Source organism: Loxodonta africana, chromosome 17, assembly GCF_030014295.1.
Source record: "Loxodonta africana isolate mLoxAfr1 chromosome 17, mLoxAfr1.hap2, whole genome shotgun sequence".
In the NCBI taxonomy this organism is placed as follows: Eukaryota; Metazoa; Chordata; class Mammalia; order Proboscidea; family Elephantidae; genus Loxodonta; species Loxodonta africana.
This window is the reverse complement of record NC_087358.1, coordinates 55,746,899-55,891,077: the sequence shown is the minus strand read 5'-3', so window position 1 is coordinate 55,891,077 and position 144,179 is coordinate 55,746,899.

The window sequence follows — 144,179 nt, the reverse complement described above, 5'->3', positions numbered from 1 at the left end:
GAATCAGCTCAGACTACTCGGCAGAAACAATGCAGGCAAGAAGGCAACGGGATGAGTTATATAAAACATCGAAGGAAAAAAAGTTGCCAGCCAAGAATTATATATCCAACAAAACTGTCTCTCAAATATGAAGGTGAAATTAGGACGTTTTCAGATAAACAGAAGTTCAGGGAATTCGGAAAAACGAAACTAAAACTACAAGAAATACTAAATGGAGTTCTTTGGTTAGAAAATCAAGAGTATCAAGTGTCAACCCAAGACTAGAACACTGGGCAGAGGAATCCAGAGTCAACCCAGACAGGGAAATCAAAAAAATAATCAAGATAAAAAAAAAAAAAAGCTCTGAACAGGGTAACAGCAATGTTATTATGTAAAAGAAGACAACATTAAAACAATAAAGAGGGACTAAGAAATGTAGTCATAGATCTTCCATAAGGAGAAGAAGATAGGCTATACAAAGAAATAAAAGTTAGGTTTAAATTTAGGTAAATAGGGGTAAATAATAAGGTAACCAGAAAGGAGACAAACTATCCTATACATCAAAATAAAATACAAAAAAAAAAAAAAAAGACTCAGCAGCAACAAAATCAACAACAACAAATATTAGGAAAGGACATATATAATCGACGCAGCACATAAAATTAAGTGGGAAAAAGAAGTTGTCAACAACACACAAAAAAAGACATCAAAATGATAGCAATAAATTCATAATTATCCATAATTACACTGAACATAAATGGACTAAACCCACCAATAAAAAGACAGAGAGTGGCAGAACGGATTAAAAAATGCAACCCATCTATCTGCTGCTTACAAGAGACACACCTTAGAGACACAAACAAACTAAAACTCAAAGGATGGAAAAAAATATATCAAGCAAACAACAATCAAAAAAGAGCAGAAGTGGCAATATTAATTTCTGACAAAATAGACTTCGAAGTTAAATCCACCACAAAGGATAAAGAATGACACTATGTAATGATGAAAGGGACAATATACCAAGAAGATATAACCATATTAAATATTTATGTACCCAATGACAAGGCCGCAAGATACATAAAAGAAACTCTATCAGCATTGAAAAGTGAAATAGACAGCTCCATGATAATAGTAGAAGATTTCAACACACCTCTTTCAGTGAAGGACAGGACACCCAGACAGAAGATCGATAAAGACACAGAAGATCTAAATGCCACAATAAACCAACTTGACCTCAGAGACATATACAGAACACTCCACCCAACAGCAACCAAGTATACTTTCTTTTCTAGTGCACATGGAACATTCTCTAGAATAGACCACATATTAGGTCATAAAGCAACCCCTAGCAGAATCTAAAACAATGAAATATGACAAAGCATCTTCTCTGACCTTAAAGCCATAAAAGTGGAAATCAATAACAGAAAAAGCAGGGAAAAGAAATCAAACACTTGGAAACTGAAAAATACCCTGCTCAAAAAAGACTGGACTATAGAAGACATTAAGGATGGAATAAAGAAATTCATAGAATCCAGTGACAATGAAAACACTTCCTATCAAAACCTTTGGAACACAGTGGAAGCAGTGCTCAGAGGTCAATTTATATCAATAAATGCACACATCCAAAAAGAAAAAAGGGCCAAAATCCAAGAATTATCCCTACAACTTGAACAGATAGAAAGAGGGCAACAAAAGAAACCCTCAGTCATCAGAAGAAAACAAATAATAAAAATTAGAGCAGAACTAAATTAAATAGAAACAGAAAAACAATTGAAAGAAGTAACAAGACCAAAAGTTGGTTCTTTGAAAAAAATCAAAAAAATTGGTAAGCCGTTGGCCAAACCGACAAAAGAAAAACAAGAGAGGGAGCAAATAACCTGAATAAGAAATGAGATGGGCAATATTACAGTAGACCCAAGTGAAATTAAAAGAATCAGATTACTATGAAAAATTGCACTCTTACAAATTTGAAAACCTAGAGGAAATGGATGAATACCTAGAAACACACTACCTACCCTAACTAACACAGACAGAAATAGAACAACTAAATAGGCCCATAACAAAAGAAGACATTAAAATTTTAATCAAAAAGCTCCCAACAACAAAAAAAAAAGAGCCCTGGCCCAGACACCTTCACTGAAGAGTGCTATCAAACTTTCAGAGAAGGGTTAACACCACTACTACTAAAAGGTATTTCAGAGCATAGAAAAGGACAGTATACTTCCAAACTCATTGTATGAACCCAGCATATCTCTGATACCAAAACCAGGTAAAGACACCACAAAAAAAAATTACAAACCTATATCCCTCATGAACTTAGAAGCAAAATTCCTCAACAAAATTCTAGCCAATAGAATTCAACAACATATCCAAAAAATAATTCACCACGACCAAGTGAGATTCACACCAGGTATGCAGGGATGGTTCAACATTAGAAAAACAGTTAATGCAATCCATCATATAAATAAAACCAAAGAAAAGAATCACATGATCTTATCAATTGATGCAGAAAAGGCATTTGACAAAGTTCAAAACCCATTCATGATAAAAACTCTCAGCAAAATAGGAACTGAAGGAAAATTCCTCAACATAATAAAGGGCATTTATACAAAGCCAACAGCCAACACCATTCCAAATGGAGAGAACCTGAAAGCATTCCCCTTGAGACCAGGAACCAGACAAGGATGCCCTTTATTACCACTCTTATTCAACATTGTGCTAGAGGTCCTAGCCAGAGCAATTAGTCTAGATAAAGAAATAAAGGGCATCCAGACTGGCAAGGAAAAAGTATCTCTATTTGCAGAGGACATGATCTTATACACAGAAAACCCTAAGGAATCTTCAAAAAAAAAAAAAAACTGAAACTAATAAAAGAGATCAGCAGAGTATCAGGATACAAGATAAACACACAAAAATCAGTCAGATTCCTCTACACCAACAAAGAGAACATCTAGGAGGAAATCACCAAACCAATACCATTTACAGTAGCCCCCAAGAAGATAAAATTCTTAGGAATAAATTTTACCAGAGATGGAAAAGACTTCTACAAAGAAAACTACAAATCACTTCAGTAAGAACCTGAAAAAGACCTACATAAGTGGAAGAACATACCTTGCTTATGGATAAGAAGACTTAACATTGTAAAAATGTCTATTCTACCAAAAGCAATCCATAGATTTAATGCAATTCTAATCCAAATTTGAACGACATTCTTTAATGAGATGGAGAAACAAATCACCAACTTCATATGAAAGGGAAAGAGGCCCTGGATAAGTAAAGCATTACTGAAAAAGAAGAACGAAGTGGGAGGCCTTACTCTACCTGATTTTAGAACCTATTACACTGCCACAGTAGTCAAAACAGCCTGGTACTGGTACAGCAACAGATACATAGATCAATGGAACAGAATTGAGAATCCAGACATAAATCCATCCACATATGAGCAGTTGATATTTGACAAAGGCCCCAAAACAGATAAGTGGGGAAAAGACAGTCTTTTTAGTAAATGGTGCTGCCATAACTGGATATCCATCTGCAAAAAAATGAAACAAGACCTATACCTCACTCCATGCACAAAAACAAGCTCAAAAGGGATCAAAGACCTAAATATAAAACCTAAAACAATAAAGATCATGGAAGAAAAAATAGGGACATTTAAAAAAAAAAAAAAAAGAAGCCCTAATACATGGCATAAACAATATACAAAACATTACTAACAATGTAGAAGAAAAACTAGATAACTGGGACTCCTAAAAATCAAACACCTATGCTCATCCAAAGACTTCACCAAAAGAGTAAAAAGACTACCTACAGACTGGGAAAAAGTTTTTAGCTATGACATTTCCGATCAGTGCCTGATCTCTAAAATCTACATGATACTGCAAAAACTCAACTTCCAAAAAGACGAATAAGCCAATTAAAAAATGGGCAAAAGATATGAACAGACACTTCAGTAAAGAAGACATTGAGGTACCTAAGAGATACATAAGGAAAAGCTCAGGATCGTTAGCCATTAGAGAAATGCAAATCAAAACTACGATGAGATTTCATCTCACTCCAACAAGGCTGGCATTAATCCAAAAAACACAAAACAATAAATGTTGGAGAGGCAGTGGAGAGATTGGAACACTTAGACACTGCTGGTGGGGGTGTAAAATGGTACAACCACTTTGGAAATCGATTTGGCACTTCCTTAAAAAGCTACAAATAGAACTACCATACAATCCAACAATCCCACTCCTTGGAATATACCCTAGAGAAATAAGAGCCTTTACACGAACAGATATATGCACACCTATGTTCACTGCAGCACTGTCTGCCATAGCCAAAAGATGGAAGCAACCAAGATGCCCATCAATGGATGAATGGATAAATAAATTATGGTATATTCACACAGTGGAATACTACGTATCCATAAAGAACAGTGATGAAATCTGTGAAACATTTCATAACATGGAGGAACCTGGAAGGCATTATGTTGAGTGATATTAGTCAGCTGCAATCACAAATACTGTATAAGACTGCTATTATAAGAACTTGAGAAGTAGTTTAAACAGAGAAGAAAATATTCTTTGATGGTTATGATGGGGGGAGGGAGGGAGTGTGGGAGAGGAGTATTCACTAATTAGATAGTAGGTTAGAACTACTTTAGGTGACGGGAAAGACAACACACAATACAGGCAAGGTCAGCACAACTGGACTAAACCAAAAGCAAAGAAGTTTCCTGGATAAACTGAATGCTTCGAAGGCCAGCATAGCAGGGGCGGGGGTGTAGAGACCATGGTTTCAGGGGACATCTAAGTCAATTGGCATAATAAAATCTATAAACAAAACATTCTGCATCCCACTTTGGAGAGTGGCGTCTGGGGTCTTAAACAGTAGCAAGCAGCCATCTAAGATGTATCAATTGGTCTCAACCCACCTGGATCAAAGGAGAATGAAGAACACCAAGGACACATGGTAATTATGAGCCCAAGAAACACAAAGGGCCACATAAACCAGAGACTGCATCATCCTGAGACCAGAAGAACTCAATGGTCCCCAGCTAGAAATGATGACTGCCCTGACAGGGAACACAACAGAGGACCCCTGAGGCAGCATGACAGCAGTGGGATTCAGTCTCCAAATTCTTATAAGAAGACCAGACTTAATGGTCTGACTGAGACTAGGAGGACCCCGGTGGTCATGGCCTCCAGACCTTCTCTTTGCCCAGGACAGGAACCATTCCCAAAGCCAACTCTTCAGACATGGATTGGACTGGACAATGGGTTGGAGAGGGATGCTGGTGAGGAATGAGCTTCTTGGATCAGGTGGATACTTGAGATATGTTGGCATCTCCTGCCTGGAGGGGAGATGAGAGGGTGGAGGGGGTTAGAAGCTGGCAAAAAGGACACGAAAAGAGAGAGTGGAGGGAGGGAGCGGGCTGTCTCATTAAAAAAAAAGTAAGGGGAGAGCAATTGAGAGCATGTAGCAAGGTGTATATAAGTTTTTGTGTGAGAGACTGACTTGATTTGTAAACTTTCGCTTAAAGCACAATAAAACTTAAAAAAAATTTTTTTAAAGCATTTTAATATAAGCATTAATGTATGTCTCCATTCATGCATTAAAAAATAATTTCAAGATAGCAATCAGTGTAATCTAACTTTGTAAAAGAATATATATATATATATTTATATAATTTCTTTTGCCCAGGGCATACATATGACGCCTTTGGTAGAGCTGTCATATGATGAGCACGAGGATAAAAGCTTAGGCTGAAAATGGCAGAATGAAAAGAAGAAGAAACTTCTATCTCTTTTGTTATCATGGAACAGTTGTATTAGCCCTGAACTGCTTACTCAGGATTTCATTCTTTTTTTTTTTTTTGGAAAAACTAAATATTCGATTAATCAACTCCAGGGGTAGTTGAGAGAGCCCTGGTGGTCCAGTGGTTAAGCACTTGGCTGTTAATGGAAAGGCCGGCAATTAGAACCCATCAGCCACCCCAAGGGAGAAAAATGCTTATCGGTCCATTTCCTTAAAGATTTACAGCCTTGGAAACCCTATGGGCAGGCCTAGTCTGTCTTCTAGGGTCGCTATGAGTCTGAATCAACTCCACAGCAATGGGTTTTGGTCTTGGTTTTTAGTGCAGGTTTTATAATATGTATCCTAACTTATGCGGTCATGACAATTCAATTGTAATGTTTGGTTGAAGCACTGACTCTGCTTATGTCTAAGAACCTCTTCCAATCACTAGTACCTTGGACAATAAAAAAAAAAAATTTTTTTTTTTTTTGGGACAATAATTAGCAGTAAAAGTGAACTGAGCACCTCTTCGTTGAGTAGTTTGCTGGGATGAGCAGAAGGAATAGAAATGGAGTTATGAATAAAATGTTAGCGATGGATACTTTATCAAGACTTCTGAAAGCAAGAGTTTTTTTTTTTTCCTTGTAGGACCTCAAAGGTCATCTTGATAAAGTGAAGTTGCAACAGCTTTACATTTATTTCTTCTAAAATTCTTTTGGAACTTAAAGGAAAAGTCATGCCTCAAAGCCTAAGAGTTTTGGAAATATATATGCCCTCTTGTTCTCACGAAGAATCACTTTCCTAATGTGGAGAAGTTCCATTCATGCTACAAACTCCCACTAAATGCACAGTAACTGTGCTGAAGTTGAATATAATGAAAATCCAGAATTGTTATTTTCATAAAAGGAGGTTGCGGCTTATGAGAAGCAGAAAGAGAAGAAAAAAAAATCATATTATCCACTGCATCAACCTCCTCCAACACTAAAACATACAAACACTTATCCTTATTGTAAAGAGTAATTATGATTTTCAGCATTGTAAGGAGAGGTGAGAATAAACACTTACGTTTCATAGGTAAAACAATTTAAAATGTACTCACTTCAATCCCTAATATAAGGGCTAAAAATTTTCCTGAATCTACATATAATTATATGACTGATGACATATACTGGTCAAATAAATAAATCCCAGCATTCTCATGAGAAATAATCACTATAATAAAATGTAAATAGAACCATTTTAGATGTTTTCAAAGGAGAAATATACGATTGTATACAGCCAACACCTGTTGTTGCTGGCTTTGGATGCCATGAAGTCAATTCTGACTCACAGTAACCAAATGCAGCGGAGTAGAACTGCCCCACTGGGTTTTCTGGGCTGTAATCTTTGCATGAGCAGATCGCCAGTCTTCCTTCTGTGGAGCCACTGGGCAGGTGTGAAATGCCAACTTTTCGATTAGTAGCCAGGTGCTTAACCACTGTGCCAACATTTAAGGAACTTAATTATATTCGCAGATAATGTCTTTAATGTATAAACAAAGGAAAACCGGCTGTTAGCCTTGCCTCTATTAATTTATGATAAAATAATCAAATCGAATTTAAGGAATATAATAAATAGGTAGTATGTAACCAACATTATCCTGGATCAGTGGTTGGTAAACTACTGCCTCTGAGCCAAATCTACTCACTGGTTGTTTGTAAATAAGGTTTTATTGAACTACAGCCACATGCTTTCATGAGACAAAGTCACAGTTAATTCAATGCAACAGATATCAAATGGCCTCGTTAGTCTAAAATATTTGCTATCTGTCCCTCTACAGGCAGGTTTGTAGGCTCCTGTGCCAGGTCTTTAGTAGTTGATGAGAATATCTGATTTAAGAGTAGGGAGGGAAGGGCACATGGTTTTGAAGTCAAATATTATTAAGTATGTTTTGGAGTAAAGAGAGGATAAGTCAAATAATTACATGTCAATATCATTACTTTAAAAAATGTGTAAAAATAAGTATACTTATTGTGACTTAAAAATGTCATTACTTCAGAAATCTGCAGAATATTTGATACAAAAACAAAACAAACTTATTGCCCTCAAGTTGATTTTGACCTGTAGTGACCCTGAAGGACAGACTAGAACTGCCCCATAGGGTTTCCAAGGAGCAGCTGGTGGATTCAAACTCCTGACGGTTTGGTTAGCAGCTGAGCTCTTTACTATGCCACTAGGGCAATAGTTGGTAAAAAATAGGCTAAAAATGATTTTTTTTTTTTGTACTTTCCTATCTTATTTCACCAAGTAAATACTTGTGAATTCATTTTACTTCTCAACTGGAAAAACAGATTATATCTCAAATATATTACACATATAGCATAATCAGTATTATTACTACCTTGGAGTTTTTGTACCTTTCAATATGAAATATGTAGAATTCTTACGACTTTGCAAACCATAGATGAGAAATACACCTACTCCTCACATACTATCTGAATTATCCAAAATTTTGCATTTATGGCAATAGTAAAAACTACTATTCAACTATTTTGTGCATTAACGACCCCATTGATCCACATACCCTTGCTTGGGGCAGCTCGCCCAGGGCTCCAGAGGAAGGAGGGACACTCCTGGGGTATTTAAGCCCAGTCTGGAACCCACCAGGCTTCCAAAGCTGGTTCCTGCCGATTCGCACGCCCCCTTCCTCCTCCAGGCTCTCCCCTGATGCCCCTACACTCCACTCCATCCAGGGCTCACTTCCCAGGCAGGCACTGACCAGCAGGCGGGTGCCGGGAGGTGAGCATGGGCGACAGCCTATGCTTGCCTGTGCAGAGCAACCCCTGGCCGAGGCCACTGCACACCGCCCAGCCCATTGCGCCCCACTTTGCGCGCTTAGGGGAGCCCGGAGCCCAAGCTGGGAGGTCGGGCAGCTGATGACGCCTGGCCAGCAGCCTGCAGCATGGATCCGGATTTCAGAGAACAGAGTGAGGGCAAGGACTTAGCCTGCAAGTACAGAAGGGCCAAGGCCGCCTGCCCAGCTGGGAGGGCTGAGTTGGGAAGGACGACAGGCCAGGCAGGAAATCGTGAGTATTTCGAATAATGCTGTTTTTCATATAAAGACTTGGTCTTTGGAATGTAACTATGTTGATAAGCACAGAGTGGGGCATCTACAGTCAACAATCAACTTCTTGCAGTTAGTACAACACGCTCATATCCTTGCCTTTCTGAAATGCCTATATATAAAGTGTATAAGCATTTTCACATGCAAAATTACAAGAATTAAACCCCTATCGCTTGGTACTTTCCTAGAGGCAAACTGTATTTAAGCAGACAAATATAAATCTTTTTTGTCTTGTCATTGAAAACCTCTGGGGAATGACTGGCTTTAGGGGTAACTTCATTCAAACAGCATTCCCAAAACTAAATTTCCTTCTCTACAGGCCTTGCCGCCACTTCTTGTGTGAGCTCAATCTTTAGACAGTTCTCGCCTCTTCCAGTGGCAGATAGGCCACAGCAACTCTGGCCTCACAGTCTAATTTCAAATTTATAGGAATAAAGTCCTGGAAATTCCTCCTTGAGTATCCTGTCCCTCATTGTGACATGTGTCCTTGCTTCCCATTTCACTTGGCCAGCCTAATATCATACACCCGTGGTTTGTTTTTGTGCTTGTTTGTTTTTTACTTGCCCCATCTCAATTCAAGAGGCCAGCTGTGGTATTGAGAGTAGTTCCAAGCAGGAAAATTGAGAGGGGGGTTCTAAGAATTCACATGGACATATGGTGAGTGGCTAAAACCACAGGAAATCACTACACTCCTCTCCTTTTGGTAACCCAATAGCCACACACATCTTTTTCCCCCCCCTGGTATGTACACCATCAAAAATCACCACACCTGAATAATGCGTTTGTATGGCATGTAATCAAAACTCTTCTTACTCTCTATCAAAGGAACTAATCCAAAGTCTCGACCAGTTTGGGCACGAACCACATGCCAACTATTGTGACTGGTGGGCATTATTGCCTAGATGTGTTTTTACTTTTATTTTTATATTATTACTCATGGTCTGGGAATGCAGTATTTCCATTGCATCCAAGAACCAGAGGAAGAGCTTCAACCGAAGCACATTGACTGAAAATACAGTGAGTATTCTTCAGAAGACATTTCAGGGTTCTTTCTCCTGAAGCTGGGTTTTAGACATGCCAGATATGTTCCTATAAATGGCACACACGCACACACATGCACACGCACACACATACCCGTGCACACACACAGTGGTCTTTAAAAGAAAGCAATTTCCATGTTTGTGCATAAAAAATATTTAGCCATTATTTCTAACCCTAAAGAAGTTTGTGAGATTTTCAAAGAAATTTCAAAGGCAGGAAAACATATACACCTTTTCATAGTGTTTTGAAAGTATTCCGATCACTAGTGCTCTGGACTGTACCATGTTTCTATTCCTTTGAGATATAATTCTATAGAATGATTGAATCCAAGAGGAAATCAAATGTCAGAGTCAGGTCACTAATGGTTAGAAACACTGATAGAAATGCCAATTAGAGCTAAGCATTTAATTATCTTTTTTGGTCCTGTCATTCCCAGCATTACCACATTTCTCAAATGACTTGCTTTTTTTTTTAAATAACTAAAAATAGCTTTCCGTACAAGCTGAATTTGGCCCCAAATCTCAGCTTTCAGACTCTGGACTAGATATACTGTAATGTTTCATTTTACAGAAGAGAGACTCACCTTTATAAATAAAGTGATACCCTGTGCTCTGCTGTAACCTCATTGAAAATGTACTAATCTAAAAGAAGCTCACTGGCTTGAAAACCAGTTTACACTGATTTCTCCTTATTGAAACTAACTACAGAAACCACTATGAACTGCCCACACTGTGGCCATTGAAAATATCACCTAGGAATAACAAAGTAAAAATAAACAAAAGTAATAATAAAATAATAAAACAACCCAAAGCCCTCTTTGCATATCTACGGTATTTACATTTCAGCATATTGTATTGTTGCCTAACCTAGTGGTCCCCCCCCATCTCCAGCATTATCACTTTTTTTTTTTAATAATCAATGTGTATTCCTTTTTCTGTTACTGTACTGGTCAACGTGGACTACCTATTTATTTAGCACAGAGCGCTTTCCTCAAACAGCTTTTGTGGCGAATGTGTGTTATTAGGCTTTAAGGTCGTAAGAAACAGAAATGTTGCTAGGTGAAAACCTCAGGTTTTGCTTGGTGTGACTTGTTAAAGCCATAAACAAGAGGCCGAGATAGTAGATCAGAAAGAAGCCTTTATTTCATTGTACAAGTAAAGGAGCATTGGGGCTGCTGCCTCCAAGACTGCTCGCAGGCAGTTTGGGGAGGTGGGCTTTTAAAGAGAGCAAACAAGGAAATGCAAATTAACCATGAATATTGAAGACTGACCTTCAGGAAGGTGCTCAGAGCTTGGGGATGACTATGCATTTTCTTTAGACAATGGTTTGATCCCCCAGGATGGAGGAAGCAATGAATTTTTCTAGTGCTAGGACTGCTGGTTCAGCAGTTCGAATCCACCAGGCGCTCCTTGGAAACTCTATGCGGCAGTTCTACTCTATTCTATAGGGTTGGAATCGACTCCATGGCAGTGGGTTTGGTTTGGTTTAGGATGTTAAGTCTCCACCCAGAGGTGGTTTGAGGCCATCTATGGCCTGTTCCATGGTTATCTTGTCAAGGACAATTTCAGAAGAAAGGGCAGCTTATTCTGCCGGTGTAGGAGGATAAATCGGAGCAGGTGTCTCTTAGAAGTGTTGTGCTCTGAGGCTGCCTGCCTCAGAAAGACAATCAGGTTTCCTCAGGCGATAAGGTATTATTGTAAAGCTGTCCAGGAAAGCAAGAAAGCACAGAAATCGACTCAGTTGCAAAATCAGGATAGAGTAAAATCACTTTTGTTCAAGCTACAGTAAAAATCCTACATATCCCAACAATAATTCTAATTGTCTGCTAGTCTTGATTCAGGTTCTCTTTTCTCTGCGCCCCCCCCCCTTTTTTTTTCTGTTTATTTTTCCTGTTACTTCAGACTTAGAGTTTCTCTTGTTGCAGGTTCTACGGTGTGTATCTTGGTTTATGTCCTTCCTATTGTTTTTGTTGCTGTTTGTGTGCCTCACACTGAAACTCCCCAAGTTTCAAAAGTGGATTATATATTTTTGTTAGAGTGTCCTTATTGATTCAAGGATTGGGACCCAACCACTTCATAAACCTCTACTCCAGCCAACAGTTGTTTACCTTTGAATGAGATGAATTTCTTCTTTCCACTGATGGGAAAAAGTGATTAGCAAAACGAAATTATGATGATGTATGTATAAGAAACCTCTCACAGCAATTTCACTTACAAAGGACAATGTAGTTGGTCACCACTCTGATATCTATAAAGAAGGGAGCCTCTCTTAAAATTTTGAAAATACTGTTTATTTTTATGGATGTTGTGAGATGGGTAATCTAAGGCACTATTGGTGAAGATCCAGGTGCCTCTGCAGAAGCATTGGCGTACTCTGACCACCTATTTGTTACTACACTGTTGGTTTATATGCCATTTGAAATACCAAGTGCTTCTTGTTGGGGAATTATTTAATAGGTTAATGTTCACATTTATTCGAATGTGTATCAACTCTCAGATAAATAATGGCTTAAACCAAATAAAGGCCAATTCTGAATCAACTATATAAAAGAAAAAAAAATTAAAGATTGAAATATGGAAAATTGTTTATTGTGGAATATAGGTCTAAAAATCCATATGGCTAACCCAATGCACAAAAAGATCCTTTACTCTCTTATAATCAATTTTATTGAATTTATAATCTTTGCCATTTTTAAAAGTCTAATAATTTTATGGGTATGAAAATAGGTAATTTGACTATGTTACAAGGAATCTATGTTGTACTAGCCAGTTCTATAGAAATATATATTGATATTCTATTAAATCAAACTAAGCTTATTTTTTAAATGAAAAGCAGTTATGTACAATAAAATGATAAAAACTGAAAAGTTAACTATCTTATATAATCTGTTTTTTTTTTGTTGTTCATATGGGAGTCTGGGCGATGGAGAGATTTTAGCTGTGGTGATCAGTCAAGACTGCGTGGAAGAGATGACATTTGTAGTGTAAGCTTTGGAATTAAGGAAACATTTAGTAAAGGTTAGTCCTCCATCACAAAATACAATGAAAGACTTTCCCTCCCTGTTCCTAGTCTCTCTCTCCTTCCCTTTGTTGCCAAACTGTTCAGAGAGCGATCAAGATGTCCTCCTTCATTTCCTTACTATTTATATTTACTAGTCCTTAATCTGCATTTTTTAAAGGGAATATAAAACAATGTCAGCAGTTCTATTTCAATTAAATCAAAACCAAACCCACTTCCATTGAGTTGATTCTGACTCATGGTGTCCCCATGTGTTACAGAGTGGAAATGTTCCATAGGTTTCGTTGGCTGTTATCTTTATGGAAACAACACCAGGCCTGTATTTTGCAGCACCACCAGGTGGGTTTTGAACTGCCAACTTTTAGGTTAGTACTCCAGAGCAAACCATTTGCACCGCCCAGAGACCTAATTTAGCAACAGGAATCCTTTCATTTAAAGATGCCTTTTCAACTGTGACATATCAAAAAGGAAACACCAGAATGTAATTTTTGTGAGTTAAACATTGTTGTTGTTGTTGTTGTTAGGTGCCATCCAGTTGGTTCCAACTCATAAACAGCCCACATACAACACAAGGGAACACTGCACATTCCTGCACCATCCTATCAATCCTTGCTATGTCTGAGCACATTGATGCAAACACTGTGTCAATCCATCTCGTTGAAGATTTTCCTTTTTTTCACTGACCCTCTGCCCGACCAAGCATGATGTCCTTCTCCAGGGCCTGGTACCTACTGATCACGTGTCCAAAGTATGTGAGAGAAAGTCTCACATTCTTGCTTCCAAGGAGCATTCTGGCTGTACTTCTTTGAGGACAGATTTATTCACTCTTGTGGCATTATATGGTATGTTCAGTATTCTTCATCAATGGCATAATTCAAAGGCATCAGTTCTTCTTCAGTCTTCCTTATTCATTGTTCAACTTTCACATGGCATATGAGAAAATTGAAAATACCATGTGTTGCATCTGTCTACCTTAGCCCTCAAAGTGACATCTTTGCTTTTCAACACTTGAAAGATATATTTTGCAGCGGATTTACCCAAAGCAAAACATCTTTTGATTTCTTGACTGCTGCTTCCATGGACATTGACTGTGGATCCAAGTAAAATGAGATACTTGACAATTTCAATATTTTCTCCATTTATCATGATGTTGCTTATTGGTCCAGTTGTGAGGATTTTTTATTTCTCTATGTTGAGGTGTTATCTATACTGAAGGCTGTATGTAGTCCTTAATCTTCATCGTTAAATTCTTCAAGTCCACTTCACTTTCAGCAAGCGTGGTGTGTCATCTGCATATCTCATGTTGTTAATGAGTCTTCCTCCAGCCCTGATGCCACATACTTTTTCATATAGTACAGCTTCTCAGATTATTTGTTCAGCATACAGACTGAATAAGTATGGTGAAAGGATAAAACCCTAAAGCCCTGATTTTAAATCATGCAGCATCCCCTTGTTTTGCTCAAATGACTGCCTCTTGGTCTATGTAATTGGGTGCTCTAGAATTTCCATTCTTTGTAATGTTATCCATAATTTCTTATGATCCACACAGTCGAATAATTTTGCATAGTCAATAAAACACAGGTAAACATCTTTCTGGCATTCTCTACTTTTAGCCAAGATCCATCTGACATCAGCAATGATATCCCTCCTTCCACGTCCTCTTCTGAATCATGCTTGACTTTCTGGCAATTCCCTGTTGATATACTGCTGCAACCACTTTTGAATTATCTTCAGCAAACTTTTACTTGTGTGTGGTATTAATGATATTGTTAGATGATTTCCACATTCCGTGGGATCACTTTCTTTGGAATGGGCACAAATGTGGATCTCTTCCAGTTGATTGGCTAGGTAGCTCTCTTCCAAATTTCTTGGCATAGACGAGTGAGCACCTCCAGGTCTGCACCCATTTGCTGAAAATTCTCAGTTGGTATTCTGGAAATTCTCGGAGCCTTGTTTTTTGCCAATGTCTCCAGTGCAGCTTGGACTTCTTCCTTTAATACCATCGGCTCTTGATCCTTTGATATCTCCTGAAACGGCTGAACGTCGAACAATTCTTTTTAGTACAGTGACTCTGTGTGTTTCCATCTTTTTGATGTCTGCTGTGTTGTCCAATATTTTGCCCATAGAATCGTTCAGTATTGTTGCTTGAGGCTTGAATTTTTTCTTCACTTCTTTCAGCTTTAAAAATGATGAGTGTGTTCCTCCCCTTTGGTTTTCTAACTCCAGATCTTTCCACATATCATTATAATACTTTACTTTTCTTCTCTAGCTGTCCTTTGAAATTTTCTATTCTCTTTTACTTCATCCTTTCTTCCATTCACTTTAGCTACTGGCCTTTTGCTTTCTTCATGTATGATGTCCTTGATGTCATTTCCCAGCTTGACTGGTCTTAGATCATTAGTGTTCAATGTGCTAAATCTATTCTTGAGATTGTCTCCAAATTTAAGTGGGATATTTTCAAGTATTTTGGCTCTCTGGAAGTTGTTTTAATTTTCTTCAGCTCCAATTTGAACTTATATCTGAGCAATTAATGGTTTGTTCCACAGGTGGCCTCTGGTCTTGCTCTGACTGATGAAATTGAGTTTTTTCATGGTTTCTTTCTACGGATGTAGCCGATTTGATTCCTGTGTTTTCAATCTGGTATGGTTCACATGTATAATAACTATGTATGCTGTTGAAGAAAGGTATCTGTAGTGAAGAAGTCATTGGTCTTGCAAAATTCTATCATGCAATCTCTAGCATTATTTCTATGAACAATCCATATTTTTCAACTACATATTCTTTTTCTTTGTTTCCAAATTTTGCATTCCAATCCCTAGTAATTATCAATGCATGTGGAGTGCATGTTTGGTCAATTTCAAACTGCAGAAGTTGGTAAAAGTCTTCAATTTCTTCATCTTTGGCATTAGACATTGATGTGTAAATTTGAATAATAGTCATATTAACTGGTCTTCCTTATAGGCATATGAATATTATTCTATCACTGACAGCATTGCACTTCAGGAGAGATTTAAAACTTATCCATATTATTTGGGAAATATTTCCATATTTCAGTGCTAACTGGATATTTTCAAGGAAAAGAAAAAAAACTGGGGAAGTGCATTTCTTTTGAAGAAGACTAATGGTATAAGCATACACAATCTAGCTGGAAACTCAAATATCCAGTTGTGTTATAGATGACTATTCTAATGATACAGAAACCTGTATAGATTTTTTTAATACTTCTTTGATAAATGAAGATAATGATTGTTTAAACTACTTTAGAGCATCTTTGTACCTACCTTTCACAACAAATTATGTTAGTTAATTTTCTAACAATTTTAAAATAGCCTGCACTTAATTTTCATTTATTTATTTTTATACGCAACTAGTATTTAGCTAATTCATGCACTTAATTAATTTATGAGAAATTGTTAAGCACTTTAAAGAAAATAAAATCATGTATATTTATAGTCCCATTATTTTATTAAAAATTCCAAACAAAAAAATATATGTTTTTGATAAATAAATTTAAAAGTTTAGTTTATGGATTTTATTAAATACATACTTTTTCTTTCCACTCTGTGCACACTATTCTTAAAGCTTGCAACATTCATCATATATACCTGATAATGAGCAGTGCAAGTGAATGAATGAACAGATGAATAGATGGACTTACAATCAAAAAAAATTACACTTACAATTATGTTTTAATTATGCCTTTGAGCCACTTAAGATCAGTGTCTAATTTTTTGTTCATGGCCCAAGAGACTAGCACATACTTATCAAATTGTAAACGTTTAATATGGTTTTCAGGTGTGATCATTATACCCAAAAGAATTAGTCGACAATCAACCATTTCAAGAGATAGCATATGATCAGGAATCAATAGTACAGAAGGAAGAGGTCCAAGATGCACTGAAGGCATTGACAAAAAACAAGGCTCCAGGTATTGACGTAGTATCAATTGAGATGTTTCAACAAACGGATGCAGCGCTGGAGGTGCTCACTTATCTATGCCAAGAAATACGTAAGACAGCTTCCTGGCCAACTGACTGGAAAAGATTCATATTTATGCCTATTCCCAAGAAAGGTGATCCAACCAAATGTGGAAATTATAGAACAATATCATTAATACCACACGAAAGCAAAATTTTGCTGAAGATCATTCAAAAATGGCTGCAGCAGTATATCAACAGGGAACTGCCAGAAATTCAGGCTGGTTCCAGAAGAGGACATGGAACCAGGAATATCATTGCTGATGTCAGATGGATCCTGGCTGAAAGCAGAGAATACCAGAAGGTTGTATACCTGTGTTTTATTGACTCTGCAAATTTATTCAACTGTGTGGATCGTGACAAATTATGGACAACATTGCAAAAAATGGGAATTCCAGAACACTTAACTGTGCTCATGAGGAACCTTTACATAGATCAAGAGGCAGTTGATTGGCAGAACAAGAGGATACTGATTGGTTTAAAGTCAGGAAAGATGTGTGTCAGGGTTGTGTCCTTTCACCATACCTGTTCAATCTGTATGCTGAACAAATAATCCGAGAAGCTGGACTCTATGAAGAAGAGTGGGGCATCAGGATTGGAGGAAGACTAATTAACAACCTGTGTTATGCAGATGACACAATCTTGATTGCTGAAAGTGAAAAGTACTTGAAGCACTTACTAATGAAGATCAAAGACCCCAACCTTCAGTATGGATTGCACCTCAACATAAAGAAAACAAAAATCTTCCCAACAGGACTGATAAACAACATCATGATAAATGGAGAAAAGATTGAAGTTGTCAAGGATTTCATTTTACTTGGATCCACAATAAACAGCCATGGAACAGCAGTCAAGAAATCAAAAGATGCATTGCACTGTGTAAATCTGCTGCAAAGGACCTCTGTAAAGTGTTGAAAAGTAAAGATGTCACCTTGAAGACTAAGGCGCACCTGACCCAAGCCATGGTATTTTCAACCACATCCCACTAAAAACACACTGCCGCCGAATCACATCGTGTGTGTATATATATATATATATATATATATATATATATATATGAATGCTGGACAATGAATAAGGAAGACAGAATAACAGAATAAGAATTGATGCCTTTGAATTGTGGTGTTGGCAAAGAATATTGAATATACCATGGACTGCCAAAAAAACTAACAAATCTGTCTTTGAAGAAGTACAACCAGAATGCTCCTTAGAAGCAAGAATGGTGAGACTGCATCTTACATACTTTGGACATGTTGTCAGGAGAATCAGTCCCTGGAGAGCAACATCGTGCATGGCAAAGTACAGGGTCAGCAGAAAAGAGGAAGGCCCTCAGTGAGGTGGATTGACGCAGTGGCTGTAGCAATGAGCTTAAGCATAACAACAATCATAAGGATGGTGCAGGACCAGGCAGTGTTTCATTCTGTTGTGCATAGGGTCGCTATGAGTCAGAACTGACTTAAGGGCATCTAACAACAATACAACAACAAGTGTGATCCAGTCGGTTCCTACTCATAGTGATTCCATGTACAACAGGATGGAACACTGTCCGGTCCGGTGCCATCCTTACAGTCATTGCTATGTTTGACCCCGTTGTTGCAGCCTCTGTGTCAATTCATCTCACTGAGGGCCTTCTTCTTCTTTGCTGACCCTCTACTTTACCAAGCATGATGTCCTTCTCCAGGGACGGTCCCACCTGATAACATATCTAAAGTATGTGAAACAAAGTTTCACCATCTTCACTTTTAAGGAGCATTCTGGCTGTACTTCTTTCAAGACAAGTTTATTTGTTCTTTCGGCAATCCATAGTATATTCCATATTCTTTGCCAACACCATAATTCAAAGAAACATTTAATATATATTTAAAATGATGAAGGAAATGTAACAACACTAAATCTCTATGCTACTAATTTTTTTTTTCTTTCAAATAAAATTAGAATTTGAGATAAAGTAGGTTAGGGAAGAAAATTTAATCATATCAAGGTGTTTATTGAATTCATTTACCATCTCGCTCACATTAGATTTTGGAAATTTAATTAGGTTTAGTAGAATGGGATTAAGCCGGAAATGTTGGTTTTAGTTTACTAAAAGGTTACTATCTTTCACATTGTAAATGAGAATAACTGTCCTTCAACTTAATTGAACACTGTTACTTCCCCTTTATCAAATCAAAATGATTCTTCAGAATGATGTATTATTTTTGTATGGTAGGGTGGATAATACTCTGCCCTGTTTGCAGTCAGTAGATAATGGTTCAGCTAGCAAAAGTCCACTTACCCAATTCTTTAAAAGAGACAGTGGGAATTTTCTTGCTACCAGATGATTAAAGAAAAATTCTTGGTTCCAGGTATGTTGTCAAGCTTAAGAAATGAGTTAAAACTGTTAGTATTTCAAGTTCATTGACAAAAAACAAATTTCATAAAAAACTATAGTTTTTACTATAAAACTACTATTTTCTGCTCTGTTCAAATATGTTTGAGGACGATTTCAAATATCAACTGTTCTTCGAAAAAACTGTAATAAAACTTAATATAAGTACATTTTCTCAAAAGTAAAATAATTAATCTTTTCTATTTTTTTTAAATTTTGAAATATATATGTATGTGTAATACATATGTATATAAATATATATGTTTATATACATACATGTATATTATATATGTGTGTGTAAACAATAAAATTAACTCCCATACACTTTCACCTATATTCACCACTTGTTAGTGTTAATATTTTGGCTCACTTAGTACATACACACACCTTACATTATCATTATTATCATTTGATCAAGTTGAGGGTAAGCTGCAGACATAATTTTGTACCTGTATATACTGCAATAGATATCTCCTAGGATCCTTAAAGAACTTCAGCACTGACACAATACTATTATTTAATGTGCAATCCATATTCCAATGTTGCCAATTGTTATAATAATATAATTTATAGAAGTATTTTTCATCTTTATACACAAGGTGCACTATCATTTTTTTATTTAATTAAAAAATTCTACCTCAAGGAGTGGCTCGAATTTTCTGAAATCTAAAAACCAAAAAAACCAACCCCACTGCCATCAAGTCAATTCCAACTCATAGCGACCCTATAGGACAGAGTAGAACTGTCTGGTAGAGTTTCCAAGGAGCGCCTGGTGGATTCGAACTGCCGACCTCTTGGTTAGCAGCAGTAGCACTTAACCACTATGCCACCAGGTTTCCTTCCGAACTCTAGAATCTTCCAAACATTGAAATACACCCGTATGTATGTATACTATTTAATGGTGCCCTGCGTTACACTAAACTCTGTGTGGTTCAAGTGTCTTAGGATCTCAGTGTACCTGAGCACACAGGTGTCTTGTTTTCTGTGCTAATATCCTGGCAGTTCAGGTCTAAATAAGAACCAAAAAAGAGGACTTTGAATCTTATGTGAGTAAAGAATTTTTGCTAAACTTTTTTTTGACAATTGCTTCCCTAGTAAAGGATGGCAGAGCTCATTTCAGTGCCCACGTGTTTGTATCACCAAGTAGTTTCATTGCTCATCATTTCCATATTCATTAGTAATTGAGAATTAGCAGTGATATGTTGTTGTTGTTGGCTGCCATCATGATGACCCCATGCACAGCTGAATGAAATGCTTACCCGTCTATTGTGATCCACATGGTAGAACACTAGGCCTTTCTTCCTAGCTTGGCTTAGTCCAGAAGCACCGATGAAAACCTGTTCAGCATCATGGCCACACACAAGACTCCACTGAAAGAAGAGCAATGACTGTGTATGAAGTGCACTGGCAAGGAATAGAACCCGGGTCTCCGGCATGGAAGGTGAGAAGTCTACCACTGAGCCACCAGTGCCCCCGTTAGGTGGATCATGTAGAACAACGCATACACTGCCTGGGATACATCTTCATAGGAGAGAAGAATGGAGGCATTGTGCAGTGTTTTATATCAAAACCATTCAGCAACATTCAACAGTGTATTTTATAATAGTCAAGGTAATTTTTTTCATTTTTTTCCATCCATTTTAACTTTCCTTTCGCCCTCTTTCCTGATAGTTAACTTGAAGTTCCAATTTGCTTGTAAAAATATAACTGCTCTTCCATACAGTGGTCACTTTGACTTGAAACTATTTATGGTGAATTAGCCACTGTATACTAGATGTTCTACCCGTGTATGACGTCTACTTCACATTATGTGAGCTATTTGGTAACATTAGAAAATTTGTTATTTGGAAGTAGTCTTCATTTAAAATGTGGAATGTTTGATGGAAAACCAGATTCATTTAGATTAATAACGTGTATTTCTATTACTCAATTGTATTTGCATTTGTGGACTTGAAAGAAGAAAAAAAAGCTTTCTTGTTATTCTGTCCCAGGAATTTTTTTTTCTCCTCTAATTCTAAAGGACACAAGTAGAAAAATAGAATTGATATTTTAGCAGGTGCTAGCTACATCTAATATGATTTCCTGTCAACACAGAAACTATGAGTTGTATATTTTAAAGATTGCAGTCAAATTGTTTTCTTCAGTAAATAGAGGCTGAATTCCTGATGTGTCAAAACGATGCTCTCTGGGAAACAATGAAATTTTTCATCAAAAACAACATACAGATTGCCAGCCATTAGACACATCCCTGCAGCTTAGTTCAAATTCCAGTAAGCAGCGTTGAAATACAGGTTATAAGCCCATGCTCTACAAATATGGAAATGCGGTATGGCTGTTGTAGGAAGAAAGGCTTGAATGAGGAGGGATCTTTAACCTGAAGGGTAGTCAGAGTCATCCTGCTTCATTACAGGTGACATAATCAAAGTATATTAAAATAATGCAACATATAAAATAATATTTTAGTAACATTATAGCTCAGTCTCTCAGATTCCTTAGTATTAAATAATATTTGAAGATGATAACTGCTATGAGATTTAAATAGCTCACACTGATCTAAAGGATATAAAAATGATAGAAGACCTGGTAGTCTCTTCCAAATTTGAGTAACTATTTTCTTAGGAAAAATAAATGCAATCAGAGCTTTTTAAAAATAGTCTCAAGAAGGTCAGTGGTTTGAACATATTCTGACAGCCTTCTTTGACCTTCTTAGGCATATTATGTTTACTATGAATGCCCTTTAAACGTCTGCTTAAGTGGATGAATTCACCTTTATTCCTCTAAGAAATGCTATTGATTTTTCCAAAAACAAAACAACAACAAAAAAGAAAGGAATTAAGCACTCACTATCATTTACACTTACAGTGCATGGTTTTATACATCTTTATCCTTTCTGAATAAAAATTCACCTAAAGAAAATCTGAAATTGTTCTCAAGTATGCTCCTCTCAGAATGGGTAACAAAATCTAATTACATCCCTGTTTAGAAAGCTTCAGGATTGCACATTACATTTAGCCTAGATTTTCAAGTTCCTTTCCCAGCTAAATGATATCACTTATTTCCAGTTACTCTTTAAACATTTATAGAAATGGGGCTATTATAGAAGCTGTGAGGTATTGAATACAAAACAAGATATGTGTGATGGCATTTTTAGCAAAACAATACAAACCTGGATATGTGGGTTTATATGAGATTCATTTGGTCTCCTGTTATTGTTTCTCTGGGAAAACTTTAACTTGATTTATTAGAACTTATTAATGATTTTCCTCAAGCATCTTTAAATTCCTGTCAATCTCAACTTTATCTACACTGTCTATGACCCTATTTTTTAGATTAAGCAATGTAGTAACCAGAGGTTTTGCAAATTCCTTTTCCCAAGAGGCTATTTTATTAGGGCAAGAAGACCAGAGAGGCAAAGATTCTAAAGTCCTGTAGTTATGTATAGGTGGAGCCAGGGTTAATGTACATATTTCTGACTTTGAGTTCTATGTCCTACCACCATGGGGAGGTGACATTGGTAATTCTCTGTTTTGCAGCCTTCTCCCTTCAGTAGTTAACTAAAGTTTTGAAATTTACTTCACTTCTTTCTGCTCTCCAAAATGGGTCTTTTAATTGCCTTTGGCTAGACTTGCGCTTACATTTTCCATTACATTTGTATTTTCAGCTATGACTTTTAATTTTTTTATCTATTATTATGTTTGCTTACTTGAAGCTGAGCTATCTCTATGAGTAGGAAATGACTCAATGGCAAAAGGTTATAGTGAAAATGAAGGAGCCCTGATGGCACAGCGAAGTGCAGCTGTCTGCTTCTGTAAAGGTTACAGCCTAGGAAACCCTTTGGGGCGGTTGTACTCTGTCCTATAGGGTCACTATGAGTTGAAATTGACTTGACGGCAATGTCTTTGTTATTTTTGTTTTTCTTTAATAGTTGAAATGTAAAGGCTCAGTGAGGGCGAGGAAAACCCTCAGTGCAAAGGATGGGCACGATTGCTGCAACAATAGACTCAAGCATACCAAGGATCATGAAGATGACACAGGACATGCAACGTTTTGTTGTGCATAAGGTTATTATGAGTTGGAGTAGACTGAACGGCAGCTACTGTCTGTCTGTCTGTCTGTCTATCTATCTATCTATCATCTATCATCTATCTATCCATCATCTATGGTTAAAACAGTATGCTGGTAGAAAGAATTGAATTCACTTCTCTAATTTGCATGAGATGGATGTCTAGCTCCTGTCTCAAATATTGTTTTACCCAAAAATTATTGTTTCACCAAATGGCATATAAATACTGATGTTTATATGGAAGAATTCTGGACACTTCCTTAAATATTGTTTGTCATAAGGTCACATCTTTGGTTTTCACTGGCTAATGCTTTTCAGAAGTAGACTGCCAGGTCCTTCTTCCTAGTCTGTCTTAGTCTGGAAGCTCAGCTGAAACCTGTCCTCTATGGGTGACCCTGCTGGTATCTGAATACCGGTGGCATAGTTTCCAGCATCCCAGCAACAATTGTGAAGTTGTCAAAGATTTCATTTTACTTGGATCCACAATCAACAGCCATGGAAGCAGCAGTCAAGAAATCAAAAGATGCATTGCATTGGGCAAATCTGCTGCAAAGGACCTCTTCAAAGTGTTGAAGAGCAAAGATGTCACCCTGAAGACTAAGGTGCGCCTGACCCAAGCCAAGGTATTTTCAGTTACATCATATGCATGTGAAAGCTTGACAATGAATAAGGAAGACCGAGGAAGTGTTGACACCTTTGAATTGTGGTGTTGGCGAAGAATATTGAATATACCATGGACTGCCAAAAGAACGAACAAATCTGGCTTAGAAGAAGTACAACCAGAATGCTCCTTAGAAGCAAGGATGATGAGACTGCGTCTTACATACTTTGGACATGTTGTCAGGAGGGATGAGTCCCTGGAGAAGGACATCACACTTGGCAGAGTACAGGGTCAGCGGAAAAGAGGAAGTCCCTCAATGAGGTGGATTGACACAATGGCTGCAACAATGAGCTCAAGCATAACAAGGATTGTAAGGATGGCACAGGACCAGGCAGTGTTTCGTTTGTTGTGCATAGGGTCGCTATGAGTCTGAGCCGACTGGACGGCACCTAACAACAACAACAACAAAGGTCACATCTTTATCTTGGACCTCACTATTTTTTTTGGAAATGAACAATCTCAATACAGTAAATAAAATATCTGAGAACTTAATATGTTCAAAACAACCTGCAATGCTTGACAGTAAATTGTAATAGGATAAATTGTTCCTCCCCGAAACTCCCAAAGGACTTTATACCTCTTTTGTAATACTCGTCCTAGTCCATCTGGTCTTAGAGTGTCTGTCTTCAAAACTAAATGAGGAATGCACAAATTATTCCTTAATCATCTCTTTTATTGAATGTACCAGACACAGTTTTATTCTATCGATATTCAAATAATGTTTGTTTAGTTGTTGCTGATTGATTAGAGAGCATGATTTTTTGCTGTTTAAAAATTCTTAGGCTTAGGTAGAAACAACGAAGCCCCATAGGGTAGAGCCAGGATTGAGGCACATCATTTTTATTTCCTATTGGTTCAGGGATGAATCTGTGTGTCACTTCTGATAAACCAAAAGATTTCATTACCTTGGCCACAGAGATTTGTTGAGGAAGACTAGGAGAATCAATTAAGTTTAAGGAGACCAATTAAATGTTTTCTGAGTATGCTAGGAATGTGATTCTGATTATTTTTTTCATGTGAAAATAGTACTAGGAACTGGAGACATTGTGTTATTACTGTAATTTTCTTAGGGCTGAGACCAGCACAAGTGAAGAAAAAGCTGAGAGATGGACATAAGTGAGAGATGAATAAATGTTCTAATGATATCGAGTCCTGAAATCCAACTAGACTTGAAAAAAGCCGTATCCATGAACTTACTTACATGATCCGATGCATTATTATTGTCTTGTGTTTGAGACTTGTTGAGACTAGGCAAGTGAAGCAGCCTCAAGTTTATGATATTTAGCTTGTACACTCACTCATTTCAATCCATCTTCTGAGTTTCTTGTTCCCAAGTTAAATGTTAAGTTCAATGGCCAAAGTTTCTGCAGATGCAATATAGTACCTGGAAAAATTTTTTGCATATTACCATAGCTTTTCAATTTAATTGAATTGTATTAGATGAATTGAAGACATGTCATTTATTGCTGAAGAATTTGGAAACAGAAGTAAGACTAGTTCACATATACACACAAACATATATGCACAGACACACACATACACTCACATGAATACACACAAAACAGATATGTAAAGTCCCAGCTGAATATTTGCATCCCTTCATTCAGCATGCGCCATGAGTGATACAATACTCCTTAACCCAAATATAACCTTCTATATGATTTCTATAGAATTAGTCCATAGATGAAAATCTGGCCAGTTCCATCATGGAAGGCCTAAGAAGATACAGCCATAGGAAACTCTGAAGCAATTATGATTCATTAATTTCATTTAAAAATATTGGTTGAAATGCTTTTCCTCAACTTTGGCTAGTGGTTGGTGCATAAATTTGAATAATTGTTGTATTGCCTAGTCTTTGTAGCAGGCCTATGGATATTATCCTACCCAAATGACTTTTTACTTCAGGATAGATCTTGAAATGTTCTTTGACAATGAATGCAACACCATTCTTCTTCAATGCATCTTTACCAGTATAGTAGACCATATGATTGTCTGATTCAAATTGGGCAATACCAGTCCATTTTAGCTCACTAATGCCTAGGATATCAATCTTTATGGGTTCCATTTCATTTTTTAATACTTCCAATTTTCCTAGATTCATACTTCTTACATTCCACTTTCCAATTATTGATGGATGTTTACAGCTGTTTCTTTCATTTGGAGTCCTGCCACCTTAGCAAATGAAAGTCCTGAAAGTTTTACGCCATCTGTCATTAAGGTGGGCTCTACTTTGAGGAGACAGCTCTTCCCCAGTCATATTTTCAATGCCTCCCAATCTGAGGGGCTCATCTTCCCACACTACATCAGACAATGTTTCACTTCTATTCGTAAGGTTTTCACTGGCCAGTTTTTTCAGAAGTGGACTGCCATGTTCTTCCTAGTCTGTCTTAGTCTGGAAGCTCCAATAAAACCTGGCCATCAAGGGTGGCCCTACTGGTATTTGAAATACTGGTGGCAAAGCTTCAAGTATCAGAGTAACACACAAGCCATTACAGTAGGACAAACTGACAGACGCATTGGCAAAGAATATTGAATATACCATGGAGTGCCAGAAGAATGAACAAATCTGTCTTGCAAGAAATACAGCCAGAGTGCACCTTGGAAGCAAGCATAGTGATACTTCCTGTCATGTATTTTGGGCATGTTATCAGAAAGGACTAGTCCCTGGAGAAGGACATCATGCTTGATAAGGTAGAGTGTCAGTGAGAAAGAGGAAGACCCTTTATGAGATAGATTGACACACTGACTGCAAGAATGGGCTCAAACACAACAACAATTCTCAGGATGGCACCGGACCAGGCAGTGTTTCATTCTGTTGTGCGTAGGGTCACTATGAATCAGAACCAACTTGAGGGCACCTAACAATAACAACAAGAACAATCAAAACGCTGATTTGTGGCATATAAATAGCATAATATCTGTTCATGTGACAGGCAAAAAATAATCAAACAAACAAAATAGACTTTCGATAGTAGGATGGAAGGGAGGGACATACACACACGCACACACAAGACATAAATGTTACTAATCTATAGAATCATGATTTCTAGGAAAGTATGAAAGGAACAAAGAGATTGTATTCCAATCAACCAATGGATGATGTATCTGAGTAATAGCTGCCTTTGGTATGCTTTGTATAGGAAGAATAAAATATTACGAAGACACATATAAATGTTTTATCTATGTACATACAAACTCTTATTACCAATTTTCTTTTAATTTTTTTTCCTTCAAAGTCAATTATTTAATTGATATTCATGGTGGACATTGTATGTCATAGTGTATTTGAAAAGGACTCAGCAGCAGGACATTGATTAAAGAACAAAAACAAACAAAAACCCGGTGCCCTTGAGTCGATTCCAACTCATAGTAACCGTACAGAATTGAGAAGAACTGCCCCATAGGGTTTCCAAAGAGTGGCTGGTGGATTCCAACTGCCAACCTTTTGGTTAGCAGCCTGAGCTCTTAACCACTGTGCCACCATGGCCCTTGATTCAAAGACCCAACCCAAAACCAAACCCGTTGCCGTCGAGTTGATTCCAACTCATAGTGACCCTGTAGGACGGGGTAGAACTGCCCTATAGAGTTTCCGAGGAGCACCTGGTGGATTTAAACTGCTGATCTTTTGGTTAGCAACCCTAGCACTTAACCACTATGCCACCAGGGCTTCTGATTAAATGACGGTACCCTAGAAATTGGAAATTACTAGCATTTAAGTGTACATTTGGAACTGATTTCTGGTTTTCCAGGTAAGACATTTAACCTTAAGGTGACAAATTATGAGTCAACTGATCCATCACTTAAATAATCCTCTATCCTTCTTCTAGTGTATAAAATTGAGATTTTTTTTTAACTTAAGCACAACAAACAGCTTAATTAATGACCCCAGGAAACAAGTCAAGTTAAATAAAACAAAATAAAATCAGAAGCAGGATAACAGCTTGGTTGTTGCCCTAGGCAACCGGCAGCTGACAGATGATGTGATGTCTGATGACATACATTTTCTGATCCCTTCTCCTCTTGAACAGTATGTTAAAAAAAAAAATCATGGACTATCATCAAGGGTTATATCCAATATACAAAGAATTCAAGAGGTTTAATAAAATGTAGATTTTAATTAGGAACAGATGATCCCTAACCCACAACGCAGGTAATGAAACGATTGCTACACTATGCTCCAAGTACTATTCTTGCCAAAGGATCTCTTCAGGAACCTCCATATTTTTCCAAGAAGCTTTCAGTTGTAAAACTGATTCTCTACCAACTTTGATATTTCTGGATTTAGCAGTAGAATGTAAGTCCCATCTGTTTAATTGTGTTCTGCCTGCTGATATGGAAGAATCAATGAAAGTACAGACGATAGTTAATGTTCTCTTGCACCTGGAGGTTTAAATCCACTGCAGTCACTATTAGGAGTTGCAGAGTAGAGTTTAAGAGCGTGGGGTCACAGTTCTTCCACTGCATGATCTTAATCAAGTTGCTTAGCATCTCTGTATGTCAGCTCTCTAATCTATAAAAATACTCACCTAACAGGTAATGTGAGGTAGTGGTTAGGGGCACAGGCACTGGAAATAAAGTTAGATTTTACATCCTCTGCCCTGCCACTTATAAACTGCATAATCTGGGATATTGTATTGTCTTCTTTAGGCCCAATTTTTTTTGATGGGTGATTCTGAGGATTATATGAGTCACTAGTAAAACCACATGTTTATTCCAGATAAGATTACACCAGAAAATTTGGTTGCCCTGATGGTGCAATGGTTAAGCACTTGGCTACTAACCAAAAGGTCAGCAGTTAGAACTCACCAGTTGCTCCTGGGGAGAAAGACTTGGCGATCTGCTCCCTTAAAGATCACAGTCTAGGAAATCCTATGCGGAAGTTGTACTCTGTCTCGTAGGGTTGCTATCAGTTGGAATTGACTCTAAGACACACAACAATGATCATGTTGCTCCTTTGTATTTATTGAGTGCTCTAGGAGCCAGGGAGTATCCTAAGTGTTTTACAAACATTGACTCATGTAATCCTCATAATTACCCCACTGTTTCTCAGATATACTCATAGTTTGTTCCTGGAAGGTATTCCCCCCTTTGTTCAAATAGCACCTTATTGTATAGTTTTTCCTGATTAATCTTAAATAGCCATCCCTACCCATTTTTTCTATACCCACTTTATTTCTTCTGTCTAGGACGTATACTTCCTGTATTAGATAATATACTTTTATCTGCTTAATCTCTATGTTCCCACAACAGAATTAAAGCTCTATGAGGAGAGATGTTTTCTTTCTTTTGCTTTTTTTTTTATAACCAGTGTCTGGAATAGTGGTTTTAAAACTAGATTCACAATACATATTTTTGAATGTATACATTAATAAGCCTCTGCTGCTTACACTTTGCTAGCTAACGATGTTTAACTTTAACCAAACTGTAATCTTGGAGAACAGGAAAGACCAAAGAAAAACCTCCAAAAATTTGTGTTCTAGGAAAAGGCTTACTGCAAAGAACCATCTCTCCTTATACGACTTAGATAGAACTCATGGATGCCTCTGTGTTCACTATGGCAAGGACAGACACAGACCCTTTGAATTCCCATTCTTTGCCTCATAAATGATTAGTTCAACCCTTTTCCCCCACTGATCAACTGGAATAAAATGCCCATTAACCTGCCTTGATCAAAATTTATTCAAACTTTTTTCTTCCTCTAAGCCCCTAAACTTTGACCCACTTTCAGTCTGAGCCAGTGTACAGCCCTTCCTTAATGGACCCTCTCAAGAATAGATTTACCACAGGGTAAAGAATTCTATATCTACTGTCTAATTACACCACCTCCACCCATTTATCCCACTTTTCCACACCTGGTCTTTCTAGCCTTGTTTACTCCTCCCTCTAGAAGAAAATCCCTTTCTGTCTGCCCTTTGAGAGATTTGCAGATCTCATGGTAACATCAGTCTCCCCCTTGCCATGTGCCCACTTCCCCATTGTAATAACTATTTCTAATAAAGTTTTCCCTTATCTATGATTGGATATTTTACTTTGACATAGCATATCACCGCCTCTTGACCTCTCTACTAAGGTACTATTGTATCTTTCTGCTTCTACTCTGCCTTGCTTGAATCCATCGTCCACATAGCAGCTAGAGTGATTTTCTAAAAGAACATATATCATATGATTCCCCTGCTCAAAATCTCCCAACTACATCCTTTGAATCCAAAATCCTTAGGCTGCTGTGCAAATTCTACTCACTTGCCTTCCTCTTCCTCTCTGATCTCATCTCCTGCCATTCTCTCCTTCTTTCCCTTGCTCCTGCCACGTAGATTTCTTAATCTTTGTGAAACTGCTTAAAAGCATCACTACATTCCATTTTTTTATTTTTTCTATTTCAATGGGTATTAGAATGGGAAGATGAGTTAACATCAATAATCAATTTATCGTTATATTCAGATGTTAGTGCAATGTTAAATATGTTATCTGAGTTGAGCAGAAAAAAGCTGCTTTACACAAGTCTTTTTGCAAGCAAGCATGTATAAAATCTGAATTCATATGAAAAATAGTTGTATGCTTATTGACTCTTGTATTGTGCTAATCATTTTTTCACATTATTTTATTTAGTCATCACAACTACAAGTCCAGTACTGTTGTCTTTACCTTTTTATAAATGGAAAAACCAAGGCTCAAGGAACTTAAGTAAGATAGGCACGGGCATACAGCAAGTGATAGGTAATTGAAGGTATCAATACTTGCTTTTCTGACTTCAATTATGTTTTTCCCAATACATCGTAGAATCTAATAAACAAGACAATTCAGAGCAATGTAATAATTGTTTCAAGTTTAATGATAATTTAGTAATAATTAATAAGTATTAAAGATGTTATGCTCGACTGAGCATTTGAATAGGTAGTACAGTTTTACAGCTATTGTTTATTTGAATTTTTTATGGCTTTTTGAGATGAAAAGTAGAATGATGTGTTGCACTTCAGGGTAATTAATTTCTCAGTGTTTTGAGATACTTTACAGATATAAAACAATGAATTTTCATATGATGGCTCATGAAGCTTCAACAGATATTTATGTTTCTAATAGCTCTTTCAAGTCAAATAGATACATATAAAATAAATTGAATTATACAGAGATAGAGTTATAAAAGTAATTTTCAAGAGTTTATTTTATGGTACGGTCATGTCAATATTATTAAAGTAGTTGAATATAATAATTTTACAATGATTTTCATGTAGATTACACAACAAATACAGCAAAAAAAATGTTCTGTGATATTTATACATGTGTGGAAGCATAATGTAACTAGGTGCAAATTTTGTTCGCTTAAAAGGAAATTTATGACATGACTTCAAATTAATTACACAGAAGAAGTACATTAAAATGTAAGACTGAATGTTTATTAGAAACTTTAATACATTACTGAAGGTAAGCATTGATCAAAGTATCCAAATATGGGATATTCAATGAATTATGATTTTTTATGGTCATATAAAACGATAGTTTAGAGGCATATTTATTGGTGTTAGAGATAGGTTTATTAAATATTTTATTTTAAAAAGTTTGTATACTATGACCATATTTTTGTTAAAATATCATATACACATTATCCATAAATATAGTAAGCATGATTGTATGTGACAGTACGATAACAACCTCCTTTGCTAAAAAAATTTTTTTTTTTTTTTGCTAAAAATATAGTCACTCCTACTTTGTCATTTGTCTGTTCACATTTGTGAAATTTTCTATGAGGATAATGAATTATTTGTTTAATACAAGCAATTAAGAAGAAAATGAAATATACTAAGCAACATCTTTTGTAACTAAATCAAAGTAATTATGATTATTTAATAATGCAAAATAATTGATTTACTCCAATATTTAGTAATGAAACTAATGATAATACTATGTATGTATCAGGGCTATTTTAATTTAGAAAGATAAGTTTTCTAAGAAAAAAGCACTTATTTAAAAAAAAAATCAGATATTATGTTGTTTTTTTAATAAGAACCAGAAGTGAGGCTCATGGCCCAGTGTCCTAAGAAATACCAAGATTTAGGTATGCTTTCATTCTACCTCTTGTGGTCACTACCAAAACTACGTTCATAATCCTGGAAGGTGAAAATTTCCCTAAAGAAGACTTTAAAAAAAAAAAGACTTTAGATAACTTCTTATTCAGTTTTTAATTTTAATTAAGAATTATTGACAACAAGCAGAAAAAACAAATAAGATAACAAAAACACACAGGCTCACAACCTCCAAGCTCTATTAATCATACCATGAGGTGGGGCCAAGACGGCGGAGTAGTCAAAAGCTTCCTATGAACCCTCTTACAACAAAGACCTGAAAAAAAAAAAGAGAAACAATTATATTTATGACAACCTAGGAGCCCTGAACATCAAAGGCAAAGTTAGAAAATGGACTGAACAGCAGGGTGAGGGAGAGATGGTTCAGGAGCGGTGAGGAGTTGCCAGACTTGAATCACTGGGAACCCTCAGGCACCATTCCCTGGGGTGACTGCAGCATGGCTGGCAGCAGCACTCCAGATGAGGTTTATTCAGGGAGAAACAGTGAGCTGCACATCCTAGTCAAACCTCTAGAACCAGAGAAGAAAGGCACCCTTGGCAAAGGCTAAGTACTTGCATTTATTTTACTGTGCCCCCAGCCTCCAAGCTGGCTTTAGTGGCTGCCGATTTCCCTGGGCATGACATAAGTCCTGCTGTGTTCCCTGAGCCATTCTCCCAGCCTTGGAGAAGGAATAAATTCACAATTGAGGGAAAAGATAAACTTGCAGCTCCACTAAGATGGGGAGCTCAGGACAGAAGTGGCTCCTGTCCAGGTAAGAATGGGGCACAGACTTTAAATATCTTTGACTCCCACATGGGCCTGTGTGGGGCTGTTTCAGGAGAATAGGCCTTTGTTGGCAGACTGCAACTGTTTCAGCTGTGTGGTGGAGTGTGGGTGTTTGATGTTTGACACCACAGTGCCTATTTAACAGGGTTCTCACCTACCCACATCAGGGGCCTAAGAACTGGTGTCTCCACCCATGTCACATAGTCACCCACGGCAGGCATCCAAGGATAAGTGGTGCCTCCCAGTCCTTACAACCAAAAGCATTGGATGCCCATGGTCTGGCTGCATAACCCACCCACCTGTGTGCTCTACAGAAGAGGGAGGCACTTTTCTCACAGACACTCAGGGGACAGTTGTCAGCCCCCTCCTTGTTCAGAGTGTGACACTCTGCTGCAACCAGATTCCTATACCTACACCAATCAGCCCGTACCTCTAAAACTGTAGGACAGAGCCTATACCACACACTTGGTGAACAACTACCTGTACACCTGAGCTGATTCCACACAACACAAGTGAATGGACTTCTAGGCTTATATACCTGGTACCAGCTCTAGCCATCTCATGACAGGATGTCAGAGCTTCAAAGGCAAAAATAATCAAGCTAGCTCATTCAAGCAGCCTATCTGGGTATATCAAAACAAAACAAAACAAGAAGCTAGGATAAAGAAGAAAACAAAATAAACTAATAAGACAACTTATAGATGGCTCAGAAATAATAGTTAATACCAAATCACATAAAGAAGCAGACCAAGATTGCTTCAACAAGTTCTCATAACAAGGAATCTTCCAGATGAAGGTATATTCCTGAAATTACCAGATGCAGAATACAAAAGATTAATATACAGAACTCTTCAAGACATCAAGAAGGAGATCAGGCAAAAAATAGAACCAAGGAACACACAGATAAAGCAATTGAAGAAATTAAAAAGGTTATTCAAGAACATAATGAAAAATTAAATAAGCTACAAGAATCCATAGAGAGCCAGCAATCAGAAATTCAGAAGGTTAACAATAAAATTACAGAATTAGACAACTCAATAGAAAGAGAAGAAGAATTGAGGAAGTAGAAGGCAGAATTAATGACTATGAAGATAAAACACTTGGTACCAATATATTCATAGAAAAATCAAATAAAAGAATTAAAAAAATGAAGAAACCCTAAGAATCATGTGAGACTCTATCAAGAGAAATAAGCTACAAGTGATTGGAGTACCAAAACGGGGAGGGATAACAGAAAATACAGAGAGAATTGTTGAAGATTTCTTAGCAGAAAACTTCCCTGATATCATGAAAGATGAGAAGATATCTACCTAAGATGCTCATCGAACTCCACATAAGGTATATCTCAAAAGAAAGTCACCAAGACATGTTATAATCAAACTTGCCAAAACCAAAGATAAAAAGAGAATTTTAAGAACAGCTAGGCATAAATGAAAAGTCACCTACAAAGGAGAGACAATAAGAATAAACTCAGACTACTTGGCAGAAACCATGCAGGCAAGAAGGCAATGGGATGACTTATATAAAGCATTGAAAGGAAAAATTGCCAGCCAAGAATCATATATCCAACAAAACTGTCTCTCAAATATAAAGGAGAAATTAGGATATTTCCAGATAAACAGAAGTCTAGGGAATTTGTAAAAATGAAACCAAAACTACAAGAAATACTCAAGGAAATTCTCTGGTTAGAAAATCAATAATATCAGATATCAACTCAAGACTAGAACACAGGACAGAGCAACCAGATGTCAGCTCAGGTAGGGAATTCAAAAAATAATTCAAGATAAAAAAATGCTCCAAAGAAACAGCAACATTAATATGTAAAAGAAGACAACATCAAAACAACAAAGAGGGACTAAGACCAAAAGCAAAGAAATTTCCTCAATACAACCAAAACCTTCAAAGGCCAGAGTAGCAGGGACAGGAGCCTGGGAACCATAGTTTTAGGGGACATCTAGGTCAAATGGCATAACAAAATGTATTAAGAAAATGGTCTGCACTCTACTTTGGTGAGAGGTGTCTGGAGTCTTAAATGCTAGCAAGCAGCCATCTAAGACACATAAATTGGTCTCAACCCACCTGGTGCAAAGGAGAATGAAGAACACCAAAGACACAAGGTAATTATGAGCCCAAGAGACAGAAAGGGCCACATAAACCAGAGACTCCATCAGCCTGAGACCTGAAGAACTAAATGGTGCCTGACTACCACTGATGACTGCCCTGACAGGTAACACAACAGAAAATCCCTGATAGAGCAGAGCAGTAGGATGCAGATCTTAAATTCTCATAAAAATACCCAGCTTAATGGTCTGACTGTGACTGAAGGGACCCTGACAGTCATGGTCCCCGGATCCTTTGATAGTCCAAGATTGGAACTCTACAGACAGGGATTGGCCTGGACTATAAGATAGATAATGATACAAGAGAGGAGTGAAACTTGTGGCTGAAGTAGACACATGAAACTATACAGGTGACTCCTGTCTGGTGGTGAGACAAGAAGGAAGAGAGGTACAGGACCTGGTTGAATGTACACTGGGAATACAGGGTAGAGAGGAGGAATGTGCTGTCTCATTAAGGGGAGAGCAGTTGGGAGTGCATGGTGGGGTGTGTATGGCTTTTTCTATGAAAGACTGAATTTGTAAACTTTCACCTAAAGCACAATAAATAAATTTAAAAAAAAAAAGAGGGACTAAGAAATGTAGTCATAGATCTTTCATATGGAAAAGAAGTCAAGGCAATATAAAGAAATAAAAGCAGGGTTAAACTTAGAAAAAAAGGGGTAAATATCAAGGTAACCACAAAGGAGACTAACAATTCTACTCATAAAAATAAAATACAAGAAAAAAATAAAGACCCAGCAAAAACAAAATCAACAACAAAGAATAAGAGGAAAAGACAATATAAAAGATAAACTACTCAGCACAGAAAATTATGTGGGAAAAAGAAACTGTGAACACACAAAAATAGACATCAAAATGACAGCACTAAACTCATACCTATCCATTATTACACTGAATGTAAAAGGGCTAAGTGCGCCAATAAAGAGACAAAGAGTGGCAGAATGGCTAAAAAATCACAATCAGTCTATATGCTGCCTACAAGAGACACACCTTAGACTTAGAGACACAAACAAACTAAAACTCAAAGGATGGGAAAAATATATGAAGCAAACAACATTCAAAAAAGAGCAGGAGAGGCGGGACCAAGATGGCTGACTAGGTAGAAGCTTCCACAGATCCCTTTTGCAACAAAGGCTTGAAAAAACAAGTGAATCGGTTACATACATGACAATCTACAAACCCTGACCATCAAACACAAAACTAAAGAGTTGTCCTGAGTGACAGGGGAGAGAAAAGCCAAGCCCTGAAGCAGTGGCCACTTCTGGAGCCGGCGTACGGCGCCACAGCCTTGAGCCCTCGTGGTACCCTGGACCCAGAGTGATGGGGCCAATTTCACCTTACTGAGACAGGGCAAGCACGGGACGCAACCCTAACGCCCTGGAGTATACTCGGCAGGGACCGAGCCAGCACACACAGGCTGCACACTGATGTGGCTGACAGGAGAATGAGAAACCATGGAGAAAAAACAACTGGTTTTGGAGCCTGGTGTGCAGCATCCCAGCCAGAAGACCTTTGTGCTGGGCTTTGGACTAAGCACGGAGGAGCTGATCATGGCTTCCTGGGATGGCACAAGCACAGGACACAGCCTTAACCCTCGGGGGCAACCTTGAACCAGCCATCACACACAGGCTACACGCCCCTCTAGAATCTCGGATAAAACAAACCTCACCAAACAAGATAAGTAACTTTGTCTATCTTGCTGGGCTACTCTTTTCTATCTATCTGATCCCTCCCCTCCCTGTCCTAGCTGACTTCATTAACATTGGAGATCCCTGGGCAAGGGAGTGAAGTGCCTACAGGTTTTTTTTTTTTTTTTTTCCTAACCCGTTTTCATGGACTTAGAGAAGCAGCAATTAACAATCAGGGGGAAAACTCCTTCCCTGACTTCTCTAAACTGGAATAATGATACAGAACCAGGTCCAACCAAGCATAAGATATCCACAGTCTTTGGCTTTCATCCCTACAGGGAACCAGGTGGCTATTATAATGCAAAGGCAATTTTGATAGAGATCTGACTGTAATTGTTTTAGCTGAGCAGTCGAAAGGTAAGTTTTGGAGGTTCGATACCTCTCTACCTATTAAACAGAGCCCTCACTGATCCACAGCAGGGAACTGAAGGCGGAAGCCCCATCCATACCACCTAACCAACTGCTAAAGTGGTCTGAGGGTAGTATGCCTAAAAATCTTTAGAGGTACAAGCATTGGGTGCCTAAGATACATCAGCAGAGCCCACCCACCAAAAAAGCGTAGAGAATAGAGACACTCCTACCTCACTGGCACTTGGGGGAAGGCTGAGAGCATCCTGCTCTCCTAGGACTGTGACCCCTGCCTCTACCAGAAACTGGTGCATACAACCATCACCACTACTCCTCTAAGCTAATAGGTGATAGCCTACACCACACAGTAGGTGACCCACTATCAGGACACCTAAGCTGATTCTATACAAGAATAGTAAATGGACCAAAGGGTCATACATCTGATAATAGTTCAAACCAGATGGTAACAGGACATAAGTGATTCAAAGGCTACAACAATCAAGATAGCCCAATCTAGTAGCCCATCTGGGTGTGTTGAAATAAAATAAAAAAAGAAGATAGGACTCAGTAAGCAAATATAAAAGAAATCATTACAATATCTTATAGATGGCTCCAGAGATCAGTCAATATCAAATCACATAAAGAAGCAGACCATTATTGCTTCTACAAACCCCCCAAATCAAATAATCAAAATCTTCCCCAAATGATGATACATTCCTGGAATTGCCAGATGTAGAATATAAAAAACTAATATACAGAATGCTTCAAGACATCAGGGATGACCTCAAAATTAAATAAGGCCAAGAAACACACTGATAAAGCAGTTAAAGAAATCAAAAAGATTATTCAAGAACATAGTAAAAAATTTAATAAGCTGCAAGAATCCACAGAGAGACAGCATTCAAAAATCCGAAAGATTAACAATAAAATTGCAGAACTAGACAACTCAACAGGAAGTCTAGTTCTGCAATAGAGCAGAATCAAGGAATTGGAATGCAGAGTTGGGGAGATGGAGGATAAGGCAATAGACATCAATATAGTTGAAGAAAAATGAGATAAAAGAATTAAAAAAAAAAAAGAAATCCTAAGAATCATAAGGGACTCTATCAAAAAGAATAACTTGCATGTGATTGGAGTTCCAGAACAGGGAGGCATAATACAAAATACAGAGAGAATAGTTGAAGACCTGTTGGCAGAAAACTTCCCTGGCATAGTGAAAGATGAAAGGATATCTATCCAAGATGCTCATCGAACCCCATACGAGATAGATCTCCCCCCAAAAATCACCAAGACATATTATCATCAAACTAGCCAAAATCAAAGATAAAGAGAAAATTTTAAAAGCAGCCAGAGATAAAAGAAAAGTCACCTAAAAAGGAGAGTCCATAAGAATAAGTTCAGACTACTCGGCAGAAACCACGGAGGCAAGACGGCAATGGGATGACATATATAGAGCACTGAAAGAGAAAAACTGCCAGCCAAGAATCATACATCCAGCAAAATTCTCTCTCAAACATGAAAGGGAAGTTTAGATATTTACAGATAAACACAAGCTTAGACAATTTGCAAAAACCGAACAAAAGCTACAAGAATTACTAAAGGAAATTCTTTGATCAGAAAATCAGTAATGTCAGATACCAACAAAACACAAGGTCACAGAACAGAATATCCTGATATCAACTCAAATAGGGGAGCCACAAAAACAAAATAAGATTAATTTAAAAAAAACCCTCAAAACAGGGAATCATTGATGTCATTATGTAAAAGATTACAATAATCAAAAAAGAGAGACTAAATACAGGAGGCATAGATCTTCCATATGGAGAGGAAACCAAGGCAATACAGTGCAATACAAGTTAGGTTTTTAATTAGAAAAATAGGGGTAAATGTTAAGGTAACCACAAAGAGGTCTAATAATTCCATACTTCAAAATAAAAACCAAGATAAACATAATGACCTAGCAAAAATGAATTCAACTACTACGAAAATGAGGAACACACAATTTACAAAGAAAAACTTCTCAACACAGAAAAGTAAGTGGAAAAACGAAATTGTCAACAACACACAGAAAAGGCATCAAAATGACAGCACTAAACTCGTACTTATCTATAATTATGCTGAACATAAATAGACTAAATGCACCAATAAGGAGACAGAGAGTCACAGACTAGATAAAAAAACATGATCCGTCTATATGCTACCTACAAGAGACACACCTTAGACTTAGAGACACAAATAAACTAAAACTCAAATGATGGAAAAAAATGTATATCAAACAAACAACAATCAAAAAAGAGCAGGAGTGGCAATATTAATTTCCGACAAAATAGATTTAAAGTTAAATGCACCACAAAAGATAAAGAAGGACACTACATAATGATTAAAGGGACAATTTACCAGAAAGATATAACCACATTAAATATTTATGCACCCAATGAAAGGGCTGCAGGATACATAAAACAAACTTTAATAGAACTGAAAAGTGAGATAGACACCTCCACAATTATAGTAGGAGGCTTCAACACACCACTTTCGTTGAAGGATAGGACATCCGGTAAGAAGCTCAATAGAGACATGGAAGATCTAACTGCTACAGTCAACCGACTTGACCTCATAGACTTATACAGAACACTCCACCCAACAGCTGCAAAGTATACTTTTTTTCTACTGCACATGGAACTTTCCCTAGATAGATCACATATTAGGTCATAAAACAAATGTTTGCAGAATCCAAATCACTGAAATATTGCAAAGCATCTTCTCAGACCATAAGGACATAAAAGTAGAAGTCAATAACAGAAAAATCAGGGAAAAGAAATCAAACACTTGGAAACTGAACAATACCCTCCTCAAAAAGACTGGGTTATAGAAGACATTAAGGAGGGAATGAAGGAATTCATAGAATGCAATGAGACTGAAAACACTTCCTATCAAAACCCCTGGGACACAGCAAAAGCAGTGCTCAGAGGTCAATTTATATCAATACACACACACATACATAAAGAAGAAAGAGTAAAAATCAGAGAACTGTCCCTACAACTTGAACAAATAAAAAGAGACCAACAAAAGAATTCATCAGGCACCAGAAGAAAACAAATAATAAAAATTAAAGCAGAATTAAAAGAATTAGAGAACAGAAAAACAGTTGAAAGAATTAACAAAGCCAAAAGCTGGTTCTCTGAAAAAATTAATAAGTTTCATAAACCATTGGCCAGACTGACTGAAGAAATACAAGAAAGGAAACAAATAACCCAAATAAGAAATGAGATGGGCCATACCACAACAGACCCAAATGAAATTAAAAGAATCGAATCGGATTACTATGAAAAATTGTACTCTAACAAATTTGAAAACCTATAAGAAATGGACGAATTCCTAGAAACACACCACTTACCTGAACTAACACAAACAGAAGTAGAAAAACTAAATTGATCTATAACAAATAAAGAGATTGAAAAGGTAATCAAAAAACTCCCAACAAAAATAGCCCTGGCCTGGACGGCTTCACTGCAGAGTTCTACCAAACTTTCAGAGAAGAGTTAACACCACTACTACTAAAGGTATTTCAAAGCATAGAAAAGGACAGAATACACCCTAAATCATTCTATGAAGCCATCATATCTCTGACACCGAAAGCAGCTAAAGACAGCACCAAAAAAGACAATTTTAGACCTATATCCCTCATGAATATAGATGCAAAAATCCACAACAAAATTCAACAACTTATCAAAAAAATAATCCAACATGACCAAGTGAGATTTATACCAGGTATGCAACGATGGTTCAATATTAAAAAAAACAATTTATGTAATCCACCATATAAATAAAACAAAAGAGAGAAACCACGTGACTAGATAATTGGAAGCTCCTAAAAATCAAACACCTACGCTCTTCCAAAGACTTCGCCAAAAAAGTGAAAAGACTACTTACAGACTGGGAAAAAGTTTTCAGCTATGACATTTCCAATCAGTGCCTGATCTCTAAAATCTACATGATACTGCAAAAAGATAAATAACCCAATTGAAAAATGGGCAAAAGGTATGAATAGACCCTTCACTAAAGAAGACAATCAGGTAGCTACCAGACATATGAGGAAATGTTCACGATCACTAGCCATTAGAGAAATGCAGATTAAAACTACAATAAGATTTCATCGCACTCCAACAAAGTTGGCATTAATCCAAAAAATACAAAATAATAAATGTTGAACAGGCTGTGGAGAGATTGGGACACTTACATATTGCTGGTGGGAATGTAAAATGGTACAACCGCTTTGGAAATTGATGTGGCGCTTCCTTAAAAAGCTAGAAGTAGAACTACCAAATGATCCGGCAATCCCACTCCTTGGAATATATCCTAGAGAAATATGAGCCTTTACACAAACAGGTATATGCACACCCATGATTATTGTAGTACTGTCTACAATAGCAAAAAGACGGAAGCAACCAAGGTGTCCATCAATGGATGAATGGATAAATAAATTATGGTATATTCACACAGTGGAATACCATGCATCGATAAAGAACAGTGAGGAATCCGTGAAACATTTCATAACATGGAGGAACCTGGAAGGCATTATACTGAGTGACATTAGTCAGTTGCAAAAAGACAAATATTGAATAAGACCACTATTATAAGAACTGGAGAAATAGTTCAAACTGAGAAGAAAACATTCTTTTGTGGTTACGAGAGTGGGGAGGGCGAGAAGGTGGGAAAGAGGTATTCACTAATTAGTAGATAAGAAGTACTTTAGGTGAAGGGAAAGACAACACTCAATACAAGGGAGGTCAGCACAACTGGACTAAACCAAAAGCAAAGAAGTTTCCTGAATAAACTGAATGCTTCAAAGGCCAGCGTAGCAGGGGCAGGGGTTTGGGGACCATGGTTTCAGGGAACATCTAAGTAAATTGGCATAATAAAATCTATTAAGAAAACATTCTGCACCCCACTTTGAAGAGTGGCGTCTGGGGTCTTAAACACTAGGAAGTGGCCATCTAAGATGCCTTAATTGGTCTCAACCCACCTGGATCAAAGAAGAATGAAGAACACCAAGGACACAACGTAGTTACAAGCCCAAGAGACAGAAAGGGCTACATGAACCAGCGACTACATCATCCTGAGACCAGAAGAACTAGATGGTATCCAGCTACAACTGATGAGTGCCCTGACAGAGAACATATCAGAGAATGCCTGAGGGAGCAGGAGAGCAGTGAGGGTGCAGACCCCAAATTCTCATTAAAAAAAAAAAAAAAGACGTAATGGTCTGAGACTAGAAGGACCTCGGCAGTCATGGCCCCCAGACCTTGTGTTGACCCAAGACAGGAACCATTCCTGAAGCCAACTCATGAGACATGGATTGGACTGGACAATGGATTGGAGAGGGATGCTGATGAGGAGTGAGCTTCTTGGATCAGGTTGACACTTGAGACTATGTTGACATCTCCTGTCTGGAGGGGAGATGAGAGGGTAGAGGGGGTTAAAGGATGGCAAAATGGACACGAAAAGAGAGAGTGGAGGGAGACATTGGGCTGCCTCATTAGAGGAGAGTAATTGGGAGTATGTAGCAAGGCATATATAAGTTTTTGTGTGAGAGACTGACTTGATTTGTAAACTTTCACTTAAAGCACAATAAAAATTATTAAAAAAAAAAACCACATGACCTTATCAATTGATCCAGAAAAGGCTTTGACAAAGCCCAACACCCATTCATGATAAAAACTCAGCAAAATAGGAATAGAAGGAAAATTCCTCAACACAATAAAGGGAATTTATACAAAGCCAGCAGCCAACATCACCCCAAATGGAGAAAGCCTGAAAGCATTTCCCCTGAGAACGGGAACCAGACAAGGATGCCCTTTATCACTGCTCTTATTCAACATTGTGCTGGAGGTCCTAGCCAGAGCAATTAGGCTAGACAAAGAAATAAAGGGCATTCAGATTGGCAAGGAAGAAGTAAAAGTATCTCTATTTGCAGACGACATGATCTTATACACAGAAAACGCTAAGGAATTCTCAAGAAAACTACTGAAACTAAAAAGTTCAGCAGAGTATCAGGTTACAAGATAAACATACAAAAGTCAGTTGGATTCCTCTACATCAACAAAAAGAACATCAGAGAGGAAATCACCAAATCAATACGATTCACAGTAACCCCCAAGAAGATAAAATATTTAGGAATAAATCTTACCAAAGATGTAAAAGACCTATACAAAGAAAACTACAAGGCACTACTGCAAGAAACCAAAAGGGACCTACATAAGTGGAAAAACATACCTTGCTCATGCACACGAAGACTTAACACTGTAGAAATGTCTATTCTACCAAAAGCCATCTATAGATACAATGCAATTCCAGCCCAAATTCCAATGACATTTTTTAATGAGATGGAGAAACAAATCACTAACTTCACATGAAAGGGAAAGAAGCCCCAGATAAGTAAAGCATTACTGAAAAAGAAGAACAAAGGCCTTGCTCTACCTGATTTTAGAACCTATTATACAGCCACAGTAGTCAAAACAGCCTCGTGCGGGTACAAAAAAAGACACATAGACCAATGGAACAGAATTGAGAATCCAGATATAAATCCATCCACATATGAGCAGTTGATATTTGACAAAGCCCCAGTGTCAGTTAATTGGGGAAAAGATGGTCTTTTTAACAAATCGTGCTGGCATAACTGGATATCCATGTGCAAAAAAATGAAACAAGACCCATACCTCACTCCATGCGCAAAAATGAGCTAAAAATGGATCAAAGGCCTAAATATAAAATCTAAAATGATAAAGATCATGGAAGAAAAAATAGGGACAATGTTAGGAGCCCCAATACAAGGCATAAACAGAATACGAAATGTTAATAAAAATGCTGAAGAGAAACCAGATAACTTAGAGCCCCTAAAAATCAAACACCTATGCTCACCCAAAGACTTCACCAAAAGAGTAAAAAAACTACCCACAGATTGGGAAAATATTTTCAGCCAGGACATCTCTGATCAGCACCTGATGTCTAAAATCTACACGATTCTGCAAAAACTCAACCACAAAAAGACAATCCAATTAAAAAATGGGTAAAAAATATTAACAGGCACTTCACTAAAGAAGACATTCAAGCAGCTAACAGATACATGAGGAAATGCTCTCGATCATTAGCCATTAGAGAAATGCAAATCAAAACTACAATGAGATTCCATCTCACTCCAACAAGGCTGGCATTAATCTACTGTAGTATGCCGTAACAAAAGAATAAATTGAAAATATAATTTAAAAAGTCCCCCCCCCCGCCAAAAAAAAAAAAAGCCCTGGCCCAGTTGGCTTCACTGGAGAGTTCAGCTAAACTTTTAGAGAAGAGTTAACAGGACTACTACTAAAGGTATTTTAGAGTGTAGAAAAGGATGGAATACTGCCAAACTCATTCTATGAAGCCAGCACATCCTTGATACCAAAATCAGGCAAAGACACCACAAAATTACAGACCTATATCCCTCTGGAACTTAGATGCATATTAAATTCATTGTTGCTTTCTTCTCAGTTTCAGATTTCTTTATGTTAAAAAAGGAGATTAGCTACATGTTTATAATATATGTTGGAAATACCTTTCAGTTTTAAACTTATTTATTTTTATTTTGCTTACGGTATATTTTGAAGGGAGAACTTTTTTTGTGGCATTATTTTCATAGTCAAATTTCTCACACTTGTCCTTTATTCCGTCTTTGTTTTTATTCAGAACAAGAAAGTCTTTCTCTTCTCACATTTTAAGGGAGTTAACCCATGGATTTTTCAAGTACCTGTATAGTTTCATTTTGTCCATCTAATTTAATAATATTTTGAAGTTAACCTTGGCAGATGGTGTAAGGGATTATCCAAATTTATCTCCTCTTCCCCCCAGAACAGGTAACATATAGTCTTATTAGATAGTCTAAAATTACCCCCAACTCTTTGAGAAGCCTTCGTATACAAAAGTCCTTAAAATTAATTGTGTATTCATACATAACATGTACAAAGCATGAATCTAGGAAAATTGGAAGTCACCAAAAATGAAATGGACCATGTAAAGATCTATATCCTATGCATTAGTGAGCTGAAGTAGACAGGTATTGGCCATTTTGAACTGGATAATCATATGGTCTACTACGCAGAGAATGGTAGTTGAAGAGGAATGACATAGCATTCATCATCAAAAAGAACATTTCAAGATCTTTTCTGAAGTACAGTGCTGTCAGTGATAGGATAATATCCATACACCTACAAGGAAGACCACTGAATACAACTACTGTGCAAATTTACGCATCAACCGTTAATGCCAAAGATGAGGAAACTGAATATTTTTACCACAATCTGCAGTCTGAAATAAATCAAACAAGCAATTACAATGCATTGATAATTACTGATGATTGGAATATGAAAGTTGGAAACAAAGGAGAAGGATATGTAGTTGGAACATATGGTCTTGGTGATAGAAACAATGCTAGAGATTACACAAGAGAATTTTACAAGACCAACAACTTCTTTGGTGCAAATACCTTTTTCAACAACATAAATGGTGACTATACATGTGGACCTTATAAGACAGAATGCACAAGAATCAAACTGACTATATCTGTGAAAAGAACAACAGAGAATCTCAATGCTATCAGGCGGAACAAGACTGCGGAGCAGAACATCAATTACTCATATGCAAGTTCAACTTAAAGCTGAGGAAATTAAAGCAAGTCCACAAGAGCCAAAATATGATCATGAGTATATCCCACCTAAATTTAGACACCATCTTAATAATAGATTTGACCCATTGAACACTAACGACTGAAGACCAAATGAGTGGTGCAAATGACATTGAATAGAACAAGCAGATACTACGTGGTTTAATGTCAGGAAACATGTGCATCGGGGTTGTATACTTTCACCATACTTATTGCAACTGTTTGCTGAGCAAATATGAGAAGCTGTACTGTATGAAGTAGGACGAGGCATCAGGATTGGAGAAAGTCTCATTAATGACCTTGAATATGCAGATGGCACAACCTCTCTTACTGAACATGAAGGGGACTTGAAGCACTTACTGATGAAAATCAAAGACTACACCCTTCAATATGAATTGCAACAGAAAGAAATCAGAAATCATCACGACTGGACCAATAAGCAATATCATGACACAGGAAGAAAAGATTGACATCATCAAGGATTCTATTTTACTTGGATCCACAATCAATGCCCATGGAAGCAGCAGTCAAGAAATCAAAAGACATGTTGTATTGAGTAAATCTGTTGCAAAGGACCTCTTGATAGTGTTGAAAAGCAAAGATGTCACTTTGAGAACTAAGTTGCACTTGACACAAGCCATTGTATTTTCAGTGGTCTCATATGCATTTGAAAGATGGACAATGGTAAAAGGAAGACCAAAGAAGAATTGATTCCTTTGAATTATGTTGTTGGGAAGGATTATTGAATATACCATGGACCACTGGAACAATGAACAAATCTGCTTGGTATAAGTACAGCCAGAATACCCCCTAGAAGCAATGATGACAAGAGCTCATCTCACATACTTTGGACATGTTATCAGGAGGGACCAGTGCCTGGAGAAGGACATCATGCTCGGTAAAGCAGAGGGTTAGTGAAAAAGTGGAAGACCCTCAACAAGTTGGATTGACACAGTGTTTGCAACAATGAGCTCAAGCACAATAATGATTACAAGAATGGCACAGGGTTTGCTAGACTTGTACCCACTTTGACACAGTGGTTAAGAGCTTGTGCTAACCAAAAGGTGGGCAGTTGAAATCTACCAGCCCCTCCTTGTGGGACAGTTCTGAGACAGGGACAGAAGGCTGGAGAGCCTCAAGGATGGAATAACAGGCTTGTTGATCTAAGACTCTATCGCATGGGGGATGTTATAAGACAGCCCACACATGCAGCCTGTGATGCACAAAGTGTTACCGATCTCTCTCAAATTGTTTTGCAGTTCCCCACTAGGAGGGTGGCATCCTGCATATCTCTCTCAAGTTGTTTTTCAGAACCCCACCATAGGTGGTGGTGTTACAGGATAACACACATCCTGAATTCTGATGCATGAAGTTCCACATATCTTCCCTACAAGCTGCTTTCCAAAAATGAACAGAATCAGCCAATTCCGGGGCATGAGCAGTGAGAATGGGTGCGACCTTACAGTCTTGTCAAGTGGCCACTGAGACTGCGCAGTGCTGAAGTGACATTGTCCAAACTGACTCCACCTTGGATTCCAGATGCGCCCGCACCTAATTTTTTTAACCCCTCTATTTCTCAGAAAGCCCCACCTTTTTCCCCAGAAAGCAATGAATAAAACATGAGATCTTCCCACCTAAAACCCCTTATAATCTCCAAGAAAACCTCCATTTAGGGAGAGATTGGAGGCTAGCGTAGGCAGAATCCCCTCTCCGTCCCTCCATCGCAATCTCTTTTTTTCTCTCACTAATAAACTTCTGTTCGTGTGGAACTCCTGTGCCTCTCCTGGTCATTCTTGGTCAGTAGAAGGCAAGAACCTAAACCAGACTTGGTACCAAGCCAGGGAGGCTTGTCCCATAACAGTTCTACTCTGTCCTATAGGGTCATTAGAAGTCAGAACCGATGTGACGATGACAGAAATCTTTACAAGACCAGATCACCAGGTCTTTTCTCCCGAGGAACTGCTGGTGGGTTTGAACAGCAGACCTTTTGGTTAGCAGCTGAGAGCTTTAATCATTGTGCCACCAGGGCTGCTTGACTCCAGGAATAAAAAAAAAAAACCAGGAATACATTGTCTTATTTCAGCTCAAAGGTTCAGGCAGCCACCACCTGTGGTGATAGTACCAGGGCCATATTGTACCTGCTACCGTTCACACTGCTAAAACCAATGCTTCCTGAGCTGCCTCTCCTCATTTACCTCAGTCCTTGAATTCAAGTTCATGTGAATGTGCCTGACTGACAAAACCTTCCTCCCATCTATAACTGTAGCCACAAAGGAATCTGGGTAACATTTTAAATTTTATGACCTTTGAAGTATAGGTAGGCACACCAGCAGGCCAGAATTGTCAAAATATTCGATCAAGCCGCTCTCTAACAATCTTATCTGTACATTTACGCCTTTGAACACCCTAAACATGGTTACTTTAAATCTATTGTCAGACAGTTTCATAAAAATAACTTCATTCAAATGGATACCTGTTTTATTTTTATTTTTTTAATTATCTTTCTTAGTATTAGCATTAATTTTCTTCCACCTCTTTTCTATTTTTTGTAAGCAGGACCATTTTGAGTAGGGCATTTTTGTTTTGTATCAGTTTTCCTTTCTCTTTCTTCCAAAGCAGCAGAGTTCTAAGTTGTATATCTCCTCTAGGTTTCCAGAAATCTTATACAATGGTTTCAGACGCTATGTGTTTTTATTGAGCTCTTACAGTAAGGTAAGGACATTTGGGCTTGGCACATGTCCATTTCCTTCTGCCTCCTGGTCCACTATTTTCCAAGAATCCATGGTTCCAGCAGCAAGTTGCAGGTGATTTAGTTCAGCTCCTTTCATAATTCCTACACATCAGCTTCAAGAAGTGGGTTCTGCAGTTCTGTGTAAGTTCGAGATAATTTAGTCTCTATTAATATGCGACATATGAACTCCTGTTCAGCATTAACTCTCTGGAGTGGGAGCCCAGTGGTCTGTAGTGAGCCCTGCTCACTGCTTTATTTCTATAAGGTTTCTAGTAGTCAGAGATGTTTTATTTCAGGGCACTTATGTATATTTTGGAATCTCTATTTATATTTTATAAGGTAGTTGTGCTTAAGTGGTAGAATTCTCACCCTCCATGTGAAAGACTTTGATTTGGTTCCCAGCCAATGCATGTCATACATGGCTACCACTCATCTGTCGGTAGAGGCTTGTGTGTTGCTATGATGCTGAGTAGGTTTCAGGAAGCTTCCAGACTAAGGCAAACTAGAAAAAAAAGGCCTGGTGGCCTGCTTCTGAAAGTTAACCAGTGAAACCATTATGGTTTACAGTGATCTGGTCCCCAACCAATCATGGGGATGGTGAAGAACTGGGAAACTTTCATTCAGTTGTGCTGGTAGCCCTCATGAACCAGGGGCCAACTTGATGGCAGCTAACAACAATTTATAGTTTATCTATTATTGCTATTTGTTGAAGAGAGTCTGTGTGTGTGGAAGTATGAATTTAGTATACCATTACAAACCTGAAGAGCTAGATTTGAGATAAAAATAGTTCAATGCAAGAAAAACCTTCAATCTTGATTTCTTTTTTTCCCTATCGTGCCCATCCAACCAGTCTTGAAATCTTTGACACCCTTCTGGTTTCATAAAGGGATTTTTTTTTTTTTGTCTAGAAAGATTACTATACAATAACTCTTTTCAAACTAATACCCAGCCTTGTGAATAATCTGAACAACAAGTAAAGTTGATGCCAACTGTTCATTTCTAAGACATTTTGTAGATTTGATGATGTTGGTGAATATTGCTGTTTAGAATAGTTTCTTTGTCTTGTTGATCTGATAATGACAGATAAAGCCTGCAAAGATTAAAGGACATGCTTAAAATGAATGAAAGACTCATACAGCATAAAGGCATGGCAATATTCCCTGCGGGGGGGTAGGGGGGGCAACCAGGCCAGTAATTTTTGACCAATTTCAATTTCAGTCATATTGAAGAAACTATTCCTTCTTTCTTAACCAAATTGAACTTAAACTCCCCTCCCCCATTTATAGGACAGGCTTTAAGAGTTTTATTAATTAAGAAAAAAAAAAAGAACTGCTAAGTAGAGCAGTTCTCCTTACTTTAGGAACAATCAGGGATTTGACTTATTTAAGCTTAAATAGGATAAAACAAATAGTCACCAAATCAAATAAGAACCTTGTGTTGTAATAGACTTTGCTCTGTGGTATTTCACACTACAAACTTAGTGATATTTCATGGAACTTTTCTTATTAGCTTTTTTTTCCTCTAAGAATCTATTATATATCCACAGGTACCTGAATGATTATGATACTTACATACATTTATTTTAATCTTTTAAATGATTTTGAGAAAAGGAATTACAGAAACAATCCATTATATACAATTCCTTCTATGGTTTTGAGATAAGTTAAAAAATATACACAGAAAATTGTTTCATATCATTCTGATATTTAAAAAAGAAAAATCTCTATTATCCTTAATGAATTGTTGATCTCAATAAGGCCTGTTTTGAAGATCAAATTCACAGGTTCAGATTTATTACTGACTTGGAATCCTGGCTCTGCCATCAGCTTAGACTTTGTACAACTCTGTACTCTGGGTCTCAGTTTTCTCATTTATCTAATGGGAATAATAACATTTTCTTCATAAGGGGTTGTGAGGATGAATGTAAAATAATCTAATGTTTTATAGCTAGACTGAACATCTATCCCAGTTTTCCTTGGGATATCTGGGTTAATACCTCAATGTTAATCCATTCTCAAAATGTCTAAGGTAGACAATAACTTATAGTAAAAATACATGTTAGTTTTCTTGAGTTTAACAGTCTTTTAAAAATAATTGTAGCATTTCTGTGAGCAATTATTCATTGATTTTGGCTATAAAATAATTCATTTCCATCTCTGGATATTTTCTAGCACGGAGCTAGTCACAATGGTGAAAAATAGATAAGATATTGACCTTGATACAAAACATTAATGATTTAAGTATCCAGTTAAAAGGCGTTTTTGTTTCTAATATTTCTAAAATATATGTATGCATGTGAAATGGTAGAACAAGACATTAAGGAAATTTGAGACTTTAATTTAGTTCTTAGTAAAGCAGAACATGAAACCCAAACTGTTGACTATATAATTAAAGTGTCAGGATAGATGAGACTTAATGGTTACTATAATTCTGATACTGAGGTACCCTGGATTCAAATTTAAGTAATACAGTACTATACCCAAAGAAAAAACCAAACCTATTGCCACTGAATCAATTATGACTCATAGTGACCCTACAGGACAGAGTATAACCACCCCATAGAGTTTCCAAAGAGTGCCTGGTAGATTTGAACTGCCGACCTTTTGGTTAGCAGCTATAGCTCCTAATGACTGTACCACCAGGGCTTCACAGTACTACATAAGACTGAAGAATTCATGGCTGATGCTTCAGTGACATCTGATTATCTCTTAGAGTCAGTAAAGAAAGACTGAGTTCTGTACCATATAGTTTTTTTAATAATTTTGTACATGCCTTTGAATTTATCTTCCTGAGAAAGAAATTTCAACTGCTATTCATGTGACATGAGACCACAAATATCAAGAAGTTCTTTCACTTGTGTACCTGCTTGCTTGTTCTAAAAACATAATTGGTTTCTTATAAATGTTTCAGAGTTCTGGAATTCTTTGAAAATATCAATCCATTGCCTTCATTCTTGAATGATAATTTGGCTACATTTAAAATTTTTGATCACATATTGTTTCCTGAAAATCTTGTTGATATTTGCTCTGATTGTCCTCTTATGGAGAATGTCACTATGGAGAAGTCGGCGCTAAGCCTGGTTTATCCTTCTTGTAGTTGACTTGAAGATTTTTCAGGTTGCCTTTGGGATTCTTTATCTTTCAAGTCAATTAACTGCCCCTGGCTGTATGTCAGTATTGATTGAACTGTATCATTTTTTTTTTCTTGAACTTGTAATCCAAAGATTTGTTTTTCTCCATTTTAGGAACATCTTACTGAATTATATATTTGACTGCTTTGTTTCATTTGTTCTCTTTCCAGGGGGAATGATAATATTCATATTTTGGGTCATTTTTTCCTTCAGTATATCTCAATAGCTTTCTTTTTTTTTTTTTTTTTGCATGCATAAACCCTCTTTTCTTTCCAAGTTTAGTTTGTTCAGTTTTATCATATCTGTTCTCTATGTAACATTTTTAAAATCAGTGTTCATAATGTGACCTTAATTGCTCTTATGCTTCTATCTTTTTTTCACCTTACTCTGTCTGTTCGGTAATCATCTCCATTTCTTGACTTACCATTTAATTCCAGGGCTCTTTTCTTTCTAAATTTTTGTAAAATAGAGGTCAAATTTGCTTAATTTACGATAATAATGTTTGATCATATGTTCTACATGCTCTCTGCCATATTTTCCTTATATGTTTGTGGGTGTGTTTTTGATTGTTTTTAATGTCATTTTCATGGTTATATAATTTATTTTCCACATACACTCTTTCAGTATTGTTTGTTTGTTTTAAATTAAAAAAAAAAAAAAAAGATCTTCTTGAGTCTCATGCTTAGAAGAACACTGTGAGGAAGGACCTGGGGGAATGAGTGAGGGTAAAAAGAATCTTAAATAGCTGTTGGATTGAGTTTTATGCCCTTTTCTATGGAAAATTTCTCATCAGCAACCTGTCCAAGGAGTTTAACTCAGTGCTAGGTGGCATGACCTCACACTGGCTTACAGAGAATTCCTATATGGGACCTGTTTGTGTTGTGTGTGTGTGTGTGTGTATGTGTAGATTGCCTCTCAATAGCACTTCGAGTGCCTGTCATCCACAAGTGAACTCTTCTATTTCAACAGATCTAGAGCCTGCATTTTTCTTAACCGTATCTGCTTGATTTTTCTTAATTTAGTCAAGGCCCCTCTGCCTTGACTGAAAATGGGTATCAAAGTGTAACTTCCAAGCCAGGTATTAATGCGTCCTAAATACGGATTGTTGGTTTTGCTCACTGTGCAATAAATACTGAACTCTACGAGCTTAGTATGTTCTAACCCTGCACATCCCAAATAAAGAACTGCCCTTGACCAGCTCCATGGAGGTAACCTCTAAGCTCTTGGAATATACTGCATGATAAGAGTGTCATGCCAGATATTTTATACTAACAATATGAGTATGGTGGGCGGCTTGGTGCACGTTGTTTCAGTTTGACCTCAGGAGAGGCTGGAGGCTGGAGATTGAGTAACTAGGACCAGTCATATGGTACTCCATACCTACAAGAATGATCCCCAATAAAAACTCTGAACACCAAGGCTCAAGTGAGCTTTCCAGGTTGGTAATACTCCAAATGTGTTGTCACACATTGTTGTTGGAAAGTCAAGCACTGGTCCATGTGTCTCCACTGGAGGGGCCACTGGAAGCTTATGCCTGTTCTTCCCTGGACTTTGCCCTATATAGCTTTTACCATTGCTGATTTTGATGTGTATCCTTTCCCTGTAATCAACTGCAAGTTTAGAAGCTTTTTTAATTCCATGAGATCTTCTAGTGAATCACTGAAGCTAAGGGTGGCCTTCTAAGGAGCGTTCTGGCTATACATCTTCCAAAACAGATTTGTTAGTCATTTTGGCAGTCCATGATATATTCAATATTCTTTGCCAACACCACAATTCAAAGGCATCAATTCTTCTTTGGTTTTCCTTATTCCTTATCCAGGTTTTGCATGCATATCAGGCTATTGAAAACACCATGGCTTGGGTCAGGAGTACCTTAGTCCTCAAGATGAATAAGTCCTCAAGGCTAGAAGCAAGGATGGGACCAGTTCCTGGAGACGGACATCATGCTTGGTAAAACAGAGGGTGCGTGAAAAAGAGGAAAACCCTCAATGAGATGGACTGACACAGTGGCTGCAAGCATGGGCTCAAGCACACGAAAAATTGTGAGGATGGCTCAGTGTTTCATTCTGCTGTGCACAGGGTTGCTATGAGTCAGAACCAACTTGATGGCACCTGACAACAACAAGCGTGGCCTTGGGGATACTCGACATACCCATGACACGCCCACTACTTTGGCAGAACAGCTCCTTGTCATGTCAACCTGAAACTGCAAAGCCCTCTTCCCTTCTGACCTGATTTGCTGTACTTGGTGGCCTTTTTTCAGATAATGTTGTCCAGAAAATCATCTATTTCTTTGTTAAAGATGGTGTTACTGGACATGTTTGATATTTTCGTGTTGTGTTTGGTTGATTTTAGAGTCTAAAAGCAGAATCAGGTTGTATGACCATGTATATTAAGTGTATAATTCTGTGATACCTGGGATGCATTTCATAAGTATTAAAAGCACTTTCCAGTTAAAAAAAATTGAATAATTATATAACCATGCATTATTCCTCTTGTAATTATTAAAAATATGGCCCAGGTGCTTCCTATTTATTGAGAAGATCACTGAAAAACAATGTGCTATTCATGACAAAGACATTCTATCATACTCATTAGGAGTGTTGGCTCTCAGTCAAACTGCCCATATTAAAATCCTGGCTTTGCCATATGCTTTGTGTGTAATATTAGAGAAAAACTTAACCTCTTTATTCTATTTCTTTATTGCTGAAATTGGGAAAATGGGAAGACCAAGGTCATAAGTGTTTTCTCTTTCTTTGTGTTTATTGGGGCTGAATGAGATAATACATGTAAAGCACACAGAAGAGATCGCAGTGCAAGATATGTTCTTATGAAGTATAAATTATTGGTATTAAAACTGGTGAAAGTTTTCAGTAATGAGAGTTTTAAAAAAGACTTCACAGAGAAAGTGATGGATGAGGCTAATCCTGAAATGGAACACATACTCAATGAACGGTAAGCACAAAAGCGACACTGTAGTCACTGGGAGCAGGGAAACAAAGGGTCTGATGAAATTTTACACCTAAAGGTATGCAATTCTGAATGAGAACCAACTATTGTTATGACAATCATCTTGAAACATTCTCATCAATTTGAAATTTGTTTTCTCTTACATCAAATCCCCCATATGCCATCAGCAGACTCTAACCAATGGACTTTATTATACTAGTGTCAGACTATCTCAAATAGCCATAACATGAGAACAAAAATTTGATAGCTTAAATGTTGGTTTTGTTAATTTAAAAGTGATCTCAGTATAGATAAGATGGCTTTAATTAAAAAAAAAAAGAATGTGTATTAAGTATGGAAAGCTGGAAGCAGACCTTATTATAAATTTGTGTAAATGTTATTAATTAAAAATCATTAAAATATCAGAAGAGATTAAAAAATATTGATAGTTTCAGACTTGCTATCATATTTGTGTAGTAGGAATTGTTTTTTGTATTAAAAAAATAAAGGCATTTTGATTTTTTTATGTGTTATTCCATTTTGCAGCAGTCTCAGTGAAAGGAAACTTGATTTGTGCAGCCAAAACTCTTTAAAATCAATATCACAAAAGTAAATACTTGATATATCATGTTAAATATGTAATTTTCAGCCAAGAACAAGTACTTTTGGATTTAATCCCAACTCTTTGAATTTAGGAGCTCAGAATAAAATCATTTAAGCTGAACGTTGTGAATCAAAATATATTTTACATTAACACAGATAATATAAATACTAATCCAAGGGGATTTCAATAATATTTTTAAAATATATTTTCTGACCTCTATTTAGATGTGTAGAATTGATAGACTGAATTACACCTGCCAGCCTTTTAGCACCGATGAGGATTATATCAAGGATACAACAAGCTAATGCTTCGTATGACAGTTGGGAAAAGGATTAGAGTCCTATGGAGATTGTGTATTTGTCATTTTTTCTGCATTTAGTTTCAAGTAATGCGTGAATAGAGTAAAATGTAAATGCACATATATTGTGAATTTATATATGTTTATAAATTCATAAATATATATATTTATATAATTTGTTCCACTAACACATGCCTAATTTGGGTTTAAATTGGCTTCAACAATGTGTGATCACTTCAGTCAATTACAACAGTCAATCATATAATATAATTAGAGTTTTCAGTTTAAACATGTCTGGAATAGACCATCTGAACTACATCCTCACCTGTCCCCCACTTGCGTCTCCACTCCAGGACCAAACATGTTCCTTCTCCACTCTTTCTCATTTCAGTTCAAGTTATCATCATTCACCCAGCCTCTTGTATCATATTTTTCTGGGACAATTCGTGCAGCCTTCTGCTTCCTCTCTCCAGGTAGCAGCCAGAGTGTACATTTAAAATGCAAATCATATCAGTCACACCTCTGCTTATGACTTGCCAATGGATTTCTAATAAAGCAGAACTAAAACTCAATCGTGTTCTTCATATGGTCTCATTTCTCCTGTACAACCCACCTCCTCTTCTTCTAATACACTGTGCTCCAGTCACCTGCACTTCCTTACTGTTCCTCAGTCTGAACCAAGGTGATCTCCCTATCGTGGTCCCTGTAGGTACTCTTTCCCCTTCCTTAAATGCCTTTCTCTAGAGCTTCACATAACATATCTGTTAGGCCCTAGTCACTTATCATCTGTAGAGTGGACCTTCAGACAGTAATAGCTAAAATATCCATTCTTAGGACACATACTTTAGTCTTGGCTCCAAAAACATTATTCAGCTTTATCTGAAGGACTTATCACTTTCTGTAATCATTTATTATTTATAAATTATTTATTTATTTGCATGTTTATTATGCATTTTCCAGAATTTGCCTTGTTTTCCTGACTGCATAAAAGAGTTAAGCATTTGCTAATTTAATGCATAAATGAATAAATGGTGTATAATAAAATAATTTATAAAATCTATTAAATGTGTGCTTTCTTTTTCAAATGGTACCGCCTATTAGGTAGAAATACTAATAAACCAGATGCTATAAATATCAATGAGATGGACTGACACAGTGGCTGCAACAATGGATTCAAACATAGTAACAATTGTGAGGGTGGCATCGGACCTGGCAGTTTCTTTCTGTTTTACATAGGGTCACTATGGGTCAGAACCAACTGGACAGCACCTAACAACAACATGAAAAGATATATAAATATAAGAAAAAAGAGGTATACTATGAACTAGCTCTCTCTCTTGCTCTCTCACATACACACACACTGTTTGATCTACAATTCAGAAAAAATGTTCCTATACTCTATACATCTTGTTTAACGTTTAAGCTTTAAATTTATGTTAGAAATAGTTACTACATTGATAATTTTTGGTATTATAAAAATATATTTTGTATCTCCTAAATGTCATAAAAGTATTACTGATGTAGGGCAAATTGAATTATTGACTTCTAAAAATACACTGAACATGGTAAAAAGCAAATTACTTTTATTGAAACATACCTGTTGCCCTGGAAAGAATACTGAACTTGAAGATAATTATTTGGTATAGAATTCTTCAGATACATTCCCGTTAAACACTGACTCACCTCCCACTAGCTAAATGACCTGGAATAAGTACTGCTTTTTCCTTCCTTCTCCCTAAACTGGACATAGAAATCTCACACTGTATTATTCCTGGATTAAATAATGTAAATTGAGTTAGGCCATCTGGCAAAACAGAAGAACTAAAAATTTGTTTTTCTGGAAATTTATTACTGTTGCTTTTTTATAATGACTTATTTTTCTATATTCAAAATAATAGCTAATTATAATGTTTCTATAATAGTTAAACAACAAAATGCAAATACAGTACAAAATATAAAATGACTCTTATTAACAATAATTCTGAGTTAAATTTAAAGGAAACTGGTGATATAGAAAAGGGTTTTAATGTTGAATAGTTGTGTTTTTTTTAATGGGATACACAAATTACTTGTATCAACGGGGAACTTTTATCATTAGACAAGTGTACTATGTATCTATGAAATAAATAGGAATTCAATGCCTTATTTTAACCAAGGGCAACAACAACAAAAAATTCTTTAGTTAAAAATTCAAGGAGATTATTTGAATAGACAAGCACAGAGGAACCAAGGACTGCATATTAGTTTTTCTTTTTTGGAAACCCTTGTGGTGTAGTGGTTAAGTGCTACGGCTGCTACCCAAAAGGCCGACCGCTCGAATCCGCCAGGCGCTCCTTGGAAACTCTATGGGGCAGTTGTACTCTGTCCTGTAGGGTCGCTATAAGGCAGAATCGACTCGACGGCACTGAGTTTTGTTTTGTTTTGTTTTTTTAGTTTTTGAAACAAAGTCTAGGTTGGGAGCTGGCTTGGGATAATATATAAAAATATAAAAGTGAATAATTCAACTCACACCTGAAAATTGTGTGCAGTAGCAAAATATAGCATTTTTCAAAATTATTTGACCAAAGAATCTTGTTTTTTTTTTTTTTCTTAGAAAACACCATTAACAGCACACATTGTGACTGTTTACCTAATATGATATAATAACGTCTGCCCCAGGCTTGGTCAGAATAAGAAGATTAAAAATCTCAATGCTTTATGAAAGTACGTATCAAAAAGGTAGACGGTTCTTAAAGAGACCAATAAAGTGCTAATTAGAACTTGATTTTAAGATCATTAGGCAGAAACAAAAGAAAAAACAATGAAGAAAAATGTCTTTTGCATGATTGCAAATCAGAAAAAATAGCAGAATATTTCGCCATTAAAATCCATTATGTTTTAAAACAACGTATTAGAAAATAGGAATGTTTAAAGTCAGGAAAAACCAATTTATTTCTGATTAGAAGAAGTCAGCCTTCCTCTGCATGTTTTTATTGATTGTCTTTCTTTGTAAATAGTTGAGACCTGTTAACGTGTCACATCTTCCAGTTAAGTTTATATATTCGTCTGAACACAGCATGCACATTTTTACTTCTCCAGCCTTATTTTATTTATAGATAGTGCATTTTGTGTTTGAAATTTTATGACTTACATGTTTTAATTTAGAATTAACTTCTTTGAAGATTAAACATTTTACCATAATCCAATTTAACATTGTACTCTACCCACTTGTATACTATAAAATAAGGCAAAATTATTCTGAAGATGATGGATCAGAAAAATTCATTTCATCTGGAAAAACATCATGTAAAGTGGTATTTGGGTAACTCCTTAAATATAAGAATAAAATTTAAATAATCACTACCAGCAACCAAAACACCACCACAATACCTGACTAATTGAAGGGAAATATTGCTCTGTTTATTGGGGTAGTGCTGGTTCAGTGTAGAACCTTCCATGTGGGAGACCTGGGTTTGATTCCTGGCCAATGCACCTCACGCACAGCCACCATCAGTCAGTCTGTCAGTGGAAGCTTGCTGTTACTATGATGCTGAACAGGTTTTGGCGAAGCTTCCTAAGATGGACTAGACGGAAAAGCCTGTGATTTACTTCCAAAAATCAACCAGTGAAAATCTAATGGATCACAATGGTCAGATTCGCAACCAATCATGGAAATGGATGGCCTGTGACAAGGCAATGATTCCCTCCATTTTGGGTGTGGTTTCTGGCTCGACAACAGCTAACAACCACAGCAACTGCTTTATTTATGGCCTGTGGTACACATCCTCTAATATGGTTCCCAGTTATTTCCTCTGTCTCATAGTCATGACCTTGAGTGTGGACAGGGTCTAGTGACTCATTTCTAATAAAATACAGTGAAAATGATACTGTGTTGCTTCCAAGATTAGATTACAAAAAGAATGGATTCTGTCTTGCTGATACTCTCCTGCTCTCTTCCTCCCTGTCATTGATTCTATCTCATGGTGATCCTGTGTGTGGAGACCAGAACTGCTTTGTAGGGTTTTTAAATGCTGTGATATTTTGGAAGTAGATTGCCAGGACTGTCTTCCAAGGTGCCCCTGGGTAGATTCAGAGACCACCAACCTTTCCATAGACGTTTTGGGAGCTGCCCTATGGAGAGGTGCACATGGCCTGATGTAAGTAAGCTCGAAAGTGGCTCCTCTTCCCTTTGAGCCTTAAGATGATGCCGCCTCAGTGACACCTTGATTGCAGTCTTATGAAAGACCCAGAGCTAGAGGACTCAGCTAAGCCATAGAGGATTTCTGACCCACCAAAACTTCGAGATAATAGATGTTTGTTCTTTTAAACTGCTGTCATTTGGGTTGATTTGTTACACAGCTATAGGTATCTAATGCGTGGCCTAATCTAGAAAATTAATATATATTAAGCATCCTTCAGTGCAATTTTATGGATATCTCTATCTCTTTAAGATAAACTTACAAAAATGGAATTGTTGGAAAAATTTATGTTTATGTAGTCAGGATATAAATTATTAAAACATCGTTAAGAAATTTTGCACAATGGCTAAGATAGTGTGCAATTCTTTTAAAAATAATGTAAGTGCAGTACAATAATATAGTAATTAACACAATTTGGTAGGCACCAGAGATGTATCAGGTAAAGTTTTATAGGATGTTCGTTCATTACAATCACCTCATTCACTTGTGATGAGTTTCATTAATTAGCCTCAAAACCAGCAAGTTTACAGATTATATCAGAGATGATGTTTGTGATTGGATTCATTATTCTTCCACTTCATTTTTTTTTCTTTTTTCATATTTAAATCCACTATGGGATTAGCAATGTCTTCTCACTGCTGGGACCAGACTCTCTTGAGTTTTCTTCTGTACTGTTACTTACAACATCTCCCTTTCCTTTGCTGCCACTACTTTCTCTATCTGACCTGTAAGTGTTGGAAAATCTTAGTGCTTGTTGTTAAGTCTTCTTTTCATCAACTATACCCCCTTTATGTGATCTCTCCTATCCTGAAGAGGATCAGACCTATATCTTGAGCATCGCAACATGCATATGCCTACTAGACATCTCTACTTGGAAATCTAATCGATATCTCAAAATCTATGTGTCAGTTGGAGCTCTTGATCCTTCTCCCACAAATTTGTTTCTTCCTCCCATATTCCATATCAAAGTAATTGATACTATATCATCATGGCTTTTACCAAAACTTTAGAGATAATACTGGTTCCTGTATTTTTTTCACCTTCCCATTCAATATCCAATTACTGTTCCTAAAATATACATCTAATCTGACGAATATTCTTCATCTTCCGGTCTTCTTCCTAATGTGAACTACCATAACATCTCACCAAGATTTCTGTCATACTCTTCCACCTGGTTTCTCCACTTCCACTCTTGCCCCGGAATAATCTGTTTTCCACTCAAAAATAAGAGTGATTGTTTTAAAGAATAAATCCCCATGAAAACCCCTCAATGACTTACAATTTACCTTAGAATGAATTTATGTTCCTGACCCCAGCCTAAATGTTTTATCTTTCCAACTTCATTTCTGGTTACTCTACGCTTTGTTAATTAAACTCCATCCACACTGGCTTGCATGCTATTCTTTGAGAATACCAATCATTTCTCCTGCCTTACAGTCTTTGCTCTAGTCGTAAATTCTTAGTGCTCTTCCCACAAGTCTTCAAAGTCTGCCTCATTTCTATCCTCTGGGTCTCATTGCAGATATCACTGCCTCAGAGTCAGTGATATCACTTCTCTATACACTTTGGACACATTTCATATTTGCAGGAAGTGTTACTTGTGATTCTCATCTTCCCAATGTAGAAATCAGAAAGCATACTTTCCTCAGCTCCCTTTACAGTGAACCAAAGTTGTGTGACCCAATCCCACCAATTAAACATACACTCATAAGGCTTTTTATGTCCGAGGTTGATAATTTTTTTCCAACCATCTACTCTCCCCTTCCTGAACAGTAACAGCTATTTCCTGAGCACATGCATACCATATTTGAAGATTATATTTCCAAGCTCTTTCACAGTAAGTGGGGTCTATGTGGTTAGGATTTGGCAAGTGGCATGTAAGCAGAAGGGCCTTTGAAAGAAAAGGAGAATAACCTCCCCTTTAACTGTTGAATACAATGCTTGTAATCCTTACACTGAAAACACTGGAGCATTGGATAGAAAGAGTTTAGTTCCAGAAACCTTGGAACTATCATATCAGCTCCAACTACTTACACTCATACTGGCATGCCAAGGAGAAATGTCTCTCTTCTTTGAGTAACTGTTATATTTGCATCTTTGTTTCAGCAGCTGACATCTGTATTCTCATTAATATTCTTCAGTTCAGAAATGAGGATAGTGAGGATGCAAAAGCTGCTGCTAAGAATCCCATTATTTTTATCTTATTCTTTTTTTTTCCAAAGAAAGGTGTCCAATTTCTTAAGACAGCAGTTGCTCAATCATTGTTCCTTGCACAGAGGAGCTTTTGTGCTTGCGATTGAGGCAATCAAATTTAGTTCCTGGGTTAGAACTACTTAGCATTCTCAATTTCCTCTTCAGACCTATTTTGCAGTGTTTCATTCTCATGTTTTTTTTTTTTTTTTTCTGGAAGCTTAGCCTCAACCTAGTTCTTAGTTCAAGAATTCTAAGCTAGCCCATATCTTTTTTCTATTTATTCAGTGAAAGTCAGCTTCTATTGCTTATAACTACAAATTTTGACATACACACACCCCTGGCCAACCTAACTTAAGTAGGCGTCTCCAATAAACTTCATCCTTTCACCGGAGTAATTTCTTTGAAAGCAATGATGACATTTCTTTAATTATTTAATGAATACAAATTTCACAGACCATAAGCTCAGTTGTTCCCAAAAGGTAACTTTCCCCATTGATTACGACTTAATTTCTATCTTAGGCACCACTGTGCTGAGGACAGAAAACTTCAATGTGGCTAAAGAGAAACTGACCCATTTTGCATTTTGCGGGCTTTCTCAGTCAGTGTGCATGTTTCCGCTTTCTCTCAAATTGCCCATCATCTAATTGCCAGACTACTCTGTACATGAGAATTGATAAATTGGATTCAATTAATGTATTGATTATTGATTACGATTGATTATAAACCAGATACATTTAGAATAATAAATTATTGTATTATACTTGGTATTTCTATTTCCAAGCTATTTTGTAGATTTAGATATGGGAAGAATCACAACTGATCTACTTAGTGACAAATAATTTAACTATAAATTTTTTATTCTATAATATTTATTTATATGATAAGTGACAAGTGCTATAATGGAGATAGCTCAATGAATGATAAAACATACTTTTATTTATAATAGTTGGCAAAAAATATAATTTTAAGTGGATTATATTATAAGGAATTAACCAATATGTCTTCCCTCACTCAACGTCCTTTCCCATGTGACTCTTTTAGCCCAAGTTACTAGACATATCCCTCTTAGCATCTCAGGGAGAATACCACAGAAGAAAGATCAAGATGAAATACAGATTCTTTTTTTTTTTTTTAATAATATTTAATGGTGTTTTGGGTGACACTTTGCATAGCAGTTTAGGTCTCCACTCAACAATTTCTACACAAATTGTTTAGAGACATTGGTTACGTACTTCACAATGCATGAACATTCTCATTTCCATCCTGGTTGTTCCCTTTCCATTAATCTAGTTTCCCTGGTCCCTTATATTCTCATCTTTGTTTTATATATGTATGTATATATGAATTTATTTTATTGTGCTTTAGGTGAAGGATTACAGAGCAAGTTAGTTTCTCATTAAACAATTAATACACACATTGTTCTGTGACATTGGTTGCCAACCCCGCAACATGTCAACACTCTTCCCTTCTCGATCTTGGGTTCCCCATTTCCATTCTTCCAGCTTTCCTGTCCCCTCTTGCCTTCTCGTCTTTGCCCCTGGGCTGGCATGCTCATTTAGTCTCATATACATGGTTGAGCTACATGTATTTTGTTTATGAGCCTGTCTGATCTTTGGATGAAAGATGAACGTCAGAAGTTTTTTCAGTACTGAGTTAAAAGGGTGCCCAGGTGCCATATTCTTGGGTTTGTCCAGTCTCCATCAGACCAGTAAGTCTGTTTTTTGTGTGTGTGCGTGTGTGAGCTTTGAATTTGTTCTACATTTTTGCACAGCTCTGTCTAGGGCCCTCTATTGTAATCCCTGTCCGATCAGTTGGTGGTAGTAGCCAGGTACCATCTAATTGTGCTGGACTCAGTCTGGTGGAGGCTCTGGTAGTTGTGGTCCATTAGTCTTTTGGACTAATATTTCTCTTGTGTCTTTGGTTTTCTTCATTCTCCCTTGCTCCAGATGGGTTGGGACAAGTGGAGTATCCTAGATGGCCACTCACAAGTTTTTAAGACCCCAGACACTACTCATAAAAGTAGGATGTAGAACATTTTCTTTATAAACTGTGCTATGCCAAATCAGCTAGATGTCCCCCGAGACCCTGGTCCCTAGCCCTCAACCCAGTAATTAGGACCTTTAGGGAGTTTGCATCTGTCTATGAAGCTTCCATGAGCTTGCCTTGGCCAAGTTGTGCTGACTTCCCTAGTATTGTGTATTATTTTACCCTTCAGCAAAGCTACCACTTGTCTACTGTCTATTAAGTTTTTTTCCATCCCTACCACTTCTCTCCCTCATAACTGTCAAAGATTGTTTCTTTCTGTGTGTAAACATTTTCATCAGTTTTTGTAGTAGTGGTCTCATACAGTATTTGCCCTTTTGTGAATGGCTTATTTCACTCAGTTTAATGGCCCCCAGATTCATCCATATTGTGAGATGTTTCATAGATTCATCATTATTCTTTATCATTGTGTAGTATTCCATTGAGTATATGCACTACAGTTTGTTTATCCAGTCATGTGTTGGTGGACACTTAGGTTATTACCATCTTTTTGCTTTTGTGGATATGGCTGCAATGAACATGTGTGTGTATGTTTATTCTTGTGACTGCTCTTATTTCTCTAGTCTGTATTCCTAGGAGTGGGATTTTTGGATCATAAGGTATTTCTATTTCTAGCTTCCTAAGAAAGCATGATATTGTTGTACCATTTTGCATTTACACCAACAGTGCATAAAACAGTGCATAAAAAAAAAAAAAGTGCATAAGCGTTCCCAAATCCTCACAACTTCTCCACATGCTAAATACTCTTCAAAGCATTCATTCATATACTCACTCAATATTAAGTGTTTATAATCTTCCAGGCATGGTTTTAATTTTTGAGAAATGAACTACAAAATCACATGTGGAAAAGCCACTTGTTGAGAAGTTCCTCCCTGGAAACACTCTTCAACAAAGTCAGTGGAGGGGGGATTCTGGGGGAAAATATGGGTCAATAGCTATTACAGGGCCTGGAGCTAGAGAAACTGCACATTAAAAGAGCCTATTACATGCATAAAAATTTACAATAATTATATCTTCCTGGTGAATATTTCTCTTGATCTGTGATAGTATAGTTTGCCTTCAAATTTCCTTGGTTTAATAGCAGTTTGATTATGTCAAAAATTTTTTTGTATGTGAACATTGTCATGATATATTCTTTCCATTCTTTTATTTCAAACTTTATTATTATATGCATTGTGAGTCTCCTTTAAACAACTCATATCATATTGCAGTTTTTTTTTTTTTTTTTGTCTTTCGTTATCCAGTGTGATAATTCTTTACTTTCAGTTGGAGTGTTAACTATTTGGGAAGTTGATTAACACTTCTTAAATTATTAAGCCTTTTTTTTAAATTTCTCCTCTTTATTCTTTTTTCTATCATTTTTGTCTTTTTGATTGAACTTTTTTTTTTTCTTTTTGGTTTTATTTTCCATTCTATAAATCTGAAGGCCATAAACTTTTATACTATTCTTTTATTGGTTACTCTAGACATAAAAGCATGTATTTTATAGCCAATTTTTACTGAAGTATAAATTAGGAAGAATAGTTCACTAATTTTAAGAGTTACACCTGGTGAGTTAGCCCCAAGGAGATCTCCCCATGTACTGTCCAGAAGTAGTACAATATCAGAATGCCAAAAGAACTCAGGATCCTCCAATCTGCTACCCTCTATCTCTTTCCCAGAAGTATTAACTACCTAGTAACTATGAACTATAGTAAATGGATATTTACTATTAAAACTAACTCCAGGCATTATTTTTGCCTGTTCTAAGCTTTATGGTTAGTATTATTTATATTTAGTTTCTTCTAATAATATTACATTTGTGAAAGTCATCAGTGTTTCATGTTGTTGTTGTTAGATGCTGTCTAGTGAATATTGACTCCTGGAAACCTTATGTACAACAGAACAAAAGATTGCCTGGTCGTGAGTCATACAGTCACCAGCTGTTCAAGAACATTGTTGTGGCTACTCTGCCAATCCATCTCACTGAGGGTTTCCCTTGCCCTTGCTGACCTTCTGCTTCACCAAACATGATGTCCTCCTCTACCAATTGATCCCTCCTGAAGACCTGTCCAAAACAAGCAAGTTAGAGAATGTTCTGTTGTAACTCCTGAGGTTTTCATTGGCTACATTTCAGAAGTAGATCACTAGGTCTTATTCCTAGTCTGGAAACTTTTCTGAAACCTGTTCACCAAGGGTGACCTTGCTGGTGTTTGAAATACCAGTTTCAAGGCCTTCATCATCATAGCAGCACAGAGGCTACTGCAACAGGACAAACTGACAGACGTGTGGTTGTTTCACATAACCATAGTTTTTTTCATTTTCCTTGCTGTAATGTATACATTGTCATGAATAAACACATTTATTTCTCTTTCTTACTCATGATGGACATTTTATTTTTTGGGCCTACTAAATAAGCCAGAAATATTTAGAATAACAAATTATCTTATTGTATTTAGTATCACAAATGATGTTACTGTAAACATCCTTGCACATGTCTTTTGTTACACATATATACACATGTCTGTTTGGTATATAAAACCAAAACCAAACCCATTGCCACTGAGTTAATTACAACTCATAATGACTCTATAGGACAGAGTAGAACTGTCCTATAGGGTTTTCAAGGAGCAGCTGGTTGATTTGAACTACTGACCTTTTAGTTAGCAGCAAGCTCTTAACCACTGCACCATCCAGGATAAGTGAGTTGATGTTAGAGTATATTTACATTAATCTTAATATATATGCTATAGTGGCATATGACTTTATTTTCCCTCCAGCTGTATGTGAGAGTTCCTTTTGTTTCACTTCCTCCTGAATCCTTATGAATGACAGTCTCCTTAATTTCACACCTTTTGACAGCTCTATTGTGATGTATCATTGTGATTTTAATGTGAACTTACCTAATAATTTAATAATTTATGCCCCATGCATCTGTCAATTTGTCATACTGTGGTGGCTTATGTGTTGCAGTGATACTGGAAGCTACGCCACAGTATTTAAAATACAGCAGGGTCACCCATTGTGGACAAGTTTCAGCGGAGCTTCCAGGCTAAGACAGTAGGAAGAAAGACCTGATGGTCTGCTTCTGAAAAAAAAATGGCCAGTGAAAATCTTATAAATAGCAGTGGAACATTGTCTGGTATACTGCCAAAAGATGAGCCTCATGTTGGAAGGCACTCAAAATATGACTGGGGAGATGCTGCCTCCTCAAAGTAGAGTTGACATTAATGACGAATATCGAATAAACTTTTGCAACCTTCATTTGCTGAGGTGGCATGACTCAAAACAAAAAGAAAAGCTGCAAACATCCATTAATAATTGGAAGATGGAATGTACGAAGTATGCATGTAGGAAAATTGGAAGTGGTAAAAAATGAAATGGAATGCATACAAATCATATAGTCTTTTATTCCAGAAATGACAAACTGAAGAGAAATAGTGTCACATTCAGTGTTAAAAAGAACATTTTAATGCCTATCCTGAAGTACAATGTTATCAGTGTTAGAACAATATCCATATACCTACAAGGAAGATCAGTTAATACAACTATTATTCAAATTTACACACCAACCTTTAATACCAAAGATGAGGAAATTGAAGATTTTTACCAAGTTCTGCAGTCAGAAATTGATCAAATATGCTATCAAGATGCATTGATAATTACCAGTGATTGGAAAGTAATAGTTGGAAACAAAGAAGAAGGATTGGTTGTTGGAAAATGTGGCCTAGGTGACATAAAGATACCAGACATAAAACCAAACCAAAACAAACCCATTGCGGTGGAGTTGATTCTGACTCATAGTGACCCTATAGGACAGAGTACTACTGCCCCTTAGGGTTTTTAAGGAGTGGCTGGTAGATTCAAACTGCTGACCTCTTGGTTAGTAGCCATGGCATATAACCACTGGGCCACCAGGGCTCCATGCCAGACATAAAAAAGACATAGCATGATAGAATTTTGCAAGAGCAAGGACTTATTCATTGCGAATACCTTTTTTTCAGCAACGTAAATGGCAACTATACACCTCGCCAGATGGAATACACAGGAATCAAATAGACTACATCTGTGAAAAGAGATGACGGAAAAGCTCAATATTATCAGTCAGAACCAGACCAGGGGCTGAGTGTGGAACACACCATCAATTGCTCATATGCAAGTTGAAGGTGAAACTGAAGAAAATTAGAGTAAATCCATATAGCCAAAATACAACCTTGAGTATATCCTATCTGAATTTAGAGACAATCTCAAGAATAGATTTTGTGCACTGAGCAGTAATGACTGAAGACCTGAAGAGTTGTGGAATGACATCGAAGACATCACACATGAAGAAAGCCAGAGGTCATTAAACAGACATTAAAAAAAAGAAAAGAACAACATGGATGTCAGAAGAGACTCTGGAACTTGCTCTTGAACACCCAGTAGCTAAAGTGATGGGAAGAAATGAAGAAGTAAAAGAGCAGAAGAGAAGATTTCAAAGGGTGGCTAGAGAAGACAAAGTAAAGTATTGTAGGGAAATGTGCAAAAATCTGAATTTAGAAAATAAAAAGGGAAAAACATGCTCAGAATTTCTTAAGTGGAAAGGACTGAAAAAGAAAAAGAATCAAGTCTTGATCATTAATTTGCAATATTGAAGGATTTTATGAGGAAAATATTGACCAACACAGGAAGCATCAAAAGAAGATAGAAGAAATAGTCACTGTACCAAAAAGAACTGGTCGATATTCATCCATTTCAGGAGGTAGCATATGATCAAGGATCCATGGCGCTGAAGGAAGAAGTCCAAGCTGCACTGAAAAAAACTAAAAAGTTTTTTAGGGAATGGCAAAAAGCAACGTTCCAGGATTTGACAGAATATCAACTGAGATGTTTCAACTGAAGGATACAGCACTGGAGGTGCTCACTCGTCTATATCAAGAAATTTGAAAGATAGCTTTCTGGCCAATTGACTGGAAAAGATCCATATCTGTGCCCATTCCAAAGAAAAGTAATCTAGCAGAATATGTAAATTATTGAACAATGTCATTAATATCACACACAATTACAACTTTTCTGAAGATCATTCAATGGTGGTTGCAGTAGTACATCAACACGGAACTGCCAGAAGTTCAAGCTGGATTCAGAAGAGGAGATGTGGGAGGAGGGATATCATTGCTGATGTCAGATGGATCTTGGCTGAAAGCAGAGAATACCAGAGGGGTATATACCTGTTTTTTTATTGACTATTGCAAAATATTCGACAGTGTGAATCATAACAAATGGTGGATAACATTGCGAAGAATGGGAATTCCAGGATACTTAATTGTGCTCATGGGAAACCTGTACTTAGACCAAGAGGCAGTTGTTTGAACAGAACAAGGATTTATGGTGTAGTTTAAAGTCAAGAAAGGTGTGAGTCCAGGTTGTATTCTTCCACCATACTTATTCAGTCTGTATGCTAAATACTCTGAGAATCTGTACTATATGAAGAAGTGGCATGAGGATTAGAGGAAGATTCATTAGCAACCTGCAATATGAAGATGACACTACGTTGTTTGCTGAAATTGTGAAGAGGGCTTCATCAGCACTTTTTGATGAAGATCAAAGATGACATCCTTCAGTATGGATTGCACCTCAACATAAATGAAACGAAAATCCTCACAGCTAGACCAATAAGCAACTTCATGAAAAACTGAGAAAACATTGAAGTTGTCAAGGGTCTCATTTTTCTTGGATTCACAATCATTGCCCATGAAAGCAGCAGTCAAGAAATCAAATGACATATTCCACTTGGCAAATCTGCTGCAAAAGGCCTCTTGAAAATGTTAAAAGGCCAAGAAATGGCTTTAAGGTCTAATGTGTGCCTGACCCAAGCCATGTGTTTTCAATCACTTGATATGCATGCAAAAACTTGACAATGAATAAGAAAGACTGGAGAAAAATTGATGCCTTTGAATTATGGTATCGGCAAAGAATATTGAATATACCATGGCCTGCCAAAAGAATGAACAAATCTGTCTTGGAAAAAGTACAACCAGAATGTTACTTAGAAGCAAGAATGGTGAGACTATGTCTTACATACTTTGGACATGTTGTCAGGAGGGATCAGTCCCTGGAGAAAGACATCATGCTTGGTAAAGTCGAGGGTCAGCAAAATAGAGGAAGGCCCTCAGTGAGATGGATTGACACAGTGGCTACAACAACGGGCTCAAGCATAACAACCATTGTGATTATGGCATAGGAACTGGCAGGGTTTCATTCTGTTGTAGTTAAGGTCGCTGTGAGTCCGAACTAACTTGATGGCACATAACAAGAAAAATCTATGAGGTTGTATGTCTTTTTATTTCTTCACTAGCCATGTGAATAGTAATTTTGGTGAATAGCCTTTTCCATCCTTTGCCTATTTTGCTTTTATCAGTTTTTTACTTTTTTTGTGTGTGTATGTATTTATGTTGTCATGAGTGTTTTGTTGGTTTATTTATTTCAAAAACACCTTTTACTATTTCATGACTTAGTTGATATCTCTTACTGGTGTATTTTATGAGCAGATATTAATAATTTTAATACAGACAACCATATCATTTTTTAAAAATATTTGTGTATTGTTTAAGAATCCCCTTAAATCGAGATCATGATAATATCCCCCTATGCCATGTTGTATAATCTTTATTGTCTTAACTTTTACATTATGATCTGCCATCCAATTTGCATGTATTTTTGAGTTTGTAGGTAAGAATCACGTTTCATCATCATCATCCGTGGCTATCAGCTGATTTAGCGCCACTTATTGAAACGAGCGTTCTTCCCTCACTGCTTTATCATACCAAAACCCAAATGTACTTTTTGTGTGGGTCTGTTTCTGGACTCTGTATTAATTGTTCTTTTGTCTGTCCTTGAGCCAACGTTACACTGTCTTAAATACTGTAACTTTATATCTTGATATCCAGTAGAGGAAATTCTCCTTTCTTACTTTTCTTCAAGATTGTTTTGGATATTCTTTGCCTTTTCTATTTTCATATACATTTTAGAATTGTTAAATGGGTATATTGGGGCCATTAAAAAAACTCTATGAATAAATTTGGGAAAATGCTATATTTTTACAAAATTCAATTCCAATTCATTAATATGCTGTTTCCATTTTTTAGCCTACAAGTCTCTCAATAGTGTTCCAGAGCTTTTAACTTAGTAGCAGTATGTGTGATTGAAATTTTCTTCCATTTTATTTCTTGAGTTTTAGTATCAAAAACATATTGACCTGCTTAAATTAATAGGGAATCATTTGCCCCAATTCATCTATATTTACGTTTTATTTTTATTAGAAAATGAGTTTTCATTAATATCCTCTTTTGATGTTTTTAATGCAAACAGGATCTGTAGTGATATACTCATTTTCATACATGATATTATCTGCTTGAGCCCTGGTGTCATAGTGGTTAAGATCTACAGCTGGTAACCAAAAGGTCGGCAGTTCAAATCCACTAGGTGCTCCTTGGAAACCCTGTGGGGCAGTTCTACTCTGTCCTTTAGGGTTGCTACGAGTAGGAATCAACTCGACAGCAACAGGTTTTTTTTGGTTGTTGTTGCTTTCTTTAATTATAGCTGTCTCTTGCATTTTTTTTCTTGCATTAATATAATTTTAGCTTTGATCTTTTGTTACATAATTTGTTTGATATCCATTCATTTACATATTCATTTTTATTACTTGTATTCTTACTGGGTAAAATATTCTTTCTTTTTTTCTACCTTCTTGAGATAAATATTTAGTTCACTAATGTTTCATCTAAACTTCCTTTTAAATGCATGCACCTAAATTATTAAACTTCACTTAAGTACACATTTCCGTGTCTGGTAAAGTCACTGTCTCTCCCATGAGTGTGTTCCAATTATCCCTTGCTTCTCTTGTTTTTCAGCCATGCCGTTTGTTGTCATATGCCTGTTTATTTTATTTTCAGTTCTGTACGTCATATTCGATTGGCATAAATTGTATTTTAAAGATTGTATAAATATTTTGGAAAAAAAAAAGCTAAGGATAATTTTTATTCCTCCAGAGAGGATCCACCTTTGTTTCCGGGATAAAATGAGCTAGAGGTGATGTGAGTATTTAATTAAAACAGAAATTTAATTAAAATTATGATGGAAACCTGGACTTCAATTTCTATGAAGGATTTTTGTTTTTTTCTTTTCCATTTCACCCTTACTCTCACAGTGTGCTACTTAAATCATAGAGCCTGAACTTCAGCTTTTCTTCCTTGGCTTATGATTATTTTAATATTCTCTCTCAGGCTCTTGCTGCCTTATACAGAACTGACAGATACTGATATGGGAAAAGTAATTCCAAATGCCAGGCTGACTCTTTCAGGCTCTGTTCAACTCACAGATCTTCGCTCCACAAATCCTCACTTTTTTTATTGTTAGCTCACTGAAGCTTTCAAGAAGATTTTTTAAAATATATTTATATAAAGCTTTTTAGTTTTTAGATTTTTTTTCTTCCTCCCATGGGATAATTAATTTGAACTACCAAGTTCAGGATTATGAAATGTATTTTTCACTGTTTTCCATCTTTCTCTTCGTTTCTATACTTCCACAAGAATTATTCCCATTACCCGAAGCACTACATTTATTACTGTCTTTTGTTCAGTCCTACTTGTCACTTTTTTTACTTGTCACAAATTATCTGTTATTCAGAAAATGTTTTTTATTTTACCTTTGTTGTTGAAGAATATTTTGTTCCAAGTTTGTAGATATTTTCTTTAAACATTGTCTTCTGGCTTTTATTATTATATTTGAGAAATCAGCTATCAACCAAATTGTTGCTTTTTTAAGGAGAATATCGTATCAGCTTTGGAGTAGTTCAAGCCATTATCTCTTCAACTGCTTCTGCTACTTTCTCTTCCTCATCGCCTTTTGGGGATTGAATTATAAGTATGTTAGACCTTCTTGCTGTCTCTTTAATTTTTTATACTTTTCTGTATTTTTATCCTACATTTCTCTATGATTGATTGTGATCATTGCATTATAAACTGTCTTCTACTTTACTACTCCACTGTTAAACTTTGTCAAATATGTGATTAAAAATTTATTAGTTTTACATTTGGTTTATAATTTAATTCAAGAAAGTTCATTTGCTTTTAATACATTCCATTTAAATTTATTATTTTTCCTTTTTAGTATTTTAACATTTTTAAAAACAATCTTTTCTACTGACTCTAAAATCTGGAGACCCCAGGTGTCTGTTTTTATTTTCTATTCTTTCTGCTGGTCCTTGTTAATGTGGTCTTCTTTCTTCTTATTTCTTATTACACTTTATTGTGTAATGCACCTTATTCTTTAAAATTTCAGCACATATAATTTAAGGTATATGATGACTTATCTGCCATCAGATAAAACCTACATTTGTGTCTGCTAAACCCAGATCAACCTCTTTCAATTGGAGTCTATCTAATCTGATTTTAGAGATTGATAAGAATTGAAACTATGCTACAGTCTCTACCTCCAGTTCTGCGTGTTTTATGGCCTATTTTTGGCTCTGACTTGAAATTCCTGTCACTTTAATTCCACAAGACTGTCAACAGTTCCCTTTTGGCTTAAACATCCATTTTACCATCTTGAATTGGCAAAAGCCCCGTAGCAACATGACAGCTCTAAATATCAGGATTTATAATATGATAGAACTGATGCATGAATGAGTAGGAACTAGTCAGGTAAAGAAAAGTGAGGGAGAGTTCATATGTAGGGGTTGATGCAGATAGAGGAAAGAATAAGATTAGAAACCAAGTTAAATCAGATGGTATATTTTTGTTAGTGAGGTCAATTAAAAAAGCAAAGGCCACATCTCAAGAGATTTTTAAGATATGCAAAATAATTTAGATTTTTACCATTAAGACAATGTAGAGTTATCAAGCATTTTGGACAGCGAAACAAAAAGACCTGAATTTATTTTAGATAATAAATTAGGGAAATGAATTTTCATGTATGCAGTTATTAGATTAATGGTAGTAGCCCAGATTACATCTATTGACACTGAGTGATATACGCATTTTAAATATTTTATTGTGCTTTAGGTGAAAGTTTACAGAATAGTCTTGTATTTAACAATTTATACACAGAATCTTCCTTTCATACTGTTTTCCTACCCTTACCCGCCCTCCTGTCTTTTTTATGGGTGTATTTTGCCTTTTTGATCTCACATAATTAGCAGTTTTAAGGAGCTCATTCCTCTCAGTTGTTATTATTTTGTAGGCCTCTCTGTTGTTTGGCTGAGAGGCTGTTTCTTAGGGCAATATTTTGGGGTTTTCCTCCAGTTTCTATCAGATCAGTAAGTTTGGTCTTTTTTATGAATTTGATTTTTGTCCTACGTTTTTCTTCTGCTCTGTCTGTGGCCCTGTATTGTGATTCTTGTCAAAGTGATCTGTAGTGGGAGCCATGCAGCATCTAGTTCTTCTAGTCTCAGGGGTCACATAGACTGTGGTTCATGTGGTCCATTAGTCCTTTAAACTAATTGCTCCCTTGAGTTTTCAGTTTTCTCCACTCTCCTTTGCTCTGGCCTGGATGAGACCAATAATTATATCTTAGATGGCCACTTACAAGCTTTTAAGATCTTACATGCTATTCACTAAAGTAGAATGTAGACTATCGTCTTTATGAACTATGTTGTGCCAATTCACATAGATGCCCCCTAGTCTATGATTCTCAGCCTTCAAGCAAAGTAACTTTGCCCCATAAGGTGTTTGGTTATTTCCAGGAAATTTCCATGACTCTGCCCCTTGTGTGTTCTGTTTTCTGTATTAATACACATGTAACATCTATAAACGTGTATGTAGTAATATATGCAACCCAACCTATATCTGCAGGTGGGTGCGCTTCCTTGCACCCTCTCACTCCCCTTTAGCATACCTCTACCCATATATCCATTCATAGATTATTATTTGTTAATTCTACTGTTGTAGGGTTGCATACGTTATGGTAATTTTCTTGACTGCCTTCTATTTTTGTGTTCCTCTCAGTGCCTTCCTTTGCTTGGTCCTGTTGTGCTGACTTTCCCACTATTGTGCAATGCCTTTTCCTGCACTAAAGTTAACATGTGTCTTCTTTCTAGTTGGTGATTTTCTCTCCCTCCCCTTCCCATCCCTGGTAATAATCAAAGAATTGTGTGTGTGTGTCTGTGTGTGTGTATAACCCTTTTCTTGATTTTTTATGGTAGTGATCTCATACAATATTTGTCATACAATACAGTCTGTTTATCCACTCATCCGTTAACAACTTAGGTTGTTTCCATCTTTTTGCTATTGTGGATTATGCTGCAGTGAACATGGGAGTGCATATATTTATTGGTGCCACAGCTTTTATTTCCCTGGGGTATATACCTAGGAGTGAGATGGCTGGATCATATGGTATTTTTATTTTTAGCTTTTTAAGAATGCGTCACATGGTTTTCCATAGCGGTTGTACCATTTTACATTCCCACCAGCCAGGTATAAGAATTTTAATCTCCCCACAATGTCCCCAGCATTTATTGTTTTCTGCTTTTATTTATTTATTTATTTAGTACCATTATCATCAGGGTGAGATGGTATCTTATTGTAGTTTTGATTTGCATCTCTCCAAAAGCTAACGAGCTCATTGTGAGCATTTCTTATGTGTTTGTTTGCCTTCTGTATGTCTTCTTTGGTGAAGTGCCTATTCATATCTTTTGCTCATTTTTTAATTGGAGTTTTTTTGTTGTTGTTGTTGAAGTTTTCTATAAATTTTAGAAATTAGATCCTTGTTGGATACATTATAGCCATTTTTTCCCCCATTCTGTAGGTCTCTTTTTACTCTTTTGGAGAATGCTTTTGTTGAGCATTGGTGTTTAATTTTTAGGAGGTCCCATTTATCTCATTTATCTTCTGCTGTTTGTGTATTTTTAATTATGTTTGTATGCTGTTTATGCCATGTTTTACACTGAGTGATGTTTAGGAGATAAAATACAGAGTAATCAGTGACTGCGTAAAATAAAGGGGGAAAATTGTCAAGAATGATTTTAAAGGGTTGCCTCTGGGGTAATTGTTTATTGTATGTCATTAAAAAGAATGAGGAATTCAGTGAGGGAAATAGGTTTAGAAGGCATGGAAAAGAAATTGACTTTCATTTCAGACAAGTGAACTATGATATATTAGAGTGTGTGTTAATCTGGAGCAAAGAAAGTTCTAGGTTTGAATCATCAGGATAATTAATTTAAAGAGGAAGCATAGCTGGTTTCAAATAAATATTAATATAAAATTATAAGAAACCCTCAATTTTGTAAGAGAAACAATTAACCCAATGGTATTCCAGTCTGGCTTATAATGTACTTTCTGGATATACACATGCAGAGATTTTAATGATAGTGTAGAACAACATCAGCCTTTCCTTTCTTTTCCTTTCCTACCTTTCTTCTGTTCCTTCCCTCTTTCTCTTCTTTCTTTTTATTTTTTGTCTATCACCAAAGTTAAGAAAATCAAATATATGTATGAAATGAAACCCGTATTATGTTCCATGATCCTGGAGAACTATGGGTTAATAATGCTTTGAATGAGCTTCACACACACCCACACACACATTGTTGAAATAAATGATTTCATTCAAAGTACTCTTGTTTTTCAAGTACTTTCTATTTTAAGCCATTTTGTACTCTCAAGTACAAGGTACACATTAAATTATAATGATTGACAACTTGCCATTTTATTGTTTTTATTGTTACATATTTTCACTTCATTCCTTTGATTGTGTTTTAATTCCCTATGTAGCATTCAGTTAATGTTATATACCAAACGGTGTCCTGAGAGATAATTATGGTTGACTCCTCCTTGTTTTAAGTAAAATGGAGTCTATATTCACAAACCTATTTTTTCTAAATATTTAAATTACATCACTTCTCTTATTAATCCTTCAGTGGTGCATTTTTGGGGAGAGGAAAAATGGAGCTAAAATCAGTGAAAGGGGCAAAATTTTTTGAGACAAAGAGAAAATAAGGATAGTTACATATATAAAAGTGGCAATTCAAATCAACTACTATACTAGAACCACATGATGCTGGATATATACCAGATGTGGAGAGAAACATTTACTTGTAGACTATCTTAAGAGTTAAAGAAATGTAAGTAGGCAATACCTAAATTTGATAAACGTGGTTTAATTCCTGGAAGCATTTTTTTTCCCAATATTTTTAATACAAGAATTTCACTTATTTCTTGGTTATGAAAAAGGGCTTTTGAATACAATGCCAAAAAAGTCCCTTGAGGAACTGTAGAAAAATTTGAAGCCCGTTGTTCCAATGTGTTTATTATTTCAGTATATCAGTGTACATATGTTTCGTATATTTTTAGACTATACATTTCTGAAAAATAAAACTGGAAATATTCTATATCCTGTGGATACTGTTTACGGTTAATAGTTCATGTAACAGATGTTGGCCAGTATGGAACTAATAAGATGACAGATAGATAGATAGACAGACAGACAGACAGACAAACAGATGACAGATACATAGATAAATGATAGATATGTAGAAAGATACAGATTCATAGATACATAGATAAATGATAAATAAAAAAAAAACTAAATAGATGATAGTTAATCAGAAATAGAGAGCATGAGTGAGAGTGAGAGCAAGAACAAGAGCAAGGACCAAGAAATTGTGATTTTATGTTGAGGAATTAGCTTGTGTGATTCTAAGTGCTGGCAAGTCCAAAATATTAAGGTGATGTTATAGGCTGAAAATTGCAGTAGTTTGCTTCCCAAATGGCTAGGCCAGGCTATGCTGAAGAGATAGGAATTCTGGCAGAGTCTATTTGTAGTCTAGCAGTAGAATCCTCCCTCAGGAAACTTCCAGTCTTGCTTTTAAAGCCTTCAACTGATCGCATGGAGTCCACTCACATTATGGAGGTTAATCCGCTTTGCTTAATGTCAACTGATTTCAATGCTAATCAAATGTAAATACTTCATAGCTACATCTAGACTACTGGTTGACTAAACAACTGGGCACCATGGCCTAGCCAAACTTAACCAAGTTAAATAAATATGAAAACCATTTAGAATCAGGAAAGCAACCCCACATCCAAAAACATGTTTTTGCATAGGAATAAAGGGCAATTTTGCTTTACTAACTTTTTTAAAGTAAAAACTGTGTAAATATGTAAATGAAATACAATGTAAGTAATGTTCAAAAAAATTGTCCAGATAATTTTTGGATGACTAATTCAGTGTGTAATAGAAGAGCTAAAACACAGAGTCTAAATACCAAGAAAAGGTAGTGCAGGTCCACATTTATGACTCATATTCTTGAAATACACTCTCTTTGTCCAGTATTACATATTATATATTATATCACATATATTGTATTACATATTATATATTACATATAATATAATAAACATTTTACAAAAATTAGAGAATTACCTTATTTGCTTTCTCTGGAAATTTTCCAAAGTATTGTGTGAAACTTTAATTACAGTTTTTCAATACCTTACTTAAGTCCAAGAACCAAAATCAGTCCTTCCCTGATTAAGTACGGGGTAAACAAATTCAAATCAGCAGTCTTCATTACTATTCAAAATGTCCTGTCAATATTTGGAGTTAGTTAGCATATCTGATATTTAGCAAGCTTCTTCAAAAATCTAAAAATGAAGTATATTTTATTCTAATTGATGTAAACTGTTCTTCATCTATGATTTTTCCCATAGAAATATCTACAATAAAGGTATGTGGTATACAAGAGTTTCTAGGAAAAATGTCTGATTACAGGCTGAGAGAAGGTTAAGTCCAAGATGAACCTAGGACACCTTTTATGATAAAAATAAATTACCAAAAATGATAGGCTATGTCATAAGAACATAGGAGAAAAATCTAAGAAAATCTGAGTACAAACAAAATTAAGTAGATTAATAAATTGAACCCTTTTAAATAATAAGAATTTATGAGTTCATAGAAATAGTAGGTACATAAATGAATGAACTACTGAATTAATAATGAGGAGAAGCATGCTCTTATTTAAGTATGTCATGTGCTGACTGGTAAATGTGGAGAGACTGCTGGATCTGGAAATTCAGTATTTGCAACCATCATAGTAAAAAAAATTTTCAGGGAAGAATCAATGAAAAACGTTGTAACTAGGAAAAAGTTTTCATGGAGAAAGGATGTTTTCACAGATTAAAATGTCCTCCTCCAGACTGCTTATTAATTTCATGGTAAGTATGGTAGTTATATATATATATATATATATTTTTTGTAATTATATAGTGAGTCAATTAGACAAAACTTTGACAGGGTGATAAGAATTAACCTCACCAATGATGGGCAGATGAATGTTGAGAAGTACAAAGTATAATCCATGTAGAATTCTCACTGAGACTGCATAGTAAAAATCTAATCATAATAAAGGATCAAATGGGAGACAGTTTCTTCCCAAAAAAGTCCAATATCATAAAAGAAAAAATAAAGGCTGTGTAAATATTCCAGATTAAAGGAGGCAAAATTTCATGACGATTAGATGCAATATTTGACCAGAGATTTCGTTCTATATTGTTGTTGTTAGGTTCCATAAAGTCCTTTCCAACTCATATTGACCCTACGTGCAATAGAACAAAACACTGCCCGGTCACATTCAATATTAGAGGGTTACAAAAAAAAAAAAAAATGCTATAAAGATCATTTGAGATCAATGCACAAATTTTGAATATGGATAATAGATTAGATACAATTATTGTATCAACTTTATATTTACTGAAGTTGATAACTATATGGTGCTGTGGTTATGTGACTTGTTAATAACATATGTCCCTATTAGGAAGCACACACTGAAGTATTTAGGGGTCATGGTATATATAATTTATTCTAAATGGTTCAAATATTGGATGGATGGATGGATGGATGGATGGATGGATGGATGGATGGATGGATGGATGGATGGATAGATGGATGGATGGATGGATGAATACACAGATAGAGAGATAAATATAGACAGATGATAAGTACATATGTATGTAATTTAATTTCATATGTAAGAGAGAGAGAGAATGAGAGAGAAAACAATGACAAAATGAGTGAGACAAGTGCTAACATTAGGTGAATCTGGGTTTAGGGTATATGATTGTTTTTTTTTTGGTGCCATTCTTATCCTTGCAAACTTTTTGTAAGTTTAAAATTACTTCAAAATTAAGAAATACAGTTTAAAAAATTGTTATTATTGTCAAGGAAATAAAGGTATCAAATGTAATTTAAGATTACTGGGATAACCAAAAGAAACACTGAAAACTGTGTTGTTACATTTTAAGATGATGTAAGGATGAATAGTTAGGGAAATGAAATACGTAACTTAAATCTACACCTATTCTAGCAGGATGTCTGTAATAAAAGGAAAAAGAAAGAAAGAAATGCTAATGAAAACAAACCAAAAAATAAATTGCAATGTCAGCATATTATTGAATTTTGGAAGGTCACTCTGGACAAATGGGGGAAATGGAATGGATATAAGTTAGATAAATTAAGACATTTAATATCCTGGCAAAAGAGGGTGTATTAGGTGCCATTGAGTCAGTTCCAAATCATAGCAGTACTACCTATAACAGAATGAAACACTTCCAGGTTCTGCATCATCCTCACAATCGTTGCTGTGTTTGAGCCCGTTGTTGCAACCAGTCTGTCAATCCATCCCATTGAGGGTCTTCTTCCTCTTTTTTGGCTGACCTTCTGCTCTACCAACCATGATGTTCTTCTCCAGAGACTGTTCCCTCCTAATAACGTGTCCATAGTAAGTAAAAGAAAGTCATTCTCCTTTCCAAGGATCCCTCTGGCTGGATGAATCCAAAACAGACTTGTTCATTCTTCTGGCAGTCTGTGGTACATTCAATACTCTTCACCAACACCATCATTCAAAGGCATCAATTCTTCCTGCTTCCTTATTCATTGCCCAACATTCCCATGCATTATGAAATGATTGAAAATATTATGGCTTGGGTCAGGCATACGTTAGTCCTCAAAGTGAAATCTTTGCTTTTTAACATTTTAAAGATGTCTTTTGCAGAACATTTGCCCAATGCAATGTATCCTTTGATTTCTTGACTGTTGCTTCTACGGGCATTGATTGTTCTTCCAAGTAAAATGAAATCTTTGACAACGTGACTCTTTTCTCCATTTAAAAAAATTATTATTTTTTTCTGAGGATTTTTGTTTTTAGGTTGAGGCTTAATCCATACTGAAGGCTGTGGTCTTTGATCTTCATCAGTAAGTGCTTCAATTCCTCTTAACTTTCAGCAAGCAAAGTTGTATCATCTGCATAAAACAGATTGTTAATGAGTCCTCCTCTAATCCTGATGCTTCATTTTTCTTTATATAATCCAGTTTTTCAGATTATTTACTCAGCATACATCGAGTAAGTATGGTGAAAGGATACAACCCTGACACACGCCTTTCCTGATTCTAAGCCACACAGTATCCCCTTCTTCTGTTCAAACTACTGACTCTTCATCTATGTACAGGTTCCTCATGAGCACAATTAAGTGTTCCGGAATCGCCATCCTTCTCAATGTTATCCATAATTTCTTATGATCCACACAGTCAAATGCTTTAGCATAGTCAATAAAACACAGGTAAGCATCATTCTGGTATTCTCTGCTTTCAGCCACGTGACATCAGCAATGATAACCTTTGTTCCATGTCTCCTTCCAAATCTGACTTGAATTACTGGCTGTTCCCTGTCAATGTACAGCTGCAAACTTTTATAAATTATCTTCAGCAAAATTTTACATGTGTGTGATATTCATGATGTTTGATAATTTCCACGTTCTGTTTTATCACCTTTCTATGGAATGGACAAGAATATGTATCTCTTCCAATCGGTTGGCCAGGTAGGTGTCTTACAAATTTCTTGGCATAGGTGAGTGAGCACTTCCGGAGCTGCATCCATTTGTTGAAATATCTCAGCTGGTATCCCATTAATTCCTGGAGGCTTGTTTTTCACCAGCACCTTCAGGGTAGCTTGGACTTCTTCCTTCTATATCATCAATTCTTGATCATATGCTACCTTGTGAAGTGGCTGGAAGTCGACCAGTTGTTTTTGGCACAGTGACTCTACATATTCCTTCCATCTTCTTTGGATGTTTCCTGCATCAGTCGATATTTTGCATGTAGAAACCTTCAGTATTACAACTCGAAGCTTGAATTTTTCCTTCAGTTCTTTCAGCTTGAGAAATACCAAACGTGCTCTTCCATTTTGGTTTTGTAACTGCAGGCCTTTGTATGTTTCATTATAATATTTTGTTTTGTCTTCTTGAGCCACCCTTTGAAGTTTTTTGTTCAGTTCTTTCACTTCACCATTTCTTCCATTTGCTTTAGCTGCTCTGCTTTCAAAAGCAAGTTTCAGAGTCTTCTCTGACATTCGTTTTGGTCTTTTTTCTGTCTTTTTAATGACGTTTTGCTTTCTTCCTGTATGATGTATTTGATGCCATCACACAACTGGTCTAGTCTTCACTCATTAGTGTTCAATGCATCTAATCTATTCTTAAAATTGTCTCTAAATTCAGTTGGGTTATACTCAAGATTGTACTTTGACTCTTGTGGACTTAATTTTCTTCAGCTTCAGCTTGAACTTGCATAGGAGAAATTGATGATATGTTCTGCAGTTGGTCCCTGGCCTTGTTCTATCTGACAATATTGAGCTTCTCCATCATCTCATTGCACAAGCATAATCAATTTGATTCCTGTGTATTCCATCCAGGGAGGTTCATGTATATAGTCACTGTTTACTTTGTTAAAAAAAGGTATTTGCTATGAAGAAGTCATTGGTCTTGCAAAATTCTTTCATGCAACCAACAACATTATTTTTGGCACCAAGGTCATATTTTTCAACTCCTGATCCTCACTTTTTGTTTCAGACTTTCATATCCCAATCCTCACTAATCATCAATGCATCCTGATTATAACTTTGATCATTTTTAGACTGCAGAAATTGACAAAAATCTTCAATTTCTTAGTCTTTGACATTAATGTTTGTTGCATAAATTTGAATAATAGTCATATCAACTGGTCTTCCTTGTAGGCATATGAATATTACCCTGTCGCTGACAACATTGTACTTCAGGATAGATCTTGAAAAGTTCTTTTTATGGTGAATGCAAAGCCATTCCTCTTCAAGTTGTCATTCTCGGAGTAGTAGGCCATATGACTATCTGATTCAAAATGGCCAGTACCAGTTCATTTCAGCTCACTGATGCCTAGGATATCAATGTTTATATGTTCTATCTCGTTGTTGATAATTTCCAATGTCCTAGATTCATACTATGTACATTCTGTGTTCCAATTACTAATGGATGTTTGCAGCTGTTTCTTCTCATTTTGAGTAGTACCATATCAGCAAATGAAGGTCCCAAAAGCTTGATTCCATCCACATCATTAAGATCAACTCTCCTTGAGGAGGCAGCTCTTTCCTAGTCATACTTTGAGTGGCTTCCAACCTGAGGGTCTCATCTTCTGGCAGTATATTAGATGATGTTCCACTCCTGTTCACAAGGTTTTCACTGGTCAATTATTTTTAAAAGTAAATTGCCAGGTCCTTCTTCTTAGTCTATCTTTTTCTGGAAGCTTCACTGAAACCTGTTCACCATGGGTGACCCTGCTGGAATTTGAAATACCAGTGATATAACTTCCAGCATCACAGCAACATGCAAGCAACCATAGTACCACAAAGTGACAGATGAGTGGTAGAAAGAGTGGGTAAGATATGGAAATAGACAAGCATGATTTGGGAGATTATGAGAAACCAAGTTGACTGGACTTGGTTTGGATCAGAAGAAATGAGTAAAAGAAAAGAGTCAGGTCTCTGACTAGAGCAGTTGAGAGCATAGTGGCAACACACTGAGGTGAGGATCACCACAGAGGACCTATTATAAAGGAAAATTAATCAATTTTGTATAGAATTTATTGAATTTCAGCTATTTGTATGGGTAGACACTTCCTGTAGGAGTTAGCTACATGAATCTGGAGCTAATGTGAAATAATCTGATTTGAAAATTTAGACTTGGGAATCAGCTACATCTGGATATGTTCACATGAAAGAATGTAACCTGAGAAGTGTGTATTGATAACTAACCCATGGCTGAAGTCAGAATTCCTAGATTTGAATCCTCACCTACTTATTTCCAGGTGAATGTCCTTGGGAGAGTAATTTAACATTTTTTTTTTTAATCTCTCTCACATATAAATGGAAGATTATGATGGTATCTACCTTTTTAACAGTTATTGTGGAAAATTCAATTTATCTCTACATAAAATGGCATTAGAGAATCCCCAGTCCAAATAAGGGCTTCATGAACATTAGCTCTTACTATCAGTGATAATGGGGAGTCCCTGGGTGTCCCTGGGTGTTGTAAATGGTTAAGCATTGGACTACTAACTGAAATGTAGGTAGCTTGAATCCACCCAGAGGCACCTCAGAATGAAGACCTGTTTATCTACTTTGAAAGGTTCCAGGCTCGAAAACCATATGGAGCTCAGTACTACTACTCAATGACAACTGGTTATCACTACTAATATTATTATTACTGATAGTACTTAAAAATCTCCCAGTACCATATATAATGCTATTCAAAGAACAGGCATAGGAAGAGGCACTCACAATGGAGACTGAGAACAAGCAAGGGAAAAATCCAGGGAGGGAGAGGAAAAAAGAAAACAAACAAACAAACACAAAACAAGACCATAACTTAAGAGTTATTATGAACTAAGGAAAATAGGAAATGCCATTCAAGACTGGGGAAATTAAATAAGCAAAACCTGAAGTTATAAATGGGCTTGGAAGATGAAATTATTATTACCTAAAATTCATTCACTAGAGGAATGAGCATGTTACTTTCTGAATGATTGAAAATAAAAAAAAAGGGAAAAATATATGCATGTAGATAGTTTCAAGTGAGTTTACAGTGAACCCCAAATGTGTCTCTACATTTCATTTTTATGTGAGTTAATTTGGAATTATTTTCGAATGACTGGATTCTACTTACACAAGGTAGTAACCACACATAACCAAACCAGTTGCCATTGAGTCGATCCTGACTCATAACGGACCTATAGGACAGAGTAGAACTGCCCCATAGAGTTTCCAAGGAGTGGCTGGTGAATTTGAACTACCGACATTTTGGTTAACAGCCAAATGCTTAACCAGTATGCCACAGGTGGAGTATTTCACAATTGCTGACAGTGGAGATAACTTCTTCCAAATGAGGAACCTGGTATATATTTGATTTTAAATCAACACATCATGAATGGAAATTGAATCCACCTAACAGTATCAGGATGAGTATAGGTTTCTTATTTTGTGTATATAAAGAGGTTACTGTTATTTTTTTGAGAAACATCATGCTGTGCAGTTTTTCTGTACATGTTTTAGAAGCATATGGGGCAAGCTGCCAGCACTGCTCTCATTAAAAGCCAGATTCACTTTGTAAATGTTGTAACTGGCCAATAAATGGGTTTGTGTTGGATGTGAATGTTGGGGGTGTTGCAGAGATAATGAAGGGCTTTGATGAATTAAAAGTGTGTGTGTTCCTGTGGGGCAATGGAACAAGAATAGTATCATAATGAAATTTCAACCCTGCAGCTGTATTCACCTAAAACATTCTGTAGAACAATCATAGGATTGTTCTCTATTTAGAATTCTAACTAGCTGAGAGGAATATAGAAGATAAGCTTTTACAAGACAGAAACTTTAATTTTCATGGAATAAAGTTATATACTAATAACTTTATATACATATATGAATAAAGTTATGTATGTATATTATACATATATTTGTGTGTGTGTATATATATGTGTGCTTGTGCCCTGGTGGTACAGTGGTTAAGTACTTGGCTGCTAACCAAAAGGTTGGCATCTGGAACACACCAGCCAATCAGCGGGAGAAAGATGAGACAGCCTGCTTCCGTAAAGATTTACAGCCTTGGAAACCCTATGGGAAAGTTCTACTCTGTCTTACAAGAAGGTTGCTGTGAGTTGGAATCGACTTGATGGCAGTGGGTTTGGTTTTTTGGAAATATATAAAGCAATTCTTCTTTTAAAAGTGTTAAGCGTCTTAGCTAGTAGTATTTTATGTGACAGCATGCTACAAATATTTTAACATAAGTAATGGTCTTTTTAATATGAAGCAAATCATATGTAGTAGTATAGGGCATTTTTCCTAGGCAAAATACCCAAACTTATTTTTTTTTTATTCTCAGTTAACTTTTATTTCCACTTTCACAATACGAGCTAGTATGCAGTATTATTACCTCCAGAAAATTTGAGGCCTTAGTTTGAGGAATTCAGTTAAAAGTCCATTTTACTTCCATTACATGAAGAATAAAACATCATGGATTAATTTTTTTTTAAATAATTGGTAACTACTGACTAATAAGTACCATTAAGAAATGTCAAAATTACGCCCCCATCATAAGAGCGTGCCCTTAAATAAATGGACATATTTAACGATTACTCTCAGTCTTCACCTCCTTTGCCGGAGTATTGCTTTTTCCCGTGTGACTCGGACTTTATTCTCATGCTGTTGATAGACTTTGCTGTAAGACTTTCTCTGGCCAATTAACAGGAAAGCAAATGACTTATGCCAGTTCCAAGAAGACCTTTAAGAATCAGTGCGACCCTAACACTTCCCAACATGTTTTCTCCTTTTTCAAAACGGGCACCTGAGAGGTTGACATAAGTAAGCCCGTAATAGTACCTGTAAGTTTTTCTTCTTCCTCTGCCTGCCTCCTCCTTCACATACCTCTGTTAATGACTTTGTTTTGACCTAATGTTAATGACTTTTTTCTTTGTTTTAATTTTATGCAAATAAGTTTGTTTTGTTCTGTCTGACCACCTGTGACTTACAACCCACCACCCCCCCTCCCCTCCCACCCTCCACACACAAAGGAAAATCAGAGCCCAGGAGTCTGATATGTATATCTTTAGTCTGACAAAGAGTCTTTTGTCACTATCTTGTTATGAATAGGAAACCCTGGTGGCTTAATGGTTAAGCACTATGGCTTCTAACCAAGAGGTTGGCAGTTCAAATCCAAGAGGCTGGCACTTCAAATCCACCAGGTGCTCCTTGGAAACTCTATGGGGCAGTTCTACTCTGTCCTATAGGGTCGCTGTAAGTCGGAATCGACTCAGCGGCAGTGGCTTTGGTTTTTGGGTTTTGTAATGAATAACTCCTCAGGCCAGGCCTTCTATGCACTACAAAGACACTTCTAACACTTGCAAGATTCTATATAAGCTCTACTGTAAAATTGCTCTTTGGGACTCCACAGGGACAGCCTGAGCTGCTGCTGAATCCTCAGCGATGTATACATTTCCTTAATAAATTTTCTCACTCTTTCTGACTTGGGGTATGTTTCATTGGCTGGACTGCTCCAGGCCACAGACCCTAATCTGGTAACACCAGCCATCTGTGATTTTGCTAGTTCTCTTTTCACTTACCCTCCACCACAGAAATGACATGTCTCAGATGGAGGCTTCTTCTTCATGCCAGGTCCTGAAATAACAAAACCTGAAGCAGGGGTACAGACCCTAATCTGTACTACAAGAAGGAATAAACCTTTGTCGTGACAAGCCACTGAGATTTTTTACTACAGTGAAGATGACTAATACAGTCAGTCTGGTTAAAGACCCTATGGCATGTTCCTGAAGTAACTCAGTAATGACTTGGAGAGAAGTGGCAGTTATTTCACAATAACCTTCCTTAAGGCAGTGGCTGAATTTAATTAGTGTTTGAATCCCCAAAGCCTAATACGCAGCATGGCACATAATAGGTAGTAAATAATTATTCCCTGACTTAGGGATTGATCTGCTGAATGAATGAATGAATAGCATATCCAGAAATAAGTACATTACATTAAGTAATTGAAATTCTATAAAAATGAGTATCCTCCAGGGACCATAAGACACTCAAGGAAAATCTTGTTAATTAATAATAATACATACAGTTGTTACTGTTGTTAGGTACTGTTGAGTCCACTCATAGTGACACCATGTGACAGAGAAGAACTGCCCCATAGGGTTTTCTAGACTGGAATCTTAATGCAAGCAGATCACTAAGCCCCTGAGTGGATTTGAACTTCTAACCTTTCAATTAGCAGCCAAGAACTTTAGTATTGCACCACAAGGGCATCACGAATATAAGTCATGACTCAAACCAAACCCAACGCCGTCGACTTGATTCCATACATTCAGCATACAGACTGAATAAACAAAATCCAAACCAAGCCCATTGCCTTCGAGTTGATTCTGACTTATGGCGTCCCTATAGGACAGAATAGAACTGCCCCATAGAGTTTCCAAAGAGCACTTGGTGGATTTGAACTGCCGACCTCTTGGTTAGCAGCCATAGCACTTAACCAGTATGCCACCAGGCTTTCCGTCATTAGAGACTGACAGAATAGGATAGAAAAAATAATTTCCAAACCAAACACCTTCTTACAGCTTCCCTTTGCTACAGAAGTAAGTCCTTAATTGTTACTGCTTTCAGGTTGCTAAATGATTATCCCCTTAAACTTGAAAGTTTACAATACCGAATCATATTCTCAAACTTTTAAATATCTGTTTCTTGGCATCAGAAGAAAGTCATCCAGATCCTCCTTTCCTCACTTCCTTAAACTGTCTATGTTATCTGTGAAACATAAAGTCACAGTTAATAGGCCATCATGGGAAAATTACACATGTTAAACTTAATACAAGAACTATAGATGTTTGCCTTGGCGTGTAAGTTTTCTGAACGATGCATTCAAAGTATACATTTATATATATATATGTATACATTTATATGTATATAATAAACCCTGTATAAATTATATAATGCTTAGCAAATATTGTATATTTTATGTCAAGATATTTTCCACATTTTTCTATCAGAATCAGATGTGTTGAAAGCTGTATTATTGAACATTTTCTCTACATTTAGAAGAATATTGGCATTTGCAAGCAGTTGCATGGCTAAAAAGGATGCAAAACATTGCCTTGGATCCCAGAAAATAGTCCCTGCATTTTTGAGCTACATTATCTGCTTCAGTAAACGCTGTCATTCTGCTTGCTTTTTCACTCCAAGTTGTCAGGTGCAGGGAAACCCGGATTAAACTATCCAAACTACAAAGTAGGAAAAATAATTAAAGCTGTCTGACACTAAACTTACCATGTAGTCTTTAATTTGTGAAATGCTAAATATTAGCCTCTTCCTTGATCTCTACCATCTAGAACTCCCAGGGGAGAAAGCAATTGGCTTCATTTGTAAAGCTTCTCTGAAGGCAGGCAAACTGCAAAAATGCACTACTTTATCAGAATTCTTTAGAGAATTTTATGTGTACACACTTCATTGATTATCCATTTTCTGATGAGGCTTACTGGAGTTTAGAAAGCTCCCTAGAAAAAGATTCTTGTTCCCTGGGAAATGAAATCATGGTCCGTTACCTTGGAAAAAACAAAACAGTGAAGAAGTATAAGAGAAATGGGTTTTGCTTATGGGATTTTGTAATTAGCCTTAACATTATCTGATGGGCTGGTGAGATTTTCCTGAGAAATCACTTAGAAATAAATTTGGGTGAGGTTTTTCATTACGTGTTCTTCACCTGCATATATGTTATATACACTGGAGGTTAGTCCCACCTATTTTCATAAAGGCATTAATACTAAGTAACTGTAATATTTTCAGTTTTTTCATGACATATTATGGGATATAATTTTAAAATGTTGATAAAAATAAGGCATAAGATCTTAACAAATATAAAAGCTGTATGAAATAGGAAAAATATTGTCATCAGTCATAGAGGAATTTATGGAGTAGAGTATAACCAACTCTGTGAATAATAGTACAATCTTTAGTGTATCTTTGTTTGGTCCAGATATTTGCATATCTCTTCAGTGTGAATATTTTACTTAGAACTTGCTGAAAGTACAGTTAAAGTAGTATGAAATGCATGTTCTTTTCTTGGAGGCTTATCTACTCTTAGGTCACTACCTAAATGCTTCTTATGGCCCCTTCTTCCTTTTTAAAGTTATAATCTATTGCATCACAGCACTATGTTTAACTTAGACCTTCTGGTTGCTGAAACAAAACACTATGTGGATTACGTGGTTGAACCAAGGAGAGAAAGCTGGCTTCGAATTTCAGATGTGAACCTTAGTTCCTGTGCCTTGTCCCCCATTAACCCAATTTCTCACATGGATTTAGATGATGAGGATTAAATAGTCGTAATATTACAGGTGGTGAATGTTATAAAACTTTGAGATATAAAATAAGGTGTGTAACTATATGAAGGTTTTCCTCTACGTTTTTTTTATCCACACAGAAATAATTTGTATTTGTCTTCTAAATGTCAAGATTTAAGTCAATGACAAAAGCACTACAGATAGTCATAAACAACTATGAATCATTATAAAATTCATCTGCGATTTTCAAAATTAATCACTTTTGAACAGCTCTAAGAAGCTACGATTTTCTAATGAAGGCAAATTGAAACAGTATTATAATAAAATTAGGAGAGGTTAGATGTGATGCATGGCATAAAGATGTGCAGTCTACATTTGATAACTTTCCCAAGAAATGTTTAGACTCCATTTTCTTGAACATAATGAGGTCTTCATGTGAATCATCTTACTTTTGTATTTTATTCATTATATTACTATAAAAATTATTACTAAAGACATTTGGTTGATTATATGAATCTACAAACGAATTAGAGGCAAATATTTAAAATTTGCTAAAATCTCTTTACTATTCCCAAGTAATGTTTTTTTTTATTTTACTTTCTTATATAGTACTTAGATAGTAAACATTTAGGACATTCATATACCAAATGAAAACACTGTATTGCACACTGCTATGTATTTTTACATTTTGTACATGTAGAGCTTTACAATTTATTGAGTAATAATTATAGGCAATTATATGATCCAAACCCATCTGTAGTGAAATCAGTTTCTTCATGTGGACTTTTGCCATGGTTTTTTAGAAAAACTGCTTGAGAGATTTTTCCCCTAAGTCCTAAGGAATTATCTTTTCTCTAGTTTTCTATCCAAAAGAGTTTGTTACTTTTGTCCAGGTTGATTGACTTTCCTGGGTAAGCTGTAAATAATTTGATGGTTTGATACTTTTTGTCTAGCCTTGGGCTTCAGTCTGCTTTGCTACTAGTCTGTTTTCTACCCCTTGCAGGGATAGGCCAGTTTACTACACAAATAAGGTGACTTTGGTACACAGAGTGGACTGGTCAATCTGTGGCCTTGCTAGGAATGCTGGACCTTGAATTTAAAAAGTTTTCTCATATAAGCAAAAAACCTTACATAGGTTTTAGAGAAGAGAAAAGAATCAGAGAGAGAGTTGATGAGTAACCTCTTAAAGAGCTGTAACACGAATCAAAGGCTTTAACATTGAAGACAGAAAGAGACCTGAAAGAGGCCTTGCAGCAGAGCCAGCAGCAACAGGCCTGTAAGAGGCCATGTGACAGAGTTAACAGTGATGACAGAAACCTGCGGTTGGGAATGCAGCTAAGAGAGCTGAGTAAGCTGCTACAGTGGCTGTGAGCTGGGTCACTTGGCAGTAGAGAGGCCAACAGCAGGGAGGCCAAAGGCAGAGAGGCTTGGATGGCTATGAAGGGAACTTTGTGGTCAAGAGAAGGACTGTCCTGGCAGGGAAGAGGCCTGTCCTGAGGGGGCTGAAAGGAGAGGATGTGCACAGCCAGCCGTAGGCCTGCATGGCTGAGAGGGGACATGCATGGCAGAGAGATGGGCCTGATTGCTTGCAGGACAGAGAGGAGCTGAGAAAGCTGTCCTTCACTGAAACGGGAAGGATGTGCTTTGCACCTCAGGAGAGACTTCCAAACTTTGCCTACATGCTTCCTGATTCTGATCCCAATCCTGCTCCCAAGTTGTATCCTGTTGTTTCTGATCCAGAGTTGCACCCTGTTACTTCCTTAATGAAACACTTAACTGTGAGTATGCTCTGTGAGTTTTGTGTGGCCATTACAATGAATTATCCAATCCAGCAGAGAAGTAGATAGTGCTGGAGTGGGAGGTGGTATGGCTGGTGTCAGAAATGGTGAAGAAGTTGGAGAGTGGAAGTATGTCTAACCTCCACCTCAGGGAAACCATCTTTGTGCTTATGATGATTCTTCTCCCTCAGGAATCTAGAATAGTCCCAATGGCTTGATATACCATGCATATCAGTTTATGCATTTGATTTTATTTATTCTCACAACACTAGCTTCATTTCTTTAAATTTATTTTTGTTATTGTTGAGAATAGACATAACAAAATATACACTTGTTCAACCATTTCTACATGTACAATCTGTGACACTGATTGCATTCTTCAAGTTGCACAACGCTTTTCATTGTTCCTCCCTCATTAACATAAACTCACTGCCCCCTAATATTTCTATCTAATCTTTCAGTTTCTATTGTCACTTTGATCCCATAAAGATAGTTCTTAAGAAAGCATAACGCTAAAAGCAGACATTTTTTTATCAGTTAAGCTAAACTACTGCTTGGTTTTAAGAAGATTTCAGAGGATATTTTTGGTTTACATTTTAAAGATTAACTCGGGGAAATCATTTCAGGTTTTTTTCCAGCCATCAAGGCTCTAGAATGTCTGCAGGCCATGAGAATTTGAAATTCTCTTCTACATTTTCCCCCCATATGGCAGATCAGGATTCTTCTGCAGAATCTTTGATCAAAATGCTCAATAATGAAGTAGAAGCTAGAATTTGTGAACTCAAAGATAAATCACTCAGCACTAATATATTTGAAGAAAAATCAGATAAAAGAATTTAAAAAAATGAAGAACCCTTAAGAATCACGAGGGACTCTGTCAAGAGAAATAACCTTTGAGTGATTGGAGTACCAGAACAGGGAAGGATAACAGAAAATACAGAGAAAATTGCTGAAGCTTTGTTGGCAGAAAAACCTTCCCTGATATTGTGAAAGATGAGAAGATATCTACCCAAGATGATCATCGAACTCTACATCACATAAATGTTAAAAGAAAGCCACCAAGACATATTATAATCAAACTTGCCAAAACCAAAGATAAAGAGAGAATTATAAGAGCAGTGAGGGATAAATGAAAAGTCACCTACAAAGGAGAGCCAATAAGAATAAGCTCGGACTAGTTGGGAGAAATCGTACAGGCAAGAAGGCAATGGGATGACATATTTAAAAAATTGAAACAAAAAAATTGCCTGGCATGAATCATATATCCATCAAAACTGTCTCTTAAATATGAAGGTGAAATTAAGACATTTCCAGATAAACACAAGTTTAGGGAATTCGTAAAAACCAAACCAAAACTACAAGAAATACTAAAGGAGTCCTTTGGTTAAAAAATCAATAATATCACATATCAACCCAAGACTAGAACACTGGGCAGAGCAACCAGAAGTCAACCCGGACAGGGAAGTCCAAAAAAACAAAACAAAACAAAACAAAATTATTTATATACATATATATAATTTTGTTTTGTTTTGTTTTTGTTATTATATATATATAAAGCCCAAAACAGGGTAACAGCAATGTTATTATATAAAAGAAGACAACATTGAAATAATAAACACGGACTAAGAAATGTAATCACACACCTTCCATACGGAGAGGAAGACATGGCAATACAAAGAAATAAAAGTTAGTTTTAAATTTAGAAAAACAAGGGTAAATAATAAGGTAACCACAAAGGAGACAAACTATTCTACTCATCAAAATAAAATACAAGGGAAAAATACAGACTCAGCAGAAACAAAATCAACAACAACAAATATGAGGAAAAGACAATATATAAAGATAATCTACTCAACACATAAAATCAAGTAGGAAAAAGAAACGGTCAACAACACACAAAAAAAGACATCAAAATGATAGCACGAAATTCATACCTATCCATAATTACTCTGACTGTAAATGGACTAAATGCACCAATAAAGACACAGAGAGTGGCAGAATGGATTAAAAAACGAGGTCTGTCTATATGCCGCCTACAAGAGCCACATCTTAGACTTAGAGACATAAACAAACTACAATTCAAAGGATGGAAAAAATATATCAAGCAAACAACAATCAAAAAAGAGCAGGAGTGGCAATATTAACCTCTCACAAAATAGACATTAAAGTTAAATCCATCATAAAGGATAAGGAAGGACACTATATAATGATTAAAGGGACAATACACCAAGAAGATATAACCATATTAAGTATTTATGCACCCAATGACAGGGCTGCAAGAGACATAAAACAAACTCTATCAGCATAGAAAAGTGAGAGAGACAGCTCCACAATAACAGTAGGAGACTTCAACACACCACTTTCAGTGAAGGACAGGACATCCAGAAAGGAGCTCAATAAAGACACGAAGATCTAAATGTCACAATCAAACAACATGACCTAGTAGATATATACACAACACTCCACCCAACAGCAACCAAGTATACTTTCTTTTCTAATGCACATGGAACACTCTCTAGAATACACCACATATTAGGTCGTAAAGCAAGCCTTAGCAGAATCCGAAACATTGAAATATTACAAAGCGTCTTCTCTGATCTAAGGCCATAAAAGTGGAAATCAATAATGGAAAAAGAAATCAAACACTTGGAAACTGAACAATACCCTGCTCAAAAAATCCTGGGCTGTAGAAGACATTAAGGATGGAATAAAGAAATTTAGAGAATCCAGTGACAAGGAAAACATTTCCTATCAGAACCTTTGGGACACAGCAAAAGCCGCGCTCAGAGGCCAATTTATATCAATAAATGCACACATCCAAAAAGAAGAGAGGGCCAAAATCAAAGAATTATCCCTACAACTTGAACAAATAGAAAGACAGCAACAAAAGAAACCCACAGGCACCAGAAGAAAACAAATAATAAAAATTAGAACTGAACTAAATGAAATAAAAAACACAAAAACAATTGAAAGAATTAACAAGACCAAAACCTGTTTTTTTGAAAAAAAATCAACAAAATTGATAAACCACTGGCCAAACTGACAAAAGAAAAACAGGAGCGGAAGCAAATAACCCGAATAAGAAATGAGATGGGCGATATTGCAACAGACCCAACTGAAATTAAAACAATCATATCAGATTACTATGAAAGACTGTGCTCAAAAAAAATTGAAAACGTAGAAGAAATGGATGAATTCCTAGAAACACACTACCTACCTAAACTAACGCAAACAGAGGTAGAACAAATAAATAGACCTATAACAAAAGAAGAGATTGAAAAGGTAATCAAAAAACTCCCAACAAAAAAAAAAAAGCCCTGGTCTGGACTGTTTCGCTGCAGAGTTCTAACAAACTTTCAGAGAAGAGTTAACACCACTACTACTAAAGGTATTTCAGAGCATAGAAAAGGATGGAATACTACCAAACTCATTCTATGAAGCTGCCATATCCCTGATACCAAAACCAGGTAAAGGCACCACAAGAAAAGAAAATTATAGACCTATATCCCTCATGAATGTAGATGCAAAAATCCTCAACAAAATTCTAGCCAATAGAATTCAACAACATATCAAAAAAATAATTCACCATAACCAAGTGGGATTCATACCAGGGATGCAGGGATGGTTTAACATTAGAAAAACAATAAATGTAATCCACCACATAAATAAAACAAAAGACAAGAATCACATGAATTTATCAATTGATGCAGAAAAGGCATTTGACAAAGTTCAAACCTCATTCATCATAAAAGCTCAGCAAAATAGGAATAGAAGGAAAATTCTTCAACATAATAGATGGCATTTATACAAACCCAACAGCCAACATCACCCTAAATGGAGAGTCTGAAAGCATTCCCATTTGGATCGGGAACCAGACAAGGATGCCCTTTATCACCGCTCTTATTCAACATTGTTTTGGAGGTCCTAGCCAGAGCAGTTAGGCTAGGTAAAGAAAAAAATGGCATCCAGATGGCAAGGAAGAAGTAAAAGTATCTCTATTTGCAGATGACATGATCTTATACACAGAAAACCCTAAGGAATCCTCCAGAAAACTACTGAAACTAATAGAAGAGTCAGCAGAGTATCGGGATACAAGACAAATACATGAAAATTAGTTGGATTCCTCTACACCAACAAAAAAAGCATCAAAGAGGAAATCACCAAATCAATGCCATTTACAGTAGCCCCCAAGAAGATAAAATACTTAGGAATAAATCTTACCAGAGATGTAAAACATTATATAAAGAAAACTACAGTATACTTCTGCAAGAAACCAAAAGAGACTTACATAAGTGGAAAAACATACCTTGCTCGTGGATATGAAGACTTCACATTATAAAAATGTCTATTCTACCATAAGTGATCTATACATTTAACACAGTTCCAATCCAAATCCCAAAGACATTCTTTAATGAGATGGAGAAACAAATCACTAACTTCAGATGAAGGGAAAGAGGCCCCGGATAACTAAGGCATTACTAAATAAGAAGAACAAAGTTGGAGGCCTTACTTTACCTGATTTCAGAACCTATTATACCACCACGGTAGTCAAAACACCCTGGTACCAGTACCACAACAGATACATAGACCAATGGAACAGAATTGAGAGTCCAGAGATAAATCCATCCATATATAAGCAGATGATATTCGACAAAGGCCCCGAAACAGTTAAATGGGGAAAAGACAGTCTTTTTAGTAAATGGTGCTGGCATAACTGGATATCCATCTGCAAAAAAAATGAAACAAGACCCATACCTTATTCCATGCACAAAAACGAGCTCAAAATGGATCAAAGGCCTAAATATAAAATCTAAAACAATAAAGATCATGGAAGAAAAAAATAGGGACAAAGTTAGGAGCCCTAAGACATGGCATAAACAGTATACAAAACATTATTAAGAATGCAGAAGAAAAACTAGATAACTGGGAGCTCCTAAAAATCAAACACCTATGCTCATCCAAAGACTTCACCAAAAGAGTAGAAAGACTACCTACACACTGGGAAAAAGTTTTTAGCTATGACATTTCTGATCTCTAAAATCTACATGATACTGCAAAAACTCAACTACAAAAAGACAAATAACCCAATTAAAAAATAGGCAAAAATACGAACAGGCACTTCACTAAAGAAGACATTCAGGTAGCTAACCGATACATGAGGAAATGTTCAAGATCATTAGCCATTAGAGAAATGCAGCTCACAACTACAATGAGATTTCATCTCACTCCAACAAGGCTGGCATTAATCTAAAAAACACAAAAGAATAAATGTTGGAGAGGCTGTGGAGAGATTGGAACACTTCTACACTGGTGGTGGAAATGTCAAATGGTACAACTACTTTGGAAACCAGTTTGGCGCTTCCTTAAAAAGCTAGAAATAGAACTACCATATGATCCAGCAATCCCACTCCTTGGAATACATCCTAGAGAAATAAGAGCCTTTACACGAACATATATATGCACACCCATGTTTACTGCAGCACTGTTTACAATAGCAAAAACATGGATACAACCAAGGTGCCCATCAATGGATGAATGGATAAATAAATTATGGTATATTCATACGATGGAATACTATGTATCAATAAAGAACAATGAGGAATCTGTAAAACATTTCATAACATGGAGGAACCTGGAAGGCATTATGCTGTGTGAAATTAGTCAGTTGCAAAAGGTCAGATATTGAATAAGACCACTATTATAAGAACTTGAGAAATAGTTTAAACTGAGAAGAAAACATTCTTTTGTGGTTACGGGAGGGGGGAAGGAAGAAGGGTGGGAGAGGGGTGTTCACTAATTAGATAGTTGATAGGAACTACTTTAGGTGAAGGGAAGGACAGCACACAATAAGGGAAGTCAGCACAATTGGACTAAACCATAAGCAAAGAAGTTTCCTGAATAAACTGAATGCTTCGAAGGCCAATGTAGCAGGGGCAAGGGTCTGGAAACCATGGTTTCAGGGGACATTTAAGTCAATTGGCATAATAAAATCTGTTAAGAAAACATTCTGCATCCCACTTTGAAGAGCGGTGTCTGGGGTCTTAAACCCTAGCGAGCAGCCATTTAAGATGCATTAATTGGTCTCAACCCACCTGCATCAAACGAAAATGAAGAACATCAAGGACACAAGGTAATTATAAGCCAAAGAGACTGAAAGGGCCACATGAACCAGAGACTTACATCATCCTGAGAGCAGAAGAACTAGATCGTGTCCGGCTACAACCGATGACTACCCTGACAGGGAACACAACAGGGAACCCCTGAAGGAGCAGGAGAGCAGTGGGATGCCGACCCCAAATTCTCGTAAAAAGACCAGACTTAATGTAATGGTCTGACTGAGATTAGAAGGACCCCGGTGGTCATGGCCCCCAGCCCTTCTGTTGGCCCAGGACAGGAACCATTCTCGAAGCCAACGCTTCACACATGGATTGGACTGGACAATGGGTTAGAGTGGGATGCTGGTGATGAGTGAGCTTCTTGGGTCAGGTGGACACTTGAGACTATGTTGGCATCTTCTGCCTGGAGGGGAGATAAGAGGGTGGAGGGGGTTTGAAGCTGAAGAAATGGACACAAAAAGAGAGAGTGGAGGGAGGGAGCGGGCTGTCTCATTAAGGGGAGAGTAATTGTGAGTGTGTAGCAAGGTGTATGTGGATTTTTGTGTGAGAGACTGACTTGATTTGTAAACTTTCACTTAAAGCACAATAAAAATTACTAAAATAAAAAAAAGGAAAAAAAATTTCAATAATGGTAGCCGGGCATCAGGTTCATTTTTCAGGATAAGTGACTGAGGATTAGGGAGCCTATAATAAAAGTTCCAATGGATACTTATAAATACAGACATGCCTAGTGTCAAAGTCCATGAAAGATTTATTTCTGCTTGCACAAACATACACACACACCCACAAATTTATGTAAATGTGAATTAATTACCATTTATGTTTTTCTAAATTTATATTACACTCATTTGAACATAAATAGCCATGTAAATATTTTATGAGCATTCCCATATCTATACATACATAGTTTGGTATGAAAAAATATATTTTCACTTTTATGCATAAAAATTCACATAAAATATGGATGACAATAAAATTATTTACATACTTATAATATTTCAGTTATAAAAAATATGTCAATACAACAAAATTACTGTGGGTTTGAATTTCCCACTTAAGAGCATAATGACTTACTCAGAAAAAATAAACAGAATGAGTCATTCAAGCCATTTACATGCATATGTCAGGTGTCTGACAGCATGATAATGAAAACAAAATGTAGACGTATAATAAAACAGTGTAGAAGGCTTTATCTCCTGATCTTGAATGAGAATGAAAGCCTGATTGTTAAAAAAAAAAAAAAAGTAATATAGTACACTAACTGTAAAAGGAAATTGTGTTTTATCATTTTTCTACTTCCATAAAAAAACATTCTATTTATAAACAGCATTTCTTTCTGCTGAATTGGAACTAATAGTACACATTATATTTACAAAACATCATATATTACTACTTGGGGGTACCAGTTAAAACGTATTTATAATATTTGTACTCTTGTGAAGTGAATGCAAAATAATACATCAAACAACTGCTAAAAAACTTGCATTTATATAGTTAATTGACTGTTAACCTTGGGGGAAAAGCAGCAACTTTTATTATGCATGCAGATCTGACACTGCCTAGAAATAAATAAAGTGGTAGGAATGTGATTTGTTTCTATAGATTTAAATTTTAGAGCATTATTTACATGCTAGGTTGCTATGGTGAGAATAATTTTAGATAATTGTGCAATAAATATATATAAACCTATAATTTCATGGATGTTATTTTGAACACAATTAACTTAAAACAATTATATATATCTTTTCAAAATTAGCACAGCAACTCAGGCATAGTTATCAGCTAAAGCCACACTGTTACTTTCTCATTTTGTTTGTGAAAGCCAGTTTGAATTATACTATACAAAATTGCATGGGCATTTTGAAATGTCTATAGCCTGTAGGATATTAATGTACATTGACTTAATGTGAAAGTCTTTTTATGCATAAGAATGTCTTTTGGTTATTCATTTTTGGTAAAAAAAAATAATAATAAGTAAACATTTGGAACCAACTTTTAAACAAGTTTTTCTCATTTCTTTTAAAATTTCTATTTTTTGATACTTTTTTTTACTTTTATGTACTTTCTGTACTTTTTTCCTCACAGATTTCTTTTAGGTATCCCAAATTCCATTGTCATTTAAACAAATTGAAACACACGCCGGTATGTAAATCTCTTAGCTATAAATCTGTTGAAGTGAATTTTTAATTTTTTTAAAAAATAATGCAATATGTTTTTCAAATATGTATGTGTTAGAGAAGATTGCATGAGTATTTAAAATATGTTCACTACAGTGGTCAATTTAATAAACACAATAACAAAATTTCATGGTTAAAAATAAAATATTGTTTCTATAAAGGATGAAAATGTATGTATCTTAATAGGCTGTAAAAGGAAAACAAAACATCTTATTTATGAGCAATTTATCTTTCCTTCCCAGTCTTTTTTTTTTTCCCCAGGAGAGCATAACTGTAGATCTTTTAGATAAAAATAGAATATCTCTTCTTTTTCTTCTATCATTAAAATTCTGCCCATATGTTAATAGTAGTCAAGCCCCATCTCTTTCAAAATGCCTTAGAAAAGAATCCATCTACTTTGGGGGATCATCATATTGCCATGAAAACACATATCTTACTAACATATGCTGCTTACTCCTGGTAGTATCACCCATTCATGGTCATTTTTTAGCTAAACTACTTGTGCTAAGGCTTACAATTTCTCATGTATTCTTTGCAATGTCTGTCAGAGATACATACCCTGGACATACGGATGCTGTTTTTATTTCCATTTAGGAGAAATGGAAACTGAAGCTTAGGAAATTTAAAAGCATGTTGCTAGAGAACCAGAGCCAGAGTTTACCTGACTCTTAAGTTCACATTCATAGCCACTACTGTCTATAAAGTTAATCAAACAAAACACTTCTATTGAGTGTCTACTATGCTTGACATTGTCTCCGAAGATTGTGGGAGATATTCAACATTGATGAGATAAGGATTTGGTTGTCAAAAGTCTTAAGAAGCACATGTGTAAATAAAACTATCACACTCTACCTTCAATGACTACAATGTTATCCCTCAACCAAACAAATGGGAGAACTTCTTATTTCTGCTTACTAACCACAATTGATAACCCTTCTTTGAAAGCCTAATGATTTTCTAAGAAATTTCTTATTGCTTTCTGCCCTATTCTTCCATTATATTTATAAATATTACAAGGTTTAACACCATACACTAGTGAGTTGGAATCCACTCAATGGCAATCTGTTGCACTCTAATTGGAAGCATTAGTGATTCAATGGTAGAATTCTCCTGTTCCATGCAGGAGACTGGGTTTAATTCCCAGTCAATGTATTTTATGTGCAGCCACCAGTCATGTGTCAATGGAAGGCTTATATATTGCTTTGATGCTGAACGGGCTTTAGCAGAACTTCCAGATTAACATGAACTAGGAAGGGTTGTTGATCTACCATATTTATACACAACTAACACATACCTTCTATGTTTGTTGGAGCCCTAGTTGCACAGTGGTTAAGTGTTCAGCTGCTAACCAAAAGGTCAGTAGTTCAAATCCACCAGCTGTTTCTGGAAACCCTATGGGGTAGTTCTACTCTGTTCTACAGGGTCTCTATGAGCCGGAATCCACTCAACGGCAATAGTTTTTTTTTTTTTTTTTTATGTTTGTTTGCCAACTGCTCCCTGCCTCATGAGATATTTTTTATAAGTGTGTTAGGCTGTTTTTCACAGCAACATGTAAAAAAAAATTGCAAAACTGGCACTTATGAAAATACTTCACAGGAGGAGGGCATGGTTGGCAAACAAACATAGAAGGTGTGTTTTATTTGCACAAAAATATGGTATTTCTGAAAACCAGCCAATGAAAATCTGTGAAGCACAATGATCCAATCCACAACCAATCATGGGAATAGCACAGGAAAAGGAAGCGATTCCTTCCTGTTGTACATGGGGTTGCCATGAGCCAGGGGCCGACTCAGTGGCAGCTAACAACAAAAACATACTCTAGTTAAGTGTTTCTTGTCTTTCTTTACACAGACAAAGAGCTGAGAGTAGAACTTTTCTACACAGTTCCATAATACAGACTCTGGCATGTAGTATTAGTAGAATCTTTATGAATAAATAAAAATGTAATTAATCATTATACTGTGAAGTATGTAAGGATTGTAGAAGTGCTACAGAAGGAAGAATAGTAGGTCTGGTGTAATCAAAGCAAATTTTATCTAAGAAACAAATTCCCCTTGAAGGACAGTTGAGGTATGGGTAAAAACGAAAAAGTAAAATAAAATGGAAAGAACAGGTAAAGTAGGAAAGCAACTGTCATGAGAATACATTTTCCATAAGATAGGGAGGGTGCATGTCTTTCTGGAGAATTGTCACTAGACAACATTAGTGATAGCATTACAATGGTGTGTGATAACAGAGTGTCTGAAAAGTGATGAAAAGGAGTTTAAAGGTGATCAAAAATCACTAAAAAATCTTTTTGATCATAGGTGTTAAATGGTAAAGGTGGTGGTTCAGGAACTTATCTAAGGCAGAGGGAAGAAGTTGAAATCAATAAACTTATTCTGTAGCAGCTTGAATTGGGAAGAGTCTTAAGGAACAGCAATGAGTATAGAGATTAAATTGGATCAAATTAAAGGGCAATTATAAAAGAGAGTTCAAAAACAAAAATTAAATAATTCATAAAATGAGGGAAAATGATAAATCAAATTGAAGTATGTAAAGTAGATAACAGAGGGAATAATATTGATATTAATGGTCAAAAAATAAATGTTAATATTTTTAATACATGTTTAGAATATGTCAAACTAACATTGTCTTTACCATTTCAATGGAATTACATTAAACATATAGATTAGTGCACAAATCAGAAGAGGAGAGCCTGATAAAGCATAACCAAGTGAGTACATTTGTGTAACCACCATCTTGGTCAAGTAGCATTGGTAAAAACCCAGAAGTCAGCCTTGTGCCCACATGCAATCATACCACCTCTGTTCTCTCAGAAAGTAGTGTCCAGACTTCAGTACTGTAGATTGATTTGCCTGTAATTGAATTTAATATAAACAAATTAATATATTCTTTAGTTTCGCATATTTGAATTCATAATATGCTTGCAAGACTCAGCTATATTTTTGCATCAGCTGTACCTTATTTCATTTTTATTATTGCATTGTATTCCATTGTATGTACATACTGCAGTTTTTGTTTTGTTTTCTTTTCTTATCACCTTACTATTAATGCTTATTACCAGTTTGGGGATTTTCTACAAAATATTTCTATAAATATGTTTGTCCAATTCTGTTAGTAGAAACCTGTATCTGTTTATGAAATGGTAGATCATTTGGGTATGTGTATGTTCAAAATTAATAACATCAAATAGTTTTCCAAAGTGCATGTAACAATTCTGTACTCCTTATGTGCACTGTATGAGACCTCCACAAATCTTCTGAAATGCATTTACCTTCCTAAATATATTTTTCTGAGACAGTTATATATAAACCAAAACCAAACCCATTGCCATCGAGTCAATTCCAACTCATAGTAACCCTACTACCCCTATTTTTGTGACATAAAAAAAGTGACATACAGGAGCTGAAATAAGTGGGAATTACCAGAGAAGCCAAGTGTAAGTATAAAACTACTCCAAGATTAAATAATAAAAAACAGCTGCTGTTGAGTTGGCTCCGACTCATAGTGACCTCATGTGTGTCAGAGTAGAGGTGTGCTCCCTAGGATTTTCATTGTAAGAAACTCCACAATTGACAGCACATAATGAACATACTCTACTATCTTTTGTTGAGATTAAACAATATGGAGGTGGTTCAAGTGGCGGAGTGGTCAGACACTTCATAACATCCATCTTACAACAAAGACCCCAAAAAACAAATGAATCAAATATAGATGACAACTTAGGAACCCTAAGCATCAAAGACAAGGCTGAAGTATCAGACCAAATGCCAAGTGGAAAGAGAGATAATACAAAAACAGTGGACATGGAAAATTATGAATTGCCAATGTCCTGCTAGCTGAACCTGCACAGTGTGGCCATACTGAGACAATGCAAGTAGTATTCCCAGTCAAAACTCACATCAACTGGTGCGGCCAAGCAGGCCATAGCCAGGAGTTAAGTGCGTGCACTCCACTCACCGCGCCCACCCCAACACTGTGCCAGAGGCCTGCAGGCTTATGGGCACCCTCACCCTCCTCACTCATCCCCCATCCCCACATGTGATCAGAGTCCAGTGGCACTCACCTCTTCCCAGCACCCTAAGTCAGGAGCCAGTGATCTAGAGGGCCCATGCCTTCCTTCAGCCACAAGCACCAGGGACACATGGACCAACAGAACTTCCTAATTCCTCTGGTCACCCAGGTTGGGGACCTGAGGACCAGAATGCCTCCCACTTCCTCCAGTTACCCTCACTGGGGGTCTGAGGACTAGCGACACCTCCCATTCATTTTGGCCACCCACATGGCAGTCCTGAGGCATGGCGCTGCCTCCCATCTCTTCCAATAACCTAAGCCAGAGACCTGAAGACTGGCAGTGCCTCCTATACCCTCTGGCCAACCGAGCACAAGGCCTGAGGACCAGTGGTGCCTCCTATTCCATTCCTCCACCCATGCCAGGGGCATCCACCCATGCCAGGGGCAGTACTTCCTACTCCTTCCAGCTGTTTGCACCAGGGTGCTGAGTGCTGGCTGTGCCTCTCAATCCCTCAAGCCACCTGTGCCAGGGGCCTGAGGGCCAGCAGTACCTGCTACTCCCTCCAGCCACCTGCACTAGGGGCCCAAAGAATGGCTGTACAACCTACCCCATGATGTGCTCTAGCAGAGGCATGCCCTCCTATGGAGCACCTGTGGATAGGTGACATTCACCCAGCCTTACCCCCTGCATCACACCCCCCTGCAACCGGAGGTTTGTGCCCACTACAAACACCCCCATGCAGCCCTTCCTGGCCGAGATCATTGGTGACTTTCCACACCACCTGCCCCATGACTGACAACCCAGGCATCCTTGCCCCCAACCACCCAGCAATCAGCAGAGTGCATACACAACACCCATCCCAGCAACCAGGAAAAACATCCCCTGTACCCTCAGCTAGGTGACTGGATGGACAGGTACATCACTTCACCAGAAACACCACTTACATCCTCAGCAGCCTTGCAAGGCCAGAGAGTAGAGACCTGTGTTCATGCACCCAGCCGCTGCCCCACTACCAGAGACAGGAGGTGAATGCTTCGGTGCAGCTAAATTAGCAGCCAGAGTAGCACACACACCCAGTCTACTCAGATATATCAAAACAAAGCAAACAAAACAAATATTCAGGATGCAGAAAACAAACATACAGTAAATAAATAAATGTAATAATGCCTTGGAGACAAAAGACAATATCAAATCACATAAAGAAGCATGAAATATAGCTCTGGCAAGTGACCAAAATAAAGAACAAAAAAACCTTCCATAGAAAGAAATGGCATTATAACTACCTGATAAAGAATTCAAAAGGCTAATGTACAGGGGTCTCCAAAAGATCAAGGAAAACACAGACAAAATCAAGGAAAATACAAACAAAGCAATAGAAGAATTCAGGAAAACAGTACAAGAACAAAATAACAAAATAAACAGATAATCAGAAGACTTACAAAAACAGCAACCAGAAATCCAAAAGATTAAGGCTCCCAAAGACAAACTACTTAGGAATAAATCTAACCAGAGATGTAAATGACCTATACAAAGAAAACTACAATACACTACTGCAAGAAACCAAAAGAGACCTACATAAATGGAAAAAACATACCATTCTCATGGATAGGAAGACTCACCATTGTGAAAATGTCAATAGTACCCAAAGTGATCTGCACATATGATGCAAGGTTAATCCAAAATCATTCTTTAAGGTGATGGAAAAAGTAATCACCAACGTTATAGGAAAGGGAAAGAGACCCCTGAGAAGTAAAGCAATATTAAAGAAGAACAAAGTAGGAGGCCTCACACCAACTGATCTCAGATCCTACAATATAGCCAGTGTAGTCAAAACAGCCTGGTATTTGTACAATGACAGACACATAAACCAATGGAATAGGATTGAGAACTCAAACTTAAATCCATCCTCCTACGGGTAGCTGATCTTCAACAAAGGGCCAAAGTCCATTAAAATGTGGAACAGACAGTCTCTTTAACAAATGGTGGAGGCAAAGTTGGAAGCCCATCTTTAAAAAAAAAAAAAATGAAACAGGACCCTTAGGACTCATACGTCACACACAAAAGCTAACTCAAAATGGATCAAAGACCTAAATATAAAACCTAAAACTATAAAATCATGAAAGAAAAATAAGGATAACACTCCATTAGCGCCCCCCCCAAAAAAAAAACTACTGCAATCTAGTCAATTCCAACTGATAACAATCCTACAAGAGACAGTAGAACTGTCCCATAGGGTTTCCAAGGAGTGGCTGGTAGATTTGAACTGCCGACCTTTGTGGTTAGCAGACAAACACATAACCACTGCACGACCAGAGCTCCTAGGGCCCGTAATATATGGCACAAATAGAATGCTTAACATAACTAAAAAAGCACAAAAAACATATGAACTAAATAAATGGAACCTCCTAAAAATTAAACACTTATGCTTGACAAAAGTCTTCTCCAAAAGAGTAAAAAGAGAACTTACTAACTTGGAAATTTTTTTTGGCTATGACATACCTGACAAGGGTCTAATCTCTCAAATCTGTAGAAAACATCAACACCTCAACAAAAAGAAGACAAACTATCCAATTAAAAAATGGGCAAAGGCTATGAACAGATACTTCATCAAAGAAGACATTCAGACAGCTTACAAACACATGAAGAAATGCTCTTGAATATTAGCCATCAGAGAGATGAAAATCAAAACTACAATGAGATAAGATTTCACCCCAACATTACTGGCACTAATCAAAAAACAGAAAATAAATGTTGAAGAGGTTGTGGAAAGATTGCAATTCTTGTACAAAAATGGCTAGGGGAATGTAAAATGGTACGACCACTATGGAAAATGCTATGGCACTACCATAAAAAGCCAGAAATTGAAATACCATATAACCTAACAATCCCACTCCTAGGTACATATCCTAAAGAAATAAGAGCCATGTCTTGAATAGACATATGCACACCCATGCTCACTGCAACAGTCTTCACAATAACAAAATGATGGAAACTACCTACGTGGTCATCAACAAATGAACAAATTAATAAACTATGATATATATACACAATGGAATACTACGCAAAGTTAAAGAATAATAACAAATCCCCCAAAAGTCTCACAATATGGATGAATTTGGAGTACATTATGCTGAGTGAAATAAGTCAGTCACAAAAGGACAAACACTGTATGACACCACTATTATAAAGAAATAAGAAAAGTTTTACACACATGCACACAAAACTTTCTTTGATGGTTACCAGGGGTGGGGTGGGAGGAGAGAAAATTACCAAATAGATAGATGGCATATGCCAATATTGGTGAAGGATAAGGCAATTCACCATATGAAGGAAGTCAGCAAAATATGACCAGGGCATGGGAGGATACTGAGAACACAAGAACAAGTGGCAACAATGGAAACTACTATCGCATAGACACTCCTGCAACAGTAGCATTAACAAACACAAATTTAGGAATGGGTAGATAGAGGTGTGGGAGAATATAAGGGAACATACCCAACTGCAGTTACAGGTTTGTTGGTGGATATTTCTACATACATAGTTGTAAAAAAACAAAACCAAACCTGTTGCTGTTGAGTCGATTCCGACTCATAGCTACCCTAAAGGACAGAGTAGAACTGCCCCATAGGATTTCCAAGGAGTGCCTAGTGGATCTGAACTGCTAACCTTTTGGTTAGCAGAGGTAGCTCTTAACCACTACGCCACCAGGGTTTCCCACAAAGCTGTCAGTGATGCTTATATATTAATACAGAAAATGGAGAACACAAGGGCCACAGTCAGGGCAACTTCTTATACATAACCAAACACCTCGAGGGAAGAACTTCCTAGGCTTGAAGGCAAGTGACCATAGACTTAGGAGACATCTATGTCAATTGGCACAACATAGTCCGTAAAGACAAAGTTCTGCATCCTACTTTAGTGAGAAAAAAAGCTTGAGCGCGTCCATCTAAGATTTAACTGTTGGTCTCTTACCATCGGAGCAAAGGAGAATGAAGAAAACAAAAGACCCAAAGGAAAAATTAATCCAAAGGACTAAAGAACCACATGAACCACGGCCTACATACCCCTGAGACTAGAAGAACTACATGGTTCCCATCTACCGCCAGCAACCATTCTGACTGGGATCACAACCTAGGGTCCCGAACAGAGCAGGAGAAAAACGATGGTAAAAAAATCAAATTCACAAAAATGACCAGACTTGCCGGTGTGACAGAGACTGGAGGAACACCTGAGCCTATGGTCCTAAGACACTCTTCTGAACTGAAACTGAAGACATTCCTGACGACCACCCTCCAGCCAAAAAACAATAGATAGGGTCATAAAATAAACAGTAACACCTCAGGGGAGCCTGAAAGTAACATTTGCCCAAAAGCAAAGATGAGAAGGTAGGAAGGGATAGCAATTCAGGACTAAAGGAAGTGGGAAATCTAGCAGGAAAATGGGGGAAGTGCTGGCCCTTTATTGGGAATGAAGCAACGTCATGGATCACATTATGTACAAACTATCAAAGGGGAAATTAATTTACTCCGTAAACTTTCACCTACTGCACAATAAAATTGTTCTTTTAAAACAATAAAGAAAATTGACACACACACGAGAATTAAACAATATAAGAAAGAAAAAAAAAGCAATATATTAAAGGACTTGATATACTTTTTGAAAATTTAGGGCTTTTAGGTTGAATAATATCCTAACGCTCGCTGAAAACATTCTTTCTACCACCGAGCTTTTTAAAGCATAAAAAAGCAGCTGCCCAGCAGTTTAAGGTATTAAAGGAGGTTGTAAAGAGCTTTGGACCGCCACTGCAGCCATTCATACATGAAATTTGAGAAAGCTTTTGTGGGCTAGAGGTAGTAGGTAATTAATTTGGGAAAAATCCAGGGGCTAAGACCAGATGAGCTGCTTCATTTCTTCTGGCCCTGCTGCTGATGCTACATGGTTGAGAAGGTTTTTGTTTGTTAACATTGTCAGAAACTTCCATAAGAGTTTTGCTTCTTGAAGAGGAAAACAAAAACATAGTGCATTATGGGTTAAATTTCACACCACAATTAGCTTGACTGGCATTGTGGAATTTAGATTCTTCTAAGCGGCAATTTTCCACATAAAATCTGGAAACTTCTTGCCCAGAGAAGCAGAAATCGCTTATCCCAGATCTTTAATGAGGTTAAATAAATAGTGTACAATGCGTCATCATGTTCTTATAAAGTAGTGCTTTATCTAAACACTATATATACATAAAATCTCTTTATATGTATATATTTGAGACTCAAATTTTAATATAAAATCAATGATAATTGTTACTTAGGGGAAAAATAAGGCATTGGCTGCCAAATGCCAATAATTTAATGTCTACAGTCATGGGATACTGAGGATTGTTAAGCTTCTTTAGAATACAGTGCTTGTTAGTGAAAATATGAATATAATTTGTAAATCTCTACGAATGTACAGGAAAATGACTTTGAAAGTTAGCTTAATTGATAGGTATGGTATACCTGTGATTTTGTCAAAATCATTTTTATTAGAAATAACCTGCAAGTTCTAATGTCACATGTTCTAAGAACTTTGTTTAGAAACTGCAATTAAATAATTCAAAAATAATTAATTCAGAAGACAACCCATTAAATTATAACCCTCCCCACAGGTTAACTCGGTGCCAAATGTATTGTTTAATTTATCATTCTTAGTATTTTTGGACAGCCGCAAGGCAGTGAATGAAGTAATAATAAATAGGGAATAGTGGATAATTAGAGAAGGAAATGTGGAACAAAATTACTAAGGGCTTTAGGTGAAGTTCATTATTACTATTTAATAGTGCCCAAGAGCATTCAATCAAATTATGGATCAAGTTTAAAAGTGGGCTGAATGAAATCCTTGTGGAGAAGAGTTTCCTCACTTTTTTCTCGGAATTCAGCTAAGAGTTTTACAATATTTTCAAAATCTTCCTCACAGATTGTATTTTGACCAAGCCTTATGGACTGTTACTTTGGCAGAATCATGTATATATATATATATATATATATGATTTTACATATATATATATTTAGGAAAAGCAAACCAATATTATGAATAGGCAGATAACAAAACAAAATGGAGAAAATGAGTGAGAAAGTATAATTGATGACTCAGAGATTGTTCAGCAATAGGCTGTGTGCCACAAACACCGAGACCATTATACGATTAAGCAGTAAGGCACTTCAGGGATGACTGGTTAAGTGACATATTCTAAGTGCAGCCCTCAGGCCATTTAATGCATGGGGGATTCTTGCTTTCCTAACTGCACAGATTTGCTTTTTTCTTGTGGCTCACCCTAAAGCTTCGTATTTCCGTTATTAAACTTTTAAAGGGTATAAATGCATAATTTATTTGTTTTTCTGATTCTGTTTCATCACATTTCCATAGTCATGACTGTGCAATCTATGAATGCTAGCTGGCTGATGCGTTACAGAAATTTTTCTTCCGGTTTGTAAAAAAAAAAAAGTTTATTTTGGTAATGAGAGATGTACAGTTGCTGTACATGCTGTATGGAACTAGAGAGCAAAAATTTGCGGTCAGTGGAAAAAATGTGTTAGGGTCAATTATTCAACTATATGCTGCAGGCTAAGTAACATGGCTAGGAATTCCACTGGGCTAATAATGATATTAATAACAATGGCATTGCTTACTTCACGACTTGTAGGCAAACTATGCCTTATTCATGTACAACTTGACTGGTAAAGGATAGCATGCTTCTAATTAGCAGAGGTCAATTCCCAAAGTTCAGCATGTTTTACCTATAAAGAAAATAAATAGCAGTGTTTCTAATTTTCCCTACACTAATGATGGCTTCACTATTGAATATGTTCACAAATCAATATGAAAAGTATTTCATAGCTGCTATCTAACCTGTGAATAATATCTATTTCTGTTACTTATTTATACCAGTAGCATTTTGGCACATAAACTCTCAAAAGTAAAAAGAGAAAAGAGTTGACAGTGGCATTTAGTTAGCCCAAAATCACAAAGCTAATTTACTCAACTTTTGTCAATGACTTTTACTTGATAATCTGCATTATTAACTCAATGTGATTTAAAGAGCATATATAAAATATTCATGTTGGACCAGTCACTATGGTAGAACCTGAGGGTGTGTATATATATATATATATATATACATATATATAGTTATTGATAGGTACTGTCAAGTCAGTTCCGACTCTTAGCAACCCTATAGGACAGAGTAGAACTGACCGTAGGGTTTTCAAGGAGCAGCTGCTGGATTCAAACTGCTGACCATTTGGTTAGCAGCTGAATTACTGACTATATATTACCCAGAACCCAGTGCCGTCTAGTCGATTCGGACTCATAGCGACCCCACAGGACAGAGCAGAACTGCCCCATAGAGTTTACAAGGAGTGCCTGGCGGATTCAAAATGCACACCCTTTGGTTTGCAGCTGTAGCACTTAACCACTACGCCACCAGTGTTTCCAACTATATATTAAATATATTAGATATTATCAAACATATATTAGATAATATATTATATTATCAAATATATATTTTAGATCCCACTGCTTTTGAGTCAATTCTGACTCACAGCCCCTATAGAACAGAGTAAAACTGCCCCGTAGGGTTTCCAAGGCTGTAAATGTTTATGGAAGCTGACTGCCACATCTTTCTTCTGCATATAATAAATAACATAATATATACACTGGATAATATAATAAACCCCAAAACCCATTGCTGTCCAGTTGATTCAGACTAATAGTGATCCTGTAGGACAAAGCAGAACTGCCCCATAGAGTTTCCAAGGTTTTGAAGTCTGCAGAAGCAGACTGCCACATCTTTCTTCGGCAGAGCACCTGGTGGGTTCGAACTGCCGACTTTTGTCGGCACAGTGCCACCAGGGCTACTTAGATACAATAATATATATATATTAGATAATATTACATGTTATGTATATTAGATAAAATATATGTTACATACTAGATAATATATATTATGTATATATAATATGAGTCGGAATCGACTCGACGGCACTGGGTTTATGTATGCATAGAACTCCAGGAATCCAAAACATGTAGAAAAGGCAGATATATATCCATCCATTTATAAACTACAGGTGTTATGAAAGGTAGAAACAAAACAGATCATAAAGGAGTAGGGGGATATTGGAAGCTTTTATTGAAGACTTAGCATTTGAGCTAGACCTTGAAGTTCTTGGTTTAGATTTTTACTCATTGAGAAAGAAAGATATGGATTCTAAGCAAAATTATTAGAAAAGACACAATTCATTTGTAGCAATAGTGGGTAGTGTCCCTGGAGCAAAGTGTATAGATTGAGTAGATTGAGCAGGGCATGAAAATGAGGATGGAAAGAAAGTTAGGTCCTTTCATGAAGATCTGTAAATATCGTAGGAAAACTATCAAAAACTGTCATTCACAATCCCAAGTTATGGGAATGATTTCAAAGAACAAATGACATGGCTTGATTTCCTTTAAAAAATAAGATCACTAATTCATGTAAAATGGAATATAGGAGCACAAAGGGGAGGCACTAAAGAGTTTTCATAGAGATAAAACTATGATTGTGTTAGATCAGACACTAACATAGATTAGACTAAAGTTATGGTAAGAAAAATTTAAGACTAGTGAGCAGGATTGTTTAGCAGAAAACAAGAATTATTGAAGAGAGATCTAATAGGTGTTTATTGCACTGTTTCCAAATTAGATATGATAATGGTTTGAAGTGAATTATAGCATCTGCAGATGGATTAAACGAGCGTCCAGGGCAGTGGGTCAAAAGGGTGGGTAGCAAAAAAAAAATGAAGTAAAATAACAAAGACTTCAAGGTTTGGAATTGAAGAAATAGATGGGGTAGGGAAGTCATTTAATAAGATAGGGAAAACAAATATGAACAATTTTGGGGGGGAATGATGACACTCAATTTTGAAAATCACAAATTCAAGGAGCTTCTTAATTACCTAGATAAAGGTGGCAAGTAGATGCTTAATTGATTTTGAGTTGAAGAAGCTTATGAATCATGTCATGCCTGAACAATTAACCAAATAATTTTAGGGGAGGGAATGCATGTATATATATATATATTAATGTATATATATATATGTACACTTTACAGACATATGTATATATGTATGTATCCCAGACAAAACCTGAGTCTTTTTGTCATATTTTAGAGGTTGAGTAAAGGAAGTAAAGTGGGTAAAGGAGAAATATCAATAAAAGAAAATGAAAATATGTTGACGAATTACTAAGGTAAAAAAATATATTGTGAGTAAGGAAGCGGTCTTTGGTCAGACTTTTAAAATGCTGAGAGTCTGGTTAAGAAAATTTAGTAACGTGAAGGACACTGTGAACTTAAAAAAATTTGCAGTGGAGTTTTAGTGATGAAGGCCAGATTGGAATATGTTGAAAGGGAAATGGGAAAGTGAGGTAAACAATGTGTTCTAATAAAACATTATTTACAAAAACAAGTGTGGAACAGGATTTGGTCCTGGGCCAAATCTAGCTAGATTAATTAACCTTCCCTATTTAAAAAAATTTAAAAAAAAAGTAGGAAAAATGCTCTTTTTTTCTCTTACACTCTTCTATTCTGAGAATAATACTGAAGAATATTTCTCAGATCACTCTAAATGTTTCTTGATATCCTAAGCACACCTGATTTACAAAATCAGAGGGTTCCAAACACTATTAATTGCTTTCTTTCTGTTTTAATTTTATTGCGGTTAAAATATATACATATAACAAAAAAAAAATTTGCCATTTTAACTCTTTTAAGTGACAATTCAGTGACCTTAATTACATTCATCATGTTTTATAACCATCAACTCTATTTACATGAAAAAACTTTCATCACCCCAAACAGAAGTTCTGCACCCCTTAAGCAATGACTTCCCTTTCTTGCCTCCATCACACTCCGGTAACCACTAAAAATTTTTGTTTCTGTACATTAGCCTATTCTAGATATTTCATTCAGGTGGGATGACACAATATTTGTTCTTTACTGTCATTCTTACTTTTTTCCAAGGTTCATCTATGTTGAAATAGGTATCAGGACCTTATTTCTCTCTAATTGCTTTCTTTCTTTTTTTTCTTAATGTTATTGTGGTTTAGGTGAAAGTTTACAGTACGAAACAATTTCTCATTCAGAAATTTATGTGCTAATTGTTTTGCGACATTGGTTGCAATCTCTGCAATGTTCCAGCACTCTTTCGCTTTCCCTTTTCACCTGTGGTTCTTCATGTCCATTGTCCAGGTTTCCTATCCCTTCCAACCTTCTCCTCTTTGCTTTTTGGCATGTGTTGCCCATTGGGTCTCCTATTCTTGATTGAACTAAGAAGCATGTTCCTCACATGTGTTATTGTTTTATAGTCTTGTCTTATCTTTGACTGAAAGGTGGGCTTCCATAGTGGCTTCAGTTCTGAGTTAGCAAAGTGTCTGGGGACCATATTCTCAGGGGTTCCTCTAGTCTCTGTCAGATTAGTAAGACTGTTTTTGTGTGTGTGTGTGTGTGTGTGAATTTGAATTTGAATTTCGTTCTATATTTTTCTCCCACTTTGTCTGGAACCCTCTCCTGTAATCACTGTCAGAGCCATCAGTGTTGGTAGCCCGGTGCCGTCTAGTTCGTCTGGGCTCAGCTGGTGGAGACTGTGGTTCGTGTGATCCAATAGTACTTTGGACTAGTATTTCCCTTGTGTCTTTGTTTTTCTTCATTCTCCTTTGCTCTGACCATAACCGGGAAAAAAATAAATATTTTTTAGGTGGTCATCCACAAGCTTTTAAGACTCCAGACACTACTCACAAAAGTAAGATGTAGAACATTTTCTTTATGAATTATATTATGCCAATTGACCTAGATGTCCCCCTAGATCATGGTCCCCAGCCTTTGGCCCCAGTAATTCGGTCCCTCAGGGTGTTTGGATGTGTCTAGGGAGCTTCTGTGGTTTTGCCTTGGTCAAATTGTGCTGACTTTGAAGTAGAGAAAATACATTTTCTATAGTGGTTTAGTATTAAAATAAGAGAGAATATATTTTCTAGTTTAGCTGTATAAGCTGTGATTAAAATCTTTAGTCTTTAAAAACGTCAATTATTTGCTTTGGAATCTGTCTCATGATTGTTCCATTGTAGAAAAACAGGGTAATCAAGGTTTTTGTTGTTGATTAAACCATCCTTCTCACCCAGGTGATAAAAACAATGAGCGGTACCATCAGGACCCGAGATAATTGAACAAAACCCAGACCCCTCCAGTGACCGAAACCAGGATGGTGTAAAGAGGTCTGCAAGACGTGAACAATAAGTCACTTCGTCATTGCGTCCCCCTCAAAGAAGAATCAACCTTCCTGGGAATTTCTATCTCCCTATTAAAAAAAAAAAAAACCCTTTTATAGCCCTCTTGGGGCAGACAGAATCTGGGGGAAACGTTGCCCCCTCTGTCTGTTGAACACGGTGTTCAATAAAGCCCTCTTGCTGCTTACCTCTTCCTGTCTCACTATTGGCTTGTTGCAGGCTCAAATCCGCAATTTGCGGTAACAAATTCTGGCCCCAACCTGGGGCACTTTGCCGCTTGACACGCGGTGGCCCCGGCAGGGCTTGGACCAGCCAATCAACCCTTAAGTTGCTGCAGGTTTTTTTTTTTTAACCTCAAAAGGGAAACATTGCCCGGTCCTTATTCTCACCACCGCATCACCGGTCCCTAACCGTGCAGAAACAAGGTAAGCAGGGCGCAAGATTGGTTAAGGAAAAACCCCTGGGGTGAGTCTGCGAATCCTCTCCCTGTTGCATTCAGGGCCAAGGCAGATAGAGCAAGCCCAGAGGGGGCTTAGACTCTTGGTTTCTGAAGCCAGTGCTGCTTCTGATGACTGACCCTGTGAGTAGGTTCGCGTAAGGGACTCCTGGTGGCTGTAGAGTTTTGGTTTTCGTTTTTTGGGTGTGTGAATGAGGCAGTCAAGATTACCTCTGTCATTCTAAGGACTGTCTGGGAGGTTAAGGCAGCTGAGGCTGTCAGGATTACCTCTGTCATTCTAAGGACTGTCTGGGAGGTTGAGGCAGCTGAGGCTGTCAGTATTACCTCTGTCATTCTAGGGATTGTCTGAGGTTGAGATTGCCGAGGGTGAATGTGAGGCCGGCCAAGTAGTTGGTGCATGTGTGTATGCGTATGTGTGTATGTATATGTGTCAATGTGGGAACTTCGCTTGAACTTGACTGACAGAGAGTGTCCAACTGAGGCACACGAGGTACTGTGCCATCTCTGTCACCGTGTCAGCCCCTATCTGTATAAGACCTGTTCCCAAATCTGTGAATACTTTTTGTCCCGGTTTTCGGAGGAAGACGACTGGTTTCATAAATTGTCAGTAGCATATCAAGCTCAGGTGTTGTTGGAAACACGTCTCAGTGAGAACTGGGGACCAAAAATCGGTATCAGGGGCATTTTAACTGAAATATAGTTGATAACAGCAGAGATTGAGTTTCAAGTAGATTGGGACACAAATTGCATTCAAGCAGAAAGAAAGGCCCGGCCTTGCATCACAGTTGAGAAACTACACCAGGGACCGGGGATGGGAGGGGGATCCTCCATACCGGTAGTGTCCCCCTTGGGATGCATTCTGACCAGTTGGAGGCGCTATAGTTATACCCCAATGACTAAAAGGAAGATGATTTTTCTATGCAATAGTGTTTGGCCAAAATATAAATTGGCAGGTCAGGAAGCTTGGCCTAGGTTTGGGTCATTAAACTTTAATACAATTTTTCAATTGGACCTGTTTTGTAGAAGAGAAAAGAAATGGGACGAAGTCCCCTATGTTCAAGTTTTTTGCCACTATATCAGAATATGCACCCTTCCAACCAATTTCTTTTTCAAGGCAAAGAGAAGCCAAAAGTGCTTCCCGATTCTTCCAGTGAGGACCCCTTGCTGGAGGGATGGGGTCCGGTTCCGGCTGCGGCTCCTCCTTCTCTTTATGGTGGCGGCGATGCCGCTGCTGGAGTAGGACATGGTCGGAGGAGGAGAATACACACATCACTGCAGGGTCCAGAACCAGACTCTAGTACCAGTCCATTGAGGGGAGCAGAAGGGGTAGACACACAGGAGACAGGCGGTGGAGATGCGACTTCAGGTATAGTTTCCCCTTCTTGTACCCGGCAGGGTACGGTTTTCGGTAAGGGAGCCCCCGAACACCAGGCAGGGCAATATCCCCTTCGAGAGGCACCAGCAGGAGTGGATGAAGCAAGCAGGCGGTCCCCGGAGGCCGATACTGGTATATACTCCATTTTCCACCTCTGACTTACATAATTGGAAAAATCACACCCCTTTATAAAGCTTTAAAAGGAGAAGAAAGAGAACCTTTAGTAAGGACTAAAAAGTGTCAGCAAGCCTTTTAAAAATTAAATATAAGTTGATGATGGCCCCAGCGTTGAGACTGCCGGATTTACAAAAGTCTTTAGAACTGTGCGTGAGAGGAAGGGGATTGCTGTGGGAGTTCTGACTCAGACTTTGGGCCCAGCCCGGCACCCTGTGGCATACTTCTCAAAGCAATTGGACACTGTGGCTAAGGGATGGCCACCATGTTTATGGGTGGTGGCTGCAACCTGCAACTTGCTCCTGGAAGCTGAAAAGTCTCCTCCCTGAACCCCACTGCCTTGCTCCCAATATCTGAGGACCCGCCAATACACGACTGTGTAGAGGTCATCGAAGAAGCCTATTCAAGTAGGCCTGACCTGTTTGATGTTGCACTGCAGGATTCTGACGTTGAAATATTCACAGATGGAAGTAGCTTCATGCATGAAGGACGTCGAGCAGCAGGATATGCAGTGGTAACCCTGACAAATATCTTGAAGACTGCCCCCTTGCCTGAGAGAACTTCAGCCCAGAAAGCTGAGCTCGTACCTCTCGGTTGGGCTCTCCGTCTGGGAAAAGGGAAGCGAGTGACCATTTACACGGACAGCAGGTACGCTCATTTAGTTTTACATTCCCACGGGGTCTTATGGAAGGAGAGAGGATTCCTGACAGCTGCTAATAAAGAAATAAAAAATGTGCCTGAGATCCTTGAGCTTTTAGAAGCTGTTCATGATCCCCTTCAAGTGGCAGTGGTATATTGTCCAGGGCATCAAAAGGAGCAATCCTTTGAGGCCATTGGAAATTGAAAAGCTGACATAAAAGCAAAAAGGGCTGCCTTACAAGAATAAAGTGGGACAACAGTTAGCCCTGATTCCCCATTTAAACCTCAATAAATTCCCCAAGCCAACATATACCCCCCAAGATTTAGATAGAGCAAAAGAGTGGGGGTTTCAGTCTTCACCAGGCTGTAGTTGGCTGACTAATTCTAAAAGAAAAATATTGTTACCAGAAGACCAAGTGTACAACATAATATCAACTCTACATGAAAGCACGCACTATGGAAGAGAAGCAAGTCTTGAATGGATTCAACAGATAGTTGCGGGACCAAAGATTCTTAAGACAGTATATGAGATCACTAAAAGATGTCCGTTATGTGCTAAAAACAATCCAAAGACAGTACCCCACCCAGCAGAACCAGGAATCCAGCACCGAGGAACAAACATGGGAGAAAATTGGCAAGTAGATTTTACGGTGATGCCTCAAGCACCTGGAAACTTCAGGTATTTACTGGTTTTTGTAGACACATACTCTGGGTAGGTAGAGGCTTTTCCTTACTGGACTGAACAAGCTCTAGAAGTGACTAAGGCATTACTTAAAGAGTTTATTCCCCGGTTTGGCTTGCCACTCTCAATTCAAAGTGACAACAGGGGAGCCTTTGTGGCCCAGGTAAATCAAAAACTTAGCAAGGCCTTAGGTATCACCTAGAAACTGCACTCAGCATGAAGACCACAATCTACTGGAAAGACTGAAAAGATGAACCATACCTTGAAAAAGACTCTTGCTCAACTTTGCCAGGAAACCCACTCCACTTGGTTACAAGTATTACCAATTGCCCTGCTTAGGATTCGGGTGGCCCCTCAAAGTGGACTTAAGTTGTGTCCTTATGAACTTATATATGGGAGACCATTCCTGAAATGGTCAACTTTCCCCACCTCCCTCATGACAGAAGCTGAGAAGAGAGATTGGGTCCGATCCTTAGGAGCAGTTATAAATACCATTAACAAATATGCCTCTTCTCGTTTGTCTTTCCCCTCTGATGTGCCTCTTCATAGGTTCAAGCAAAGAGATCGTGTCCTGTTAAAGGTTTAGGAAAATCAACACCCAGAAGATCAACTTGCCCCCATCTGGTTGGGACCATATGAGGTCCTTCTGACTACTCATTCCTCTTTGAAACTGGCTGGAATAACTGCATGGGTACATCATACTAGAGTGAAAGTGGCCCCGCCTTCTCAGGAAGAACCTAGCAAAAAGACTGAGGAATCCTCATATACCTGCACCCCAGTTCGAGGCCTAAAATATAGATTCTCAAAGATTCAAACATGACTCTAATCCTTATTCTTTTTCTATTCCAGGTTGGGCCTGCCTCGACCGGAAAAGAGTCAAGCCAGGCTCCTACAATTCTCCAGTCAGGAGGCACCTTGACTTTACAAGTAGGAGATACCCTGACTCTCCCTTGTGTCATTTCGGTTTTAACTCCTGTAGGTCCTATTATGTAGATTCGGTAACCCTCAAATGAAGGGCAGTCTATGGTTTGGGGAGCGACTGGGGATTTTCTTCAAGCTTCCCCGTGACAGACATTACTCAGTCTAAAAATCACGATTTTTCTATTATTATCCAGAATGTTACTCTATCTAATACATGACATATTTCTGTGTGAAATATAGGAAAGGATCTCCTATGGATGTTGAAATCAGCTGGGGGCAGGGGACTCATGTGATTATTATTGGGAAAAAAGAATCATCTCACCTTCCAGATGACTGAGACTGGTCCTCTAATGGTCTAGTTACCATGTCCCAAGCTGTGGCTAAGGGAGGGAATCTCAGCGATTGCTGGGTGTGCCACCATTTGCCACGATCTGGTGCACCCCTAAGTCCTATGGCTGACCCAGTTTTCGACTATGATAAAATTATGTCTGGAGGTATGTTAACACACCATGCTCCCTGAGCACCTATAAGGGCAAGAGTAGTGCAATATCCTTTTTCCACCCCTTGCTTTTTTTTTTTTTTTCCTCCCTAATCTGTATAATCGTAGTGAAAAAGGAAATTGGGAATTAAAGTCCCAAGTACCTCGAGTATGAATAGATGAGCAAATTTTCAGGGATTTCCAGCTCCTTTCTTCATGCAGTGACTCTTTTGTCAACCCTTATTTGTTACATTTTAATTCAAGCCTTCCAGATGTCCCGAATGAAGATTTGTCTTTATGTACCCCTCCAGGTTATACTTTTCTATGTGGAGGTAAGCCATACCCCAATAGTGAGTCACCCAATTCATCTAATTCACCCTCGACTTGGGCCATCCAATGCTTAAATGGGATTTACTTCGTGGGTCAATGCACCTTAAGGTTCCTAGTCTTCCCTACACAAGTCCATTCCACCACCAGCATTCCACATCCATCAAGAAAAAAGCATCATGTTTTCTCTGTAGATCCCGTTACATTAGAAACCCAGAATGATGGATATAACCCGGTATTAGAAGAAACTGGTTTTGATCGGTGGTATCTGAGGACTATTCCCCGGACTAGGCATGTACCATATGGAAATGGCTATTAAAAACCTTTCAGATACAATCCATTTGTTAGCCATGGGTACAGAGAGAGCCCTGAAGGCACAGCAAGCCTCCTTAAATTCCCTGGCAGAAGTGGTCTTAGACAACAGAATTGCATTGGACTGCCTATTGGCAGAATCAGGAGGTGTTTGCACCATAATTAATAAGACTTGTTGTACCTGGATTAACACTTCGGGGGAAGTGGACATCAGATTAAAAGCAATCCACAAAGTTGCCGAATGGACAAATTCATAGCACGGCCCAGTGGATTGTAGGATTGGATCTCATATCTATTCGCATCCATAGGATCTTGGTTAGACCCTCTTGTCACCTTGGGAATGGTAATTTTAATGGTGTGTATTTGTGTTCCGTGTTTTCTAAAAATCTGTGCCAAAGGAACTGAGACCACCTTAAAGGCAGTAAATATATTTGCTTTAGTTGGCTGAGGGAATTCTCCAGTCAACCAAGGGAATGTTCACCATCTGATTCAATTAGACACTATTGCCTTTTATGCTAACTCTATTTCTAACACCCATCCTAAATAAACATTCCCTGACTTCATGCCCCTCTTCAGCAGGAAGCAGCCAGATTGAGCGACACACCATTTCCTAAGATTGAGAAACCTTCAGAAAACGGGGGGATAGAAGTAGAGAAAATACGTTTTCTGTAGTGTTTTAGTGTTAAAATAAGAGAGAATATATTTTCTAGTTTAACTGTGTAAGCTGTGATTAAAATCTTTAGTCCTTAAAAACGTCAATTATTTGCTTTGGAATCTGTCTCATGAATGTTCCATTGTAGAAAAACAAGGTAATCAAGATTTTTGTTGTTGATTAAACCACGCTTCTCTCCAAGGTGATAAAAACAATGAGCGATACCATCAGGACCTGAGATAATTGAGCAAAACCTGGACCCAACCAGTGACTGAAGCTAGGATGGCATAAGGTCTGCAAGATGTCAACAATAAGTCACTTCGTCATTATGTCCCCCTCAAAGAAGAATCAACATTCTTGGGAATTTCTAAACCCTGACTATCTCCCTATAAAACCCTTTTATAGCCCTCTTGGGGCAGACAGAATCTGGAGGAAACTTTGCCCCCTCTGTCTCTTGAACACAATGTTCAATAAAGCCCTCTTGCTGCTTACCTCCTCCTGTCTCACTATTGGCTTGTGGCAGGCGGCTCAAATCCGCAATTTGCGGTAACAACTTCCCTTATATTGTGTGTTTTCTTTCCTTTCAGCAAAGTTAACACTTGTATACTATCTAGTTGGTGATTATCCCTCCACACTCCTCTCATTCCTAGTAACCACCAAAGATTGTTACTTTCTGTGTATAAACCTTCTTTTTAGTTTTTATAATAGTGGTCTTGTACAATATTTGTCTTTTTATGTTTGACTTATTTCACTTAGCTTAATGTCCTCCAGAAACATCCATGTTGTGAGGTGTTTCACAGATTCATCACTGTTCTTTATCATTGAGTAGTATTCCATTGTGTGTTTGTACCATAATTTGTTTATCCATCCGTTAATGAACACTAAGGTTGTTTCCATCAGTTACTGTTGTGAATAATGCTACAATGAACATGGGTGTGCATATTTCTATTCAAGTGATGGCTCTTATTTCTCTAGGATATATTTCTAGGAATGGGATTGCTGGATCTTATGGTACTTCTATTTCTAGCTTTTTAAGAAGATGACATATTTGCTTCCATAGTGGCTGTACCATTTTATATTCCCATTAGCAGTGCATAAGAGTTCTAATCCTCCCACAATCTCTCCAACATTTGTTGTTTTCCATTTTTTTGATTCATGCCAGTAATGTCCGTGTGAGATGGTATCTCATTATAGTTTCAATTTGCATTTCTTTAATGGCTAATGAATATAAGCATTTCCTCATGTGTCTGTTAGCTGTCTGAATGTCTTCATTGGTGAAGTGTATGTTAATATCCATTGCCTACTTTTTAATTGGATTATTTGTCTTTTTGTTGCTAAGGTGTTGAATTTTTCTATATGTTTTAGAGATTAGACCCTTGTTGGACATGTAGCCAAAAAATTTTTTACAGTCTGTAGGTCGTCTTTTTATTCTTTTGGTGAAGTCTTTTGATGAGCATTAGTGTTTAATTTTTAGAAGTTCCTGGTTATCTAGTTTTATTTCCTGGTGTTTGTGAATTTTTAGTTATGGTTTGAATTGTATATATGCCATGTATTATGGCCCCTAGCATTGTCCCTGGAGCCCTGGAGGCACATTGCTTAAGAGTGTGACTGCTAACCAAATGATCAGCAGTTTGAATTCACCAGCTGCTCCTTGGAAACCCTATGGGGCAGTTCTCCTCTCCCCTATAAAGCCGTTGTCTTAGTCATCTAGTGCTGCTGTAACAGAAATATAACAAGTGGATGGCTTTAACAAAGAGAAATTTATTTTCTCACAGTCTGATAGGCTAGAAGTCTGAATTCAGGGTGTCAGCTCCAGGGGAAGGCTTTCTCTCTCTGTTGGCTCTGGAGGAATGTCCTTATCATCAATCTTCCCCTGGACTAGGAGCTTTTCCACACATGAACCCTGGGGCCAAAGGACACGCCTGTTCCTGGCATTGCTTTCTTGGCTGTATGATGTTCCCATGTCTCTCTGATCGCTTCTTTCTTTTATATCTCAAAAGAGATTAGCTTAAGACACTATCTAATTTTGTAGATCTCATCAGTTAGTGGCGGTTATAGTCACTAACCCATCTTATCACATCATACTGATAGGATTTACAACACATAGATAAATCACATCAGATAACAAAATGGTAGACAATCATACAACACTGGGAATCATGACCTAGCCAAGTTGACAGATATTTCTGGGAGACACAATTCAATCTATGACAGTTGCTATGAGTGGGAACTGACTCGATGGTACATAGCATTAAGAACAGTGTTGTCTTCTATTTTTAATTCCATGATCTTTTATTGTTTTAGGTTTTATATTTAGGTCTTTGGTCCATTTTGAGTTAGTTTATCTGCATGGAGTGAGGTATGGGTCCTGATTCATTTTTTAACAGATAGGCATCCAGTTTTGCCAGGACCATTTATTAAAGACTGCCTTTTCCCCATTTAATGGAATTCAGTCCTTTGCCAGGCATTAGCTGACCGTAGTTGGATGGAATTACATCTAGGTGCTTGCTTCTGTTCCATTGGTCTATGCGTCTGTTGTACCAGTACCAGGCTGTTTCAACTACCTTAGCTGTATGGTAGGTTTTTGTGCTCAGGTAATGTGAGCCTTCCTGCTCTTTTTATTTTAATTTTCCAGTAGTACTTTACTTATCTGGGACCTCTCTCCTTTCCATATAAAGTTAATGATTAGTTTTTCCATCTTGTTAAAGAAAGCTGTTGGTATTTGGATCAGGATTATATCTGTAGATTTTTTTGGGTAGAACTGACAATTTTCTAATTGCTTTCTTCGCTTTCTGGTGTGAAATATGCTTATTGAATTTTATTACTAAGTAAAATATATAGCATCACCATTTTATTATAAAACAATCCTTTTTAGATTTAATTAATAAAATGTACTATATTTCTAGCAGTGAAACTGACAATTTGGATTTCTGTAATTTAAAGCTATTGTGAGAACTTATTAACAAATCCAGATTCACTTATAACTACATGGTAAGAAGTGGGTTCAAAAATTAAAGATGATTCAAATAATTGCAGGAAGTTAGCTTATTCAGGTTCTTTCTTTATCCTTGTAAACAGGTGAATTTAATCCAGTTGGTTGAGTATCAGCTAGCTTGATCTGTTGTTAATAAACAGTACCTACACAGTTGTTTGTTAGCAACCTTAGCTGATGAGGAAGAGTTCTAGCCTGTAGATAGGCTTAAAAATAGCAGAAAAATATTTCCAATGCCAGGAAATGTCTCATCCCTGCTTCTTCCTCATCTGCAATATCTGGCCTTGTTTTATCTGTGTAATTCAAGGTCAAACTGTAGCAGCCCATGCCTACTACAATTTGCATGGCTGATATTTGTTATAAAACCATCTCTGTGCATAAAAATCTAACTAACCACTTGTAAACAAAGTCACCAGAGGTTCAGAGACTCAATTAGTTGAAAATTCTTTTTCTTCTTTTTTTTTTTTTGGTTAATATTTTATTATATTTTAGGTGGAGGCTTACAGAGCAAAACAGTTTCCCATTCAACAATTTGTACATAGAATATTCCAAGACATTGGTCACAGTCCCCTCAATGTGTCAGCACTTTTCCTATTTCCTCCCTGGGTTCCCTGTTATCTTTTGTCTAGTTTTCCTATGCCTTCTTGCTTTCTCATAATTTCTTTTGGCAGATTTTGCCCTTTTGGTCTCATAAAATTAACTGTCATAAGGAACACATTCCTCTCAAGCGTATTGTTTATTTTGTAGGCCTGTCTGTTGTTTGGCTAAAAGGTGGCATCAGTTCCATAATAGAAGAGTACCTCAGGGCCACAGTCTCAGGGGCTCCTTCGGTCTCTATCAGACCAGTAAGTTTGGTCTTTTTGATGGATTTGATTTTTGTTTTATATTTTTCTCCTGCCCTGTCCAGAATCCTCTATTTGTGATCTCGATCAGAGTGGTTCGTAGTGGTAGCCAGGCACCATCTAGTTCTTCTGGTCTTGGAATCATGTAGGCTGTGGTTCATGGGGTCCATTAGTCCTTTAGACTAATTGCTACCTTGAGTCTTCTGTTTTCTCCACTCTCCTTTGCTTCAGCCATAATGAGACCAATAGTTGTATCTTAGATGGCTGCTTACAGGCTTTTAAAATCCCAGAGGCTACTCACTAAAGTAGGATGCAGAACATTGTCTTTGTGAGCTATGTTATGCCAATTGACATAGATGTCCCCTGAGTCTATGGTCTTTGGGCCTCAGACCTAGTAACTTCACTCTATGAGGTGTTTGTTTATGTTTAGGAAGTTTTCATGACTGTGTCCCTTGTGTGTTCTTTTATTTTATAATATATACAGCATCTACAAATGTGTATGTAGTAATATCTGCAACTCAACCTGTATCTGCAGTAGGGTGTGCTCTCTTGCAGCTTCCCACTCCTCTTTAGCATACCTCTCTACCTTTATATATCCATTCATAAATTATTATTTGTTCATACTATTGTGGTAGTGTTGTCTATGTTATGGTAATTACCGTGATTGCCCTTTATTCTTACATTCCTCTCAGTGCCTTCCTTTTCTTGGTCCTGTTGTGCTGACTTCCTCCCTATTGTGTAATGTCTTTCTCTTCATCAACATTAACACGTCTTCTTTCTAGTTGGTGATTTTCTCTCCCTCTCTCTCCCATCCCTGGTGACTATCAAAGAATGTGTGTGTGTAATCCTTTTCTTGTTTATGGCAGTGGTCTGACACAATATTTGTCTTTTTGTGATTGACTTATTTCACTCAGCATAAAGCCCCCAACTTCATCCATGTTGTGAGATGCTTCACAGATTCATCATTGTTCTTTATATTGTTATGGAGTATTCCACTGTGTGTATGTACCACCATGTGTTTATCCATTCATCTGTTAATGGGTACTTAGGTACCTCTGGTTCTTGGGACTTGAGCAAGAGTTCTGCCCTCTGGCATGATGGTTCTGGGGTTTGCCTGCCTCTACAACCCTGTGGGCTGGCAGTCTATTGTCTGACCTGATTCACCAGAGTCTGCAGCGTTGTGAGCCAACAGCCTGTGGTCTGACTTGCTGCTTTGGGTTCGTCAGCCCCATAGCCACATGGGTCAGCAGAAGCCTACACCTGACCCACAGATTTGGTACTTGCCAGCCTCTTCAACTGCACGAGCCATTGCCTTGAAATTGATAGTGAGTTCTGTGAGACAGTGCAGAGAATTATGAAACCAACTTTGTGCTGATCCTTATAAAAGAAATTATTCTTTTTAAGGCCACTTTTTTCTGTTTTCTTTTGATTTTTAAATTTCTTTCCTTGAGTAAGTACAGCTTGGCTCAGCTACAACCTTTCTTTCTCAATGATCAAAAATGTCCACACAAAAATGTCACCAAGTGGACATGAGATTCAGATGCACAGAGAGAGAGCCTCATTAGGGTATCTATCTATATATATATCTTGGATGCAGGCCACACCCCAGGGAAGGGTATAACTTCAGTAGGGGTGGGACAAGAGTCATGACTTCCTACAAAGCTGTGACTCAAGATATACCCCACACCAATCCTTCCTCATTAACATGTAGAGGTTATGATTTACAACACATAAAATGGGGGAAAACCAAGTTGACACATAACCCCAACCATCACAGGTTCCACATACCTTATTTGCATAGTCCCACTTGCAAAGTAAACTATTATAATGACATTTGCAAATTTAGGTAAACATTTAGGTAAAATTTAGATGAAGAACTGAAGGCGGGGAAGAATTCTATGCAACAGTGTGTGAGAATATGTTGAGGCAGAAAGGACCTAGGTGAGTTGTAGAAAAAGAAAGTAGAGCAGTTTGGACAGGCACTAGAATGAAATGATAATAGAAAGGTAGTAGTATTAATGAACATTTAAAGAAATTTAGATTTTATTCTAGAAATGATTGTGCAATTCCAAGAGGTAATCTATATTTGCATATGTATATTTTATCTGCTTATGCATATCTATTTATCTAGTTACCTATCCAGAGAACCTCGTGAGGAATGATTAAAAAGTAATAATGAAGGCCCGGATAATATACATTAGACTATTTCATAAAATATGTTTTATTCTCCTTCTTCGACAAATATACTTTCACAATTATGTAGAAGGCCTTGATCAAATTTAGAATTACCAGAGTTCTTGGAGTTTTGCACTTAATATGGCAATGGGGTGTAATAGTCCCACAAACTCAGGTCCTTGGCCAGTAGCCAGTAGCCTGCACACCCCCATTTGCACCCACAGCTCTAGCTTGCATTACAGTGAGCCTTACACACAAAACTGTGAACACTCTAGCCCAAGATGTATTAACCCGAGCTCTAACTGCCAATGCACAATTCTTGGTCATCTCCTGGCTTGGGGTACATAATTGTTTCATGGTGCGCTGTTATAAATTGAACTCTGTGCCCTGTCCCCCCATATGTGTTGAAATCCTAATCCTTGTAATTATAAATATAACCCTATTTGGAAATTGGGGGATTTCATTTGTTATATTAATAAGGTCATACCAGTGTAGGGTAGATCCTAAACCTAATCACTTCTGAGTTACAAAAAGATCAGAATAGTCACAGAGACACTCACAAGGGAAGGCAGATGCCTAGGAATGTTAAGAAGCATCAAGAAATTCCATGCAGCCCCTGAATTTGGACTTCTAGCCTTCTGAATTCTTAACTGTAAGAAAGAAAATTTTTGTACTTTAAGGCCACCAACCTGTGTTTTTTCCCCTTACAGCAGTACTGGGTAACTAAGATATGTCCTGCCCTTGGGAAAACTCCTGAACAGGCCATAAAATTAGGCTTAGGGCCCTTTTAGCAAGATATCTTTGGAAAGGTCCAGAAGATGAGGAGAGCATGGGCCCTGGATAGACATGTCTCCTTAGCACTGCAGACTTTGTGCCTCATGGGCAGGGTCATGATTAAGTGGAGGGTCAGAATGTGTCATATTACAGCAAGGGACCCAGGACATGCCCAGACTCCCTTTTCCCCTGGGTCTAAGAATATATATATATACACACACATACATATATATTTATATATATAATTGAAAGGATGCTTAAAAAACATAAAGTGTAAACTTTGATTTTGTAGATTATGAAACAAAAACAGGGCAATGAAAACAAACCTGATGGTTGGAAAAACTTGGTATCCTAACTCTAAAGCCAGGGATCTTTTTTCTATAACTTGTGTCTAAAAAATAACACAATGAATATGTCAGATATCATCAGAGTGACACTAGTCATTACCACCACTGGAGGTGTCAAGAATATAATAGTGCTTGGTACCAGGAGCAGCAGCCCTCGGATGCCAGTCCACTCCCTGGCTTCCAGGTGTCTGGGTTGCCAGCAAAAAAATACAACTTACACAGGCACTAGATGGAACAGTATTTACTCAAAACAGAGAAGCGAACTAAGATCAGCTTCAATAGTGGGTGTCAGTCCCCCATGGCAAATGGGTCACACTCTACAGCTTGGAATGGTGGCTACACACACCTCTCTCATGCTGCAGGTGAGAGACCATGCTCCTCCACAGAGGGCAAATATAGCAATGGGGTTGGCCAGGTGCCATGTAAAACACACACACAAGCAAAACAAAGAAACCAGGGACAGGGATATATTACCAAAGAAGGTAAGGTGCTCAGTGAAGACTGTACATTTTCATGTAAGGAGATGTTCTAGCCTAAACCCCTGATTGAGCAGCCCAGCAAAGGCACAGAAGGTCGTGCAAGGGCTGCTTTCCCAATGGATATGCTACAGATTTTCTCTCTCATATCAAGGCTGCATGTACCAATATGTGGAGCCACTCTTCCGTTTATTCTTCATCACACTTGTCTTTATCTATTACTGTCTCCACTTTATCCACTAAGGATTCACTTTTTCAGCCCAATCAACCTAATGTCAATGAGGGTAAACCTGTAGTTCCATAGTCCCGTAAGTCTCATGGACTCATTGCAGTGAGAGATTGCACAAGGGAGGAACCATGAGATGTCTCAACAATGGAAAAGAGAAAGTTATTATTACAGGATTTGGAGACAGGCGGATTTTAGGTGAAATCTAAAGGAAGCATGGTTGTGATAAGCTAAACACAATACCGAGTTTTGTATAAAGGAATTATTACAAGAGTCCTGTTTCCATGGTAAACACAAAGTTAACATAAATGTGGAATGTCGTGCACAGAAAACCACTATTGGAATCTCTACACCTGGATTGAAAGTCGAGGCTGCTTTTCTGTATCAAAATGACTTAGATACCCAGGCAAGAGTGGCATGTTTCACTCTTAGCGACATAATTTCAAACAGCAACGTTTCTGAGAATATGATTTTTAGTCAACAATGTTTCTCTGTGATTAAGAAATCAGTAGTCACTGAAGAAGGTGGTTGTTATGACACTTTACAGCTGCAGCATATCCTTGGAGACATACTGTTTCATGTTAGCTTTGAGCTATCTTTATCTGTGTCTGCCTAATGAATGGAGGGGCTGATTTTAAATTTCTCAGCATGTGCTAATCTTTATTTATTTATTTAGTTAGTTAGTTACTGACTTGTTATATAACAAGATCTTTCACTTTCTATTTCACCTGTCTGGAATAGTCTTCTCTCCTATTTGCACAGGTTTCACTCCCTCCTTTATTGAAATATTACTTTGTCAGTGCAGCTTTTTCGTCCTTTCTAAAGTTTCACCTCCTTTACCCCAAAAGTCTTACTTCCTGCCCTGTGTTACTTTTTCTTGTTAGTCCTTTATTTTCTCTTTATTTGCTATGTATTTACTTACTGTGATGAGCAGTTTTAGATAAAATGGCCCCAGTGAGCCACACCTCCTGGTATTTGTGCCCTTAAATATAGACTGGACGTACTAAGTGACTTCGAACAAATGGAACACGGCCTAAGGAATGGAATGCCACTTCTGAGATTAAGTTACAAAAAGACAGTGGCTTCTGCCTCTCAAAGCCCTTGCTTTGGGGGAAGTAAGCTGCTCTTTTCTGAGCAATTTGATGGAGAAGCTCCCGTGGCAAGGAACCGATTTCTCCAACCAACAGCCAGTGGGAACGTAAGACATGCCAATAGCCATGTGACTGAACTGGAAATTGAATCTTTTGGCTGCAGTCACACCTTGAGCCAGAGGCACTGTAAGTAGCTACACCTAGATCCCCGACCTACAGAAATTGTGAGCTAATAAATGTGATTCTTATTTTTGGTATAATTTGTTATTCGATGATAGATCCAGAAATAGACAACTAATACACTCACTAAGCTTGTTTATCATTCCAGCAACTAAAATATTAACTCCATGGAGGCAGTGATTTTTGTCTGTTTGTTCACTGCTTTTTACTCAGTGCTTTTAAGTAGGGATGACACTATAGTTCCATATTAGTACATAACCATAAGGTACCTAGGATTTGACACCCTTATAAAGAAATAGTATAAGTAGTCTCAATATACTAAACTGATCATCTACTGTACAGGTGATTGTGTAATCATAAAAGGGTTTATTTTCCAAGAAAAGCTATTTAAAAGAATAAGTTTTCAATAAAACTTCACAGTAATTTTTTTGATACAAATAACAATTTAATAAATACTCAGTCCTGATTAAGCATAGGCAGAGTCCATTGGTTGCAGAATTCTTGCTTAATCATATCTACAGTTAACAAACCAAGTGGTTTCGTAAGCTGATATGTTCTACAAAAATTAGCATAGACTTCTCGAAAGATGGCCGTGTGAGCCGGTCTAAGATTCTGACCATTACGCAAACACCAAAAAAAGCAATTAGAAATCAGTACTCAACTTTGTAAGAACTTTGGAAAAGTAGGCAAATGATGGAAGATGCCACAAACTAAAACAAAATAAGGACAAAACTTAAATGGCAGGAACATCTATTTTTCCACTGTTCCCATCTCTCCTTTTTCCAGTACAGCAGCATCATGGCTGCAGAGGAGCCCTAGTAGCAGCTCCAGATAACCCATGTCTCTCCTCTGTACTAAGAAGGGTCCTGGATGCTAGCTCTGAAGTGAATAGGCTAGTTTCTGTTGGCAGACTGTTGAAAGTGTATACCCTGAATCATCTGTGAATGGCCTGAAGGAGTGAAACCTCAGTCTGCCCTGAAACAGAGTTTTCACAGAGCAGAGGTGGGAGCAGTGAATAAAGACTGAGGCAGTGCCAGCTAGACGGTAGACTGATTAGTTTGTTCTGATTCTTCTGAGAGCTGCCTGAAAGGCTGAAACCTTGGTCTGGCCTGAACAGGGCCCTCACAGCATGAAGAAAAGAGCATGAACAAAGACTGTTAGACTGTGTACACCTAAGAGTTTCTTGCAGAAATTAGCATAGTATATGACATAAAGTTGTATATAGAAAATCTCAATAAAATCACAAGAGGGGTACCAAAGTTAACAAAAGAATTAAGCAAAGTTGCAGGGTGAAAAGTCAACACATAAAAATCAAACAAGTGTCTATATATCAGCAATGAGTATTCTAAAAAGGAAATTAAGAAAACAGTTCCGAGAGCATCTAAAAGAATCAAATGCCTAGGAATAAATTTAACCAGGGAGATGAAAGACTTATGTGCTGAAAATTATAAAACATTGTAGAAAGAATTTAAAGGGGACCTAAATAAATAGGACAACATTTTGTGTTCAGGGATTGGAAGACTTCATATAGTTAAGATGTCAATGCTATCCAAAATAATCTATAGATTAAATGCAATCCCCATTAAAATACAAGCAACCTTCTTAGCAGAAATGGAAAAGCCAATCCTTAAACTTATATGGAAAATACAAAAGACCCCAAATAGCCAAAGCAGTCTGGAAATAGAAGAAAAAGTAGGAGAATTCACACTTTCAGATTTCAATACATACTTAAAGGCTTCAATAATTAAAATAGTCTGGTACTGGTATAATGATAGGCATATAGACAAATGGAGTCAAACTTAGAGTAGAGAAACAAACCCATACATCTACGGACAACTGATTTTTGAAAAGGGTGCTACATCTATTCAATTCAAAATCATAGTGTCTTTAATAAATGGTGATGATATAATTGGATTTCCACACGCAAAAGAATAAAAGTGGACACATATCTCACACCGTATATGAAAATTAACTAAAAAATAGATTTAGAACCTAAGCATAAGGACTAAAATCAGGACATTCTCAGTAGGAAACATAGGGGTAGTGATTTAGGATCTAGTTTTTGACAGTGAATTCTTGGATATTACAACAGAACCACAAGCAACAAAAGACAAAATAAATTAATTGAGTTAAAATTAAAAAAAAAAAAGTGCATCAAAGAATTTATCAAGAAAGGGAAAAGACAACCAACAGATTTGGAGAAAATATTTGGAAATCATCTATTAGGTAAAAAAAAAAAAAAAATTTCCTATCCTTGTACCAATACTTAAGAAGCCCTGGTGGTGCAGTGGTTAAAGCAATCATCTGCTAACCAAAAGATTGGTGGTTCAAAACCACCAGTGGCTCTGAGGGAGAAAGATACAGCAGTCTGCTTCTGTAGAGATTTACAGCCTTGGAAACCCTGTGGGGTCATGACGTGTTGGAACAGACTCTAAGGCAGTGAGTTTGCTGATGCCAATCTATGTCTTTATTATCCCATGTCTTTATTATAAATCTTAATAATTGTTGACATGTGTTCAATTCTTTATTCTTCTTAAAGAAAGTATTTACACATTCTTGGGTTTTAGTTCATTGGAAAGGGCTTGTGGACACCTCCTTTGAAAATATGTACGTATGTTGATTGGTGTGAATCTAGAGATAGTTGGAAAAAATTGATATCTTCAAAATATTGAGTCTATCCTTACAAAAATATGTAGTACCTATTTATTCAGGCCTTCTTTGATGTTCTGCAATTAAGTTTTATGATTTTTGTGTGCAGATCTTTTACATCTTTAATTTATTCCAGATACTTCATATTTTTGTTTTTATAATTGATATCACCTTTAAAATTATATTTTTATTCGTAAAATTGTAAATGACAATAGTATCCTTCATAAACAGAAATTCTTAATTTTGATGTAATTAATGTTATAAATTTCTGTCTTGTCATTTTTATTTTAAAAGTTTTATTCAAGAAGTTCTTTTTCTGCCTTTAGGACACAATAAAGTTTTTTCTTAATTTTCTTTTATTAACTTTACAGTTTAACTTTCAAAATTAAATATTCACTCCATCTAGGTTTCACTTTTATATGTTATGTTTGATTAAGTTTCATTGTTCTTGATATGGAGAGCTAAGTTTCTTGATGCCATCTGCTAAACTCTCCATCTTTCCCCAGTGCTTTATGGTAATACCTTATAGAAGTTACCAGATATACCTGATCTTTCTCCAACACTTTGTTCTTTTAATTTGTTTTTCTGTGTGTTCTTATGCATGCTATACTTAAAAAAAAAAAAATGCCTTTAGAGTATGTATTACTTTTATCTTTTTACAAAATTAAATTGGCTCCTTGTGAATTTTTATACTGCTATACACATTTTTTTTTCATACACATTTTAGAGCAATTTTCAGGTTTCTCAAAAAGAAAAAAAAAAGTATTCTGGATTTGAGATTGCATGGAATTTATATGAACTTAATACAGAGGTGATAGAATTGGAGATGTCTAATAACAAAAATTTTTTTTATAACAAAAATGGATTATTATCTATAATATGCAAATAACTTCTTCAAATTAAAAAAAAACAATCAGCAGCTATAGTAGGAAGTGAATATATACACATATACATACACATACATACACATATGTATACACATATAGGCATTTTAGAAAGGAGGAAGCCCAAAGAGTCCACAAACACAAGCAGAAATGCTCAAAATCATTAGCATTTAAAAGTGCAGATTAAAACAACAGAGAAAAATCATTTTATACATTTATTACTATCAAATTAAAACAGTTGATAAGTCCTAATGTTGAGGGGGGTGCTGGATGAAATTATGAAATATCACTGGTCATGGTAAATCTTTTGAAACTTTCCCAGAAATCCAAATATAACATGTTACACCCAGCAGAAATACCCAGCAGAAGCAAGTGATCAAGAAATTACACTTACTAACTACCTTAGGTTTTCAAACTAAGGACAAAATCACATCATATGAAAATGTGTCAACTTGAGCAGTAACATGGCTGTTATTCTACCTTGCTCAATTCGAGTAATAATGTATGCAAATGTCTTGGATGTGCTAAAACCCCTATTAAGATGAATTACTGATGCATACCTAATACAGATGAAATGGTTATGCAATGCATTAATATATAGACTTAAACAATTCCACGTAACTTTACAGTGCAAACATAGTAGATATGAGACTATCGTAATGCTTTCTAAAAGCATTGAAGGAAACAGAACACCAAAAAATGCAGATTTAAATCTCTTAATGATGGTACATTTTTTTAAAAAGTTTTCTTTGTCTCTGATTTTCCCTTTGGTAATTGTTTATTAACTTTATATATTTCAACATTATTTTGTCTGCTTAAAACAAATTTCACCTCATATAGTATACTATTTTTGTATGCATCATCAAAACCCTACGTTCACTTATTTTCAAGCAGGTAAAAAAAAAATATTTCTTCCAAGTGATAGACATTCATGTCCTTATGTAGTGTGCAAAAAGCAGCAAAGAAATGAGCATGGAATCAAATCACAGATCACAGTGATCTAGACTACAGAAAATAAACAGATATGACATAAGGATGACAACTCAGAGTCAAGAGAAACTATGTAAAAACCAAACAGTAATGAATTTCACTAGACACAGCCAGCCCCGGTTATCAGTAGATCAGTTGAAATCTCTGTTTTTCTTTTTGGTAAGGGTAGAAAAAGGAAATGACAAGAGACAGCCAAAGTTATTTCAGTAGAATATGGGAAAATATTACTCTCAGTTTCTTGTTATGAACTCCATTTTATTTCATAAAATTCTTTGTTTCCTCATTGGAAAACTTAGTACTTCTGAATCCTACCTATTTACCACAACTACAAAACCCAAAGGTGCCTTGGTGGTGCAATGGTTAAGCACTTGGCTTCTACCTGAAAGGTTGACAGTTCACACCTGCAAGCAGCTCCATGGGAGAAAAGACCTGGCAATCTACTCTTGTAAAAATTACAGCGAGGGAAAACCTATAGGAAATCCTATGGGAAAGTTCTGCTCTGTCCTATAGCATCACCATGAGTTAGAATTAACTCAATGGCATGCAACAATAACACCATCAAACTCAAATAATAATATAAAAATGATTTCCCCTAGCTGACACAATGATTTCAGAAATATTATTTTGGCTATTCCTCAGGCCAACTCAAGTACTTAGTGCAGACACATATTATTATGAGAAAACCTAAGCTGTATTTGAAAAAGTTAAGCAAAGATCTTCTAAATAATGAACAGTAAGGTGTACGCTAAAATCCAGTTCTTCTGACTCCAATTCCTATGTTGCTGCCGTTACTACATTATTCTATGATATATCATAGAACTGGTAGTAGTTTTGTTAATTCAGTGATTATAAAGAAAACCTTTTTCAGGTTTGTAAGTTAAGGTAATGGAAGAGCATGTGTTCACACTAAATCAGGCATCTTTTTTACTATGGAGGTGATTTTCTCCTGAAACAATTCAAAAGGAAAGACAATCATGGGTGTTTAATAAATTTATTTTTAAATGTAGCCAGAACAGTTCTTGAAGCATCCTACTATTTGCAATACGTAGAAACATTAAGACAGTAATATGTAAAATCTTATTTTTATCAAAGACAAGTAAAGTACATTTTGTCTCATTAGCAGAATGAGTTAATAATAAATATTAAGTTAGTGGAGAAATAGTTGAAGTAAAATTGCAATACATTTAGCAATACATTTTGAAAATCTAAGCAAATTAGACTGCAAAATAATTTGTAATAGAAATAAAAAAATATATTGAATAATGACCCTGTAAGATTCCCTGGGTAGCACAAAGAGTTAAGCATTCAACTATAAGCCAAGGTTGTTCAAATCCACCTAGAGGTGCCTCAGAAGACAGGCCTGGTGATCTGCTTCCAAAGGGTCACAGCCTTGAAAATCCTATGGAGCAGTTTTACTCCGCGCACAGGGTTGCCATGAGTTTAAATCGGCTCAGCAACAACTGGCAATAACAACAAAGAATAAAAACAAAACAAAAAGGGAAAGAAATGAAAAGTCATTGACAAAGAAATCATAAGGGAACTAAGATTCTTCCTTCGCTGCAAAGTAAACGCCCGGCTTTCCTTGTATCATGAGTTAATGACCCACACATGGGCTGAGGCCATTAATTACCTAATCATTGCGGGATTAATCCATCAAAGAAGCTGTTTTTTTCCATTTTCTCTTTCCTCTTGGCCATACCTATATCTTCACAGATTTAGACATTTCTTTTTCTCTTTCTTTCCTTTTTTTTTTTTTTTAATCTCTCACATGCTATCATGGTTAGTTTCCTTTTTAGAGAAATTATTTACTTTTTTCAATATATTCCATGTGTAAATCACTGGTAGATTTGTTGGTTAGCCTTAAAAACTATGGAAAAGAGAAAAATAAATTTATATTTTTGTGTGTCCACTCTTTCACTTAATTTTAAATTCTCTCAATATAATATTTGGTAGAATGAGGAGCAATGAACCAAAATAATGGACCTTCTACAAATTAACTATATTTTGCTTTAGTAAGCTACTTGCACACTCTTTTAAAAATAATTCCCACGTAAGGCCTTCTGGAAATCCACAAAAAGAAATGATAGTATTCTGTGAAAAATCAATACTAGGAAGAGCTGTTGTGAAGTTGTTTCTCACCCTCTGCCTCACACTGAATTCTACATTGCTGAAATCGTTCACTCATACTTTTATTTCTGGAATTGGACAGCACAAGCCTAAAATATGTAAGAGATACAGGGCATGAACTTAGCAGAATTATACTTTCTCAGTTGACTAGGTTTGAAGTTTAAGTTGATGCAAACGTGGTGTTGTTATTGGGCATGCATGTTTTTGTGTTTCTCCTACCTTCACTGTGGCAGAAGCGGAGATTGCATATGGTGATTTATGAAGACTTTTTTTAAATTGAAGTTAGTTACATGTGAAAGTACTGGTAAAGTAGAAATTTGAGGATGTTTACAAGGGAGCTTCAAAAATACAATATTTTCTTATGCAAAGAAAATTAAAAAAAGCACATGTAATAAAAATAACAACAAAAATAAAATAAAAGCCCAAACATGTAGTTACTTTTAAAATGTCTGTTTTTTTTTTTTTATTTTATTCAATTTAGTCTACACATTTCTAAAAAAAAAAAAAAAAACTTGAGGCAGCCACCTTCATGAATGATTCTTTGAATGTAATAAGCAGTATATATATAGAGAGAGAGAGAGAGGAAACCCTGGTGGTGTAGTGGTTAAGTGCTACAGCTGCTAACCAATGAGGTTGGCACTTCGAATCTGCCAGGCGCTCCTTGGAAACCCTATGGTGGAGTTCTACTCTGTCCTGTAGGGTCACTATGAGTCGGAATTGACTTGAGGGCAATGGGTTTGGTTTTTTGGTTTATATACATGTATACATATTTAAAGAAAGCTTGAAAAATAGACTGCATAAAATAGAATCAAGCCTAAAGCCTGAATTGATATAAAAATCCATATGTAAACTCAATTCCAACTCACAGCAACCCTGTAGGACAGAGTAGAACTGACTCATAGGGCTTCCAAGGAGTGAGGGGTGGATTCAAACTGCCAGTCTTTTGGTTAGCAGCCAAACTCTTAACTACTGTGCCACTGGGACTCCAACTAAATAATAGGAAATTATAGTTATGTTTTTATAATTTCAAAGTAAAATACACCACAAGAATTTTTTTTTTTTTTTTTTTTTACTGATAACCATTTTATTACAAGGCAACATGCTGTACTGTAGAGAGTAGGTTATTGTTATTTGTGTTTCTGTGTAGAACGTCTTTAACAATACAACGGCTTAACAGACCCAGGCCTCAGCGCTGCACATGCAAAAACATCATTAAAAAAAAATCACTAAAACGTGCTATTTTTCAATGTGTATGTGTTGCTTGGAAACCCTAGTGGCATAGTGGTTAAATGGTACAGCTGCTAACTAAGAGGTCGGCAGTTCGAATCCGCCAAGCGCTCCTTGGAAACTCTGTGGGGCAGTTCTACTCTGTCCTATAGGGTCGCTATGAGTCGGAATCGACTCGACCGCAGTGGGTTTGGTTTTGGGTATGTGTTGCTTGTTTAAGTATGGGAGTAGTAGAAGTAGTAAGTATTTTACGGAAGAGTATTTCAGAACGCTGTAGAAGTGTGTGAAGTTCATGTTCTAGTGTCCTGGAAGACTTGTACACTTCCGATGAACATTTTGGTTTAATCCTTTTGCCACTGTAAGTCCACGACTTGGTTGGGGACTTCGGCCAACACACTCTTTGCCAGGGAAGCAGGAGATGGCGTGTTTGAAATTTCTCAAGGGCACGAACTGGACGTTGTCTCGAAGGACAGGCTCTCCCTTGGGCGACCTCAGGATCCCGTGGTCACCATCCAGTATCTACATGTCACTGAAGTCGGTGTTCCCGACTCCCAAGATGATGACCGACATGGGGAGGTGGGAGACATGAACGATGGCCTCCAGGGTGTCGGCCATGTCTGTGATGATACCATCTGTCAGGATTAGCAGGATGAAGTATTGAGAAGTCTTCTTGGTGTTAGTCTCCTCTGATGCTGACTTGGCGACCTTCTGAATGATGGGGGTGATGTTGGCGGGCCCGTAGAGTTGTAGCTTAGGAAAGCAGCTCTGACAGGTTTCCACAGCTCCTTGAACTCCTGCACACTCCTGGTTGTCTTCATTAAAGTTGATTGCAAAGTCATGAGAGACCATGTACGCCGGAGGTATCCCGGTTCTGAATCCAAAGGCTGGGAATATTTTGTCACCGAAATCAAAATAAAAAAAAAAAGAAGAAATGCTTTATTTGTTCACCTAATGAGGAAAAAATGCATATATATATAAACCTTCATAACCTCCCTGGAACAAATCATGGTGCTATGTCCAATGCGGACTCATGCTTCCTCTGGTAACGGGGGATAGCAATAGCAGAGGTGATTAAAATCAAGAAATAATCCCCAAGGTTTGTTAGTAATTAGTCTGCAACTTCTTCCCTTAACTTTTTTTGAGATTTGATACCAAAGAATAAAACAGTCCCAGGGTTTTTCCCCACCACAGCATTCTCTCTCTCTCTCTTTTTTTAAATATTAATATTTAATGCCTCAAAAGTTGAAATGCAACATGTACAAAACTGAACTCATGATCTTTCTCCCATGCATAGTCAGTGTTGCCTGTCTTTGAATGGCTGTATCACCCATTCAGCTGAACAATCTAGAAAAGTAAGCACCATCCCTGGCAACTCTTACAAGTTTACTTCGTAACAAATGCATTGCTATACTTGCTCAATTTTATCTCCTATATTATCCTTGAATTCCTCCACTTTTTTTTTTTTTTTTAATTAATCTTTATTGTGCTTTAAATGAAAGTTTACAAATCAGGTCAGTCTCTCATACAAAAATTTACATGCACCTTGCTATACACTCCTAATTGCTCTCCCTCTAATGAGATAGCACACACAGTCCTTCCCTCCACTCTCTCTCCTCGTGTTCATTCGGGCAGCTTCTGGCCCCCTCTGCCCTCTCACCTTCCCTCTAGACAGGAGATGCCAACATAGTCTCATGTGTCCACTTGATCCAAGAAGCTCATTCTTCACCAGTATCATTTTCCATCCCCTATTTCAGTCCAATCCCTATCTGAAGAGTTAGCTTTGGGAATGACTCCTGTCTTGGGCTAACAGAAGGTCTGGGGACCATGGCCTCTGGGGTCCCTCCAGTCCCAGTCTGACCATTAAGTCTGGTCTTTTTACGAGAATTTGGGGTCTGCATCCCACTGCCGTCCTGCTTCCTCAGCATTTCTCTGTTGCATTCCGTTGTCGGGGCAGTCATCAGTCGCAGCCAGGCACCATCTAGCTCTTCTGGTCTCAGACTGATGTCTCTGATTTACGTGGTCCTTTCTCTCTCTTAGGCTCATAATTATCTTGTGTCTCTGGTGTTCTTCATTTTTCCTTGTTTCAGGTGGGTTGAGACCAATTGATGCATCTTAGATGGCTGTTTGCTGACTTTTAAGACCCCAGAGAAGCCACTCTCCAAAGTGGGATGCAGAATCTTTTCGTAATACGTTTTATCATGCCAACTGACTTAGACGTCCCCTGAAACCATGGCCCTCAAACCTCCGCCCCTGCTACCCTGGCCTTTGAAGTATTCAGTTTATCCAGGAAACTTCTTTGCTTTTGGTTTAGACCATTTGTATTGTCTTTCCCTTCATCTAAAATAGAACTCATCTACTATCTAATAGTGAATACCACTCTCCTTCCCTCCCTCTCTCCCCCATCTCGTAACCATCAAAGAATATTTTCTTATCTGTTTAAACTGTTTCTCCAGTTCTTATAAGAGTGATTTTATACAATATTTGTCCTTTTGCAATTGACTAATTTCACTCAGCATAATGTCTTCCAGATTTCCCCATGTTATGAAATGTTTCATGGATTCAACATTGTTCTTTATCTATGGGTAGTATTCCATTGTGTAAATATACCATAATTTATTTATCCATTCATCCGTTGATGGGCACCTTGGTTGCTTCCAACTTTTTGCTATAGTAAACAGGGCTGCAATGAACATGGGTGTGTGTATGTATGTTCATGTAAAGGCTCTTATTTCCCTAAGATATATTCCAAGGAGTGGGATTGCTGGATAGTATGGTAGTTCTATTTCTAGCTTTTTAAGGAAGTGCCAAATCGATTTTCAAAGTGTTTGTACTATTTTACATTCCCTCCAGCATTGTATAAATGTTCCAGTCTCTCCACAACCTCTCCAACATTTATTAGTATGTGTTTTTTGGATTGATGTCAGCCTTGTTGGAGTGAGACAGAATCTTACTGTAGTTTTGCTTTGCACTGGGTGAATGGCTAATGATCATGAGCATTTCCTCATGTATCTGTTAGAGACCTGAAAGTCTTCTTTAGTGAAGTGTCTGTTCCTATCCTTTGCCCATTTTTTGATTGGGTTATTTGTCATTATGAGGTTGAGTTTTAGCAGAATCATGTAGATTTTAGAGATCAGGTCCTGATCAGAAATGTCATAGCTAAAAATTTTTTCCCAGTCTGTAGGTAGTCTTTTTACTCTTTTGGTGAAGTCTTTGGATGAGCATAGGTGTTTGATTTTTAGGGGCTCCCAGTTGTCTGGTTTCTCTTCAGCAGTTTTAGTAACGTTTTGTGTTCTGTTTATGCCATGTATTAGGGCTCCTAAAGTTGTTCCTATTTTTTCTTCCATGATCTTTATCGTTTTAGACTTTACGTTTAGGTCTTTGATCTATTTTGAGTTAGTTTTTGTGCATGATGTGAGGTATGGTACTTGTTTCTTTTTTTTTTTTTTTACAGATGGATATCTGGTTATGCCAGCACCAATTGTTAAACAGACTGTTTTTCCTCAGTTAACTGATTTGAGCCTTTGTCAAAAATCAACTGCTCATATGCGGATGGATTTCTGTCTGGATTCTCAATTCTGTTCCATTGGTCTATGTATTTGTTGTTGTACCAGTACCAGGCTGTTTTGACTACTGTGGTGGTATAATAGGTTCTAAAATAGGTAGAGTGAGGCCTCCCACTTTGTTCTTCTTTTTCAGTAATGCTTTACTTATCTGGGGCCTCTTTCCCTTCCATATGAAGTTGGTGATTTGTTTCTCCATCTCATTAAAAAATATCATTGGAATTTGGATCAGAATTGCATTGTATCTATAGATGGCTTTTGGTAGAATAGACGTTTTTTACAATGTTCAGTCTTCCTATCCATGAGCAAGGTATGTTTTTCTTCTTATGTAGGTCTCCTTTGGTTTCTTGCAGGAGTGCCTTGTAGTTTTCTTTGTATAGGTCTTTTACATCTCTGGTAAGAGTTATTTCTGAGTATTTTATCTTCTTGGGGGCTACTGTAACTGGTATTGATTTGGTGATTTCCTCTTTAATGTTCTTTTTGTTGGTGTAGAGGAATCCAACTGATTTTTGTATGTTTATCTTGTATCCTGATACTCTGCTGAACTCTTCTATCAGTTTCAGTAGTTTTTTTGAGGATTCTTTAGGTTTTCTGTGTATAAAATTATGACATCTGCAAAGAGATACTTTTACTTCTTCCTTGCCAATCCAGATGCCCTTCATTTCTTTATCTAGCCTAATTGCTCTGGCTGGGACCTCCAGCACAATGTTGAATAAGAGTGGTGATAAAAGGCATCCTTGTCTGGTTCCTGTTCTCAAGGTGAATCCTTTAGAATCTCTCCATTTAGGATGATCGTGGCTGTTGGCTTAGTATGAATGCTGTTTATTATGGTGAGGAACTTCCTTTCTACTCCTATTTTGCTAAGAGTTTTTATCATGAATGCATACTGGACTTTGTCAAATGCCTTTTCTGCATCAGTTGATAAAATCATGTGGTTCTCGTCTTTTGTTTTATTTATGTGGTGGATTATATTTCTACATTGTTTTTCTAATGTAGAACCATCCCTGCATACCTGGTATAAATCCCAGTTGGTCATGGAGAATTATTTTTTTGATATGTTGTTGAATTCTATTGGCTAGAATTTTGTTAAGGATTTTTACATCTATGTTCATGAGGGATATAGGTCTGTAATTTCCTTTTTTTGTGCTGTCTTTAGCTGGTTTTGGTATGAGGGATATGCTGGCTTTATAGAATGAGTTAGGGAGTGTTCCGTCCTTTTCTATGGTTTGAAATACCTTTAGTAGTAGTAGTGGTGTTACCTCTTCTCTGAAAGTTTGGTAGAACTCTACAGTGAAGCCATCAGGGCCAGTGCTTTTTTTTGGGGGGGGGGGGAGGGTTTTGGTTACCTTTTCAATCTCTTTTTTTTGTTATGGGTCTATTTAATTGTTCTACTTCTGTTCGTGTTAGTTTAGGTAGGTAGTGTGTTTCTGGAATTCATTCATTTCTTCTGGGTTTTCAAATTTGTTAGAGTACAATTTTTCATAGTGATCTGATGTGATTCTTTTAATTTCAGTTGGGTCTGTTGTGATATAGCCCATCTCACATCTTATTTGGATTATTTGTTTCTTTTTCTGTTTTTCTTCAGTCAGTCTGACCAGTGGTTTATCAATTTTTTTTTAAGTTTTTCAAAGAACCAGTCTTGTTAACTCTTTCAAATGTTTTTCTGTTCTCTAATTCATTTAATTCTGCTCTAATTTTTATTATTTGTTTTCTTCTGGTGCCTGATGGTTTCTTTTCTTTCTCTCTTTCTATCTGTTCTAGTTGTAGGGACAGTTCTTTGATTTTGGCCCTTTCTTCTTCTTATATGTGTGCGTTAATTGATATAAATTGACCTCTGAGCACTGCTTTCACTGTGTCCCAAAGGTTCTGATAGGAATTGTTCTCATTGGATTCTATGAATTTCCTTATTCCTTCCTTAATGTCTTCTATAACCTAGTCTTTTTTGAGCAGGGTATTGTTCAGTTTCCAAGTATCTGATTTCCTTTCCCTGGTTTTTCTGTTATTGATTTCTACATTTATGGCCTTATGGTCTGAGAAGATGCTTTGTAATATTTTGATGTTTTGGATTCTGCAAAGGCTTGCTTTATGACCTAACATATGGTCTATTCTAGAGAATGTTCCATGTGCACTAGAAAAGAAACTGTACTTGTTGCTGTTGGGTGAAGTGTTCTGTATATATCCATGAGGTCAGGTTGGTTCATAGTGGCATTTAGATCTTCCGTGTCTTTGTTGAGCTTCTTTCTGGATGTCCAGTCCTTTACCAAAAGCGGTGTGTTGAAGTTTCCTACTATTTTTG